At 35.8% G+C, this 144,179-nt stretch overlaps 1 protein-coding gene and 1 long non-coding RNA gene across 11 annotated transcripts; one reads left to right on the top strand and one right to left on the bottom strand.

Annotated features, from left to right (window-relative positions):
* Positions 1 to 26,506: 26,506 nt before the first annotated feature.
* Positions 26,507 to 31,336, bottom strand: LOC138696173 (uncharacterized). Its single transcript, XR_011331263.1, has 6 exons — positions 30,918 to 31,336; positions 30,089 to 30,277; positions 28,448 to 28,556; positions 28,149 to 28,354; positions 27,989 to 28,067; positions 26,507 to 26,906 (listed from the first exon to the last, which is right to left on the bottom strand). It is a non-coding gene; the product is annotated as an uncharacterized lncRNA (long non-coding RNA).
* A 378-nt stretch (positions 31,337 to 31,714) lies between these two features.
* On the top strand, positions 31,715 to 141,076 carry LOC138696171 (26S proteasome non-ATPase regulatory subunit 5). 10 transcript variants are annotated; one of them, XM_069820773.1, is made up of 9 exons: positions 31,715 to 31,836; positions 36,948 to 37,127; positions 56,231 to 56,378; positions 70,390 to 70,632; positions 76,959 to 77,211; positions 98,974 to 99,162; positions 107,596 to 107,705; positions 113,251 to 113,440; positions 140,233 to 141,076. In XM_069820773.1, exons 2-9 carry the CDS (start codon positions 37,099 to 37,101, stop codon positions 140,439 to 140,441), a joined length of 1,371 nt encoding a protein of 456 aa, XP_069676874.1. In that variant the 5' UTR covers positions 31,715 to 31,836; positions 36,948 to 37,098; the 3' UTR covers positions 140,442 to 141,076. The 10 variants fall into 10 exon arrangements, with proteins under 10 accessions (XP_069676874.1, XP_069676875.1, XP_069676871.1 ...); XM_069820769.1 differs by lacking the exons at positions 31,715 to 31,836; positions 140,233 to 141,076 and adding exons at positions 32,033 to 32,288; positions 137,601 to 140,226; XM_069820766.1 differs by lacking the exon at positions 31,715 to 31,836 and adding an exon at positions 32,034 to 32,288.
* Positions 141,077 to 144,179: the final 3,103 nt, after the last annotated feature.

Here is a 144,179-nt window from a genome sequence, read left to right as displayed (position 1 = left end):
AAAGAAATTTATACTTATTATGGATTAGTTATAAATGATTAAAAAAATATTGCTACTGAATTTAATAATTGCTTTTCTAATATAGGTGCGGAAATTATTTCTTCTATTAAATAATAATAATAATAATAATAATAATAATAATAATAATAATAATAATAATAATAATAATAATAGCTTGTATAATAAAATTAATTTATCGAATAACTTTATGAAAATAAATTCATGTATACAACTTAACCCTCTTACAATAGAAGAATTACTTAAAATTAGTTTAAACTTGAAGCACAGTACATCATGTGGTTTTGATATGTTCAATGCTAAGTTAATAAAACTGCTAATAATTTATATGACTAAACCGCTTGTACATATATTTAATTTGTATTTTTTTCATGGCAAATTTCCTAACAAATTAAAAATTGCTATCATTAAACCAATTTTTAAATATGGTGATAAAATGAATATGAATAATTATAGACCAGTATTCTTGTTTTTCTAAATTATTTGAAAAATGCATTAGAAATAGAATCATGGATCATTTAAATAAGCAGAACATATTAAGTGAAAAACAATCTGGATTTATAAAAAACTGTAGTACAGAGAATGCTATTTTCAATGATACTCAAAAAATTATTAAGGTATTTAATCAAGATTTTAAGTGTGTTGGTATATTTTTGGATATAAGAAAAGCTTTTGATACTGTAAGTCATCATTTATTATTAGAGAAATTGAGTTGTATTGGAATTAAAAGTAATGCTTTTAGTTTATTACAATCTCATTTAAATAATAGAGTTCAAGGTACTAAAATTGTTAATGGATTAAGTGAATTTAATAAAATTAACATAGGACTTCCGCAAGGAACAATTCTTGCACCGATTTCATTTTTAATATATAATAATGACTTCTTAATGATAGACTTTAAAGTATATGAAGGTGCTGATGATACAGTTTTACTTTTCAGTGGAAAAACTTGGACAGATGGTTATTATGATGCAAATTGCGGCTTAAAATTAATCAAAAAATGGTCCGATTTAAATTCTCTTGTAATTAATGGAAATAAAACAATAGCTATCCATTTTATTTAAATAATAAAGGTAATAAACCGATTTCATGTCTACTAAAAATTAAAATGCTTAGTTTTGGCTGTTCCGATATAAATTGCAATTGTTCAGTTATTAAAGAAGTTAATGAGGTTAAATACTAAGGAATAATTATTGACAATCATTTAAAATAGAAGAATCATATTCATCATATTTGCAATAAATTATGTAAAACATTATATTACTTTGTTGTTCTAAGAAGTATTTTGTCAATTAACTGTTCACGTACAATTTATTTAGCATTATTTCAATCTATATTTATATATTATATTATAGGTTGGGTTGGAACTTATAAATCCAATCTTCATTCGTTAATTTTACTACAGAAAAAAGAATTAAAAATTTGTTTAAACAAGCAGGAATATTACTCAATTGAACTGTTGTTTAAACATTTCAAAGTTTTCAACATTAAACACATTTATTATTTTATTTCATTAAAATATTTTCACAGAAATCTTAATAACTTTGAAAGGTATATGAATTCTCTTCGATTATCTGAATCTAAATGTAAAACCAATGCAGCTTTTTATCATAGCATGAGTCAAGGTCCTAGATTATTAAACAAATTTTATTCTAATATTATTTTAACCACTAATCCTCTCCAAATTAATGAAAAAAATTGTATTGGATTTATAGTTTGGGTTTAAAGATATTTAACACTTTTTAATCTGTAATTTATTCACGCTGTTTTATTTTTGTTTGTATTGGAATCACCTCCTCAGCACGAGTCTTACTCATTCAGGAGTCGGTTATTTTATATTATATTATATTAACTTGTATTCATTTGAAATTTGCTAGCAATAAATAAATAAATAAATAAATAAATAAATAAATAAATGAATGAATGAATGAATGAATGAATGAATGAATGAATGAATGAATGAATGAATGAATGAATAAATAAATAAATAAATAAATAAATAAATAAAGTAAACTTACGTTTTATTACAAATCACATTGTAATAAGAGATTCTAATTTATCGTCCCTTACTGTACTGAAAAATATTAATATTAAAATATTTACACTGAAAATAATTTTGTACTCAGTACTCCTTCCCAGATTAAATATCATATGCATTTTATAAACATTTCCACGTTATTAATCTATTATACTGAAAAAGAATACAAACAAATAATATGCATAGATTAAAATATTTTAATTTAATGCAAATGAAACGTCTAATCTTTTAAGGTAAAAAATTATAGAACTTGCCATTCTGATGAAGTGTTACGATGTAAGCTATATCTTAGGCTATACATTGAGGATTCATGTCGAGTATTCTTGAAGTAGAGCGAGGTTCCATTACAGACCAAATTACAGGAAAATTTTCTAAATCATTTTGCCACACTGTGCTGAAAATCAAATTAATTTGAAATACTTGCACTGAAAACAATTATGTATCTAACTAAATCCTCCTTCCGAATTTCTGTTCTGTAAGAATTTCCATGTTATTAATCATATAATGCAAGAAAATAAAGTACACGGAAATAACATGCAGAAAAAATCTTATAATACAATAAGAATTAAACTTCTGATCTTACGGTAGCTACATAAAATGAGAAAGAACTACGTTTCTGATGAAACGTTTCGATGATCATTAAACAATAGCCTATCCATTGAGGAATAATTCCATGTATTTTTTGAAGTAACGCGAGACTTTCTTACAAATCACATTGTAGGAAGAATTGCCAAGTTATTGTTCCTTACTGTACTGAAAATGAAAGTATTTTTAAAATATTTGCACTGAAAACAAATTTGTACAAAATACTCATTCCGAAATTAAATATCACATAAATTGTATAAGAATTTCCAGTTACTATTCGTATTATGGTGGAAACAAAATTATACCTATATAATACAAATCACTATATGCAATAATAAAACCTTATTACTTTAATGCGAATTAAACTTCTAATATTATATATAATAAAAAAGACACAATTGGCCTTCCTGATAGAATATTTCGATGATCACTATACGTTAGCCTGCAGATTGAGGATTCCTGCCATGTTTTTCCTCAAGTAACCGTAGGGATCTTTATAAATCACATTGTAAGAAAAGTTTCTACGTTATTGTCATTTACTGCTCTGAAAATTAAATTATTTTTTTCAAATAGGTCTAATGTACAGATTTGTACTGAAAAAATTGCCATGTTGTTAATCATGTTATCCTGAAAATAAATGTAAACGCAAAAATATGCATAGAATAGAATCATATAATGTAAGGGGAAGTAAACTTCTAATGTTAGATTAAAATAAGAAAGATAAAAGTGTCCTTTCTGATGAAACGTTTCAGTGATCTCTATATATTAGGCTGCAGACTGAGTATTCATGCCATATTTTTATTGATGTAACTGAAGGCTTCAATATAACTCACATTGTAAGACGAGTTTCTACGTTATTGATTCACATTGTTCTGAAAATTAAATTGTTTTTAAATGTTTACATTGCAAATAAATTTATACTAAATATTTCTTCCGAAATCGAGTTTCGAATCAGTTCTATAAAAATTATGTTATTAATCGTATTGTGCTGAAATAAAAATAAACATTAAAATCATATGGTATGCATTGAATTTAACCTTATTCATTTAAAGCAAATTAAACTTTTATTAACAGTTATATAAAATGAAAAGATATACTTGGGTTTCCTGATGCGTTATGGCCTTGCAGACTGAGCATTCACGGCCTTACTTTTTGATATTTGTTACAAATGTGCATACTGTATATTCTAATCACATTTCATACGCTTTCTTAATGACGAATCAAGTCACAATTAGCAAGATGTGAAGTGCATCGAATCAAATAGATTTCCATAACTGTAAAGATTGCTAATTGATAACTATGAAAACATAACAACAATATAATTTCGTCATACTCTGTTGTGTACTTCGGCGCTCTATGGTCGTCTATTGTTTTGAAATATCGTGTACGTAAACATGAATGCTCGAAGTATGCCAGCGTTCATATTAACGTCTTAAGGCCCATTCACAATGAAAATTAAACATAACCGTAACAAAAACACAGAAGTTTGCGCCCAGGCTACCAATGGGATCATTCACAATGATTCACATAAGCATTGGCACAATTGTGTGACAATGTGACCTGTTCTGGCTCTTGTTAAAAATGTTTGAATATGTCTGGACAAGTTTTTGTACATTTCCAGATCATTTGGTTTCTTTTGTACAGACAGTAAAATTTTTCATTTGTCAGAAGAGAGCCAATCGTTGATCCATAGGTTTGTAAATGAGACTTTACTGAAGCAAAAGCACTGGATAGAGATATCACTTGAAGAGGTCTTGGTTGCAAATATGTTGCATGTTTTGCAATATTATCGATTTTTCTCGTTTCCAAGTATACCACAATGACTAGGTATCCATTGAAATGTTATTTCCTTTTGGAGTTCTTTTAGTTTAGTTTATATTAAATATAACCCCCTTGGAGTCGGTAAGTACGCAAATAGATTTTTCAGAAATTCGAGTAACACACTGAAGAGCAGCATCAGTGCCAAGACTGGAGGAGGATAAACATGGTATGAAATATCTTTCTTGATATTTTGGTATATAATACCCTGCTCCTGTTGTCCCATTATTAGGATTTAGAGATCCATCTGTAAGGTGATCCTTATATGTGCTGCAGAGTAGTTCCATGGCATCTAACATAAGAATGTATGTACTCGCTTGAGATTCAACATGGCGGATAAGTCTGCTCGGAAAATACAGTGCTTTAAGCATAATGTATAGGTCATGTTATATGTTTCACCATTGAATGAGCAGGCAGTATAAGCAACCATCGGATACATGGATGCGTTTGAGCAGGCGGTGAAATAGAGATACACAGAAGGATTGCACATAAACTCTGTTAATAACACCATTCAGCTTGTTCGTGTATGTCTTCAAATAAACTATCAGTTTTAGAAAACACCATGCCTATACATCAGAAGTGACACGTGGACGTATCGTAGGAATGTGGGAAGGAGGAATTTCTATAAATAACATAGCAAATATCGTCCAGACAGATGTAAAGGTTGTAAAACATTGGATTAGACGTTTCCAATATCAAGGGGAAGAAGGCCTTAAAACTAGACCAAAAAGAGGACATCCTAAGAAAACCAGATTCTGAAATTTTGTGATGTGGTCCGATTAAAAAGTATTTTCATGTGACGAAAATGGTAAACTTTTCTTATGGCGACCAGACAATTCCAGACAAGACCCACAACACTTTAAAAGTGAACTGGCCTGAATTTACTGAACAGTTTTTATTCCATACAAAGGAGAAATGTGTAGTCAAATGTTTCAATTAGATTCAGTTTTAAGTTCTGTATCTGTAACTTATTTATACTAAAATTTCATATTTACATTTATATTTAAAATAAAATTGATACTTTATTGCTAATACAATATGGAACGTTACTGTCCGTACAGATAGATTGTAACAATGACAGCATCCATGGATAATAAGGAAGGCTGTGAAATACCATATAAACCGCAGTTTCACTATTTTCGTGTAGTATCCCTATTAATGTTGTAAAATAAAAGGTATATGAATAATTTAAAATCAGTTCATATAAAATAATAACGTAAACATGTTATAAAAGTCGTATTTTATATGTATTTAAAAAACTAATCTCAATCCCAGGAAAATAGCTTTCCACCTCGCCATGTTTGCTAAAGACCTCGGAAAACAATGTAATTTCGTATCGGCATTTCTTTTGGAGATCAATGTACTAGACTGTGATCTACAGCTTCTACTCACTGACGCTAGTTCCAATTTTTTCATTATGGAATTCACGTTCATCGCTCAACGCGTAACAATGCCGTCTTCAACAATGCAAATGACATATTGAACCGCAATTATGAGTTTTGATTTCATTTAAAGCAAGCAAAGATAGCGCTTTATGGGGAGTACGTGTATTGAAGAGGTCGGTTCGATTCCCGTAGGACAACCAGGATGAACCTTTTCCCACTGAGATAAGCTTTCTAAGTTGTATTACGATTCCTACTTGAAAACTGCAACAATAAATATAGGGAATAAAAACATTTACGTTTTGTAGCGTCAATGGCGATTCTAGGAATAAATTTATAGATTATTGAGGGCTGATAATTAAATCTCGATTGGACAGGCACATTTAAAAACACTACCGAACGAGCCGCGCAGTATAAAAGTTACTGAGGACAATGAAGTTTTACGGTTTTAATACATTACACTGTTTTCTGACCATCCTGCCTTATCAATAAATACAAACAAAATAAATCTTATAATCCAGCGTTTCTGAAAGTGTGGATTCTGTTAATCGAATGTATTTAAATAACATTTTAAATTTGCAGAATACTTCAAAATATATATAAAGTCACAAAAATACGAATCAATAAAAACATTAAACATCATCAATTATTATTATTATTATTATTATTATTATTATTATTATTATTATTATTATTATTATTATTATTATTATTATTATTATTATTATTATTATTATTATTATTATTATATAATCGTATATTACAAAATAGGCTAATTATAATAATTATTACATTTTATCACTATTAATATCATTAATACTAGTCTATTAAATATCTAAAAATCAATGTAATATTTATCAGTTTCGCGTTCGCATCTAGATTCTAGATACCGAAATAGGCTAAATGAAGAAGCGGAAATGAGGCTACAACTTTCCATCTACGTCGGTTATCACTAGTCGTGTTAAATTAAATTCCAAGATTTCCGAAAATTTTAGGCGGCTTTTACAAGTCTTTCAGAACTTTCGAATCAATTCCAGGAATCTACATGTAATTCAATGATTCGATCATCGCTGTTTATTGCAGTATTGTAGGTCTAGAGAAACTCTACCTGCAACAGAGAAAAGTTTCAAAGTGAACTCTAAATGTTTCATACAATCCACTCATTCAGGAATAAGACTAATTTAATTGCGTCAATCTACATCATGGGACATCCCACATTATTTTTGTTCTTAAGTGAGCCAAATTATGGCATTCATAGCCCTTCAAACTTCACCCTCGTCGATTAAAATTTTAACATTTACTATTTCACGTTTTCGAAATTTTCTAGGAACAACAGGAGCCCATGCAGTGGGAAGGCATCGACACAGAGAATGATATACAGTACAGCCCATGGAGTGGGAGCCTAAGCGAACATCTGGCTCGATCAGGATACCAGACAATGGATGGGATACTCAACGGAATTAATGCTAGTGGACTAAATGTTTCGTCAACAAGGTAAGACCTTGCGGCTTTCATTTTCTTTTTTAGGTCAAGTAATTGAATTATCATGAACTATTATTCCAGCAGTATTTCTGGTCCGCACTGCAGTGGAAGCAAACTGAGGATTTAAGATTATTTACCTCTAGAAATATAAGGCTTTTGCTTTGAGAAATATTCATGTTAAATTATTGCATTTTCATAACGTCTTGAACGGGCAATTCTCCTTAATTCTTGAAATGTGATTGTACAGATTTTTTGATAGCTTCCATATTCGAATGTGTGGAAAAATGTAGACTCCACTGTATTATATTCGTATGGTAAAAGATACATTTGACGGCCTTCGAATATGTAGTAGGCTATAGTGACTGTTTTGCTGGTTGTTAGGAAGTTGTTTTCTGCTAGTCATGTAATTTTCAATAAACAATTATTACAACGAAAGTGATAAAATACTATACTTTGGAAAATGAGTGATTCGGAAATGAATAATGTAGGGTATGAATCAAATCGCCAAATGCTTTAATTTCCAATTTAAATAATTGTGTTGTGAATATTTATAATAATTAAATAGTAGGAATTTATGTTTTCAGTATTTCTAATTAACGTGCTTAAAAGTACTTTCAGGCACGGAAATTTACTAAAATTAGAATCGAAAAGTCGTCATTATGAAACAACTGTTTTGAAAAATAACACTGATAAACAAGTGGTAGATATCTGACATGGTGTTTACTATTTCTAATGTAGTTTTTCATGCTGATTTCAACTCTGAAAACCGTTTGGCGCCATCACGTCAGGTTTGAATTTATCGACGAAATTTTATTTTTACATGAAACACGGTTCGTCGAATTCCCCCCCCCCCAGATGATGTAGAACTTCACCAGATATGTTTTGATACGTGTGCGGCTATGTAACAGACAAATTCCATCGGAAAAATTTTACACCGTTTCGTAAGAAAACATAATATGAACTATATTTTGATTCGAAAGTGGATAGAGTTAAGTCGTAGGCACCATAGTTCATCTGTCTGATCTATGCATGCAACTTGTGCTGTTGGATAAGGAAGGCGAAGAACAACAACCATCTGACATTTGGAGTTCCTATGATATGGCGTGAGTCAAGCAACCACACCACAGACTGTTATTTCTTTTTGTCAAACGTCACCGTATTCTCCTACAGAACTAGTGCATCTGTAAAGTATTCAGACATTCTTCAGTTTCTAAACTAATTTGACATGACCCCGTCACTTGTCCAATACCAACAGCATCTGCAGAATACACAGTTAATGAAGAAACGCAAGAAGAAAGTCCTCTTTCATTTGCTACCAACGACTCAGACTCTGACTACTACCAACCTCGAGAAGATATTCATTTAATGAATAATGCTCAACTTTCCGATTCGTACGGGACCCGGCATTAACAAAAGGCCAAGCTGAACTGCTCGGTTCACGTCTTAAACAATTTAATTTTCTTGCGCCGGTTACGACTTCACAGTTTCGGCACAGACATAAAGAACTTGTGAAGTTCTTTGCAATGAGTGACACTATTTGCTAATGCATGGACATTCAAGATCTTATGTCAAGCCTCGGAGTAGAACACAGCATTGAAGCATGGCGATTGTTCATAGACTCACCTAAGACGAGTGTGAAGGTAGTAAATAATATTAAGTTATTATACAATGGAAACAGATATGCGTCAGTACCGGTTGCATATTGTATGCACCTGAAAGAACGTACGAAACTATGTCGCTATTTCTTGAAAAAATACGCTATCGCGAGTGCAATTGGCGTATCTGTGGTGATTTAAAAGTTATCACTATTCTCATGAAAATGCAGACAGGGTACACCAAGTACTGCTACTTCATCTGCGAGTGGGACATCAGAGATAGAAAGAACCATCACATAAAGAACAATTAGCTGTTCAGAAATAGAATGCAGCTTTCGTGTGCCGTGGGTTGAGTATGACAAAGTTATCATGTCACTGCTTCATATACAGTTGGGGCTCATGAAGAATTTAGTGAAGGCACTAGACACCGACTCACATGCTTTTTGGTACCTGTGTAACAAGTTTCCAGATTTGAGTTACGCGAAAGTGAAAGAAGGTGTGTTCATATGTCCACAAATGAGGAAGATCATTGCAGACAGGCACTTCCAAGACTTACAGGGTGGTACTGAAATATTACTACTATAATTGTGTGTCATGTGACGCATTTGCACGATTTTCTTAGGTAAAGCCATGTTCATTAGTACTCCGTGTAGCAATAAATGCTCTACTGAAACTCCTGTCTGTGAGTTGTTGTACATAATGGTTGATGTCGTATATCTCAAGAATGGTGGGTAATAGAGACAAATGGTTTGCATATTTGGAATCGGCATGTTTCAATTGTATTAGAGCGCCTGTTGGGTACCGAGATATCCACCGAATTTTTTTTTTTTTTTTTTTTTTTTTTTTTTTTTGTTCAGTGTAATAAGATTATTTTATATTGTATATGTTATTATTGTTAAGTATGTAAGTAATTTATAATAAGGTACATGTGCCAAATACGACCCACTTAACTTATCAAGATCTGTTGTACGTTTACTGCAGGAGATAAAATTCTAAAAATTGTACTAAAACATACTTCAATGTGAGCAGTAAAGAAAACGTGGTCTTAGATTTAGAGTTATTGAAAAACTTTTCTATAATAGTGCAATATTAAAAATGCGAGTAAAGGGCCTTATTTAGCACACTCGTTCCAAATAAGGCCCACTATCAGTCCCAAATAAGGCCCATGTGTAAATAAATAGTCATTACGAAAGCAAATAAAATAAATTTAATTATAATAATTGTATTTAAACCAAATGAACTACAATAATAATATCCAAAGTTAAGTAGAGAAAAACACATTCTGAACAAAGCAAGTGTCCTTAGTTTAGAGATCATACTCTGAGTAAAAAAAAAAAAAAACTCTTCTTAGTCTAAGATCACATTCTGGGCAACGAAACCTGAGTATTTTCACCATAGTTTCACTGTTGTCTGAAGATTACACTCTTGGCAGAGAGAACTGGTATGTTGTCCTTAGTCTAAGATGACATTCTGGGAAAATCACATTGTGGACAAAGAAAACTGAATATTTTTTCTTAGCCGTAAGTCCAATGCATTCTTCATGAACATAATTTGAACACTTTACACACAATCTCATGTCAGCAATACGATCTTTTCTGCATAAATAGCAGAACCAACTTCCTTTTCTCACTCTTTTAGCGTGAATTCCACTCGGCCCAGCTTCAAGAAGATCTTTCACGGAAGGCACAAGACATATTTTCCTCTTCTGAGTTGTCTTCACGCTCAAACCTTTAGGAGTAGTGGCACCATTCTTATCGCTTTCGTGGTCTTCTGTAGGCCTATGTTCTTTAGCAGTTTTAACTGATTTAGTCTTCTTTGCCTTGAAACAATTCCTAATTACCTCAACTGCTTGGTAATTAAGGGCTTTTCATCGCTGGTTTGTATGGTTTTTCTTCATTTCACGGTACAAAGAATGTCTTGAAATGAAGTTTCTAATTGTTCTTCATTATCACTAGAGATATGGGAAAAGTTACTGGATTCGTCATGAAGAGAGAAGATGTCACTTGTGAAGCTTGAGTCCCCTGAATCTCTTTGTTTCGAAACTCTTTCCTGGGTTAATGCTTCAACTTGATTTGGCTGATGTATGAGCAATTGGGATCCAGATTGTGATTGTAATCGGGTTTCTTCAGGCTTTTCTCTCCTGGTGAGTTTGGAAGAAGCGAAGGCACTCAGGGATAGCACTAGGGTCGAACGGATAAATTCCAGTAGCGCTAAACCCACTTGATATGTTAGAAGGAGTAGCAGCTCTTGGCCAAACCTTACTAAATATTTCCCAAATATCCGTTTTTTCACTGTACGACTTTCAGCACCTTCCTGCTTTGACCAGTAAAGCAAGACTTCATCATCCCAGAATGCTTCGTAAGGTCCAAGCACGGACTTATCGAATGGCTGCAACTCATGTGTGGTATTGTTAGGTAAGCAGAACAATGTAACGACTCATGAGTCTTCAAACCTTCTATGTCTCAAGTCATTTCGAGTCAAAATAACGCAAGTTTAAGCTCTCTAAATAACTGAAACTTTTGTATTTAGGTATTACATATCGAAAGAATTAAAATATTATATTTAACAAATAAACAGAATTATTATGCTAAAATAATTTAAATTACGAATTTAGAATAATTATCGTAACTTTGATAATTGTCTTCACAATTTTCTTATAAATAAATTACTGTATGTACAAAACGTCTTTATGGGGCTCAAAATAAGAAAAACCTTGAAGATAATTCATGTTCCAAATAAGGTTCATGGGCCTTGTTTAGCTCATCTATAGAGGGCCTTATTTGGAGCTCCCTGTAAATCCACACTTTCATTCATAGCTTTACTAAGGGATAAATAAATACACGTTAAGTGGAAAATACCAATACACTATCTTATTCTAGTAATCATATGCTTTGAAATGACATATACCATGTTCATTTATGTTAAGGTACCAAAAAATGCATAAGGTTTATTAAAATACCTCGACATAATAGCGACAACAGCTTCAGACGTCGTTCACTGTTCAACTGAAGCAAACATGGCGAAATCGTTCACTTAAACTGTTAAAGTTTCTGGTCTAGCCATTATAAGCCAGGAACTGTCAGAAACATTAAGACACTAGTGGAAATTGTAATGTTATCTTAATTAAATGGCAGATGGGCCTTATTTAGAACCGGGCTTTATTTGGCTCATGTACCTTACAACATAAAACAGAAGAATACAATTTTATTTCTGCAGAAAAAAACGTTGTTTTAATTATTAAATACAGCTGTACAAATATGCATGTTACCCACTGTACATTCACCCTAATTTATGTTGGTTTAATTCCATTCCGATCTGCATATTATCGAATAAAGTTAAAAAATCCAGTAGGTATTTCATTGAATGTATTAGAGACAGAATTAACTTGATTTCTAAAACATGATAATGTGCAAATAGCCCTATCAATTGAAGGAGAGTCTTTTTTGTCAACTTGAAAAATGTTTTTACTCTGCCAAACTTATTGGAAGGTACCGTATTCATGCATGCCAAGAAATTATATCGTTGGCCTACTTATCTGGAAATAGTCGGCGAAAACAACATGCATTCCTAGTACCAAGAGCTTATTCAGATTACACGTACTTAAATAAAATTGAGTAAATTAATCACGAAACATACGCAAAATTAGAATTTCTGTCCACTTGTATTATCTGTGTGCCTACCTAATCCCATTTCACTATCAACATATTGGACTGGTATCATCAAGCCACTGTCCCTTAACTAGATCTCGACGGCAAATTTATTGAAGTGAGGAGTGAATGTATCATCGTAGCAAGCAACTACGATATTTGTAGTCACTTTGATGATTACAGACCAACAAAGTGAATAAAGGGGACACAAACGACGCTTAGCATACTGTTTCAACGTCTCTCACATGGTAGCCTGATGAAAAATGAAATGGAGACATTTGACAAGAACTGTAACTCCAGAACATTAGTACTGTTGACTACAGGTATATCCTTTTCAAGAACTGCAAAGGATGGATTGAACTTGATTTAGAATATACAGAACGTTGTTTCTATAACAAACTAAACGGCAACTGTCGAAGAGACTCCTGCTAATGACAAGCAGAAGAACAACGTTTAGTAGCGCTTGTGAAATAATTCGGACAACCTACAACATGAAAGGGAACCAGCTCCAGTGAGCTCCAGTTCCCCCCCCCCCCAGGGAAACACTCGTCTTTACGAAATACTCACAAAAAGACGAGTGCTTTTCCTTTGATACTGAATCTTACACCGCTCATCGCGTGTTCGTTACTCACCGCGCTCAGTGTACAAAATATAGGACTCCATATTTACGTTTTTTCTCCTTGGTTTTCCTGTAAAATTTCTATCTCCGGATAGGAGAGGTAGCGATGCACAACTTCTAATCAGTAGTTCGTACACCAATATATCGGGGTTAAATCCCAAATCTCTCCGCAGTGCATATGAAGAGAAGCCATATGCCACTGTTGACAGTGATTCGTCAATCGGATGGGGACGTTAAGCCTGGTGATCCTCTTGGTGTTATTCGACAGAGTAGTCTACGTGCAAGCACCGGGTTTCCCCTTCTCTCTTCCACATCTTCATCATCCTCACCCACTCTACACTACACTTACACATAGGTGCTTCCATCCTAGTACACGGCATAACTCTCCACAGATAGGCTACACTTCATGCATAGCGTGGCCAGCCGAAGTGTAGTGAAACCTGAAAATGTATCACAGTCCTATTTTATCCGCAATATGCGGAACCCGAATTATGCAAAAGATTTCTGTTTTTACCTCCTATATCATCCCTGAAACGTTGTAAACGTTATTTTTAACACCTTGTATAAGTTTGTGTGGTATTCTATCGGAAATGTCTCACTGTCTTGTTTTTGGGTGTTCAAATACTACTTGGAATATGTATTCATGTATTTTCTAATCGCCAAAGATCACCAACTAGATTCAAAGCGTGGATGAATTGAATAAATCGACGTAATTTCGAGCCCACCTTGAATTCCGTCGTTTGTTCTGAACACTTCACTCCAGAAGATTTTGAAATTACATCCCGGATTAGAAATGAACTGCGTATCAAAACAAGTAGACCGGTTTAAAAAAAAAAGTGCAATTCTTTCTTTAAAATTGAAACCAGATGAAATGAATGGACGTCATCAAAGTCAGAGAAATACTGGTGCATATGTAAGCAAGAAGATTATGAAACAAGCATTAGACTAGTCATTTACAAGTTCATGCAGAGAAGTTTATAAGACAGTAAACGAAGAAGCAGGGACCAGTGTTATCCAAGAACAAACAGGTGATGATACCAATTTAAACACACATACAAATTGCAATGAATTAGGTATGCAGTGTGGGCTGGGGAGTGAAATTTTCAGGGTATTTCAAACTGTGAAAGGGAGGAAGGAAAGAATATGGATGTGTCCTTTTATGAAACAGCTAGTAGCAGTAGTGACGAGTGCACTGACTTCATAGGAGAAGCGGTTTTACCGAAATATAACAATTTAAAAATAGACAAGAGTGCTATAGTTTTTATTGTGTGGGAATGTTTACTCTCTCTGTTCGCCGCCTTTTGTCCAATAAAAATTTCGATGTATATATTCTTACAAATTTATCAGTTAAAACCTTGAGTTTGTTTTAAAAAGTGCAGGTTGTAATAGGTTTTTGAAATTGGTTACTTTTTTCTGACCGAGTTATCACTAACATTGAAACAATTATAAATGGCCAACAATATGTTTATTGAAGGTAAAGTTATTAAAACCTTATAAAAGGAAGGAACATTTGGTAAAAAAAAATGTAAAATTAAGATAATTTTTTTAATGTTCTGAGTGTTGGTTGAAAATATAATAAATTGTGGTGAATTTTTTAAAATTAAAAACAATTTCTAATCAATAAAAACACGAAATTTCCATCCTATTAGCAGTTTGAAAGTTTCTGTACTCATTGTCAGGGTCGGGGTATTCGCGACGAATTTCTTTTATTACGCATGAAGGTATGACTTTTCTGTTTCCTCTTTCGTGGGGTTTCCAAGAATTAATCCAGTAAACAAACTGTAAGCTCACAGCGTATGTTCCTGTTATTTACCTCCCGTAACTCTTCTCTTTCAAAATTAGACTCCGTCCTCACCATCATAACATGCCTAGCAGTAATCAACGTGTCTCTGTTTAGTACAACAGCGTGAAATGCCTTATGAAATGTACTCATAATACACTCAGCACTTTCCTTTAGATATCTTATCATTGTACTTTCACAGCAACAGAAACACTCTTGATGAGTTGCTGAAGAATCGCATTCACCACAGAAACACCAGTTCATGGTTCCTAGTCGGTTTGTATTCTCACGGCTTTCTTCTCGTATTCTTACAATTTCACCTTTCCTGGGCTCAAATTGATATGATGGCCTGATTCCAGCCATGATTCGTGGAAATCACTGTTTCATATAAGACATGACATCGGATACCAGAAACTTACACTAAATAGGAAGAGGCCGACGCGAGATGAAGCTTACAATTCGTATAAAGCCCAGTTACTGCTACTCACGGCTGTTGCATACTCGCCACAGTGGAGTTGTGACGTCACTTCTGCAACTCCGGGAATCTTTAACTGTGAATTGTCACCGTTCTCATCAATCGTACGACGGCGACGCTAATCTGTACACCTACTCTGTTAGAATAATTTTCTATCTAAAAGTGCATTTATTAAGTTGACAGGGCCTTTATTTCATAGCAGAATAGAAACTAAATTATTGAAAGATTACAATTTCCGATGAAGATACGGAACAGAAAATTGGAAGTAGCGTTATTTTTATGACTTACTGTATAATAATAATAATAATAATAATAATAATAATAATAATAATAATAATAATAATAATGAACATGTCCTGGTTGCCGCAGTTGGTATAGCGCTGGCCTTCTATGCCCGAGGTTGCGGGTTCGATCTCGGGCCAGGTCGATGGCAGTTAAGTGTGCTTAAATGCGACAGGCTCATGTCAGTAAATTTTCAGGCATGTAAAAGAACTCCTGCGGGACAAAATTCCGGCACACCGGCGACGCTGATATAACTTCGGCACTGCCATGTTCCACTTACGGTGGAACATTTTTTATTGCATTGTAGAAAATATGACCGTGTTCGTCGGCAATATGGAATTCGGCCGACTCTACGTGACGCTCTTGGAAATGATTTTAATTGTACAAATGCAGTTCTGAGATTTTTATCGAGTACAGGACTTGACAGAGTGATTTAGTTTTTTATTGACTCGTTTTCCTGTCCTCCGGACCCTTTACATCCGGAGGTTACATTTGTTATTTAGTGTATATATATATATATATATATATATATATATATATATATATATATATATAACTTTGTTTTAACAAATGTGACATTCGGACTTTTAGATCCGAGTATTTTAGAAATACGCCAGATAATTTATTTGTGATAGCATTTGTTTTATTATTTTGTCTCTTTTTAAATACTAGTTAAGGTCTGAGATTTTTATGATTTTTATGCATCACCCTGTTGAAACTGCATTTGTGAACCTCGTTTTAACCGTGACAACGTTTTTTTAGTTTTTTAAAGCATTCTGATTATTGTATTATGTCTCTGTTGTGTAAATAATTTTAGATAAGGGCGCAAATAGCCATAGCCCCACTAACTAACTAACCTCGACAGTTGCGAGCGTCGTTAAATAAAACATAACATTTAACATTTAATGATGATAATGATAATGATAATGATATTAATAATAGTAATAATAATAAAAATATTATTTTATTATATTATCACCAATTTTTTAGTTGCTGAATTCACAATATTTCATCCGTCTTCTTTCAATGACAAATTTTTCATGTCAGGTCTTTATCTAGGTACGTTATGTAAATATCGCTGTCTTCATCTTCCAGTTGCCTGCGTCCCTGTGCTAGAACTTTCACAACTCTTAATTTGTTTCCCTTTTAGATTCTTATTACACGTCCTATTCACGTTATCCCCTTGACTTTTTCGCCAATGTTGAGTTTCCTATAGATCCAAACTTTCTTCGTGAATTAGTCTTCTCCTTTATAAACTGAATGGATCAAATTTAATATTGCATAATATATTTTCCTCAAAGCTTTACGTTCAGGAATTATCAGTTTCTGTTTACCTCTTTTCGTTAATATTGTCCAAGTTCAGAAGCATAAGTCAGCACAAAAGGAATCGGCAATTTGTGCGGGAATATAAGTTATGCACGTTTACGTTTCTAGATATCAATTTAATTCTCAAAATGTTTCATAAAACACAATAATATAGATTTGCAATCTGAATTGTACTGCCAGTTTCTTCTTTCTTACTGTTAATCACATTTATTTGTGTCGTAAGAATTTACAATCAGAAACATTTTAATTCAGTCTGTGTTAATCTGTAGGTCACTGCATGAAGGTGCTTCAAGATATTACTGGATATTTTGACTTGTCATTGTTAATTTTAAAACTTGTTTCAGTTATGCTTGCTAATAATTCATATTTCCACCAGAATACAGATTGAGATGCCTGCAGATCACAATGTGAAAACTATAATATGGCGCAAACTGTATTAAAAATGTGTTAGCATGTAAAAATACTGAATAAGAAGCTATGGTTTCCGTGAGAAGTTTTTTATATTCAATTATTCACTTCAAGCGTAATATTATGTTCAGTCAAAGTCATTAGTCGATGTAGATTACTACTTAATAACTGTACCAAGAAGACGGAGGTCAAAGATGTGTCTAACGTAAAGAGCAAAGCTCCAAGATTGCTCTTGGGTGTGGGTTTGAATCTTGCTTGGATTGAATGTTTGGTTGATTTTTCTCGGAGATTTTCTTAAACTGTAAATGGAATAGGAAATAATTGCGCAATTTATTTAGCCAGAGAATGTACAGTTTCGATATAAATCATTGCAATTATACAGGGACATCATTTTATTTTTATTTCAATTTTTATTGTACCTGAGTTTTTGAATGTACTTCACTCCCACCTCTTCTACTAATGAAGTTCAACCGTCTTCCACACAGATCCAAGACCACATATACAGTCATAGTAGCCTTACGGTCATAGTAAACAGTACGTTCCAAAAATATGTTCGCATTTTCCAGTGACGAAAGAGCTTTCAATATTGAATCATTTTCGCACAGGTACTGTCGTCCATTTGCCTACGTCGTATCCCGGTTTCCCCCACCAGCTTTTATTCGCTAGCTAGTGGCTGGGCTCTTTTCTGAAAACATTAATTTCTGTTAGGAATTGGACGTCTGCGTAATATTATACAACTGTTTAAAATAACTTAAGTAAAAGGGCCTCGTTAAGTAATTAACTGTCACGTGATTTCCTCCCTTTCTACGACCCTAAGACATAACCACTTGGACGGACAGTAGATAGTATGTCTGAATAATTTTATCCTTTCGGATCGGGCAGAACTGAAGATTGAATTTACAGTACATAAGGTACTCATTTATAGAGTAGGTACAAAATTATTTTGACATGAGTTACTAGTACGAAGAACGAAACTGGTAATTGGGATTAGGTACAATAGTCTATAGTGCGATAATATGCACATTATAACTGAAGCCTGTATCGGAATGAACGGCCACCATTTAAAAAAATATTCATATTATGATTATTATTCAATTTAACTTCATTCTCTATAGTGTACGCTAATGTGTTGTATACAGTATAATATACACTGCATAATGAATACGTCCACATGGACAGCTTAGTTCGTGAGTAAAAACACTCATTGTTAATATTGTACTGTATTTTGATTAAACAAAAACCTAATGAAAATTATCAAACTCAAAAGTGCAATATTTCCTAGTTTACGTAAATGGATTAACTACTTTTTTTCCCTCCTATACCTAGTAAAGTGATTTGTTTGTATATTACGCCAGTATCATCGAACTCCAGTCGTGGAAGGGGGTAGGAAACGCCGTTGATCCAGAGGTATAGGCAAGTTAATATTAAAAATGCTAGTAAAAATAAAATGATGTCCCTGTACTACGTAACAACGCTTTCGGTAAACAAAGATGAAGGACAGACCTAAAGACGAATACTGAATCAGGGTTACATAATGCGATGCTTATAACTTTATATTGCGAGTATACAGAGATGTGATGGCGACCCATTACTAAATAAGAGCTGTAGAAATAAGTATCATTGTCATTATGATAATACGAGTATGTGCAGAAAGCCACTTGATATTTTGGTTTTGATATATTCTATAGCTATATTCTATAGACCTGCACCTCCATGTAAGATGTAGTGCCCTATGTTCCTCCCCTTGCCAAAACTTCTATAAACATCTCAGAAATAAAACGACTCAACTAATAAGAAACGCTAAATTCAAATATCTAATACCGTTAATACACCTCGATCTTTCGAAAATTCAAGCGGAACTTAGGAATGCAACATTCTGCTACTTTGTTAATAGGATAGCCTAGTTGCGAGAAAATTTAATTCCAGATGAGAAGAGAGTGAAGAACCATCGTACAATAGGAAGAAAAATATTTTACGGCCACCACTACATATTCCGTTGATGAGAAATTTTGTTAAAGTTTTCGGCCAACATTGTCAGGGTTTCGGGTATTTGGAAAGAAACTATGATAAACTTAATGATTAGTAAGTTAACATAGGGTGTATTTATTGCCCCCCCCCCCCACATTCGTGAGACAGGATCTAATTCATAATAACATTTTTGAAAACCTCCTAAGAGAAACAGAGAAATTAACATGGCTAGCTTTTTGCAGAATTATGCACAAATTTCCTTGGAAACTGAAGGACGAAAACTGTCAGAAACTTATTGAAGATTTGTTGGTGGTATAACAGCGTATGGGATGCAATTTATCTTCGGAAATTTACTTTCACACTCCCGTTTGGACTTCTTTCCTCCTATTCTGGGAATATTAAGTGAAGAGCACGAGAAAGGATTCCACCAGGAAAAGTCTCCATGGAGAAAAGATATTCAGAAAAGTCACTTCAGAATAAACTAGCATCACAGTCGCGAAATAGTACCGGCACAATCTACTGTTCCTAGCGCCCTTAAAACTCAAGCTTCGTGACTGTATATACTAGACTGTGCTAGCATATCACAGTTGGATACTTGTGAAGGGAATTCTCGTGGAAACTGCAAATGAAAGAGCTTGTTGTTGTTTAGTCAACTGTCCGAAGACAGGTCTGCACCTCACAAGTGATACCAAGAAGACACCACTTATGAGGCAACTAGGCCAGGAGATAATGGGATAGGATGGCCAATTCCTTTCCCTCTCTGTTGCATAAATCGTCGAGTAGCTATAAGTTACATCTGTTTAGGTTTTAATAAAAAATTGATTTTATAGGTTTTTACACAAAGTGTTGGTAATTCATTCTTCTACTTGGTCACAAAAAATCCTAACTCAGTTCCGAACAGTCTCGTATATAATACAATTCGTAACTACAAAAAATAATGGCATAGTTCATGTGAAATAACTCATAAAATATTTCTTTCTTACTATGTAACCAGGATATTCTTTTCTAATCCAATCTGAGAATATTCACAATTTTGAATGATTTTAAGGAAAGGAAATGTTAAATTTCTTAAAATTTAAATTTAAGGAATTATTATTTAGTTGGGCCAATACTCTAAATTTGCACACTTGTTAAGCTGTTAAGGTGAGCTACACATTATTCTAAGGGAAATTTAGTTAAATTCACATTTTTATAATCCATCAAATATAAATGCTACTTAAAATGTTGCTTGCTCAATATATATTCATTCTTTACCTTTCATATACATTTTCCTACATTTTTGGCCCCTAATTATTTTCAAAAACTGAATTACTTGTAACAGAAGAAAGATACTTGAGTATATGGTAGATATGAATAAAGCATATTAATATGCAAAATTTTATGTTAGTGTCTTCAGTAGTTTTTGAGCTATACCGAAAACCGTGTATAAAAATGAAAGTTACAGAAAATAAGTGACAAATATAATATGACCATATGAGATGTAACAAGTGACACACGTGGACATTTAAATAATATATTCTGATATAATGGAGATAACAAAATAATAGAGTATTTCATTACTAATATTATAGCAAAGAATTTTAGTGTATTCTAATAGGGCTACAGGAAGCATGACACGAAATAAATTTCTGTTTAGCATTACCAACTCAACATGAGCGAGTCTGATACAAAATGCCTTAAGTTCAGCTACAAATACCAAAATTAAGCTATGCTCAAAAACAGCAGCGACACTTCGTGCAAAACATTGTAACAATTGTGTCAACAAAAGTCCATTCGTAAAGAGCGGCACATCTGGAGATGGTTTGTGAGAGTCCTTATTCTTGAATAATAAAGGGAATTGACAACCAAGCTACAGTTTTAAAGTTGAAATGATAATGTGTTGGGGTGTCATTTTACTGGAGTAAACTCACTTATTTTGTAAGTTTGGCGACACTTTCGAGTGTCGGTGAATTTATGAATACAGAATTTGTCAAGTAATAGACACTATTTACACATGAATTATGACCCTAGTGTAACCACCAATGTGTCATAGTACTAATGTCATTGGATTTGGGTAACTGTGGGTAGTGTCGAATTGTTCCAAAAAAGTAAGCTTATATCCAACAGCATTATCCCTGTAACTTCCTCCATTAACACAGTTTATTCTTAGAAGGATATTAATGTTTAAATAAACCTCACATCGTATTAATAATAATAATATAAATTAATGCTTAACGAAGAGACCATTACAATGTTGCTGTTGTGCCCATTTCTGACACCAATTTTTGTTATACTAATTCTGACACCAGTATTTAATATTTCATATCTGACACCAAAATTTATTGTTGAGCTCTATCATATCTGACACCAGTATTTTGTCGTGCCACTTGCCACGACAAGGGCGGATGGCTTATCTTTGAGATAATCGCGAGTTATAATCTCTATCAAGATAACACAAACGAATCAGATATTGCGTTATACTTCCTAACTCTCTGATATGATTTGTAAATTGTACTTGCTTATGGGTAGGAGGGATTCCTACTTATAATGTGATCTCAGGCTTTCGAAATAATCACAAGTGTAGAAATTCACTATTACTAAGTTTATTAATAAGATATTAATTTACTACAGATAAATTATTAAATATTGAGATTGAACGATTTAGAAAGTATGAAAATTTCTGTTAATTCTAAAGTACCAAGATGAGCTAGTTAACAGCGATAATGAACTATGAAACCAATAAATATTAATTTGCATTTTCCTTTACAACAATAATAATGGACATATGAATTATTGGAGCAACTTACGTGTACCGGTACTTGTAGTGTAGGCTTACGTAGTTAACAAAGTGGGATGAGGTTAAGTAATAATAATCACAGCAGAATTGGAAATAAAACGTGATCAATAAATTTTATTGTAACAGACTTTTTCTACGTCTCTAGTAAAGCAACAAATAAAAATAACAACAACATTAACAGCTATAATTAAAAACATGTCCTTTGAAAAAAATAGGCCTAAGCAATAATAATCCCACCAGAATTGAAAATAAAACGTGATCAATAAATTTCATTAAAACAAACTTAATTTTTCTAAGTCTTTAGTAAAATAACACATAAAAATAATAACAAAATTAATACCTACAATTAAAAATATATCCTCTGAAAAAAAAGTAGACCTAACCTTTATTTCTCTGGAAATTTAGCAGCCCAAGTGACAGAACTTTAACCGGTATCTAATGTCCTTTCGGTTAGATTGAAACATTTCATTGTGAAATTTAAGGATATAATGTATTCTAACAGTCACAAAGAACTTCAAAATTAACAGTTTTGTTTCTGCACAGCATTCTTGTGGAAACCCAGGAACCTTTCTGAATCTTTCGGAAATCGGACAAAGGATAACTCTGGCCTCTTTCTCTTACTGTTGCTACAATTTATAGCACTACAAACGTTTCCTCCTTGTCCCATATTATTATTCCAATTATTATATTTTAGCCATTAACATTTTCATTACAACCAATAACGAACATTTCATCAATGTGAAACACGCAACGAGCCAGCACTCGATGGAAATACGACACAGTCCAAAGTCGACCATGGACAGTCTATTCTTTCTAGTTGCTAACTGCTTGGAGCGCTTTATCACGAGATTTGCAAAAAAAATCACCTCAAGCTTCGCGACTGTATATAGTAGACTGTGGTTCCGTGGTGACTGCGGTGATGGTTTTCGTTCACACGGAGCGAGCTGCCTTGCATGCTGGATCCAAAGAGTTTGAAGTATTACAAACTCTTTGGCTGGATCCCAGTTTGGAAGTTGGAGATGCTGGCGCGGTACGATTTGTAAACATCAAATATGGAAGCTGTATGTGAAGCTATACGAAGAAGACGTTTAGCAGCCTTCGCTGTTTTGCTAGCTTTGAACGCTGAGGAGACGGATCAAATTAAAAAGAGTAGAATGTGGAGCAGAAAATGGTTACTGCGTAGAAATACGGGCCAAGATGTCTTAACAATGCTGTTTGTATAGCATATAAACATGTTTCTTCTCTGTACGCCTCAATTAAAGTTCTGACTTGATCTTTGGTCCAACCGTAGGAATTCATAATCAAAATTTTCGACTTGCTCTCTTAAGGCGAGAGGATGATATTTTTAAAAACTTCTTTCCTATTTGGTGTAAATTATTAATTTTTTGTATGTAGAGAGCTCATAGCTGTGGCAACTCAACCAAATAAAAATATTTTGAAAAGAAAAAAAATTATTTGGGGGCCCAAATTTGAAAAAAATATACACAATGCAGGATTGTACTAAAACCGATATATCTAAACCGTTTTTAAAGATAGATTCAAACAGTTTTTGCAATGTATTTGCAAAAGTATGTTCTACAAACTGTCTGTAACAGAATTTTGATATTAGTCCCTACGTTGGTAAAATAAACAATTAAAATTTAATAACAATTTTCTGATTTCCTTTCTTGCGAACAAACGCACGTATTTTTAAAATGAAATCAATTAACAAAATTCTGTTAGAGAGAAAAGATTCCTAGTAGTCTAAAGAATGTGTGTTCTAAATATCATGCATGTATCTTTAATAGTTCAGAAATTATATTCATTTTGTCTGGCAATGTAGCAAAAAAAATGAAGTTACTGGAAACCAATAAAAGCGGGCGTGTGATTTAAAAATCCATAGCGCAGAAAGTTTAAAAATGACGTCTCAACATCCGATAAGGGCACAAATACCCACAAAATGTTATGCAATGTATTCCACACATATCAAAGGGTATTTTAAAGAAAAAAACAATTTTTTGAAAATTTAATTTACCGGAAACAACAATAAAAGTGGGCGAGTGATTTAAAAATCCATAATGCAGGAAGTTTAAAAACGGCGATCCACACATATCACAGAGTATTTTAAAGAATATATATATATATTTTAAAAATTAGTAATTTTTCATCAAAAATACCATCCTCTCCCCTTAAAATAGTAGCTTCCCGAGGTTGATCCACACTGTTGTTTTCTCGCTCCCAAGGTCCCAGAACAGTCTAGATAACACTCATGATAAGTAAGAAACTAACCATAAGTGGAAAACAACTAAAGCCCGGTTCAGACGGTGCATGTTTCTGTGATGGATTCCAAGGTGGCTGCGCGGATGGGTCGCCTGCGTGGTCACTCACCGTTAATAATGCGCTCTGGTGGCTCCGTGGATGGCTAGCTTGCTGGATTTCGAGGGTAGGTTCCTTGCTATTTTTCCTGCGTGCTTCTGTGCTGGTTCAGTGTCACCAAAATAGTTGTTCTCCAACTAAATCTTTTTTTTTTCAATGTATTTCTTAGTTTCTAAGGAAAGAATAATCAAATATAGACCTTTAGTTGTTTTAAACTTCTTGTTTAATTGCTTTGTTGCAACATTTACTATTGTTAATATAGAATTTTAGTTGTTTTCCACTTATGGTTAGTTTCTTATTTATCATGAATGTTATCTAGACTGTTCTGGGACCTTGGGAGCGAGAAAACAAGTGTGGAACAACTTCGGGAAGGTTGCAGAAGCTACTATTTTAAGGGGAGATGATGGTATTTTTTTTTATGAAAAATTACTAAATTTATTACCAATGGTAGAAATTAGAAATATTTTGTGTTACAACACAATATAGGGCCATATAACTTTACATACGGGCACAGACAGCAAAATATGGATTTTTAAATTACACGCCCGCTTTTATTGGTTTCCAGTAACTTCATTTTTTTTGCTACATTGCCAGACAAAATGAATATAATTTCTGAACTATTAAAGTTACATGCATGATATTTAGAGTACACATTCTTTAGACTATTAGGAATCTTTTCTCTGTAACAGAATTTTGTTAATTGATTTCATTTTAAAAATACGTGCGTTTGTTTGCAAGAAAGGAAATCAGAAAATTGTTATTAAATTTTAATCGTTTATTTTACCAACGTAGGGACTAATATCAAAATTCTGTTACAGACAGTTTGTAGATCATACTTTTGCAAACACATTGCAAAAACTGTTTGAATCTATCTTTAAAAACGGTTTAGATATATCGGTTTTAGTACAATCCTGCATTGGGTATATATATATATATATATATATATATTTTCAAATTTGAGCCCCCAAATAATTTTTCTTTTCAAAATATTTTTATTTGGTTGAGTTGCCACAGCTATGAGCTCTCTGCATACAAACAATTAATAATTTAAACCAAATAGGAAAAAAGTTTTGAAAAATACCATCCTCTCCCCTTAAGAGAGCAAGTCGAAAATTTTGATTATGAATTCCTACGGTTGGACCAAAGATCAAGTCAGAACTTTAATTGAGGCGTACAGAGAAGAAACATGTTTATATGCTATACAAACAGCATTGTTAAGACATCTTGGCCCGTATTTCTACGCAGTAACCATTTTCTGCTCCACATTCTGCTCTTTTTAATTTGATCCGTCTCCTCAGCGTTCAAAGCTATACTCGGCACAACATATAGTGACGTACTAAAAAATCCAAGATGGCCGTACTTCAGTCTTACCAACTTTGAACGTAAAGCACTAATATTAATTCTTTTCAATAAATTGAACAAATTGTCAGTGGAGAGCATTTAAAAATTGTGGATCAGAATAAAACAAACTCTGAAAAAAAGTAAAACAATTTATGCCACGAAAGATGGTATTATGTGCCGTAAATAAAATTTGAAGAACAATTTAAATGGTCATGTCTTAAAAAAAAAAAGATATTCTTAAAAACTACATTACATTCATCACTATTATTTTCCATTTCTTTTGCTGCACATATTCCTCTTTAATAGATATAGATACGCATGTATAAATATAATTAAAAAGTACAATGAGAAAAGTGAAATTTTATTTTTAACTAACCAAGTAATGAAAATTTAAAAATCATACTTACTTTTCACGACCAATCTCTATACAAAAAAAAAATTAAACTTTGATTTTGTATAATAAGGATTTGTTTCAACCAAATGAAAGGACAACTTAAGTATTTTTATTATTTCAGGATTAATGGAGAAGGGTGATGTAATTATATATATATATATATATATATATATATATATATATATAATATTGTTGTATAACATTATGGAATGCTGACAAGTTGATGTATTGAATCAGCATTACACAATTCTAATATCCCGACTTTTGCCTCAGGACTAAGGGAATACTTCGACAAAGGACAGATTGCAAATAACTTTATTTTATATCTTCATTATACAAATTTAACATAAAGCACAGTTAGGCAACAACAAAAATACGCAATGAACAATCAACTGTATTATTTTCTGTGTAACAGCACACTTACTTTATTTTTCTGAAAAATACAAAGTGATATAAAAAGAAAATAACTATGGTTTTGGATAGACATATTATGTTTGCTCCAGCATTTGCATCAGCCATAATTCTTAAATTAGTAATTATATTACCAAATTTCCAGACGTCCTCTTCCTTAACCAACCTCTTGATAATGTTTGGTGGCATCATGGGATCCTTTGAGACTAAAAGAAAGACAGAATTTGATTTAACACAGAAATTGTCAATGTTGAAAGGGGATCTGTGCATGTTTAATATAAGAAAGTAATTACACATAGCCCCATTTAACAATAACTGAATTAATTTTTAGTAGAATTATAGTGGACATTATGGTGACAATACTGGACTGGACAATTAATCATGTAAATATTAGTAGAAAAGGGGGGGGGGGAATTAAAACTAAAATAAAAAATATATTATGTTGTACACAGAATGAAAATTAATACTGCATAAATAACATTGTACCGGTATCTAAAATATGACATCAGGCTTTGAAACAGAAATGTTGAAAATAAGCCAAACTTTCAGTGCAATCTAGCTCAAGGATCTGGCAAGTTTTGTAGCAAAATACCACCCTCACAGAATCCTTTGCTTTTGAAGGTACACAAATCTAACTATATCATATTTCGTGAAAAAAATAGTGGTACTGATATAAGACATCATATTATCAGACACTTTCACTTTCCTCTGAATTAATGGTGGCCTCTGATATGCCTGTCTAGCTGGAAGTCATTGTGCAAAATGTTAACCCTCATGGCATGGATGTCGGAGAGGTTGGTGTATCTGAGAGACCAACGAAATAAGCCTCACTGGCTTCTTGGAACATCACGATAGCTAATCCTTGGAAGGGAAACTCTATCGTTAAGTCCTAAGCAACAGAAAAAACACAACTTGAATTTATCAATGATGAGATCGTCTAGCATCCTTGTATTTGAATGTACAGCAATCTATCTGTAGACATATCATATTTTGTTAAAAAAATAGTGGGTTTTGATATGAGGTGTCTGATCATCAGAGATATTTTCACTTTTCTTAAATTAGCGGTGGCCTCTGATGCACCTGTCCTGCTGTATGTCGTGCAAAATGGTAACCCTCATGGCCTGGATGGTGGAGAGGTTGGTGTATCGAAAACCAGCCTCCTATGACACACCTTGGGCAATGATTGTGTTGATAAATTGGTCTACACAACTCGCTTCATATGGCTGAATGACAAACAATTAACCACCATTGGGGGGGGGGGGGGGGAAATTACTTATGAATTACTTACATTTAGAGAATCACCTTTCCAAGTATCGTTTATTCCTGTTTGCATTGTCTGGCAATGGTAACCCCAGTCTCAGTCATGTCTACAAAATTCACATTTAAACATAAATAATGCAATTTAACATCACAGTTCATTACTCAGATTCTACAGAAATTATATTTACCATTAACTGATCTCGTCTCCTTTCGTTGTGGGTTTGTATTCTGCAATTTTATTGTGGTAGAAAGCATTATCCATAACAATAATCGAAGGACCTAAATTTCTCAACCCAACAATAAGCTACCTTTCCACCCACTTCTGGATTGTATTCATGGCACCATAGTAATCTTGGCCAGTCTTCAAATTGGATGCAAAAAGTTAAATCTGCATCTATAAAAGAGACAAGATATTTAGATTCTAGATAGAACACATAATAAAAGTTACTACACTATACATAGTTTAATAGTATTGTAGTTATATTACCAGGTTCCAGCTTGTACAATGACCAGTCTTCCTTCCACAGCAGGTCGATGCATAACTCCTTGAACCTTACCACCAACGATACTGGATTGCTCCATGAATGTGTTGCAGTCTATGAAATATACATGGAATTAATAATGTTACAACATTTATTCCCTTTACTATCTTAAAATATTGTAATAAAGCCTGCCATTCATAAAAATCCACGTTTCATCCAGAAAAACAACAGACTTTGGACCCTCACTTTTCATATTTCTCACATATTCCCTTAAAATTAATATTTTTACTTTCTCTTACTAATGTGAGATTGCCCTCTTTTTTCAATTTAAACTACATTTCCTTCAAAACTGTCCTTAATGACGAACGTGATCCTTCAAATGAAGTATGTAATCATAGTTTCCTGTTACATGGCCCAGTACCAGCATGGCTGTTACTCTTTTTCCTGAACAGGAATGAAAATAGTACTGGTAGTGGTAAATAAGAAGTAATTATAAGAGTAAAGTCTACAGTCTTTTAACTTATTAAAAATTAAAAAAAAAAAAAAAATGTTACTGCCATAATTTTCTTCATCTCGATTCGGTCTATCATATACAAATCTTGCAATGACTTCCTTGGAAAAATTATCTGATGCCAGTTATAGATTGTGGATATTTCTTGTTTTCCCCTGGTGTAGACAGCATATGCCTCTTTTCAGATTTGGTAATAATTATTTCTACTGCATTCTATGAATGCTGTGATAAAAGTATGGAGATTATATATTTTATTTACAGTATTTACTTACAAATGGCTTTTAAGGAACCCAGAGGTTTTTGCTGTCCTCACACAAGCCCACCATTCGTCCCTATCCTGATCAATGTTAATCCAGTCCCTAGCATCATATTCCACCTCCCTCAAAATATTATCCTCCCATCTACGTCTCGGCCTCTCCAAAGGTCTTCAAACTAACTCTATATGCATTTATGGACTCACTCATTCGTGCTACATACCCTGCCCACATCAAACGTCTGGATTTAATAATGTTAGGTGAAGACTATAATGCTTGCAGTTATGCGTTGTGTAACTTTCTCCATTTTCCTGTAACTTCATCCCTCTTAGTTCCAAATATTTTCCTAAGAACCTTACACTCTAACACCCTTAATCTCTGTTCCCCTCTCAAAGTGAGAGTCCAATTTAATGCTTCATATACATACATGCCTGTGGTGTAACAATATCTGGAACAAGTAAACATATAATATGCTCCTTTTTAATTATTCCTATAGCCTTAAAGATTATGGTAATACATTGAAGTACTTGGGACAATTATAAAAATATTCTTCTGCGTTATTGAATACCTATTTTTTTTTTACTTAATTTCTAACAAGAATATTTTTATACATACGAAAGGTTATCAGTGATGGGACTTTACTTTATTTGGGACTTGTATTTCTAAGTAAGCTTAAAATTTTTCAAAATTCAGTTGCATGTAAACTCAACCACATGCATTAGTTTATCATGAAGTTGTATTAGATTAGGTTACAGAAAAGTCTTCGTATGTTAAATTATATGTAAATATTTTTAACACACTATCATGGATGCATCCTTATGGAATAAGATCTGTACTGATCGAGTCAAATATTATCTATAAAAACAGGTAGGCCTACTTACAAGAGATTTGCAATTCTTGCCATTAGAACCGCTTTGGTTTGACAGATATCTTCATATTCTGCTTCAGCCTTCAATTGTCTGTACATATTCACCACTGCTTATTGTAAGCTGCTCTGTAACGAAAGTATTTTCTTTCTTGATGTAGGCCTATAAGTTCTTCAGACTCTTTCCTTCTGGACATGTTATAACCTTAAAATAAAGTGATTATTGCATTTTAAAATATGAACTACATTTAACCTAACTTCAATCTTGATTTTATTCACTTTCATTAGACTGAATATTTGTAAGGTTATGTAAAATTATATAACGTAATTCTCCAAAATAACTGCACCATTGGAGACACTGTTTTCCTTTGTTCCACTGACTTCTGTGAGATTTTAACACATGGTTTTAGTTTGGAGCTATAAATATTTTCAACATAGAAGTCATTTGATACCTGTATATTCTAATGGATAGTTGGAAGTTTTTATAACAGCAAACTAATAAACCACGTGTTTATCGCTATATACATCTCTCATAAGCCAGTGAAACATGCCTTCTTTGATGTAGCTTCTCTGGATAATACCTTATATTATGATAAAAATGTAATTGTTATATCATATAATTTATTTTTATATGGATAATGTTTTAAAATTAAAATAATGCTCTTACCTCGGCAGAATCATCTGTAGGCCTAATTATAAATTTCACTATTCTAGAATATAAGTATGCCTAAGTAATATAATATCTTAATACATACTAAATAACGGTGAATCTTAATACAACACAACATTTTAATATGTTAATTTATTGTAATATTGCAATGTAATGCTCCAAAATTTCTACTTACCTAGAAACATACAATACCGGTAGTTCTGATAATAGCAATAATTGCACCACATAGTTGTATTATGTGATGTGGTGGAAATAGTAACTTCACGTACAACTCGCAATTCCCGGAATATATTATAATCGCGATATAAAATACACGCACAATATTACGTTTGAATAAATCTAGTGAATTTTAAATGGAGTAGCGGGTAGGCCTGAATAATAATTCCAAGTGTACCAACATAAGAACTACAAAATGACTAACTATCATGATATCTAGAACATGTGGGTGTTGAAGTAAGTGTTGCCAGTAGTGAAGTGAACCTGGGCGCTGCAAAAACACTAGATTTCAGCTGGTGATCACGTAATGGGGGAAAAATGTTGAAGTTGCATCTTAGTACCTCAAGATATGCTGTGCCGACAATAGCAAAACAGCGAAGGCTGCTAAACGTCTTCTTCGTACAGCTTCCATATTTATTGTTTACAAATCGTACCGCGCCAGCATCTCCAACTTCCAAACTGGGATCCAGCCAAAGAGTTTGTAATACTTCAAACTCTTTGGATCCAGCATGCAAGGCAGCTCGCTCCGTGTGAACGAAAACCATCACCGCAGCCACCACGGCACCCAGCCTTCTAGCCACCTTGGAATCCATCACAGAAACACGCACCGTCTGAACCAGGCTTAAAATTCTACATTAACAATAGTAAATGTTGCAACAAAGCAATTAAACAAGAAGTTTAAAAGAACTAAAGTTCTATATTTGATTATTCTATCCTTAGAAACTAAGAAATACATAAAAAAAAAAGATTTAGTTGGAGAACAACTATTTTGGTGACACTGAACCAGCACAGAAGCACGCAGGAAAAATAGCAAGGAACCTATCCTCGAAATCCAGCAAGCTAGCCATCCACGGAGCCACCAGAGCGCATTATTAACGGTGAGTGACCACGAAGGCGACCCATCCGCGCAGCCACCTTGGAATCCATCACAGAAACACGCACCGTCTGAACCGGGCTTAAACTTCTGCGCAGCCTGGGCTGTAGGGGCTCGGGACAAATACTGCAGTTGAGCCGTTTTTTTGTAACAGTGCAGTGATTTTTCGGAAATTGGCGTTGGCAACACTGATCATAGTTCACGAACTTCTCGCTGTAGGCTCTAGGTTGTAGTGTTTAGACTGTGCGAAGTGGTTTTAAACTTGAAAATGATGACGAATGATTTTCAATGGTTTGAAAGTAATGTTTCACGTCTCTCGGACGATGCCTTTGATAGAATGCATCTTTTATCAGAGTTGAAGATAGCTTTCGGCGCTTTAAGTTATTCTCAACAGAAGTCTATTCTTTGCAGCTTGAAATTAGATCAGATATTTGACTGTTTGAACTCCTCACGAACGTAAGATGACAGTGCTGTATTTTAAAAATCTTTTGACATTATTATACGTCATAACATTCAGAATGCGTGATATCTGCACTTCAACTTCATCTTCTGAAGAAAACTTGCCTTTAACAAAAAAGCTGTATAAGATGTCATATAATTATGGTAACAGGTTCTAATTTTTCTTTTGTTCCATTTTCGCCAGTGCTCAAAGTGACTCCAAAGGAGGTGACTGTATGCAACTAATATGAGTAAATACAGGAATTTGAAGAGGATTGTTTAGAAATATTAGCTTAAAAATAGAATATAACATAGGGACTGTATAAAAACTTTAATTACAAAAACTATACAATAACCTCTTAGCAGGTAACATAATTGAAAGATTAGGTTAAACTAGTGCAGAGGTAGTTCCCTTCGCACTGCGCTGATACACTTGCATGTACGAATCTGAGACAGGTTAGGTTTGGTTAGTTTAGGCTTTTGTTATGACTTGCCTAGGTATACTATGTACAATAAACTCCATAAGCACAAAAAATCCCTTATAAATTCAACGATTTTCACTTCTGAAATCCCCTGGGGTATTTTCCTAGTACCCAGTACTCGTTACATAGACCACTCTTACACTAAACCTGGAGTAATTTAAGCTTATTAATCAAATAAATGATTCTACTTACTGTTTTTTATATGCTCACCTGTATGTAATTTCTATTTTATACATATTTCATTGTTATTTTCCATCCGAAGGTCATTAAGAACGATGAATATTACTTAATATCTCCTATCTTTCTTCAAATAATGTTTATATGCCATATTAAATTTCGTTTTCATAAGTTAACAATGATGCACGTTGGGAGCAACATATAAGAAATTATTTTCCTACACAATGCACGCTATATTCACGTTGTTTTGAAATGATTAATCGAAGATGGTTTGCTTATTGTTTATTATACGTATGTAATTTCTATTCCGTATGTTTTTTTGGTAATTTCCTAGTACCCGGTACTCGTTACATAGGTCGTTTTTATGTTTAACATATTTAGTATAACTTGTTGCTTACATTTTATGTGTTCTTTCTTGTTGGGGACTTAGTCCCCAAACCCTCATGCAATTAATTTATAGTAGCCTAATACACCGGTCCATCACCTTTGGGTTGATGGTACGAGTTATATTTTATTGTGTTTTCTTTCTTGCTTTAGGGGGCTCCGCCCCCTAAAACCCCTCTTGGGGACTTGGCCCCCAAACCTTCGTGCAATTAATTTATAGTAATTAACCGATCCATCACCTTTGGGTTGAAGGTACGAGTTACATTTTATAATGTGTTCTTTCTCCCCTAAAAACCCCTGTTGGGGACTTGGTCCCCAAACCCTCATGCAATTAATTTATAGTAGCCTAATAAACCGGTCCATCACCTTTGGGTTGAAGGTACGACATATTTTATGATGTGTTCTTTCTTGCTTTAAGGGGCTTTGCCCCCTAAAACCCCTGTTGGGGACAGCCCCCAAGCCCTTATGCAATTAATTTATAATAATTAACCGGTCCATCACATTTGAGTTGAAGGTACTGGTACATTCTTTAATAAATCACTGAAAAACAAATGTGAATATAATAATTATAGGATGTGGAGTGAGTACGAAATTATTATTTTTTGGCGCATCATTTTTAGGTAAATAACGACAAATAAAAACTAACATGCCACATAACATTATTTTAAGAAATACAGGAAACATGCATGAATAATATTCACCATTCTTAATGATCATGGGATAGAAAAAAAACGGTAATTTCATAGAAGACGGGCAAAATCCAACATGGCTGACGAAAACTACCAAAAACGTTCTGCCAACTATGACGTCCAAATGTCACCAAACATCGCAAAATCAAAGATGAAAAATGAAATATATATTCATATTTTTAAAGAAGAACAAGCCCTCCAAAAAATGAAAATATAATATTTTCGCCTTTGATTTTTTTTTGGCGTTTCGTGGCATTCGAACTTCATAGTTGGTAGTACTTTTCTGGCAGTTTTCGTCCGCACTTTACCCCCAAAAATCACTAAAACACAAAACAAAACATAATAATTTATCATCTTATCAAATAAAATTCAATTCTCATCGACGTCTTCAACGACAACCTCTTCACTTCCAGTATAAATGACACAGGCTTTAAGACAATCTAACCTTAAACCATGCAGCCAACAAAGAACTAAACCAACACTTTGTCGTACAGTCAACTTTGCATAAATAAACCACGTGTTTACACTAAATGAAATTCTCTTCGAACACTTATTACACCTTAACTTCTACAGAAAATTCAGTAAATAATTCCTTTAAACCACAGAAAAACAGTTTTCTTCTCAACATTCAACACAATCCTTCTTAACCAGCGAAAGAACTAAACGAAAATCGACACAAAATTTAATAGATAAATTTCAGAACACGGTTTCCTTCCTTTCCCTCTTGTGCACACAAAATAAATTATTGGCACTGAAAAGTGCCTTTTCGTAAGCATGATGATGCGCATTCGACAAATGCAGACAAATCTACAATGTAACACCACTCACGTCAAACAACCAAGAACAACAGGACAACGTCATTATCCATTCAAAATTAATGAAAATTCTAGAATAAATGACAACTACAACCAACCAAATCGAAAGAAAATCACAAAAATCATAAAATGAGTAACTTTCAATAGCTTTAGCCATCAGACACAACATAACACCACTCACGCCAAACAACCAAGAACAACTGATAACGTCATTATCCATTCAAAATTAACGAAAGTTCTAGAACAAATGACAACTATAACCAATAAAATTAAAAGAAAATCACGGTGACACCTAGTACAAAAAACCTAGAACTAACATGTAAAAGTCACTAAAAGATCACTAACATTTAACTCTGAAATAAAGAAGTTGGTAATACTTACTATATTCAACCAAGTGCCCATCTTCTATGAAATTACCAAATAAACTTATATAAAAGTATGTTATATTCACATTTTATCAATTTTATTAATGGTTTGCCTTACTGGCTCATTTTTCAGGTTTCATACTTGTACCCGGCCCACTTCAGGCACTGATATTTCCTTCCCCATAATACAACAAGTAATCGCCTACTTGTGATATGCCATTCCCATCTAACCTAACCTCTTGTACTCCCACGAAGTCTACTCTATATCTAGCTAGTTCTTTTGCTACTAATGTTACTCCTCCTGTTCTATATAGACTTGTAACATTCCAAGTACCAAATCTCAAAACCTTATTCCTTTGCTGAGGTCGTGCCAGAGAATCAGTCCCATTCCGAGGCTTATTTGAAGGATTCGTAACAAGCTGTTTTTTACGGTGATGGGTTGTTAGCCCTTCGCCCAACCCCCAAGCTGGAGGACCACCCCTTATCGGCTGTCCACGACTGCTTATTCAATATATTCGCAGCTACCCTCCATATCTGGAGGCCGTCTCCTCTATCCGCAACCTGAGGACGCGCCATGCCGTGGTGATAGGGACCCACAATACAATACAATACAATATGAACACTAATAAATATAATTATTAAAAAAATTAGTAAAAGTCAGACATGTTTCGGAGATGCTTCTCCATCGTCAGTGACTTTACCACGACGGCTGGTTCAGGTGATCGAACCGTGTTGTTGCTTGGCTTAAAGGAGACTCGCAACAACGCGGTTCGATCGCCTGAACCAGCCGTCGTGGTAAAGTCACTGAGGATGGAGAAGCATCTCCGAAACATGTCTGACTTTTACTAATTTTTTTAATAATTATATTATATTTATTAGTGTTCATATAACTGTAATATCAATTTTTTTACGTTTCTTATTCTCTCATTGCCTTTCGATACTGTGTACCTCAGTGAAACGACCTTTTCGAGGTACATGGCTACAAAAACAAAATATCGAACTTGTTTGGACACAGAAGACGATATACGTTTTCAACTGACTTCTATGACACCGGACATTGACAAACTCTGTCGCAAGAAACAGCACATTCTTCACATTAACTTCGGGTGTACATGTAACATTGTAACATTTTTTAAATATCTTAACTACTTGTTAATATCATTTTGTAGATTTAAATAAATTATATCCAGTACTTTTTTACTATTGTTTCCTTTAGATACATACTTCCGTTTATGTATCATGTGAAATATGCTTCATAGAACGTAGACAGATAAAACTAAAAAGTAAACATTTCTTGGGGCTCCACGAGAAACTTTTGCTTCAAAAAGGGCTCCGTGGCTGAAAAAGTTTGGGAACCGCTGTATTAGAGTATTCGAGGTCTTTGGTTGACTTTCCTTTTCTTTTGTAAATATTGAGTGATGTAACCGCCTATTGGTGCTCAATTAAAAACGGTTATGTTTATGCCCATAATATGAAGGAATAAAGTGATTTTCCCCAAAATTTATTTCTCCTTTGTAGAACGAAAAGTGAGATTGGAGTGGTGCATGGAAACATTTCACTAGACATTTGGATATGGGATGTAAAATAATTGCAAGATGAACTTGTATAATTACGGTATTTGTTAAAAATTATAAGTGAAGTGATACTTCGGTGGCTTCATCTGTTGGGCTGCTCTTGGTATTGTTGCTTATTTTCTTTCTGAACTGGAATTTTGGAACAACAGTGGGGAAAAACTTACCAAAAGTACTGTATGATCTTTTTACAGGGAACAGATTGTATTAACATGTGATGTGTTGATACTGTTTTTGTCAATTCTGGAGCCAAGAGTTGTATTTGAACAGTATGAAGAAGCACTGAAAAGGGCTTTGAGACATCCAGTTCCCTGTGTGAAGCAGTTTGTGCTGAAAGAGGCAAGTATGTCACATAAGTGCAATTGCAGAAACAGGTAGGTAGAGCAAAAGAAAATGTTCACTTGCTTGTTTGGAGCTTTCAATGCATTGAAAATTACTGTTTAGAATTTGAACATAAACGAATATTGTAATAGGAAATACCGTATTTAGAATCATTTGCTATTTTGTATTTACTTTAGTTTCCCTCACATTTTCCAAATGGTTTTATGTAAAAGTATAGAATCCAGAATCCATATAATGACTTGAGCTGTGCTTGCGCGAACACAACGTAAATTTACAGCTCTTATCAGAAAAATTCCGAAGCTTGTTTAACCATTCTCCTCCCCTACATCTCTTCCACCCCTTTCCCAGCCTCCAGATCTTTCTCTCTTTTCTTCTGTTCTTTTTATTTAGTTTCCTAAGCCTTGGCTCTCTTAGCTGTCACATTTCATTTTAAGACATTCCTGTAAACGTATTTATCTCTGGAACCAGTAGGATTATAACCAGCTGCACTGCCACAGAGAAAGTTGAAGAAATGACGATCAAACATTCTCAGTTTGCTCTCTTATATTACATCACAACTGTTGTAGGGGGTTAAAGTGACATGTCAAGTTGTGATTGGCTACAAACAGTAAAATAAGTACAGAAATTAAATACCAGGCACAAACAAGACAGCTAGAATCGAATACCTACATAACCACACAGCTATATTGCATTACAATGACAATGACTAGCAGATCTGGAAGAGACGAGGAGGATTACTGGTGTAGATAAGTCTAATGATACTGTGCATGTATACCAGAAATTTAGTGAATTGGTTACGAGATGGATTCAACACTTGCCCTTTTTCGGCAACCACCAACTAAACTAAAGGTAAACTTAGGTATTCTATGACAACTATTTCTTCATCAAACTCTATCTAACCTTGACATTGGCTGCGTTCAGCCGGGACAGTGCTGAAATAGCGACAGCATTGAACACCTTGCTGACTGACAGTGCTGAAATAGCAGCTGCCAGTTTTCATAGCAAATTTTTTTTTTTTTTTTTTTTTTTTTTTGCTGCAAGCCTGCTGCGAGCCAGCGAAAGTGGAGAGAGTAGGCAACAACCAATGGTGTCTTATATTCCGGAGTAGACGGAACAATGATGTGTCTCTTTGTAAACACAGCGGACATTTTGGAATCTGATCATTCAGCCATTCACAGGTGCTGTAACTCAGCAAAAATGAATAGCTGAATTAGCGCTGTCCTGGCTGAACACAGTCATTGACAGTGAGGCTACCTGCCACTGGTAGTGGGGCTGTCACTTGTCACAAATGCATCTCCTCATCAAACCCTACCTAACTTTGCCATTAAATGTAGGCCTAATGTAATGAATAATACAAGTTAGGTGCATAGATTGGAGATCTACTATGTATGGTACTTTGAATGCAAGTTACATCAGTACTGATGAGACATATGCATGACTACTGCTTTATTGATGTCATATTTTGCTGTCTGTGCCCGTATGTAAAGTTGTATGGCCCTATATTGTGTTGTAACACAAAATATTTCTAATTTCTACCATTGGTAATAAAATCTTATCAGATTATACCATGAGATGAGTATTAAGATAAATATGCAGAATGAACTGTAAGTAATGTCAGTAATTCTACTGGGTGATTCCTTGAGTAAAAAACAACAAAAAAAGTCAAATATCATTTTGCTATATTTTGAATAGTTTTCCAGAAAGACGTGCCATATTAAATAAAGCCATTATTATTACATTAATTATGAGAACTTGCAATGCTGCGCCCTACAACCAGCTGGGAATTGTGTTGCTCTGAACAAACTGTCCACGTGAGTTGTTGAAGGTCAATGCCATCTTGCCATGTACATTGCATTTAAATTTGTAAGAAAAAATACAGATGATATACAGATTAATTTTTGTGTTTAAACTGTGTTAGATAATGGAGAATGAACACTACTTGTTTCAAGTTAAAGCTTGGACAATTTAAAATAAACTCTATAACCTAATTTTAATTATATATTGAGAAAACATAGGCAATAAGACACACTTCATTCAAACTAAATGGAAAAGATTAAGAATTATTTCTACAGTCCCATTTCAATTGAATGTTCTAGAGATCGTGAACAGTAATGATTAGACACCGGATTTATAGACACTAAATATATCTAAAATATGCATGCATTTATGCTGTCAAAATCTTCATTTCGAAAATATGCACTAAACATGCACTAAAAATTTTAATTTTAGATTTATGCATTTTGGTACTTACAATGTACATTTTTCCTTAGACATCATTCTGGTGCAAATTTAGCTTTCAGATAAAGCTCCCTATGAAGCAGACTTGAATAATTTCAAGGGAAAAATTGTTCCGGGGCCAGGTATCGATCCTGGGATCCTTGTCTGAATGCACCAATGCTCTACTGACAACTACCCAGGGACTTCACCGACACTGTCTCTATTTTTCGCTTCTGGTCATTGTAATTTGATTTGCAGTAAACAATGATTATTTTCTCCAAATGCTCAGGGGTAAGTTTATGAAATTTTTCACGTAACACAAGTTCGTATGCTGAGAAGAACCTTTCCACGTCTACAGATGTTATTGAACAAAATTGGAAAGCACTTACTTGCTGGCAAAATTTCTTCTGGAAGAACAACGTTTTCACATTGAAGATATTTATCCATAGAACATAAAATTTTAATGTCAGGATTTCTCCCTAAAACAGCGCACAATTTACCACTTAATTTTTCTGCCTACTTTAAAGAAGCACTTTGAAGTTTACTCTAAACCTCCTTGAGGATAAAGATCCATATAAAGACAAACCATACTTTTCGAGGTTTTTTTACTTCAGCTAGGTATAACTTTGAAATGTGCCATGATTGCAAATATTTCACTATTAAAATATTTTGTGAATGTTGAATTGACAAAGCTTCAGTTGGATTTAGCACACCAACGAATTCTTTAACTGCATTGAAATTATCTGAATAGAGAGAGCAGCTTCAAATCACTTACCCCAGCTGTTAAGTATTGGCTCTGGGAGTAATTGGAGGTCTGTAAATTTTTCTTTATAAGCATTAACTCTGGATGGGGCTTGAAAACACTTCTGCTTTCAACTATAAATAGGAATGTTATTCCTCAGTAACACTACGTGATTTTATCAGTACCACTCGGAGAGGCTCCTTATGGGTGCCTCCACAGTAAAAACTTTATTAATCTTGTCACTAATGTGTTTAAATATTAATTTTAAAATTAAGAATTAAAAAATACATGTATTATATGCTCGATGCATTTAAAAATGATGAAATATGCAGCAACATCGGAAATATGCAATTATATATACTATAATATTCACATATAAAAACAGAAGAACATGAAACATATTGCAAAAGTTAATTCCATATCACAAGTAAAAACAAACCAAATATGCATTGGCATATAAATCTGATATCTAGTAATGATGCATATTTCTCATTATAAAAACAAAATTTTAAAAACATTTAAAACTCTGAAGGAAAAAAATAAAAATACGATGCTTATTTCACGTTGAAGTAACTAACAAAATTAAAATAGTAATATTGTGAAACAAGTGTATAATGTTATAGTGTATTACATGAGTAAATATTATGAAACGAATGTAGTGAATTTCATATCTTTTACGAATGTAATAATTGACTCGGTCGGAGCTAAAAGGAATTGTCACTTTTGACAACTTTTGAGGAGAAGCAAAAACATTCCACTAATAACACAAATATTATATTTTTATGTTATAGAAGACAAAAGAATATTTAAAAGTCTTAGTTCCTTCTTCCACCGTTCGATGCGCATGACATCAGTTGTTCAAATTGTTGCATAACCCAAAACTTCATATTTTGACTTAATTCCTTTTAGCTCCGACCGATTCAATTGTATAACATTATAAATGAGTTTCATATGCTATTATTTGTACAGCAGCTTTATAAAAGAATATTAATAAAGAAATAACATCAGATTTGTAATGATGTGTAGTTTGATATCACGGTCTATGAAAAAAGAGGTTACTTTGACAAATTTGATACAGTGTTTAGCATAAGTCTCTCCTCAGCTAGCACACTCATTTATACTCAGTTACATTGGCAACGAATTCCACTTACATGCATAACATCCACTCTCAGCTATACGTACATAGAATGCTATTCAGTTACTACCTGCTCTAGATCAAGGCCGCACCACTGCTTCCTTGCCTTATCTTAGTGCTGCCAACTTAAGCATTCCCACGTGACTCTGAGTTCACTGCAGAGAGACTTTTCCCATGCAGTGTATATTAAACATTATAGCACTGGCAAATTATTTCATTATGTTAACTTTATGATATAAGTTATGCCTTTTTAATAGAATTCATGACGCTTTAGTTGTCATGGTATTATTTTACGACACTAGTACGATAATGTGGCATATTAAGCATGATTTTCACTGACAATAAAGACTGTATAAACAGCATTATAAAATCCAATAAGAAAAGTTTATTTTACATTATAAAAATGTAATTAATGATTTAAAAATCTCCTTTTGTCGTAGTATGAGCATTTTCTTCAGCCAGTTAGAAATAGTTACCTCCCACTTTAATTTTTAAAGTAGTAATTGGTCTCATTATCTCAGCTATTTCTTGCATACGTGAGCTGTATCTGTTCAGGCAGCTTTACAGTGTTGTCACAGCTCAGCAGGGTTTAAAATTTCTTTGCGGAACAAAAGCTTCCATTGTTTTGATTCAAATTTCTGCGCATTTAAAGGACAAAACTAAAATTCTTTTAATAATTTATTATCATAGTATACTCCTCTCTTAAACTGACTGAGCATATTGGGAATTAATTCAATACCTTACATAAAATACGCTATGAAATGTTTCATATAAAATAATTTTTTTCTCGGAAAGGAAGCACAAAGGAGCAAAATTGTATTAAACTTTTTTGTTTTAAATAACTCAAGGAATAATCCCTTGAAAAAATTAATGACATTATGTTTCACTTTGTATATTTGTTATATACAACAGTAAATTGGCAGACTTGATTCTAGACACCAGTTTTACGAGGCCCAGAAATTGAGTCTGACCAATATTTGTTAGTGTGTCCAGTTCTTATGACACTGCGATGGTATAAGATAAAACAAAAAATTACCTAATTCTAGCCTACACTTATCATATGAAGTTCACCTACTTAACGACCCTAGTACTAAATGGTTGTATGAAAAAAGACTGGATGAAGTAAACAAAACAATAGAAATTGGCACAGAAGTTGAAGAGGAATGGAAGAACATCAGAGACATAATAAAGCAAACTGCATTCGAAAGCTTAGCTACTAAGAAAAAGTGGCTTAAGAAAAGAGGACTAAGGAATTGGGATGACAGAGTAAAAGAAATTATTGAAGATAAAGGAGAAGCGTATAAGAAGTATCTTAGTATACAGGAAAAGATGATGATAAGATTGAATAACATTATAAAAAGAGCAATTGAGGACCGTTTTTTCAAAAGTCCCTAAATACTTAAAAGTGAAATTTTCAGGAAACGTTTTTTTAAATGATTAAAAAGTATTTACCCCAAACATTTTAATTTTTTCATATCATATTGTTTAATAAAGCAGTAATTGTATTATATAATATTAATATTTTCAAATTTAGATTTTAAAATGAAAAAAAAAATGTAAACTTTATAGTTTTTTCAAAAGTCACTAAACATTAAGAGATGGGAACATAACACACATTTTGTTAACATTTAAACCTGCCTTTTTTGTATCTTTTTTTTTTTTTTTTTTTAAATTTTTCTGATATTTTATTTTTTGTTTATATATGATTTTATCATATGTTAAATGTATTTATATTGTATTAACTTGCGATTGTTATATTTTATTTTCAACAAAGAACAAAATACAATAATATTACAGTTTTTTAGGGAAAACACAAAAACTCTATTCATTTATCAATGATAATAATATTGAATTACTAATATGAAAAAAGATAAGTCCAAATTTGGCGAAATAACCTAAAATGTATTATTTCCAGTCTGAAATACCCACACTTGAATAAAATTAAATTTGTGCACAAAATATTAGGAACATTCAATAAAATTAAATTTGTACACAAAATATTAGGAACATTCAATAAAATTTAACATGAATCCCCAGTAATGTCTTTATAGAAATCTTCAGAAGATTCTGGTACAATATTCTAAAATACTTCATCAGGTTGAGGACGTCCTTTTTCTCCTGACTGACCATATTCTTCTTAGGCAAAGTAGCTGCATTCCTTATTTCCAGTCTACGGGTCTTCTTTTTCAATACTTCAACTTCATTGGGATCTCCAGTGTAGGTGTCAGCCACTGACGAGTACTTTCTTGTTTGATTTTCTGTATGTCATCACTCTTTGGCCTGTAATTTTGAAGGACATCTTAGGCTTCAAGACATTTTTTCGTATATTGGATTTTATATCCTTTACTTCCCAGTCTTTATTCAATATTTTGACAGTACCTTGTTGACCCAGAATTTCATAGTACTCTGTAGGAGACAGAACTTCTTTCTTTGTTTCGGTAGGCTGTTTCTATTCTACCGAAGACTCTGTCAGGGCCATGTAGCTATGGCCACGAACTGGAAAATTGCGAACAATCTTGTTAAATGTTTTGCTTCTTTCCAAAAATGCCATTAGAGTAGCCATCATTACACTTTTCTTGTTCTGGGCAGCACAGGAGTCTAAAAATAAACTAACTTCAGTTGGATCATTAGCTGGCTGAGATTTCTCGAGTTTTTTTAAGGAAATTCAGTATTCTAGAAGCAACTTGATTACATCCTTTGGCTTCTCCTGTCTCTAGCCAATTGTAAAAAAATGTATTCTCCTTCGTCTGATTTTGTGAATGAATCATAACACATAAGTTATAGAACCATACTTGTCTCGAATAAAATACTTCACTTACAGATAGTTTAGGTATTGGTTGGTTCTGTTGTATGTCAAAGCATACCTTCAACACATTGGTATTTTCATTCTTCATGATTGTGTAGAATCTTTTAGCATAATGATTGTGCAGTCGTTGCATTGTTCTCAGTTCTTCTCCCCCCCCCCCCCCCTAAATCCTGCTCCAATTTATTTTCAGAAGACCACTTTTGCAAGTCGAGCGTGTATCTGTATTAGGACTCTTAAATGACAAATTAAAACAATGATAGAATACATGTTTGTACTTGATAATGAGCAGATAGGTAGGCCTTTGGTTTTTCTTTTTTGGCAGAAGTTTTTCCACATTTTCATCATATTCAGCTCCGGAGGTAAGTACTCTCTTCTAGACTTACTTCTTGCATAGTGGCTTTGTCTGCATTTATATTCTTTTATGTCTTTTTTAACAGCTTCTATAATTACCTTATCTTTGATTTTACTTCTGTCTCCCCTTCACATTTCAACTGGACACTTTCCTGTTTCGTGGAATCTGTTGGCAATATTAGTCTATCTTTCGGCCATCTTTCTTTCTTATGCTACATTTTACAGAAATACTATGCTTCCTTTTCACATGTTCTTGGCTTACTCTCTTACGTTTTGGCAAAGTGATTGTCATGCACTTCAATAAGAACTTATTTGATCTATTTTATTTAAACTGCTTACATGTTTGTGAAATGTAGTTAGGTTTTCATGAGTTAAGTCAGCTGCTCTGAACTCCTTTTTCCCCAAAGCTTTTGAATCGATGGGTTTATCCGAAAGCCCATGTGAACACACAATATGAGAGCTCTTGGTTTTCTTTGTAGTCTTTCTAAATGCATTTACCTTTGATCTAGACTTCCTACTGCCTGCACTTTCGACAACAGTTACACAATTTTCAGAATCACTAGAAACAGACTCCATATTATGATAGTTTACAATACTATGCTCTGACTACAATCATTTAGAAGCAGAGACACAGCTGTTCAGAATGACTGATAATCAGCGGTAATAAAAATTAATCCCGCAGAGCAAGACGGAAGGTGATTGGTTGACTTCAAAAGGAATTGTATCATATCTTTCTACATACCTGGCACATTAATATTAATATTCTGTTTCATATTGTTGTTCTAATGTAGTTTGTATCCGAACAAATTTAAATATATTTAAATAAATTGAGTTATTTATCTTTTAGGCCTACATGTACATTGTTGTTATAAATATAGATTGCTATCAAATTGTGGTGTGTTGCATAAAATAAAACTTTCTTTTTTTAATTTAAGTATTAATTTTACAAAATAATTTTTTTTAATGTGGTTGGTGTTATCGACTTCTGCTTTAACTAATGAAGAGGCAAATATCGAGTTTTGTAAAAGATCGCAGTTTTCAATGCCTTATAACAACAGCATTTGTCGAATTTTACTAAAACTGATTTTACAGGAATACGCATAACATAAATGTTGACATAAAACCACCAAAAACTATAAATTTTTAAAATTTTGGCTTTTAGCGACTTTTGAAAAAATGCTCCTCAATTGCTAAACATGAAGTACGAAAATAGGCTATCACATAATAAAACATGGAGGAGTTTGTATTTTTCTTAGAAAATAATGTAACATGATCTCAACCACAGATATGTAAAATCCTAAAATTAATGAGCAAAGAAATTAAAAAAAACTGTTCGACTTAATGCAATTACACAGGACTTATTGTTAAAATATTATCAAGATATATGGGGTCAAGAAACCTCCCCGCTTGTGATGCAGCACTCAGTAAATTGAAATACAAAACGGATCTCACTGGAAGAACTTTCCACAGTCATTAAAAGCATAAAGCACCAGGCAAAGACTGTATAAACATAGAACTTTTCAAACATGCAACTGGATAATTTTTGTTAAGATTCCTAAATTTCCTAAATATGATGTGAAATGGGACAGCACCACCTAGTAGTTGGTCGAAATCTATTGTGATACCTTTTTACAAGAAAAGAGATAGAAATGGCTGCAGTAATTATAGAGGAATTAGCCTATTAAATACTGGTTTCAAAATTTTGGATGGATTTTATGAGGACATCCTAGGAGAAGAACAGAATGGATTTAGGAAAAGGAGATCATGCTGTGACAGGTATTTTACAGTGAAACTTTTGACAGTAAAGATCGTGAATTTAATATAGAAACATATATTGCATTCAATGATTTCAAGAAAGATTTTGATAAAGTAAACCGCAACAAACTGTTAGAAATATTGATATGTGACCATATTCCACAAATCATTCAAAACATTTTTAACTTATACAAAGAAACAGTGATTTCTGTTAAAGTGATGATAAAGTATCTAATTGGCTTGAAATTTCTTCTGGAGTTAGACAAGAATGCCCACTTTCACTCTTTTATTCGACATTTATATGAATGAAATAATACGTGAGTTTAGACATACAAGAGATGGACATATAGGCCTACTACCCCTCCAAGTTAAATTTGCATCCCATGAATGCAAGAGACGAGTGCTAGTAGCTCGTGTTAGTATACAACCTACAGTTTCGTCTATGAGTGAGGTCATGTTATGAGAGATAATGCAATGAGTGAGGTAATATGTGTGTGTATATGAAGGTAAAGGTAAAGGTATCCCCTTCACATGCCATGAAGGCACTTGGGGGGCATGGAAGTAGAGCCCCATGTTTTCCGTGACCCCAGTACTAGAATGAGTGGTCGGCACCACGCTCTGACCGCCTTTTACCCCTGGGAAAGACCCGGTACTCAATTTTATAGGAGGCTGAGTGAACCTCGGGGGCCGTTCTGGAAGTTTGGCAACAAGAAAAATCCCATCACCACCCGGGATTATAAGAAATATGGTGCATAATATCAACACTTTCACAGTATTTATATGGGTACAACACTTTCAGCATCTCCTATATACGTGTATTCACCACTATCTCATACAACTCACTGGCACGAACAGTAAATACCTCTTTATTTTACTCATAGGTTACAAAGGCCAGAGGGAGAGGGAATGGTGATTTACATTCTTTCCAGATTTAACTTGGGCGCATAGTAGTTATCAACCGAAATTTATGTTTAGATAAACTAATCTTCGCAGGACAGATTAACAAATTAATGGCATTGAGATGGATTAGTGAAGAAAAAATTGAGTGCATAATAATAAACACAGGTTTAGAGACAATTGACGAGGAAGACTTTTGTGGCGACAGTACTGTGGGCAATAATGATGTAATACAGATACTAGTGCTGTGCATGATTAGATTTTATCTGTAGAAGTTGTTTGAGCGCTTTCCATCGGAGTCCTCCGATTACCTCTATTTGATGCCGCACAGGTTGTATATATGCTGTGGTGCAGACATACACTTTCTGCTGAGCATTCCTTTATTTTGATCATGTAGTGGTTCGAATCCGAATATTTTTTTAATAAGTGTGTAATTTTTTTTTTTATTCTCTCATTTTATACTCATTTTTTTTTTTAAAGTACTACTTTAGCCAACAGATTTTTTCTACTTTTGAAATTCATAGCATTTATGGAAGAGTGTGTTAGTTTTACGTTATTCATCAAATTAATGCCATTAAATTCAATTATTGCGAAATATACAGTAAAAGTAAAATTTTTCAGTAGCTAATGTAAACAATTATAGTTCTCCAAGAAACATTCGTTTATTCACAAATAGTTACAGCCAATTAGTCTAATCAATTTAGTTTAACGTAAAATATATTAAATGAAATTTCAGAATGGAACCAAAGAAACATGTGGTATGAATATGTTAAGGTTCACTGTTTAAAAATAATTTATTCAGGCTTTGCGTTACCTTTAACTCTGGAAAACACTTTTACATGCATGAATTTGTTCCATTAGAACATACTATAATATTAATAAATATACCGTAACAATAATGATAATAATAATAATAATAACAACAACAATAACAATAACAACAGTAACTTTCGATGAATATAATTTTTGTTGACGTACAAAATTTTGTCTAGTCTTCTTTTGAGAAGATTAACTCCAGGGGCGAATGCTGGTCATGAAAGTTAGGCTTGCTCTTTTATTGATGGGGAAGATGGGAGGATATAATTCATAATTAATGAAACATAATCAGACTCACATAAATAATTTATTTTATAACTATGAAATCATTATGAGCCATTTATTTAACATTTTAGTGAGTTAAACATTAAAATATGTACATAGAAATGAAATACAGCTCATGATTGAAGCGTTCTCTGGAATAATAATTTAATGTATGTTAGGTTATTTTTGCGTTTCCAGAATATATTGAATCATTAATAACACAATTCCTTACTGACAAAATATTATTTCCCTCCAAAAAACAAAGCACACACTATAAACATTTGAATATCGTTCTGTTCAATGCTGTTATACCAGATCTTGTATGTTTGATGCTATGTAGGCCTACCTCAAATTTGAGATTTTGGAGTTAAGTTCTTGTTCCAGAGATCGCCTCAATTTATCTGGGCTACTTGAAAACAAACTCTAATATGTGGCTTTTCTTTACAAACTCTTCAATAACTTGATCATAGAAAGTGGATTGTAATTTAATCTTTGCAAGCAATTCCTTCTCAATTGACAAAATAGCTAATGATGACAACCTTTCCTGACCTTGAGTTGACCTGCAATATGTATTTATGCGTCTTAGTGCTGAGAATGAGCATTCGGCAGAGGATGTGGTAGCAGGAATGGTTACTACCAGTTGTATTAGTTTGTAAACCTCAGGCATACCCATGTACACTTTATTGGTGTGCATAAACTGCATTAAGTCTGTAACACTTTTTCCTCTGAACTCAGATGAAGAATACATTACGCTTAGTTCAGTCTTTAAACGAACTATGTCGAAAAAGGACCCATAGGTTTTTTCTAGGGAAATAACATCACTGTCTGGGAACTTGTTTCTATGCTTTTCAAACAAATCACAATCCAGTAGCGAAAAGAACACAAAGTTTTCAATAGATTTAAAACGCTCTCCTATTTGAACCAGTATGTTGTCGAGAATTTCATTGAAGAGACGGTTTATATTTTAACTTCTCTTGATCATCAGAAATTGGACGTCTTTTAGAACATGGCTTCCCTCCACAAGCATTGATTTCAGTCTCAGTGTTGTCATATATTCTTGTGAAGTCTACGTTTCTCATAGCCTGGATATTTGAAGAGAGATCTTCAACTTTTTTGGCACAGTACTTTATATCCAGACTTTTTGTTTGCAAAATGTTAAATACAGTATCGGACAATGAAAAAACCTTCGAGAACACTGCCAGCAGAAATCGAGTGTTAAAGGTACATAGGAAGGACAAAAATTATTCTGCTTTCAATACTGTATCGCCATCCACTCATCTGAAGTATCCAGAATTTCTTGATAGAATTCCACTAACAAATCATAATATTCCTTCACAGTATTAACGAGATGTGAAGAGAAATTCCATCTCGTTGGTGCCACAGTTGGCAACTTCTTCTGAACGAAGTCCTTAAGAACAGCTAGCTGTTCTCTTTGTAGACTTCGTAAAAAAGCAGCAAGTCCTGACATCATTTGAAAGAAAATAGTACACTCTTTGATTTTCGAAGCAGACTACTGTATTATCAGATTCAGAAGATGACTATAACAATGCACAAATGTCACACATGGGTACTGTTCTTAGACTAATTAATTCAGACCATTCACATGACCAGCTAAGACAGCTGCACCATCATATGTTTGAGCCACAATCTTTTTCTCACATTCAAACTCTTTTAGAATCTCACACACGTGCTCGAAAAGGGCTCCAGCAGTGCGATCTCGACTCACGTCAACAAAACCTAGAAATCTTTCTTGAATCTCACTGTTTTCGTCTATATAACGAAGCACTGTAGTAATTTGCGATTTATTTATGATATCGGATGTTTCGTCCAACATTATCGCTACAAAGTTCGTTTGTGCAATCTCTTCTTTTATTTTTTTCACAACTAGAGTGTTAGTTGGGAGACCGGAGGGAAAAAGACCTTTAGGGAGGCCGAGACGTAGATGGGAGGATAATATTAAAATGGATTTGAGGGAGGTGGGGTATGATGATAGAGACTGGATTAATCTTGCACAGGATAGGGACCGCTGGCAGGCTTATGTGAGGGCGGCAGTGAACCTTCGGGTTCCTTAAAAGCCATTTGTAAGTAAGTAATAAAGTAATGTTTGCAATTAAATCATTTTGAATTGTAGACGATGTCCCTCTAAAAATAGTAGAGTCTTTCAAATGAGTTGCCAAAAGGGGATCATATTCGCTTATCAAATGTAGAAGTTCGATATAATTCTCCTTGTTCACAGAAGTTAAAGATTCGTAATGTCCACGAAATGGTAGCTCCTGCTTTGCTAAGTAACACACTGCATCAATCAAACATTTAAGAACTACACGATTCCTTTTTGCCTTTTCATTGTGGAGTAGGTCACTGATGCGTTTCTGTTCATCCAGCTGGTGATCGATCCTTGTTTGACCAAAGCTGTTCAACTGCAGAAAACACTTTATATGGTTTGCAGACTTTTCGTGTCTTGTAATGGACAATGTTAAAGTGTTTAAATTGAGGGGTTTGGGGGAAAAAACCAGGCAGCTCCAATTTTTTTTATTTTTGAGCTATTTATGCAGAAAGGAAGAAAAAAATACGCTCTATCGTTTGGCCGAAGAACCAGGTAGTTCCAAGAATTACATTCACAGTTATAATGCATTTTGGATCTGCCTCTTTCTGTACATGTTCATTGTTTGGCGGTAAAACCAGGCAGCTCCAGGAGCCACCTTGTTGTTTCACCGAAATCTTACATTATTGTCAATAGGAAGCAGCGCTATTATCACAGCTTAAAAGACAAATAAGAAGGTTAATATTAATCCACTGTTGTCAGTATTATATTCGTATCACATTAGTAGTCAACATGGAGGCTAGTGAGAGTGATTTTTCTGCTTTTGAGAGTGAATATAGGCCTAATCCAAATGAAAGTGTGTCTAGTGATGAAACATCCAGTATAGATTCATTGAAAAAGAAAATAGAACGTAATCCAAAACGGTGGCTCTCAAATACAAGGAAGGAACTAGAAATGAGGTAAATCATACGTGAACAAGAAAGGCAAGAATTTTCCTGTTCGTGTTTCTGAATCCGACTGTAAATGCAGCAGCCAGTGTTACCAGAAACTTGGTAACCAAATGCAAAAGGACATACTGAAATCATTTAATGACATGAAGAATAAAGAAACGCAAGATGAATATTTGGGTGGCCTGATAACTGTTCATGATGTTCAATGACACCATTGAGGTGGCATTCCTCGTCTGCACACATTTTTATAAGACACCGTTGAGGTGGCATTCCTCGTCTGCACACATTTTTATAAGGTAAGCAAAATAATTAAATGCAAACAGGTTAAATTATACAATATAATTCAAAATACAAATTGAAAAGTAAAAATTAATGTTTACATGGAATGATAATAAATCATACTGAATTATTATTATTATTATTATTATTATTATTATTATTATTAATTGTAGTTTCGTCTGGGTTCATATGAAGTGATAGTGTGTAAAACTGTCTTTGCTGGAGGTAAAGTATAAAGTGAGCTATGACTCCTACTATAGATTCTTCACTACAGACTTTAGTAATGTATCCTTTGGTAAGCCACATAGTGACACTTGCCAAAAATATTATATCTTAGATAAGATGATGTTATAATCTCAAACTGAAGAAGAAAAAAGAGCCCTTATAATTCAGAAAGATTTACATCTTAGGAAAGCTGACCTCTTCTATTCTAGTTAAAAGAGAAGTCATTTTTGTCTAAGCAGATGAAACTGTAGAAACTATCTGCTTTGATTTTCAGCAGAATATGGATTTTCCTACCATACCATCAGGGAATGTTTTCTACAGCAGACAGCTATGGCTTTACAGCTTTTGCATACATGTAAGCAGCACTCATAAAAGTTGCTTCTACATGTATGATGAAAGTGCGGGTAAAAAGAGTCCCAATGACGACATTAGTTTTCTTGATCATTTCTTTGCTACAGTTTGAAAGAAATCTGTGAAGCATATTTTCATGTTTTCAGACAATTGTGCAGCACAAAATAAAAACCATACTATTGTGCAATATTTATTCACATTGGTGCAGCAAAACAGATTTCAGACCATCACATACATGTTTTCAGAGCTGAATCACAGTTTTCTCCCCTGTGATCGCTCATTAGGACTTCGTTGAATCACAGAAGAGGAAACATGATATGTTCCGCAGGACTGGTATAAAGTCGTCAAAGACAGCTCCAAAAAGTTTGAAATCATACCAGTAAGTCAATATATGCTGAAGAATTTCAGTGAGCGTTACCAAAGCCGCTACAAGGAACTACTAAATAACGCTAGAAATGTCAAGTTCATGATTTCTACTTACAAACTATTTCAGTATGACATGTGATATAAGCAGATTGTTCGGTGTAGTGAATCATTGAATGCAACTTTATTTTTTGACTTTCCTATTATGTACAAATATGGCCCTTCTTCCATACCAAAAAAATATATTCAGAACATCTCTAGATAAAAGCAGCCAAGTTAAAGATGCTATGAAATTGGCATGTCAGTATGTGCCACCAGCTGATATGCCATTTTATGAGAGTTTACTGTGCAACTCAAATACACGTCAAACTGGAACTTCTGTATCTGATTATTAATGATAACTGAGAACGAAAATATATTAACAGTTTCATATATTTGACTCTCAAACAAACCTATGTATGCTATCAACTTTTAAAAATTAAAGTTAAAAGTAATGTTTAAAAATACAATAAAAATTGAAAGTATCTGTATTTGGTGGAATAACAAGGTGGCTCCAACAAATTCAAAATTTCTGTAATCCTAGAAAATAATTTTAAAATCATCTGTTTCTTAAACAATCATTTACTTATGCCAATTACCATGTTATGTGTTAGTTTGAACATTAGGGGAAGCATTATTAATTTTTTAAGAGGTTTTCTTACTTATCTCGAAAAGTACTGAAGTACTGGTTTTTTCCCCAAACCCCTCAATTGTCAAAGCCACTTTTACACCATACACCGTTATCTGTAGAAAATAACAAACACGGCCAACAAAACAGTTTATTCAGTTTTTTCAACCCTGCCAACCAATGCGTATTGTTATATTGAGATGCACTGAACGAGCGCACATATTCTCTATTTTTCTCCTTATGTTGTCTTTTTAAATCTGGCAGCCCTGGACATGGTCTGCCATTCTTTATAATGTCGGTCTTCTCTTGAATAGTCCTCCGGGAAAATGGATTTGATAATAAAGTTTCAATAACACACATTTCCGAACTCATTGCAACACTTCAAATTAATGTTTAAGAACTAATAATACATGCAGCAGCTAACATATGCATTACGCTAATAAAATTATATTGCACTCGCAAATCACAGCACATTCACTGGTAAAAACTGCTGCCAAGTGCCAATACTGGTCTGTGTAACGTTGTTGGTGTAGCTCTCAGACCAGAGCTTCAAACAGCATATAACAGAAGCATGTGCGACTGGGACGGCTTAGGAGGAAGGCACTTGCACGTGCATCATATTCTCGCTATTTCTAAGTCTTTCCTGTAGCTCCGAGAAGCGAGCAAGCGTTGCGATCTTGCGGTGTGCAACCTGCGGATGGTATTATGGCTATACATTATTACAAAAATCAAAAGAAATTTTAATGTACGTAATCCAATTTTGATAAATACACATTCTACGAAAATATTGGGTTTGCGCAGGAAGCATAGCATGCCCGGAGAAATCGCCCCTGATTAACTCCATATATGGATGAAATTATTGGGGATCATCAGTATGGTTTTAGGTGTCATAAACAAACTATTGATTAGATTTTTTGTATTCGACTGATATTGGAGAGAAAAAATGGAAGTATAAGGGCACAGTACATCCGTTATTCATGGATTTCAAAAAAGGCATATGACTCGGTAGAGAGAAGTTTTATATAATATTCTTATTGAATTTGGCATTCCCAAGAAACTAGTTCGATTAATTAAAATGTGTTTCATTGAAACTTACAGCAGAGTCCTTATAGGCCAGTTTCTATCTGATGCTTTTTAAAATTCACTGCGGGCTAAAGCATGGACATGCACTATCACCTTTACTTTTTAACTTTGCTCTATAATATGCCATTAGGAAAGTGAAGGGAAACAGATGGGGTTTGGAATTGAACTGGTTACATCAGCTGCTTGTTTATGTGGATGACGTGAATATGTTAGGAGAAAATCCACAAACTATTAGGGAAAATACTGGAATTTTACTTGAAGTAAAGAGATAGATTTGGAAGTAAATCCCGAAAAGACATATACACTATATGATTATGTCTCGTGACCAGAACATTGTATGAAATGGAAATATAAAAATTGGAAATATTTTCTTTGAAAAGGTGGAAAAATTCAAATATCTTGAAGCAGCAGTAACTCGGAAGGAAATTAAACGCCTGTTATTATTCGGTTGAGAAGCTTTTATCATTGAGCCGTGCCCACGACCACGGCCGTTCACCTAGTACGTCACTTCATCCGTCAGAGCGCTCTCACACGTCACAGTATAGATAGCGCTATTAATCCCTTCATTTGTTCTTTCCAAATAACCCTATTGGCCGGTTCATTACGTCTCACGAGGATAGAGGGGGAGAGAGTTTACCTGTTTTAATGGAGATACACGGAGCGTCACACTCGGGTTCCGGTACGCAGCAGATACACTTAACAAGACTTAGGCTCTCATACGCGGGAGATATACGGAAACAGTTGGCTCAGATTCAAGCTCTCGTCCGCGGCAGAAACATTAACAAGACTTAGCATTTTGGTATGCGGCAGATATAGACAACGTGACTCGGGCTTTGTACGTGTTGGAGATAGATCAGTGGAGTAGTTAAATTGCGTCGTGTGTGTTTGGGATTTTAGTGGATCGTAGTTTGAAATATCACTTGCTAGTGATACGTCTTGGGGGCAAGTTTTAGTATTTGCATCGAGTAACATATTTGTGAGATATATATGTGTTTGAGGTAAATTGATTTGCGGATTATGTAATGAGATTGATTTGAAACGTGAGTTTATGTTCCGAGACGGTTAGAGTGATAGAGCAGCGGTTACGGTCTCACATATTGTTTTTAGTGTAATCCCTGCTCCATTTGATTATTGGTTTCCTTCGCCGCTATTTTGTTATCATATGCGTCTAGTTTGTTGCTATTTAAATGATCGTTGAGATTGGAATTATCGTCCGTTTACTTATTACGTGTATCTGTCTCCATCCCTCTCTCTCTCCGTTGGGTCTTCATTTTGTAAAGTGCAGAGATTTGTGTTAGTGCAATTTGCACAGTTTATGTGAGCAATATGTGCAATGGGTAATGTATAGTGATCAGTCATGTTATGCCTTATGCTGGGTAGAGTTTCTCTCTTATTGAGTGTACATGTATTTATAGTTTGGTCACTCAGATTGAGTGGTATCTATGGTCGAATGGATCATGTATTAAGTTAAAGTGCTGGCTGGGTGTTGTGTTCAGATTTGTACTCAGATAGTTTATATATATATATATATATATATATATATATATATATATAGATTGTTTCATCACTTGTAAGTGTGTTGGCCTCAGCCTTATGATACTTACATGATTTACATATCCTGGGGATATCATTTCAGATTAGTTTGTCCTATTTTCACTCACCCATTTCATATTTATTGTTATTTCATTTTCCATTTATGTACATTATTACTTATTATTGTTAATTATATTTGTTTTACAAATTCACGCTATTTATTTCTAAAAGTCTTCCACTGCGCACATCCAATCCTTCCAATGTGCCGTCCACCTGGCGAAAGCAGCCAATATAAGAAAGATAAAGGGGAGGTGTGGATGATCGTACCGCCACCGCCTCCACACAAATGTTAGCAGAGCGTGGTTATAAATGGTTTAGCGTGGTTATAAATGGTTTAGTATGGTTTATAAATGGTTTACCGTGGTTATAAATGTTATAAATGGCTTACTGTGATTAATGGTTACATATGATTTTGTGTTGGTGCTCAGGATTCCACATTGTGGCACTTGTAAATTTCTTCTGGCTGCTTTCGATCAACTGTTGCATTTTTGAAACTCACTTTTGAGGTGCATTGGATTGATTGCTCATAATAGTGTGGATTTGTTGAAATTTTGATAATTTTTTTTGACTTGAGATTAATTTGATATTTCTTTGTTTAAGTATGAGTGTTCAAATTGGTTGGTGTTGGGACCTATCGAAGGTTACCTTGATTGCGGAGCTGGAGCGTGCTGGCATATCTACGGAGGGTAGGAAGCGGGAGTTGCAGTCTCGATTTTCCCTATATTTGAAGACGTTGGACCCGGAGACTGTGAGTAACATTCGCCTGCGAGTTGAGGATGAACTTAAAGACAAATATGCTATGCAGGGATTAGCCTCACAATCTTCAGTCCCTATTGAGCCAAAGAAACGAACTTCCATTCAGGCGGAAGGTGAGGGTCCGTCTACTCTAGTATTAGGTGGGAAAAAACAAATGGATCCCGCTTATGTGTCACAATTGGATATAGAGAAAGGAAAATTGGGTAGTGAGAGAAGAATATTTTCTTCCGATGTAAACCAGTGCCATATGAAGGTATATTTGGATTTAGTGAGAAATTTGCGATTGACTGATGGCAAGAATCCGAGGTTATTGATGGGATTTTTAATGGAAGGTATAGGAATCCATGCCTTGGGATTAGTTGAGGATCGAGAGTTCATATTGGGTTTGATCCCGCGGACTAGTGGTTTATTATTGGAGATTTTTGGACGGGGTATCCGATTTCTATGGACTTGGTCCATCCTACTCGAAAGAGTTGTTTTGGAACTTCTTCCTTCACGTTTGCGAGAGGACTTAGTTAGAGATTATTTATCGCGCCGATTTCAGTTTCCGGAAGAGAATTTTTTGGAATTCCTCGACTCTGTATATAGGGCCAATGTTATATTAAACCATTATTCTACTGAGTCACAATTGATAGAATTGATTTTGCAAAATATGAGTCCGTGTATTAGATCACACTTCGTGTTTCAATCTAGGCCGCGCACGATCGAAGAGTTACGTGAATTGGGGCGAAGTGTAGATAATTCCCTGATAGCGGAAAGGCAACGGGATGGATCTTTGCCGTATCATTTTCGTTCGCGTGAACAGTCTTCAGGTACGCGTCCGTTGAATCCTGTGAGTCAGCCTAAAAATTTTATACGAAAGAGGCCCCTTACATGTTTTCGATGTGGCAAGTTGGGTCATATTCAAGCTCAGTGTCGGGTCTTGCCTCATAAGGATTTTCAAGATTCTAGCAAACCCAAACATAAAGAAATACCACGTAATCCGGTTTTTAATGTTAATAAAAGAACATGCCATAGTCAGGCTCATGTCTTGCCTTGGGTCTCAGTAAAATTTGGAGAGGTTATTATACCCGCTATCTTGGACACGGGTGCTGCTGCATCCATAATTAGAGCGGACTACGTTCCATTTTTGCATCATATGAAGAAGATACGGAGTAAGCAGTCGATTAAGGAAACATGCCAGTTAGCTGATGGCAGTGATGTCCCTGTTACTACCTTTTGTGTGGTGCCATTTTCGTATTAACGAGTATTCTTGGACTCATCCTTTTAGAATTATCGAACATTTACAAGTCCCTATAATCTTAGGAAACGATTATATCGTGAGGTCTGGCATGGAGATTTTCCCTTGGGATAGGGCGTATGGATTTCACTTCAGGCCAGGAGAGAGTTGGAAGTGGGATGAGAAACCCATAAGTAAGAATCTTCCGGTTAACCTTGTGTACTCGGAGGATGCCGACCTAGAACCCATTGGCGCTGGTTTGCCACGTGTTGGAGACTTAGGTCAATACGGTCATCTTGTCGAAGAATTCCCTGAGCTGTTTGTAGAGCGATTGGGTTGTATGCGGGGAAGGTCATGTGAGATAGAACTGCTAGATAGTACCCCCGTTAGGTCCCTGCCATATTCTTGCTCCCCTCCCAAATTGCAGGTCTTAAGGGAACAAGTTGCTGATCTTCTACGACGTGGGGTAATAAGGAAAAGTAACTTTAGAGAGTGCCTTTCAACATTTCCACGGAGCTACCATTTTCTCGGTTCTTGATTTGAATTCAGCGTACTACCAAATTCCTCTTACTCCGGAGAGTAGGCATTGTACCGCCTTTATCGTACCATTTGGATTGTATGAGTTTAATAAATTACCGATGGGGATTGCGGTGGGATCCCAGATACTGAGTAGAGAGATAGATCGGTTGTTTGGGGATATCAAATACCAATACGTATTTAATTATGCGGATGATTTGCTGATTTACTCTCGATCTCGAGAAGAACATCAGGAGCACTTGCGAGAAGTCTTTAGTAGGCTTCAACAAGCAGGTATTACCTTAAATAAAGAGAAGATCACCTTGGGGGCCACGAAAATAAAGTTTTTAGGACATCACTTGTCCGCCCAGGGCATTGAAATGGATCCCGACTATGTGCGGGCTGTGATGCAATTCCCCAGGCCCGCCAATGTTAGGCAAGTACGTAGGTTTGTTGGCATGGTAGGATTTTATGCGAAGTTTATTCGAGATTTTTCAGAGATAGTGTACCCACTTAACCAATTGAAAAGAAAAAATGCTGTGTTCGTTTGGGGAGATGTTCATCAGGCCGCATTTGATAGGCTCAAGAAGGCCTAGTGTTCTGCCCCGATCTTGAGGTTGCCTGACTTCTCGAAGCCCTTTGTCCTGCAATGTGACGCGAGTGATCTCGCTGTAGCCGCTGTTTTAAATCAAGACATTGGAGGAGAACTGGCTCCCATAGCATACGCTAGCCGGAAGTTGACCCCTTTGGAGAATAAGTATCCCATATATGAAAGGGAGTGTCTGCTGTCATCTTTGGGTGCGAGAAATTTAGGTCTTTTCTCGAGCATAAGGAATTTGTTGTTCACACCGATAGTGAAGCCCTCTCCTATCTGAGAAACCATCCTCGGCAGTTGGGGCGGATTGGTCGTTGGATGCTCAGGTTGGCCCCTTTTAAATTTAACATCGTTCATATTTCTGGGAAGGACAACGTCGCGGATTGCTTGTCACGAGTGTTCCAAGAGGAGCCAGCACGAGAGGAACAGTCCAGTATTCCGCTTAACATCTTGGGGCAGTTGCCTGCTATCTTCGAGGACCTCCGGGAGCATCAAACTAACGAAGAGTGTATCGAGTTTTGTACCAGAATAAATAATCAAGACCCTAAGGTTAGGAATTTTCATATAGAAAGGGGATTGCTGGTCTACCATCCTTCTAAGGCTAGGAAGAGTAGAGTATTTGTTCCACAGGCGTTTCCCATTATTTTCATGACTCCATGTTGGGAGTCCACTTAGGAGTAACGAAGACTCTTGATAGGATATCCAGAGAATTCTTTTGGCCTAACATGAGATCATATGTACGGGACCATGTCGCTAAGTGTGAGCTTTGTCAGAGGGCCAAGCCTCCCTCTAACACTCGAGTTGGATTGTATTCTGCGGAAACGGATTCTAGACCTATGTAGAGGCTATTTATTGATTTTGTAGGGCCTCTGGTGCGAACCCGTAATGGGAATAAGGTGATTTTGGCTATGGTAGACGATTTTTCTAAATTCGTCTGGCTGTTCCCGCTGAGGGAAATGACATCGAAGCTAGTAATTAATACTTTGAACTGTCAAGTGTTTGCCCAACACGGTGTTCCTGAGAGCATAATTACTGATAACGCCACAGTGTTTACGTCGAAAATATTTAACGACATGTGTTATCAGTGGGGGATTAGACATGTAACTACTTCCCCTTATTACCCCCAGCCGAATTTGGTGGAGAGATTTAATCGGAATTTGAAGTCTGCTCTAATTGTTTTTCATCATGACCACCAGTTGGCCTGGGATGAACATCTTCATGCCCTTCAGATGGGTTTCAACTCGGCGCATCATGAAGCCACAAAGTCCACCCCCGCTGAACTGTTTTTAGGCAGGAGTCTAAACCATCCTCTGCAACTACAATGGAAATTGAAGTTGGAGGAACCCAAGTCGCAAACTGAGTTGGAGGCCCAATGGCGGGATGCTATTCGCAACTTGCGCGACGCAAGCAGGAAGACTGCCATCCGTTATAATGCCGTTCGTCAACCGCATAAATTTGTGATGGGAGATAGAGTTAGGGTAAGATTATTCTCGCAAAGCTCCGCTCCGAATCAAGTATCGGCGAAGTTGATGTTTAGATGGTCCCAACCCTTGACCATTTCCAGATTTCTTTCCCCGGTCACAGTCGAATTAAGTTGCCCAGATTCAGGCTGTTCTATTCGTAAAGCCCATGTCTCGCACTTAAAATTAGTGGAGAGAGAGGAGAGAGTGGCTTACCCTGTTAACGTGGTACCGAGTTCCTCAGTCCGGGGACACTGCTGTGTGCCCTCGTTATTTGTTTATTTTAATGTGTTGGTTATTTTTTTATTTTATTTGTGATCACTGTATACTGCTATTATGCTCTGTACTACATGTAGGTCATATGTTTGCAGATTTTGTAATCCGGCGCAGTCTTCCCTATATTCCTTTTTGACTTCCGTAATTTTCCTAATCTACCATACCTTAATAGAGTGCTATCTATGAGAGCGAAACCGTCGTGGGATTAGCATGCACCGAGGACTTGACGAGCGGGCACTCGTCCGACATTGGCCGGGCCACCGAACGGATTCTGGGGCGCCTGGGTTCTATTCTGCGACACTCGAGCCTCTTCACTTCTCGACTTGCGAATCTTCCAGGATGCTTTCCCGGAACTCGCATACTTGCATCCACACGAAGTTTTTGGAATTTCTACGTATCTGTTAGGCTTCATGTGGTTGGCCGTAAACAGTAACCGCTGGTTTATGGGGACCGGTTGGCATCTGTTTTATCCTCCATGTGTCTTTTGGAGTTGCTACTTATTCTTCTTCTACTAGTTGCAGTTCTACGAGCGACGACTGGTGTATGGGAACCAGTTTGGACTTAGGGTCCAGTATTATCGGTTGCAGCAACTAACGGGATACCGCTCCGGACATCCATTCCAGAGCAGAGGGCATCGGTTTCTGGAGTGACAGAGTTCCTCCAGTTGGGGCTGCCGGAGTGCAGTCAGGAAGAACCGGGGAGTGACCCGGGGCCACTTAAGTTGCTGAGAATCGTCGGGGGGCCAAGGTGCCCGAATTGGGGATGTGGATTTCCCAGTACCTGGAGCCACAAGCAAGGATACTGTGGCATTATAGAGTTCCAGCAAATTGATACTATACCCAACGTCCATGGATAATTTCAACCGTTGCTGGTTCACCGGTTGAAATTCAGCACAGTGGGGGAGAGTGAGCCGTGCCCACGACCACGGCCGTTCACCTAGTACGTCACTTCATCCGTCAGAGCACTCTCGCACGTCACAGTATAGATAGCGCTATTAATCCCTTCATTTGTTCTTTCCAAATAACCCTATTGGCCGGTTCATTATGTCTCACGAGGATAGAGAGGGAGAGAGTTTACCTGTTTTAATGGAGATACACGGAGTGTCACACTCGGGTTCCGGTACGCGGCAGATACACTTAACAAGACTTAGGCTCTCATACGTGGGAGATATACGGAAACAGTTGGCTCAGATTCAAGCTCTCGTCCGCGGCAGAAACATTAACAAGACTTAGCATTTTGGTACGCGGCAGATATAGACAACGTGACTCGGGCTTTGTACGTGTTGGAGATAGATCAGTGGAGTAGTTAAATTGCGTCGTGTGTGTTTGGGATTTTAGTGGATCGTAGTTTGAAATATCGCTTGCTAGTGATACGTCTTGGGGGCAAGTTTTAGTATTTGCATCGAGTAACATATTTGTGAGATATATATGTGTTTGAGGTAAATTGATTTGCGGATTATGTAATGAGATTGATTTGAAACGTGAGTTTATGTTCCGAGACGGTTAGAGTGATAGAGCAGCGGTTACGGTCTCACATATTGTTTTTAGTGTAATCCCTGCTCCATTTGATTATTGGTTTCCTTCGCCGCTATTTTGTTATCATATGCGTCTAGTTTGTTGCTATTTAAATGATCGTTGAGATTGGAATTATCGTCCGTTTACTTATTACGTGTATCTGTCTCCATCCCTCTCTCTCTCCGTTGGGTCTTCATTTTGTAAAGTGCAGAGATTTGTGTTAGTGCAATTTGCACAGTTTATGTGAGCAATATGTGCAATGGGTAATGTATAGTGATCAGTCATGTTATGCCTTATGCTGGGTAGAGTTTCTCTCTTATTGAGTGTACATGTATTTATAGTTTGATTACTCAGATTGAGTGGTATCTATGGTCGAATGGATCATGTATTAAGTTAAAGTGCTGGCTGGGTGTTGTGTTCAGATTTGTACTCAGATAGTTAATATATATATATATATATATATATTTGTACTCAGATAGTTAATATATATATATATATATATATATATATATATATATATATTTAGAGAGTGGTTCATGAACATATGTTTAATAGGTTAGTCTCTGATTGTCGAGAGACGGCCATGTTAGATTGTTTCATTACTTATAAGTGTGTTGGCCTCAGCCTTGTGATACTTACATGATTTACATATCCTGGGGATATCATTTCAGATTAGTTTGTCTTATTTTCACTCACCCATTTCATATTTATTGTTATTTCATTTTCCATTTATGTACATTGTTACTTATTATTGTTAATTATATTTGTTTTACAAATTCACGCTATTTATTTCTAAAAGTCTTCCACTGCGCACATCCAATCCTTCCAATGTGCCGTCCACCTGGCAAAAGCAGCCAATATAAGAAAGATAAAGAGGAGGTGTGGATGATCATACCGCCGCCGCCTCCACATCATCCAGTCTGCTGTCAAAAAATCTGAAAGTTAAAATTTATAAAACAGTTATTTTAGCGGTTGTTTGGTTGTGAAACTTGTACTCTCACTTTGAGAGAGGAACAAAGGTTAAGAGTGTTTGAGAATAAGATGCTTAGAAAAATATTTGGGGTGAAGAGGGATGAAGTTACGGGAGAATGGAGAAAGTTACACAACACAGAACTACATTGTATTCTTCCCATGACGTAATTAGGGATATTAAATGCAGACCTTTGAGATGGGCAGAGCATATAGTACGTATGGGTGAATCCAGAAATGCATATAGAGTGTTAGTGAGAAGGCCGAGACATAGATGGGAGGATAATATTAAAATGAATTTGAGGAACGTGGGATATGATGGTAGAGACTGGATTAATCTGGTTCAGGATAGGGACCGATGGTGGGCTTATGTGAGGGCAGCAATGAATCTCCGGGTTTTCTAAAAGCCATTTCTAAGTAAGTAATGGTAATAATAATAATAATAATACACAAAACTTAAAATACCGATAATATAAATTGTAAATAATTTTAATAACCCCCCCCCCCCCCCTTGACAGAATTCTGCTACTTCAAACTGAATGAAAGAATTTCCATGTATCAGATACCGGTACTCGCTTCAGTGCCATTTTATCCTACTGACAACTACCGCCAGTGTCATCGGTCGGTTGGCCTGAAGGTCGTCCTTGAAAATTGCGTCTTTCGATTGTTGCTTCCTTCCAGAGCTCCGCATCCCTCCATATGCTCCCTCTACCATCTATGGTAGTACCAGAGATCACCGCTTTATTCGTAATGTTCGATTTTTCATTATTACAACACTGTACTTGTCCTCCATTGTCTTCTACACTCCCAAACCATACAAGTGAAAGTGTCAACACCAGTGGAGGCTATTCAAGTGAAGTAGATGAAGGCCACTTTCACTCCTTTTTTTGTGCTTTAATAAAATATATTTTATCAATAAATTAAAATAAAATGCATTCCTCACTAAACCATATTTTACTCTACTTTTTAATGTCTTTTCAGCTTATTCTGCTCAGTTAACGTTCTCTGCAGTACTTCAGATGAACCCCTCTCCAGTCAGGTCACGTGGCTAGCAGACCAGCTAGTGAGGGATGTGAATGTTGAAGGTCCAAATGGCAATGAGTTGCTTACTGTAAATTACCAACCCTTTACGCGAGGCTATTAGGAAGGTCTGGGGAACAGTCATTCATCTCCTTTCTCTATTCTTGAAAGACAGAATCACTCTCTCAGAATACAAACATTGGACCTGGGTGGCAAACTGTAATATTTTGCAACTAAATAAGAAAATATAAAATATTGTCTAAAGAAGTTAAATATTGTTTAAATTTACTATATAACATATATATTTTGGTATTGTTTTGTATAGATTTTGAAATATTTTGAGTATCCTGTAATAAAGAAAGTTGGCATAACATTTGAAACTATGTTGTACATCTCACTTGCGCTGACCAATTTAGTCTATCCGTATTCTTCGTTGTGACAAGTGCATTGAAGTGTCAGAGTATTAACAAGTATATTAATACGATGAAAACATGAATCCGTTAAACAATTTAATGTGTAATCTTTTGGAGACACCTTTCTCTCGTTGTTGTACAAAAGATAAACAAGAAATTTTAAAGTACGGTAGACCAACATCTCACACTAATATAACTATGAAAAAACTGAAAAGTGGTAGTCTGTCATGCAATATTCAGTTTCAAGATTCGTGGTATGCCGATTACAACTGGTTATGTGGAAGTCACTATAACAAGAAGTTATATTGTTGGCCTTGGCTTCTTCTGGGGAACAAAAAACTCGCTTGGAATTTAACTGGATTTTGCAATTTCAAAAATGTCAATCACTGTCTTCACAGCCATGCAGATTCAGCTGAACACATTAAATGTATTTTGCAATTAAAGGCACTGCAGAAGAACATGAACACCATTGCGGCTACACTAAAGGAAAGTTTCAGGTTATACATAGGCCTAAGTTAATTTAATGAAAACATATGTTTAAATAGATTGGTAATGCACACTGTAATCGATACGATATTGTTTCTAGGCAAGCAGGAGTTGCTTTTCACGGTCATGGTGAGAGTATTTCTTCATAGAAAGGGGGAATTTTCAAAGAATTATTGTCCCTTCTATTTCAAAAAGCCCTCTGGAAATTAGAAATCACTATGAGAAAATCAGGCCTCTTTTCTCTGGGGAATCTAAAACAATTCAAAATGAAATAATTTATTGCATTTCTGAATGCATCAGTGAACATGTAAGGGATGAAATTACCAATGCACCTTTATTTTCCGTCCAAGTGGATGATGCAACTGACATTTCTAAAAAATCTCAGTGTTCTTTTGTAGTGAGATTCATAACTAAGGAGGCCGAACTTGTGAAACATTTTCTTGGTTTCCATGATGGTATCTGTGATCGAGTATCACAGGCATTATTTGCTATACTGGATACAGTACTGGAGTCTTTGAATTATAAAAACAAACTAATCAGCCAGTGTTATGATGGTGCTAGTGTGATGTCTGGGCACCTGAATGGACTTCGGAAAAGAGTTGAAGATAAAGCTCCACAAGCTGTTTCCATTCATTGCTTGGATCATAGGCTTAATCTTGTTTTGCAACAGAGTTTTAAAAATATCCAGCAGTATCGAATATTCTTTGGTAATGTCAGCAGAATATCTACTTTCTTCCACCATTCAGCCAAACGCACTTACGTAATGGATACAGTTGTTGGGAGGTGCATACTATCTGTGACAGATACCGCTGGCTCTCAAATTCGAAGCTTATCTGCGTGGTTACTGAGGAATGGAATAGTTTGAAAACAGTATTCGAAAACGTCATGCATGATAGGGAGTCAGATCAAATAGGTATTCGACTTGCAAGGGGGCTTCTTAAATGAAATGAATGATTTTGAATTTGCATGTTGTCTATTATTTTTAACGAATTTTTTCATGTGACAGAAATATTGTATAATGTGCTGCAGAAGAAATTTTTAGATCTGAATTATTGTGATGTTCAGATAAACACTTGCCAACTGATCAACAAGAAGAGAAATGAACTGTTCACTACAATATTTGAGACGGCAGAATCAACGTGTCAAGTAGAAAATATGCAAGAGTTACAGATGATGGAATTTTCCAAAGATACAAAGCACTTTATTTTGAAATAATTGATACTGTCTTGATGGAGATGCATAATAAGATTTAAGGACATAAACAATCTCTTATTTATCTGCCTCGCTGATACTTCGAAATTTAAAACCTTTTCTGAAACATTCCCATTTGATGCTCTTTCTTCTTTGCAAAACACATTTCCAACATTTAAAAAAAAAAAATCCCTCGTCTCAGAACAACTTGAGCTTCTGTATGCAGATGAACATTATAAGAATACCTCTGTATCAAAACTAATCTTTCTTCTTCTTCGAGAAAATGAGGACATATTTGAGGAGTTATACAAGCTGTTCTGTTTGATTTTAACATTACCATCTATTAGTACATCTGTTGAAAGGAGTTTCTCCTGTCTGCATCGAATAAAAACTGACCTCCGCATTATAATTGTCAGTGAATACTTTCGGCATTGGCAAATATATCAATTCAAAAGGAAGTTGTTGAAAAAATATCCAAGAAGGAGCCGTTCCACAAGGACGTTGTGGAGAAAATATGCTGCTCTCAAGAATAGGAGAGTCAATCTTACCTACAAAAAATTGGTTAATACATGATTATTATTCAATGGTAGAAAATCCGGTAATTTCATAGAAACTATGATGTCATTGTCTCTGTGTTATTTCCTACTATTAATGTGTGAACGTGTTGTAAATTATCACATCATGAGATGGCATTATTATGATCGATGGATTGATAGATGGAGTTGTAGTATATGGGTCATTCTCATGAAACCCGTCACTTTTGGAACCCAAAAATGGCAACAACTGAAATTGTGAGGAGATTAATTTTTTTATAGGTATTGGTTACAGGTGTGAAATATAATTCAGGTGTGTTAGTGGTTATGTCTAAATCTTCGTGTGCTACGAGAAATAAAACAAAATCAATTTTCAGATTCCACGGTGTCCACAGCATCTCCACGGTGTCTACAGTTTTAATCCGTGGATTATTCCTTTGGCTCAGTAAAGGCAATTTGATTTACAAACAAACATGAAATCAATACTGAAAATAAATAAGTCACAAATTTTATTATTCATAATAATATTAACTGATTGTTATTAGATATAATGCAATTGAGCCATATTACAAAATTAAATAAGTACCAGTATTTATGTTCGCTCGCAAACATATTTAATTAATAATGTGAAGTATCACTAACAGTGATAAACGCATTAATTTATATGTTTACAAATAATATCATATTGGATTACACTTTTTTTTTACTTGATTATTTAACGACGCCATATTAACTACTCGGTTATTTAGCGTCGATGGAATTGGTAATAGCAAGATGGTATTTGGCTGGATGAGACCAGGGATTCGCCATAGATTACCTGACAGTCACCTTATGGTTGACGAAACCTCGAAAAAAACCCAACCAGGTAATCAGTCCAAGCGGGAATCGAACCCAAGCCCGAGCGAAACTCCGGATCGACAGGCAAGCGCCTCAGCTGACCGAGCTACGCTGGTGACTGATTTTACTTATTTCATGAAGATATTTAAATAGAAATAAGAAATGATTTACAGTTATAGTAATAACAATAATGATAAATATTTTGCCTTTAATTCTGATTCTTTTAACTCAATTCATTGAAAATTAACTAATTTTGATTTTCTTCACACCACTACACTGATGCGTCTTTATTGTATCACGTGATGCTTGTACTCCAAACTGTGGCTACTCTTGTGTCTGTAGGAATTATTCTGGCGAAGAGCTGTGCGAGAAACTATTCTCTTACAGTGTTGCAGCATTTTATACGTCTTAATTACTTTGCCACTTATGATGCGTCTTACTAATTGTTTACTTTTATATGCTACAGAAGAAAATGATTTTAATTGTTGTTCTAGCAACTCTCCAAGGATCTGTTTCATCTTTGTGTCAGAAGGCACTGGACGCCCTCGTAGCAAAGTACGAACTGCAGTGTGCGAAGAAGATTGGTTTGCTTTTTTCTTCTCTGTGATACGAGATGGAGTATAGCATAGGCCTATTTCATTTTTTTTTTTACACATGAAAAAGCTTTTCCAATTTTTCTGTTAAACGTTTAAGCTTAATGTTTCGGCTTTTAGTTTTCGAATAACTTCACTACCTTTTATTGGCAGGATAGCTTTTTGTATCCTTTCCCAAATTACTATGATTACATTGTTGAATATATTTCGAAATTTTCTCGGGCTTCCAGCCAGGTCATAAGTTGGTGATCCACCGACGTTTCGAGGATGTTCATCTTCCTCATCTTCAGGGTTAAATGATGTCTAGGGGTACCCAGCTCCTTAATTTATAGTGCCAGAGGGAGGGGTCAGCCGAGGAGCTATGCGCTGATTGGCTCTTATTAGTGCGGACCGCGGCGCGAACGCGGCCGATGTGTCATCTTGCTTTGTGCTTTTTGGCTGATTGACCGCGGGTCTCACGATGGGCTCGGCGGACGAGTTCTTATGTGTCCTCCACTGATGACGGCGGACATGTCATAACATGTCATATTAGGTTTCTTTCTACGTTTCTGATCAACACTAGCCATAACTTACGGTAGATAAACTATTTTCGCACACCTAACCTATATAGACTCGTAAACTTGTTTATTTTTATCATGAATTTATAGTTTCCATGGCGTTAGTCATTTGTTTCCCTCTATGCTTTCCGTGCTTCGTTATGAAAAAATTAACGATCAAATGCAGTCTGAAACGAAAACTCCGTTTTTGAAAACCAGGATAATAAATTATGTGGTGAATACAGAACTGAGCATTATCCGAGATAATGGTATTACCAGAGTTTTAGAAATCTGAGATAATAGCAAATATTACTGACGTTAGTGAATACGGGCCTAAGTGGGAAGAGTAAACGAATTGCTAAGCATTGTTACAGGTGTTCACTTTCATTCGAATTATCGTCAGGCATAAAAATTAAACAGAGCATTGTTGCAGGTGTTCACATTTTATTGGCAAAGTCTGTTCAAAAACTTCATTGTAAATAACAAATACGTTGTAAAGAGACTTTCTGGATGGCATAAAATTTATTTTTCAATTACAGAATTTCGCGACACACTTCATGGGACTGCGCGACACACCAGTAGTATTTTGACATTTGAAAGTTGGGTATTTCATTAGTTGAGAGTCCATATTGCGGCAGACATTATGTTGAGTGTAATCGACCAATTACTGGTTCAGTTTAGATTATACTTAGAGGAATGCAGAGAGGTATTTCACGTCTTTCTGAAGACTATGAAATTATACTTCCATTGTGTGTGAAGACTTGTGTAAATGGTAAAGTGAAGTGTAAGGTAAAAGACTTGAAAGAGAACTGAGAAACGTAATTTTATCCCTACGAATTTATTTGTGGTGTTTGATTGTTGTAAGTTTTCTGTTCAACAGGATATTGCTTTGATTTAAGCATAGCAACTTAATTTTACTGTATATTGGAAGTTGCATGTTTCGAAGTTGATTTAAAATATGAATACAGTTTACAATTATGATTGTGATTTTGAATTTTGTTATGGTTTCTTGTGTACCTACTCTTTTACATTGATGTGTTGAATAAAATGTGTTAGATTTTGTCTTTTTTTATATCATGTGGACTTGTGGTTATTTTATTATGTTGTGTTATGTATTGTGTGAAAGTTTTGTTGAGACAGTGAATTCTTCAGTGTTAAGGGGATGTAGCCTCCGAAAATGTTGCAAATTTGTGTGTGTGTATTATATTATTATATGCTGTGCTTTCCATAAAACTTAAGAAAATGGTAAATATATTACATTAATCCAATATGGCGATCGTATAGCTTACAAAAGTGTTTGCGATGTCATCAACAACATCACTGCCATCCATCGATTTCAGGAAATTACCTAGAATTCTATTGGCCTTCACTTAATTTATCCTGCATGAGCCGCCACTGGTGAACACACTTCAGTGCTTCACACTAGTGTACATAGGAATCAAACAAGTAATATATACGTGTATCTTTTGAATGACAGTTCAATGAAATAAACTATGGTACATGATGTAAGTCTTTTTCCAAGTTGTTTTGAAATCTCATGTAAGGAGAACTTTACCAGTCTTTTCCTTCGTTGCATTTCTTCAAAACATGGTCTGATTTTTTGTTCTCTGGTGCTCTGATGATGTGTTCGATCCATCGGAGTCTTGTTTGTTTGATTTTTGCTACGATCATAATAAAAAACTAAATTATTGCAAAATGTGTAAATTAATGAGAAAATATGTCTTATTTTTTTTACACTTGTTAATTTATTTATTTATTTATTTGTCGTTATATTTTGTTTTTGAGTTTACATTTTCTCCATTTTCTGCTTTTAATGTTTTAAATCTGCTTGCACTTTGTTAACAGTTGCAACGTGCTGTCAGTGATGACAGTTTGATGCAGAGATTATATCATCAGGAGTCATTGATTTTGTCCATGATCACGTGTGTGAGACATGAGGACATGTCTGTTGCTAACAGTGCAGTAACATTGCTGGTGAAATTTGGTTCTTCACAGTTGGGACTCCATGTTTTGTACAGTGACTCAGTGGTGGCCTGCCTCAAGGAAACCATGGCTGAACGTGATGTTATCCGCTTTAGAGTGTATGAGGTACATAGATTTAATATTATAAAATTATGTTAGCATAGTACTCCAAATGAGGTCACTAGATTTGCAGTTGAACTCTATAGAACTTTATTGAGTGCGTTAAATTATGTGTACCAATATCAGTTTCTTCCCCCTCCCCCTGGCTTTCTCCACCATCATGCCCATATAGGGCACATTTTGCCTGTTACAATACTGTTACAGATAAGTGGCAAGTCTCACAGTAGATAAGAGGTGATGCTGAAGAATTATTTCAGTTAAGTCTTTGTTCCTTGTTCAGCTCATTCCTTGAATCTTCTTGATTCCAGCTGAATCATGCACAAAAGCAATCACTTTCTGTAAAATGGTGTTCGTCAGTTGTAGGGGTGGGGGTGTGTTGCTCTTATGGTGGGGGGTGGTTGTTTGTGTGTCATATATTATGATGTCGAATAATGTATGGGTATTGAATTGTAATTGTGTATTAAGTATATGTTTTGGGTGTGTTATTGTGGCTTGTATATTTCGTATTGTTCTAACATGTTTAACTGTAGACTTTGTGGTGTGATGTGTAATATTTCCATATCTATTCCTTTTTTATGAAGGGGCCACAAGAGTTGCAGGGTTTGTGAAAGACACAATCAACATTTTGTCATACTAAACACTTCAGAAGAATAGGTTTGAGTTTTATGAACATCTCATAAAATCGCCATCCTGTATTTAGAAATACAGGACCAATCTGTGAAGATCAGAAAAGGGAAACACAATAGATTATGAAATGGTGGAAGCTCGACACTTCTTTCACCAGTAGGTAGCCTACTTACTGGGTCATTCCAAGGAAAACAGGTCTCGGAAACCGAACAACTCAGAATTTGTTCATTACTTAATATTTTATACTCCTTTGCATAATCATAACCCACACGTAATATTATCCAGTAACTGATGAGCCATTTTTGATGTCACGGAGGTTGAAATATTACACTCTCAGTATACATGACCATACTAATTAATTTTTCGTGGGTAATTGAATAATCAGAAATACGTTTTCAAGCTACCGTTATTAAGATCCCAGACTTACTATTACACTTCATATGTGTGCGTTCATTATTAAAAAATAAAATAAAAATATCTGCAATTTTAAATTTTAACGAAAAAAAAATTATGGCAATTATGTTGCATATTTTATTACACAATTTGAGAATATCGAAATGGGATCTTAAAAATTATGCATGTGAAAAATGAAAACTTACTGCTGCAAAATGGTGTGGCACTGGTTTTCCTCCCCCCTTCCCCTTCTGATGAGGAGTGCCTGAAGGGTTGCACCACAGCCTGAGTCGTATTGTGCTGTGTGCTGATCCTGGAACCACGTCCACCACGTGCTGTGGGATGATTATTGAACTCCTTAGGACCGCATTCTTGTGATTATGTAATTCACTGCTTGGTGCCATCTTATCAATTTAACTGTGGTATCCAGGTCTGACAGTATTTCCCTGTTGATATTCTGCAGCCTCTTCAGGTCGATGACATCTGTTTGCAAATTCCGTACTACATCCTGGTACATCCTATATTGACCTGAAGATTGCAGTACCATAGATATCGCGATTCACCATGATGCCATCTGTCCAAGAGAGCTACACAGACTGGTGACTTCCTGATCTGCCATTGTCTGCTGTGAAAGCCCCTTCACCTCCCTGGAATTCATGCAGCTTCCCCAGACAGATGACATCTATAGGTGAACCACGACACCATATCTTCTGGACCTCCTGTGCCCTGTTTCTTAAAGCTGACAAGTGCTACAATCATGACAGTTATACAAATATATCAGAATGTTGCAGCATTTGTTTTCTTACAGTTCTTATCAATTTAACTGTGGTATCCAGGTCTGACAGTATTTCCCTGTTGATATTCTGCAGCCTCCTCAGGTCGATGACATCTGTTTGCAAATTCCGTACTACATCCTGGTACATCCTATATTGACCTGAAGATTGCAGTACCATAGATATCGCGATTCACCATGATGCCATCTGTCCAAGAGAGCTACACAGACTGGTGACTTCCTGATCTGCCATTGTCTGCTGTGAAAGCCCCTTCACCTCCCTGGGATTCATGCAGCTTCCCCAAACAGATGACATCTATAGGTGAACCACGACACCATATCTTCTGGACCTCCTGTGCCCTGTTTCTTAAAGCTGACAAGTGCTACAATCATGAGTTATACAATTATATCAGAATGTTGCAGCATTTGTTTTCTTACAGTTCTTACCTGCTTTGGCAATATAATTTGTAAGTTGTTAGCAGCGTTTCATAAACACGACAATGGCAAAGTATGTGTAATCATATAGGATCGATAGCAAAGTATTTTTCATTCTTCTTCATTTCATGTTTTTATAAAAGTAAATTGATAAGTGACGAATCAATAGGAGGACATGGCAGATATGGTTCCATGATCTGCCTATAGGTGACATCTGTCTGTGGTAGCAGCACATATCCAGCGAAGCCGCAGGGGCTTTAATAAATGAACTGCAGGTGACTGGGGGATGTAGCTACCTTCGATAGAAGGTGCCTTGGTGAGTTGTGAAGTTGATGGCGACATGAAATGGGAACAGATGCCATCGATCTGAGGAGGACACAGAATAACATCACAGACAGGCGGAGGATCAGGTCTCCAATCAGAATTGGATGCTGTGGGTGAATCATGCAGTTGAAAGAAGTGAAAGTAGGTTGTACAGAAATCTAAGGCTGCTATGTTTGCCTGCAGGCCCTCCTCCAAAAGAAAAAAAAAATCACAAGTGTTCAACTTTCGTAAGGAGAATCTCAAGGAGATTACTGTGTTTTTTGTAACAACAGAGGAAATGGTTCAAGTCTGAAATAATCTCACTGAATGGTTTGAAAATGCAAAAACCATTCCTGGGAAACACTGCATGCATTGATTTGTGCCTTTGTTTACATATGAAATTGGAGCAAAGTGATTTAAGTTCTGATGATATGGACAACAGTGTGATATTTGACATATTTGAACCTATTGTGAATCCAAATTTCAAGGAAAATTCCTTTGTTGCTTGTGTGTATGAATTTTTGTGGTATGTGGGTTTTATTGAAAAAGTTACAACACAATACAACACAAACATAAGAACACAAAAAATACATCACACTAACATACGAAAACAAAAACACACACAAAATTGCAACCTCATTCAAGAAATTAAATTAGAACATCGCATACAGAATAAATAACACTCTGCAAAAACATCTCAACACACAAACAAAGAAATACAACCACAGAGGCATATACAAACCCAAATGTAACACCTGCAACAACTTCTACATAGAACAGACAGGCAGATCGTTTCAAACACGTTACAGAAAACACATCACAGCCATAACAAAATTACAAAACATCCCCACATATGCAGAACACATCACAAATGCTAACCACACCCACCGAGACATCAACACAGACATGGAAATACTACACATCCAACCAAAAAGCCAGAAACTAAACACACTAGAACAATATGAAATATACAGACACACGAAAACACACCCCAACGAAATTCTCAACACACAACTCAATTTCAAAACACACACACTCTTTGACTCTACACTATACCACACGAACGCACCCTCACAGGAAACAGAACAAGAGGAGCCAAGACCAACAACAACCAGTTCTGAGGATGACCCATAAATAGGTCGAAACATGTAAACGAGGTACGTTGAAGTTTAACACAGGAAAGTCCATCATACATATTCCGAAGTGATACAGTGTTAAAAGTTGTGTAAGCAAGATGTATGAAAAAGTTAATTATGAAGAAGATGATGCTACAATAAAATTCATGCATCTACATGGGCCCTCTCCATCATTTTATTGGTGACAGTGACAGTTGTGAAGTTCCATTTTCAAATATTTTGTGCCAAATTGATGTCAGCATAGCCACAGGAAGGACTTACTCTTTAAACTAAGATTCTTACAAGAGAACTGAAGCCAAACTGTCCCAGTTGTAAAAAGTTACATTTTGTTCACATTTTGAGAAATGTTGTGCCTTACCTTCTATATTTATCTGCCAAAATGTAAGTTATCATTTCCTCATAAATTTTTTGTCTACAGATACTACACTGTGTTCTCATTACTATACATAATTTTCAGCATTTTCTAAGATGTAGCACCTTGAAAAAAAAAAAAAAAATCCAATAAACGCAAAAAGAAAATCTTAAAAAAAGGTAAAAGCGTCATAATAATTTAAATGTGCAATTGTTATCATGTCCAATATAAATCTCAGTTACAGAGCAAGTTATTTGTAATTTGTTCAACTGCTAATATGCGACTACACTCATAACACTATTACTATTTTCTGCTTCACGAATTTGAATACAATTTTAACGGAAGCCATTCACAGGCTATGTAACACATATGCAAACTCTTAGAAAAATTGGAAACAGTGGGTGACATGGTCTGGATGAATTGATATGGAATGACCCATAAATATTTACTTAAAATCCTGCAGCTTCTCCATCCTGAGACTTCTTGATACTTGTAGGAAATTTAATCGAGATTCTTTGGTAATAATATTGACGCAAAAGCTTGATGTATGATAGTCATAATTGAGATTAAACATTTTTAATTTTTTGTAATTAGTAGGTCTAGGTTTCAGAGAAAAGTAAATTAATACTAAATGAAAGATAATTTAATTAGCTTTCATTTGAGCCAAGATTCGATTTTCTGTGATAAAACTTGTCGAGTTATTTCGCAATATCTGAAAACATGCTTGCTGAATAGCCTCATTTTTGTCAATACTTAAAAAATCGTGACGACTTAAAAATTATTCACTTAACAAAAGAAAAATTGTTTACCTCATATTTTTCCCCTGTAGAATATACTAAACAAATTACGAAGGGAATAAGAATGGTGCATTCACAAAAAAGTGTTCGATTTGATGTGAAATTTCTCATCTGTAGTTTTTGTAGTTTAGCCAACTGTCCGAATACAGGTTTGAACCTCACAATGATACCAACAAGGCACCATTTATGAGACAACTAGGCCAGGAGATAATGGAGTAGGGTGGCCAGTTCCTTTCCCCCTCCATTGCATACATCACCAACTAGCTACATATTACACTAGTCAGACTTCAGATGCATACAAACAGTTGTTCTTCCTCTGACACATATCATCAGGTGAGAAGTACAGTGGAAATGGAAATAAAAGAAAGGGAAATAGAACAAGGGAAAACGGTAAGTTTGTATAATCATGTGTATTTCCGTTAAAATTGAAGAAAAACCTGTCCTCTCACTGTTTTAATTTGTTTGTACAGTGTAAGTTATGTTACATTTTCGGAAAATACCCATTTTCGGTAAGAAAAAGTTCCTATTTTAAGGTCTCTAAGTACATATTTTGGGCACACAAAACGGATATTTTAGAGTGTACAAGTTCGTGATCTGCATGTTACATATTTTTATTCCATTGTATCTATTTTATTCATTCCATTTGACTGAACTTCAGCATATATTCCCTAACTTAGTTTTTGTGCACATCAGTAATGAACACAAGATATCTACTTGCCAGTGTGGGGAAAGCTGTTAATTGCAATACCACACTCTGGTCTTTTATGTACATTTCACGTGTTTTACTCGAGATGTCAGAAGTTCATTCTCTCGTTGTTGTAGCAATAGAACAGTTCCCAAAAACATGTCTTCATAAGATGACTGGATCATATGAAGTGCTTGTAATACAACACACACAAATGTACAAACATAAGTATAAGTGTGTGTGTGTGCGCGTTTAAATATATATATATATATATATATATATATTTTTTTTTGCAAATTCTCTAGTGGTGTAGTAGGAGTGTCTGTCATCTTTAGGCAAAAACAAAAGCATATTATACGCATCAGTATTTGATATTTATACTGTAGTTGTGATATTATTTATATATCATCATCATATCCCTCACGTATTAGACCCTACAGGATCTGTTACGGTCTCATGCCAGCGCTTTCGTGGTCTTCCCAATTTCCTCTTTCCTCTTGGTACATAAGTAAGAATCTGTTTAGGCCATCTAGTGCGATCCATCCTTTCGACATGTTTTTTCCACTGAAGTCGATATTGTTGAACAAAATTAACTATAGGATCCATTTTGATATATTTATATGTATATATATATATATATATATATATATATATATTCTTTTTTTTTTTTTTTTTTTTTTGAGTTTTTTTTTTTTTTTTTGTAATTTCCCCATAATACAGTTTCACATGTTTATTGAACTTCGTAGTAATACAATTTATGCTGATAGTGCTCGATATGTACTTCAATGCAGATTGTATTGGAAGATGACTTGCTATGTGTTACACTTTCCAGGTGGTGGTGGAGTTGTCTGTGCACACTGAAGCTGGTCTGCAGAAGGGCCACATTAGTGGACTGCTCCCTGCTCTGATCGCAGAACTCAGTGGAGAAGACGTTTTGCTACAGATGAATGCACTCGAGTTGCTAACAAAGCTCGCATTGTGTGAACATGGACTGCAGTACCTTCAGCAACAAGGTGTTCTCAATGCATTAGCTAACAGGGCAACCACTATTAATGACGACCCACTCGCTTCACTCACATTGCCAGGTATGACCAGTTTGATAATGATGAGGCTTCATCTTTTTCTTCCTCAGTAAGAACATAGACTTCTACTAAAGTATTTAGGCACGAATGCCCACTGTGCGCCACATAATAAACTAATAATCAGTCCTGAAGACTATAGGGAGTGACCAGATTCATGACACTGCTGAGTTTCACTTCCTTAAATTACTTGAGAAACAACATATGTTTACCAAGTACCAGTGCCTGATATGGCTTAAACCTGAACAAACCAGCAGAATATGAGGTGATGACTCAATGTATATCCCACATTTTTTAGAGGTTGGATCCTCTGTGAAGCCCAATATATGTACAGGAAATAAAATTTGGAGTTCACTTATTGTGTAAGTTTCGCTTACAACAGACTGCGCAAATGCAGTAAACAAGAGCCTCTGTGTATATATACTACTAGTGGACAGTCGTGCGAAATTGTTGCCTACATACAGGTGGACTCTGAACAAGACTCCTTCCAAATTTTAATTCTGTATCTGTCCAGTGAGGGACAAAATTTTTTAGTGGGCGAAAATGTTTCAAAATCTGTAGCGCGGTTTATAAGAGCCTATAGTTTTAATTCCTTCTCAGCATAGATATTTAATATTTAAATAGAAAAGTGAAGTGAATATCTCGTCAACATATGACCAAAAACTTTCGGCTAGGAGCATGCGCATTCTTTGAATTAGAAAAAACTGGAGTTCCTCAACTTTTATATCCCTTATTGTACAATAGATGCTTACTCAGATGACAGTGTCCAGTCAGGAGTCTAGTTATCCATCTTGAGCTTCCCACTTCCAAAGCTAGGAGTTGTTTAGTTAAGTCAGATCTTGGTTTTTGAATAAGGAATTTGGTCTGTCTCATGTCTGGTGTATGTAGATTTCAGATTATACACTTAGAGATACTAACACAAGGTTCTGTTCCATAGCATTTGATAGTATCTCCATGCTTGGCCAGTAGATCGGCCTTTTGAACTGCGAACACCCTACTGTGTCCTGGGACCCAAATGAGCTGTACTTAATTTTTTCTTGTTAAGATTTCCAGAGTCTTCAACCAGCCTGCAGTCTAATCTGTGCACTCTTAGCACATCCAAAGCATCGTGGCTATCAGAGCAAGTATAGATATTCATGCTTTAGCATGATCTTTTTAGCTTTTCCTGAGAACTGCTAATATTGCAAACTCTTCATATTGGAAAACCATAATAGGCTATACTCACCAAGAGGGATAGAAATTCTAACCTTAGGTTTTACACCATAGATACCTGCTCCAGTACTATTATTTGTTCTGGAGCCATCTGTAAACCATATCAGGCTACCTGGTAGAAACTGATTAATCTCCCTCACATTCTTTCCTAACAAAAATAATACAAACAGAAAGATTAACATACTGACCAGGAAATTATACTGTCCTGTCTTATATCAGCAACGGAATTGATACCCATTGCAATTTTCTAAAAATATGTATGACCAAGTGCTCCCTCCTTTCCTGTCCATTAGCCTTGTAGCCGAAAAGCAGCTAACATGGCTGCAGTTTTTATTGTCAGATCGAGAGAAAGTAAACACAACAGGACCTCATAGATCCCTGATTGATGTCATCCTCATGATTCCTATAATTCCTAGACATTAGGGCGTATCAAAAAAGGCCGAAAAAATTGTTTCCCAAAATTAAAAACTTTGGAGTTCGCAAAAATTGCATGATGATGCCAATGTTTGGCACAAAAATTTTTGACTTCCTAGCAGCACTTTTAACGAACCACAGAAGGTTCTTTTTGATTATCGTATTTTTTGTAACATAAACATGTTTGCAGGTCTTTGCTTGATGCAGACTGTTATGATTTGTTGTTATTGACAGATAAAAGAAAAGGAGTGTTACTTTTAAGTTCCAAGAGATGGCAGGAATGCAAAATAGAAGGTACAAATATGTAACAGCTGCATTAACCCAGAACTCACCACAGGGAAATGGCTGCTAACGAATTTCAATCATCCACCCATCTACTACTATTTGTTTTTATTGTTTATTTAATTTTCATTTTGCTTTCTGTGAAAAATCTCTGCCTTCTTCTGACAAGATTGGAATTGCTTCCTTGTGTCCAGTGTGGACCTGATAAAAGCATCTTTTTCACTACAGACTGTAGTTCAAGCAATGCTGACTGTCTTCACCATCTCCCGACCGATTGTGTGTGGAATGGGAAACAGGGAATTTTTTTTCATCAAATTCCTGGTCATACACCATACTCTGCAAATCTTCAGTACTTAAATAACGCAGATAGGGAAAGATACATATGCACACGCTCAAGGGACGAAAGCAGATACCAGATAGACTACCTACTGGTACAGAAAAAATTCCGAGATTGCTTAAAAAGATTACCAGGAATAGATATTAACTTAGATCATGTCCTGCTGATAGGCGAAGTAGATATTCATCTGAAGAAGATAAGAGGAAGACAGGTGACGAAGAAATTGAACATAGAAAAACTGAAGAATGAAGAGGAAATAAGAAAATTTGAAGCAAGTTTTCAAAAGAAAGCCGTTACATTCGAATTCACACCTGAGAATAGCAATGAGTGGTGGACTCATCTAAAAAGCTGTATACAGACAACAGCAAAAGAAACAATAGGATACAGAGAAGGTGTGAGAATTAAGAAACTTTGAGTCACAGGGAAAATGTTGGAGAAGATAGATGAAAGGAGAAAATGAAAAAATATCAACACAGAAGAAGGTAGAAGAAACTACAGGAAACTTAACAACGAACTAAGAAGAGAAATTTATAAGGCGGAGAAAAACTGGATGGAAGAGAAATGTAAAGAAATAGAGGATAGAGAGAAAAAAGGAAGATATGATTTAATGTACTGTGAAGTAAAATGTTTGGATTTCACAAATGAGAACAGCAAATTCATGTGATTGATAGAAGACGAAATCGGAAATGATATAACAGACAAACCAGGAATGGACGAAATATGTAGAAGAGTTATATGAGACAGGGAATCGTCCAGATGACTTGACTGTAGAAAACGAAGCAGTTGTATCAGAAAACAAAAAAGGATTTTCAATTTTAAGGCAAAAAGTTTAAGTAGTACTTGGGGAAATGAAGAATGGGAAAGCAACAGGAATTGATGGAACCCCCATGGAATTAGTGAAATGCTTGGGTGAAGACAAGAAGAAAATTCTATCATTATGCAACAAAATATATGAGAAAGACGATTTGCCTGAAGATTTTACGGAAATAGTGTTGCTTCCAATACCAAAGGAAAATAATGCCAAGAAATGTAACGCATTCAGGACTATCAACCGGATATCACACTCGGTGAAGATTCTCCTGCGAATATTGAATTGATGCCTATATTCTAAGGTGAAAGAACAGTTGGAAGAAGAGCAGTTTGGCTTCAGGAAGGGAAAAGGTACGATAGATGCAATTGGAATGCTACAAACAATTGGCGAAAGACCAATGGCTGCTCATGACCAAATTATTTGGCGGGGCACAACTTAAAACACTAATATTGCATTAATTGAACCTATTGGTTCCTTACTACACGAACATAGACTTCCCATATTGAATAATAGCTGGAAATTTGAATAACAAAATGTAAATATAAAGAATGCATTATACACTAACCTTTTTATTTATAGATGAAGTCCATTCTTCGATAAACTAAACTGCGAAATATATCAGGATTATCTGTATCAATGGTTTCATTATGTCCACGCAGAGAAGTTCAAATGCACCACAAAATTTCACATATTCGATTAGATGAGATGAAATATGTCTATTCTTGTCTACCTGTTCATGCTGTTTACGAAGGGAAAGTTTATACCAATGTCAAGTTGCAACCTTATATCTACATGACCTCAAACCAAGAAATGGATTCGGAACACCTCAAAATCTGTGCTTCAGTGGCTGGTCATGATAATATCTTTGAAAAATATTGGAGTGCAAGAGGTCAAATGACTTCATTGTTAAACACCTGGCATTAGAAAACAACAACATATCTACTTGACCAAGAAGCGCGACATCCATTTCATTATTTAAATGTTTCTTGGACACATTATGTTTCTTAACATTTTCACTGAAATGTTTTAAGTCTTTAAAACCTGTTGTACTCCACACGTCGTCACCACCAAAAGGAATGCAAGGAAAACAGAAAAATCCATTCTTCTCTTCACATCCACATAACCATTTCACTTTATCATACATCGAGCTATTAAATTTTCTGTTGATTCCATCTGCTGTATAATGACTATATCAGGCCGGTGTGTGCCTAAATTCTTGGTGCAAACTCTGCTGTCGAAATCTAATTGCCTTCTAATTAGTTCACTAATTTTATTCATATTGAAATGAACAAGTACACAACAAACACTAATGTAACTAACTTCACACTTAAAATAAAAGGAAGAGAATTATTAATAACATTCAGAATTTTATTATTACCGCTACGAATACGAACGTGGGAACTGAGAACATGTATTTCATATGGTTGTCAATGTTGCCAACACTCTTAATAAAAAAGTAGCCTACCATAATTTTGAATATAGCTGAACAATGTTAAATGGTTTAATTTTAGTAGCTAAATTAATCAGAAAACAGTTAATTAAGTATTGCCTCTGAAATATAGCAATTATAGTAACTAATCTAAAATAGCTAGATCTAGCTACAGAATATCTAAGATGGCAACTCAATTGGTTCTTCGGGGCATGGCAGTGTTACCATCATACTTCTATATGTAACGGTAGCTTCCTTCTCGCCCGCATTGTGTTTTACAAGTTGTTAAAACCAGTTGCTCATGTGCAAAGGATGGCCACGCGAAAGACTGAGTCCTGGCCAACATTTCCCCTCTCATCTTCTTGCCCCCACATCCATCACCTCACACCACTCTTCTTGCACTTGAAACTCTGAGTTATCTGTGCACATGAGCAAAGGATGGGCACTAGAACTATGGAGCCAAGCCCAATGATTCCACGATTCCAATAGCTCGACCAAGCTGAAAGGATTCACATTTCACAGTTGTTGTTGTTTTCTAATGCCAGGCATTTGACAATAAAGTCATTTGACCTCTTGCACTCCAATATTTTTCAAATATATTATCATGTCCAGCCACTGCAGCACAGATTTTGAGGTGTTCCGAATCCATTTCTTGGTTTGAGTTGCACAATGGACAGTTAGGGGACTGATATATTCCAATTCTATGCAAGTGTTTGGCCAAACAATCATGGCCTGTTGCCAATCTAAATGCAGCTACAGACGATTTTCGTGGTAAATCGGGAATTAACTACATTTCACAGTATGTTTATGCCTAAATGAAAGCTCTTAAATCGTTAAGTTTTGAGGCGATAATTTTAAGCAAAAATTGCTTTATTTTTTGTGAGAAAATAAAACGAATGGCGGGGCATGTGCCCATGTGCCCCTTAATGCGAGCTGCCACTGCAAAAGACACCTAGAGAAGAACGAAGAAGTTTATATAGTATTTGTGGATCTAGAAAAGGCTTTTGACGGAGTGGATTGGATTAAACTGATGGGAATGCTAAAGAAAATTGGCGTAGATTGGGAAGAGAGGAGACTGTTCAGTAATCTTTATATGGAACAACAAGTAAAAGTCGGATAGGAGAAGAAATGTCAGAAGGAAGTGAAATAGGGAGAGGAGTACATGAAGAATGCCCTTTATCACCTACCCTGTTCCACATCTACTTGAGGATTTAGTGAAGAACTGTTTTCAGAAGGGAGGGGTGATAGTGAGAGGAAGAAGAATAAAGTGCATAAGATTTGTTGATGATATGACGTTGTTAGCAGAAGAGGAGATGATACTAAGGGATATGCTACTGGAGCTAAATGACAGCTGTGAACGGTATGGGATGAAGATAAATGCCAATAAGACGAAGACCATGATCATAGGAAGAAAAGTGACGAAGGTAAACTTTCGAATTCTAAATGAGGCAATAGAGCAAGTGGACAGCTTTAAATACTTGGAGTGTACTACAAGCAGTAACATGAGCTGCAGCCAGGAAGTCAAAAGGAGAGTCGCAATGGCAAAGGAAGCTTTTAGTAAAAAAAAGGAGCATCTTCTGTGGACCTCTGGAAAAAGAACTACGAATGAGGCTAGCGAAGTGCTTCTTATGGAGTGTAGTAATGTATGGGGGCAAAAACATGGACATTGCGATGAAGTGAAGAGAAGCGACTAGAAGCATTTGAAATGTGGATATGGAGAAGGATAGAGCATGTAAAATGGACAGACAGAATAAGAAATGAAGAAACAGAATAAGAAACGAAGCTGTGTTGAAAAAAATGTGTGAAGAAAGACTAATGCTGAAACTGATCTGGAGAAGAAAAAGGAATTGACTGGGTCACTGGCTGAGAATAAACTACCTATTGAAGGATGCACTGGAAGGAATGGTGAACAGGAGAAGAGAGTGGGGCAGAAGAATATATCAGATGATAGATGACATTAAGGTATATGAATAATAATAATAATAATAATAATAATAATAATAATAATAATGCTGAAACAATTGTCTTTAGAGACAATTAATATTAGGTACCCTCCACAAAACTGACTTCATTTATACACCGACGGATCCTTGATCTCCAGAGAACAAGGTGCCAGTGCAGGTGTTACGTGCTGTCTCTTCTCACTTTATAGATCTCTTGGATATGGAACAACAAGTTTTGATGGTGAAATCATTGCAATAAGTGAATGTCTCAGGAATCTTCTATGCCACATCAATAAATTTAGGAATGCAGTTATATTGTCGGACTCCAAAGCAGCTATTCTATCAATCGTCTTTAAACACACACCTTCATCTCAAACAGCAGAAATAACTAAAATGCTCTCTCAATTATTATCACTCAATAAAAGAGTTGTGTTCCAATGGATACCATCCCATTGTGGAATCCTGGGAAACGAGAATGGGGATGCTTTAGCAAAGAAGGGCAGCACTGCTACTTACAGACCTGTTACTAAATCTACGTATTACTCTGTGAAGAGATTTATTAAATCTACATACTTAGACTTCAACAAACAAAATTTGATAACACAATCCCAAGGGAAAAAATGGAACTCTCTGCATCAAAATCCACAGTTAATTCCCGATTTACCACGAAAATCGTCTGTAGCTGCATTTAGATTGGCAACAGGCCATGATTGTTTGGCCAAACACCTGCATAGAATTGGAATATATCAGTCCCCTAACTGCCCATTGTGCAACTCAAACCAAAAAATGGATTCGGAACACCTCAAAATCTGTGCTTCAGTGGCTAGTCATGATAATATCTTTGAAAAATATTGGAGTGCAAGAGGTCAAATGACTTTATTGTCAAACGCCTGGCATTAGAAAACAACAACATAATAATTTGTTTATTTATACTGGCAGAGTTAACGCCATAGGGCCTTCTCTTACACTCTGCCAGGTCACAAAGTATTCAGGCAGTGAAAATTTAACAAAAAGTTAAAGAACAGAATATTAACATATTACAAATAATAATAATAATAATAATAATAATAATAATAATAATAATAATAATAATAGCATAACAAAATCGACACTAAACGACATGAAAATAATATCTTATGCAGAGACTAAGAGGAAGATAGAAAATAGGAAAGACTGGAGAATGCTGGGTTTGCACTAATCTAGCCTTTGAAACACTATGAATGAATGAATGAATGCTCTGGTATAATGAATTTCACAGGAAGGGAGAGACAAAATATACGAGTTTTTACTGCCCATTTGGTCCTAGATTTATTAATCATTATTATATACTCAGTTGTCTCTTCTTCTTCTTATTCTTCTTCTTCCTCTTCCTCTTCCAATGGCCTTCAAACTGAAATCTTCTAGTTCATTTGGAATCTTGCTATCCAGTATAATTTAACCAAGTTGGCTGTCTGTTCTTGTTATCAAGTTTTTTATGTGATATTGTTTTGTTCTATTTGTATCTTGTATTTATCTGTAGATATTTATTTATTTATGTGTATTAATTACCTTAATCTAGCCTACCTCTCTTCAATAAATGAACTGCACAACTTCATTTAATTCTTTCTCACTCTTCCTATGTTTCAAGGTAGTATGTTTTCATGTCCGTCACTTGATGTTTCAGCAGTGCTTGGCCTTTTATTCTGAATGACATGTCTAAAAATTTCTCATGTTTATCCAATGTGCTGGGAAAACAAGTGTTTGCATACAGGTATCATACAAATATCTTCTGACAATTGATCTCAAAACTGCAATCGTGAGTAACATTCCTTTATTTTTTAAACCATTTTACTTTCGAGGTCTGATGACCTTTACTTTTACTGATAACATGTTTTGCTATAAATGTAGCCCTTTTATCTTGAGTACCCCCAGTATTGTGAAAAATTGTAAATTTTTTTCGAATATAATTTTTCAGACTCACAGTGCATTAAATGGTTTCATTTTCTTAGCATGTTTTCTTTCCATTAACATTAACATTTGATTGCCCAGTATTTGAAAGAACTGTTAATTCTACATTCTCTGCTTTTGTGCAAGGACGTCTCATTGTGAGTGCAGTGTAGACTAGCTTCCTGTGTTGCAGTCTGGGCAATGATTCTGTCAGTAAATTGGTTTACACACAATTTGCTTCATATGGGTGAATGACAAACAGTCAAGTGCCCGCCATTAAAAAAAAGTTTGCTGAATGATTACTTGACAGATGCTGTTGTGACCAGTAAAGCGAGATGAAGTTGCAGCACTGTACACAAATTAGGAACACTACTGGCAGTGGCTGATTTTTCTACCATCAAAAGTTCGGCTAGTTCTTTTCCAGTTGAAAAGTTACGATTTTTTTCCATCATTATAGAGCAGAAACTTTTTAATTTGTTAAGGAAGGATAGGAGATAAATGGGCTGGATAATATTTGTTTACTTTTTCCAAAATTTCTCTCTTTTTAAGATGATGAGTTCTGATGGCTGAAGTAGTGAAACTTTCGCTGATTATATCATTCCTGCGTTGAATTATATCATGCAACTGTTAAATACGAAAACTTTCTTTTGAATTCTGAATTCTTTCATTGTCGAAGAACCTTTTCACGTAACCTTGGTGTGTTTTTCTTTTTAAACTGGTCTATATTCCAGGAATTCGCGATTTCCTGTGCCACCTTGAAAACAGTACACTAAAACCTTGGATTATGAGTAACTTGGTTTGTGAGTATTTTGCAAAATGAGCAAACAATGAGTAAACATTTTTGTTTGATAAATGAGTGATGTCTTGCAATACAAGCAGCACAATTTGTATGTACGCTTGTGAGCAACAGCAAGAGGCAATGGAGGGGATCTCGTCTGAGGAGGAAGAGGAGAAAAGAGCAAACGAATTCCTCGCTTCAAATGAGATTAAAGAAGTGTGTAAAAAGTGGGAAGCAGTACAAAATTTTGTTCAAATTCACCACCCTTATAAGGTTGTAGCAGTGCATGCGATAAATCTGTTTAACGACAACATAATGTCACATTTCTGCAAAATACTCTAAATGACGCAAAAGCAGCTGTCATTGGATAGGTTCTTAGTCAAAGCAAAAGATTGCAGCCAGTCAAGCAGTTAGAAGTGATTTTGTTAGTGATAGTGAAAATATTTTTTTTAAATGTTCAAGAAGTTTACTAAGCAGTAAAACAGGTAAAAGACATTCAAAACAAAATACAGTAAAGTAATTTGTGTTGCACTATTGCATTGAATTTTACGTAAATTATACTGTATTTTATATGAATGAAAGGTTGTGAAACGAATTAATCTGAATAATTTCAAGGGAAAAATTATTCCGGGGCCGGGTATCGATCCCAGGACCTCTGGTTGAACGTACCAGCGCTCTACCACTGAGCTACCCGGGAACTCCACCCGACACCGTCTCAACTTTTCCCTTTATATCCACACAACTCGCGTGGGCTGACGAAACGCCAGAGACCCACAACGAGTGCACACAATCTCTGTGTGACTTGGAATTGTGGTTTTCTGTTAACATACACAGTGACGTATATATTATGCAAATCAAATCTTTCAGGTAAGGCTCCCTGTAAAGCAGATTTGAATAATTTCAAAAGGATATAAAGGGAAAAGTTGAGACGGTGTCGGGTGGAGTTCCCGGGTAGCTCAGTGGTAGAGCGCTGGTATGTTCAACCAGAGGTCCCGGGATCGATACCCGGCCCCGGAACAATTTTTCCCTTGAAATTATTCAAATCTGCTTTACAGGGAGCCTTACCTGAAAGATTTGATTTGCGAATTAATCTGAGTTTGCATAGTTTTTTTATGGAGAAAGTCACTTTAATATGCAAGTGTTTTGGATTAAGAGTACGTTTTCGAAAGGAATTATGCTCGTAATTCAAGGTTTTACTGTATTCGTACAATTTTGCTTCAATTCAGATATATTATTTTGAGCCTTTCGTAGCATTGAGGTACCGGTAGCTGTCAGTATATCAATGGATTTATCTTGCAAATATTTCGGACAGTATTGACTGTAATAACTTGACCTGGAACACAAGCATAACCACGAAGTCGAAGCTGTTCAGTTGGTTTTTTTTATTCCCATGGCCCCTCTTTTTTCAGACGATTTTTTTAAACAATTATATTTTTAAAGTACATCATTACTTGCAAAAAACCATTTACTGTGACGTTCAGTTTTTGCCGTTGTGATAAACTTTCACTGAAACATAATATATTTCCTGCATTGTTGTATAAAAGTCTCTGATTATCTGGGACGTCACTAACAGAATCATTTAACACTAAATGTAAGTTGTGAGCTATGCAATGTACATAAATAGCTGACAGTACTCTCTTCTTGATACGTGCTTGCAGTCCACAATATTGGCCGCTCTGTTAGCTGTGCCATCGTATCCCTGATCACATTTATTCAGATCCAACTTGATTATTTTCCAATATCTGTAAAATGTCATTTTTGAAAGACTTTCCTGTTTGGTCTTCCAGTTCGTAGAAACCAATAAAAGATTCGTGAATAGTTACTTGTCTCCCTGTGTCGATTTCAACAGATCTAATTACCACACTTAACTGATCATCTGTGCTTTCATTCTAGATCTTATACAATAAAACGAAAAAAAAAAAAAAAAAACATTGAAACTTGTTTAATTTTGTGAACAATTGACTTCAAAACTTACTGATATTAGTTCCTTTTTCACTTTAGCACTTGCATATTTTGTTATGCTTATCTCATTGTCGATGTGAGTCTTCAATACATATGCAACAAGCAACTCATAACACTTAGAAAATTTTCTCCATTATGAGAAGTAAATTTTTCATCATAATTATGGAACAGTAAGTTGCAGTGACTTAGTCTTAAAATTACATTTAATATCCTCGATAGTAATAGCAGTATTTTTTTTGTTCCTCTTTAAACAATAATAACCTTATCGACTTATTTTTCTTCCATTTCTTATAGGTTAAACAAAGTGTGGGATGAATCAGCAATGTTTCATGTTTCAGGTTTTTTGATAACCACTTTAAGTCTTTAATTTTACCATTGCACCACACATCAGTAAAGTTTTTGTTGTTCCCGTCGATGAAAAGCCAACAAACTTGACAATGCATTGCTTTTAGTATTACTTAATGACACAACCAGAATCTATGTATGGTTAGCCTGTCTTAATATTAACATTATAATATTCAGGGTTGAATGATTTGTTTATCACGAAAAGACCTATCGGTTGATAAGGTTCTGAATTAAAAATATTTATTTTCAAATATTTATCTAACTCACCAGTGCACAATGGTCCAAAATGCAAATCTAGCGGGACAAAACTAATAATTTCTCTCCTATCTAGCAGATTTTTATGAAACTTTGTATAGTAGTTACAGGTAGCATATTTGTTTTATAATATATAAACTTTCATTGTGTAAAAGAAACTACCCCTTTATAGGAGATGAATTTAGACAAAATTATCAACTTTTCTCCTATGTGACAGATTTTCATAAAAATTTATACAGTAGTTATATGTTTGTTTTGTATACATACTACCCCATTATAGAGGGTGAATTTAGACAGATTTTCTTCAAACTTTATACAGTAGTTACAGGTAACATATTTGCTTTGTATGCATACTCTCATTACATATGTGTAAAAGAAACTATCCCATTGTAGGGGGTGAATTTAGACAAAATTGTTCAATTTTCTTCTATGTAACAGATTTTCATGAAACTTTATACAGTAGTTACATGTAGATTTGTTCTTTATACAAACTCTTATTACATTTATATAAAAGAAACTGTACCTTTATAAACGGTACTTTTAGACAAAGTTAACAACTTCACTTCTATATAATAAATTTTCAGATATTAATGTATTGCTGTTTAGTGAGTTTATATTCTAATAAAATGACGGTACTTCAGGGATATATGGTATTGGCGACAAACATGGTGAAAAATAGGCTTTTTTTATATTTTGTAGCCCTTTTTGGAGTGCTTTCCCTCCTGTCTTTTATTACAGATGCTGCTTCCCTGCACTGACTTGCAAGACACACTTCTTTTGATCACTTCTTCACAATGACTGTACTAATCTTGTTTTTAAATTGCCTTGCAAAAATTATTTTCTTGGTCTTCCAACAGCAATAGGTATATGCTTTGTGGTATTATATGAATGTAATAATCTCCCAGGACATTTATTTCTGAATTGAAACATTTTCGGTATTTTAGCACAAACTTGTCAAATGTTATACCACAATGCTTCCAAAATATCTGAAAAGTTGTATCTCCATTTTTGTAATTTTTCTTGCAATAATATTATAGTCCTATAGTATTCTAATTTGTCATTCACGTAATTACATTAATCATTCACTGTAAACCTTTTCTTCTGGAAGAGTACCATATGAGTCCCATCCATAATTCGACGCCTGTTTGAGACATTGCTTGTTTCCTCTGTAAATAAAAAGTAAAGGACCATTCTAAATTTTTATATAATAATAAATACTTGTAAATAATATTTATTATTAGCATAAAAATTCCTATTGTTAAGCAAACGAATTTAACGTAAGAAATTGAACTTTTATTTCAAGACTAATTCTGTAAGATTGACACATAATTGTCATCGTCTTCCTAACAAGTATTAGGCCGAGTGGCCTGTTATGGTCTCAAACTAGAATTTTCAGTCCATCTCTTCTTCGGACGACCTAGAGATCTTTTGCCATACGGATGGTAATGAAACAGTGCTTTTGGAATTCTGCATCGATCCATTCGTTCGAGATGACCCTTCCACTGAAGTTGATATTTGCTGATGAACTGCATAATATGTTCTATTTGAAGTTTTTGCATTATACCCTCATTTTTTTTATGATCCAAGCAAGTATATCCAGCTGTTGCTCTCATGAACCTCATCTCATTTGCTGTTATTCTACTGACATCTTTATTCTTCACAGTCCACGCTTCACTACCATAGCTTAATACTGGATTGACACATAATGTTATTATAAATTAAGTTCAGTTGTTTAATTTATTAATTATCTTTAAATTAACATCCTAGTTACTTTTTTATTGGGGCTTTGGTCCGTTTCCGTCGATTTGGTACGATACCGACCAAAGTTTTCTTTTAGAATAAGGCAAGTCCTGGTTGCAGGATTTTTTTTCTTCTTAATTGCCTTGGAAGAAATGTCAAATTTCTTTAAAGGTACAAGTGGCTCACTTTGCTGTGTAAAGCCTCTTATAGCCCATACATTTCTCTACAATATATTAAATTTTTATTGATGTGTCCGGATATATGTTTTAAAAGTCTGTTTAATATTCTAGAATAAAAATAATAATTGAATTTTTCACCTAACGAATACTAGTTAATATCACAGACACACAGCTCTCAGTATATGTATAATTATTATTCCAAAAAGTGACACATACAGTAGAACCTCGATTATCCATCTCTCGATTAACCGATCATCAGATTATCTGACTGTGCCTGAATCATGTGTTTTACTACAAACTGCACTTGAATCAGCAGAAACCCTCATGAGGTTTTGGGACAAAAATAATTTTCATTTTGTGTGATTCTCCGATAAGCAAGTTGTAATATAATATTAAATTGGGCTAACCATCTATACTTATCTAGTTTATATTTGGATTAAACATTAACGTTTTCGGCACTTATGTGCCATTTTCAAATGTATGGAATTGCCTTATTACATGATCAAATAGATACACCTTATGTGTGTGAAATATATAGTATGTACCCTTGATGATCTACCATCGTTTACAAAATATATAAATTAAAATTAAAATCACTTACTAATAATTAAAATCTATACTAATTTACATCTACATTAAAAGTCCCTAGTTTTATGTAACATTATGGTTATCTTGAAGTTGTTATCACATATAGTTCCTATATTTATTAAAATGTTTTTGAGTTGCACTGTGTTGCACGTATTAAAATGTTAAAATTCTGTTTGTTATATATTAACACACCAAGGATTCATGTTGTTTCACTTACACAAGTCGAAGCACTATACCACGATGAAATGTTGCGTAATATCAGTTACATTGGTGCTTGTTATTGTTTTCCTTCGGTTTGCCAAGGATAGATGTTACAAATTCATCATTGTCACCATACGATTTTCAGTTAAGCCTTTTACACTGCGAACATAAAATGTTGTTGTTACGTATGTGAATATACTGGTGGTTAAATGCATTGATTGAAATTATTAACTTACTTACATTGGTTGGACGTGTTGTGTGCTCGACGTTGGTCAGGCTGTTACTGAGAATCGTTGGGTGCTCACAATAGTTCTTATTTTAATGAACGTCTGGCGGAACCGGAAGTGATGTGGGGGTAGGGGGATGTGATGTAATATTATGGGATGATGTCCGATTTTTCGAGATTAATTTAAATAAATTGAATAGTGGGTTATTGGGATTAACTATTTTTTCGTTGAAATTCTTTGCAATATAAAATTGCTCTGCAATGTCTATTAAGGGGCTGTTAATGGCTTTTATAACTTTTAGTGTATCTTTTATATTACATAATTCATGTCCTCCTCCTATGAGGTGATGGGCATATTTCGACTTGTTTCTATTGTATTTGAAATCTGTAACGTGTTCTTTATATCTTATTTTGAAATTATGGCGGGTTTGACCGATATATAATTTGGTGCAGTTTTTACATTGCAATTGATATATACCACTATTTAAGAGGGGTTCATTATTATTGGTTTTATTGGGGATTATGTTATGAAGCTTGTTGTTGGTTTTGAAGGCTATGTTGATTTTTTGTTTTTTTTTTTTTTAAATTATTGATTTGATTAGAAATTTTCCCGAAATAAGTCATGGTTTGCCATTTTTTGTTCGGTTTTGCATTTTCTGGTTCTAATGTAGTATGTTTTTTCTTAAGTAATATGGCTTTTCTGTTTTTCAGTAGTTTATGAATTAAGTGTTTTCCAAAGCCATTTTCTTTTGCAAGGTTTTGAATATAATTGAATTCTTTTTTGTAGTTACTCTTGTTCATGGGTATCGTAAGTAAACGGTCAATAAGGTACCTAAATTTGCTAATTTTGTGTGTTGTGGGATGGGTGGAATTGTTATCGATGGCATGTGTAGTAGCTGTTTGTTTTCAGTGTATATTGAAGTCTATTTTGGGAGGTTTTACAGTAATATTTAGGTCTAAAAAGTTTATAGTATTGTTAACACTTGCTTCCAATGTGAATTTTAAATTTTGATGTAGGTTATTAAATTCTTTTAGTATCAATGTATCCTGATTAATGTTTTCGGACATCATCCCATATTACATCACATCCCCCTACCCCCACATCACTTCTGGTTCCGCCAGACGTTCTTTAAAATAAGAACTATTGTGAGCACCCAACGATTCTCATTAACAGCCTGACCAACGTCGAGCACACAACACGTCCAACCAATGTAAGTAAGTTAATAATTTCAATCAATGCATTTAACCACCAGTATATTCACATACGTAACAACAACATTTTATGTTCGCAGTGTAAAAGGCTTAACTGAAAATCGTATTGTGACAATGATGAATTTGTAACATCTATCCTTGGCAAACCGAAGGAAAACAATAACAAGCACCAATGTAACTGATATTACGCAACATTTCATCGTGGTATAGTGCTTCGACTTGTGTAAGTGAAACAACATGAATTCTTGGTGTGTTAATATATAACAAACAGAATTTTAACATTTTAATACGTGCAACACAGTGCAACTCAAAAACATTTTAATAAATATAGGAACTATATGTGATAACAACTTCAAGATAACCATAATGTTACATAAAACTAGGGACTTTTAATGTAGATGTAAATTAGTATAGATTTTAATTATTAGTAAGTGTTTTTAATTTTAATTTATATATTTTGTAAACGATGGTAGATCATCAAGGGTACATACTATATATTTCACACACATAAGGTGTATCTATTTGATCATGTAATAAGGCAATTCCATATATTTGAAAATGGCACATAAGTGCCGAAAACGTTAATGTTTAATCCAAATATAAACTAGATAAGTATAGACGGTTAGCCCAATTTAATATTATTATATTACAAAAATAATTGTTTTGCTCCAGAGAATTATAATTAATATCAGAAAAAAAACTGCTGGTATTAAAGTTCAGAGAAAAGTGACAAACTTCTTTAAAAGAACATAAAAATAAGGTAAGAACAAACAGAATGGATTATCGGTCTATTTCGATTAACTGTGCTGCCCTCTCCTTCATTATGACAGATAATCAAGTTCTACTGTACTTTTATCTTTAAAATTCAGTAGGAGTGGGAGCTTCCTCTTGTTCACACTTGCTTGCAGCCACTAGCTAATCTTACAATGACAATGATAATCTGATGTCAGATGCAAAGTCAGCATCGAAATATTCAACTTTGAGGCTCTGCCACACACTGGTATTTCAGATTACTCTTGTTTAAACATCGAATCATGATAGGGTGATATGTTTAGAAGGGTGACCAAATTTATTTTTGTCCCTCTGGATTTGTGATTTGGATCATTGTGCGATATAGTGACCACAATCAGCGTCAGTTACATCCACAGCACTATCAGTTTGAATATCACTTTGTGCTGAAATGTCATTAACAAAACCATTTTCTTCCCATACTTTTGTGCTGCACTGTCACATTTTCAACTGGCATAACTTTATCACAAAAATAACATTACTACTATTGGAACTCGGCAAAGGTTCGTCACTTAGGCGCAGTTTTATACATGTGGTTAATCTAAAGATTATGTTAAACCTAAGTTAAACCTAACCGCGAGTTTAACTCAGCGTACCGTATTACAGAGTCTCGGTTAAGTTAACTGTAGTGGAATACGATTGGTATTACTGCTAGGAAAGAAAAGAAGACAATCGCAGCCGTTTAATTACATTATTGATTTAAAATAGCTGACACTCGTGAAGAATCTTCATTAAGAAACATCTTTGTTCTTCGATATCAGAGAGAATATCATAAAAAACCTATAGAGGACCAATACCGCGTACTTCAGTATGCTTGTCAGACTTAACCTCAAATAGTTTCTTGACACTGGCTACCAACGTTATACTCCCAAACACAATGCAACCAAACTAAACCTTGCATGACCATCTGTGACATAACATCATACAGACTCAAGTGAGTAATGAAGTAATAATATTAGTGTGCGTATTTTGTGTGTTGTCTAGAATGTTTATGAAACAATTCAGTCAAACAATACGATTATTTTTATGAGTCTAGTAAAATTAGGTAATATTATTAGTGTGTTTATAAATCAGGCTCTACAGCAGATCTTGCCAGGAGACTGTCTGCCACACACAGTACAATGCTCAATAGGTTTATAGTAGATTTATGGACACCTCTGAAATCTTCCATCATTTTCAGTATGCTTAGGACTACCAGAGGAAAAATAGTGCAGTGCAACTTGTAATTAATGCAGAGATTCAACAGAATGTTTTCAAAAATAAAAAAGAAATCATTTATCTTTTCAAATAATCTTTAAATTCAACCCCTGAAACATATTTTTGCACTTTCTCATTTTTCTGTTGCATGTTGTATCCGAATTTCTATTTTTCGAAACAAGGTTAGGACTATAAAGCTAATTTTGAAGGTTAGAACTGCTTCGAAAGCCTTAATCTGTTTTAAAACTTATATTCATTTATATTTTAAAGTGGTGCACTCTATTTCGAAAAATTCTTGGCTGCTGTGGTCGTTCAGTAATATTGATCATTCACTTATTGTCATACATAAGTTCTAGGAAAGCATCTGCAATATCCATGAGTATTGCGGAAACCGCCATCTTGCACTGTTGAGCCTTGAACTGCAGTTTAAACGGCAGAGGACTGCCGATCAAATTAAACTCAAGTTAAGTCAAGATTAACTAGTAGTTAAGGTTTATAATACGAAGCAGAACGAAAAACTTCAGTTTAAACTGAACGTAAGGTTAAAACTGCATTTATAATACCGGCCCTTACAGTTTTAGTGATGATGGTGCAATGCTGAGCCCACTCCCAGCCTCAAATCGAAAGAAATGTGGAGAGAGTGGTCCTCTAATGTGAACCTGGGGATGTCTTGTGGTTACACTGAACTAACAATAACACTGATAGTAATCACTAATCATCAAGGCCACTTTAATAAAACTGCAACAAAATAGTGTCACCAATACTCCTAACAACAATATTATATAAAAGTATAGTTATTTTTCCCCAAAACCCAGAGAAAGATAACAATTATTTATATACAAAGTGGTTTCTTTTTTTTTTTTTTAAAGTAATATCGAAATGAATTGAACATGTGTTTCAGTTTAATTGTAATTTATGAAATGAAGTGGATTATTTATGTAAAAAGTGATTTCATCTTTTTTAAGTAATATCGAAATGCGTTAAACATGTTCCAGTTGAATTGCAATTTCGTAAGTGTCGTGGATAAAATGAACTACGTAAAAAGTGATTTCATCCTTTTTTAAGTGATATCAAAATGAGTCTAAGAGGACGCCCAAGAAGGCGAGGAGGTGGACATCGCTGCACTGCTGCAGCCAGGGCTTGTAATCGCGATGCAGTGAACAATATCCGTTAAAGAAATGTAAATCCATTAGCACGAAATACTATTCATGATGAAAGATTAATTGAAATTTTCAGTGTTTGCTCTTTAAATGAATTTTGTGGACACTGTCAAGCAAGACACATCCAAAATGAAATAGTGAACGGGCATTTCAATTCTTGCTGTCATAATGGTTTGGTTTATTTCCCACAACCTCATATTAATGATACTCTTAAAGATTTGATGATAAATGATAATCATTTTATGAACAACATAAGAGAGTATAATAGTGCCATGTCATTTGCTTCGTTTTCTGCTAATCGTAGTCATATTCCTGGGATAGGTCCTTATTGTTTTAAAATTCAAGGACAGATACATAGTTATTATAGATGAAGCATCGATTATTCCTGCATTGGCAGTAAATTGCATTGATCGCCTGCTAAAGGACATTATGAGATGTGGAAAAGAGATGGGCGGTAAGACTGTGGTATTTGGTGGAGATTTTCGACAAGTTTTGCCTGTGATACCTAAAGGAGGAAAGGTTAAAGTAATTAAGTCATGTATTCAGGCTGCTCAAGTTTGGTAAAAAATTAAAATACTACATTTGAAGTCAAATATGAGAGCCAAATCCTCAGAAAAAAAAATTGCAGTGTGGCTTTTACAATTGGGAAATAATGAGATCAAAAGTGACATAGGAGGTAACCTAATAAGAATTTCTGATGAATTTGTAACTAATGATTCACTGATAACTCATGTTTTTGGTAATTCTATTGATAACAATATTACATCTTACTGCAACAGAGCTATTGTCTGTCCATTCAATGATGACTGTACAATCATTAATGAAGAAGCATTGGAACTAATTGACGGATATACAAGAGGCTATAACAGTATTGATATGGTACTGCCCGATGACCATGATGACAATTTAATAAATACCATACTAATAGAATATTTGCACTCCATCACACCATCTGGAATGCATCCGCATACATTAAAGCTGAAATTTGGAGCAGTTGTAATGCTTATCCGAAATATGGATATGGGCTTTGGTTTGGTAAATAGTGTCCGAATGATTGTTAGAGAGATGTATAATAATCTTTTAAAACTAGAAGTGATTACTGGTGCATCCAAAGGACAAGTAACCTATTTACCACGTAATGATTTGTTGTCCACTGACAATAATTTGCCTTTTAAATTTAAAAGGCGTCAGTTTCCATTACGTCTTGCTTTCGCAATGACCATCAACAAAGCACAAGTCCACACCTGTGGAGTAACGGTCAGCGCGTCTGGCCGCGAAACCAGGTGGCCCGGGTTCGAATACCGGTCGGGGCACGTTATCTGGTTGAGGTTTTTTCTGGGGTTTTCCCTCAACCCAATACGAGCAAATGCTGGGTAACTTTCGGTGTTGGACCCCGGACTCATTTCACCGGCATTATCACTTTCATATCATTCAGACGCTAAGTAACCTAGATGTTGATACAGCGTCGTAAAATAACCCAATAAAAATCAACAAAGCACAAGGCCAGACTTTAGATAAAATTGGAATTTATTTGTCTCTGTGCGTTTTCAGCCATGGGCAGTTATATGTGGCATTCAGCAGAGTCAAAGCCGCAAGTGATGTGAAAATTAAGGTTATGCCTACTTCACATCAAAGTCAATTTCCAGGTGTTGAAGGATATTTCACCAAGAACATCGTTTATAATGAGATAAAGCAGTACTTCATATTGAAGATATGGCTATAGTATAATTATGGTTTCATTTACTTTGCTATAATGAATTAAATGATTATCAGTTCCAACACAGTGATATAATCACCAAAATATGCAGCTAATGCTGCGACGAGCCACTAGTAATATCTAAAAAGAACATACTAAAAATATTTCCGTCCCCCTGGGGGCAATTGTAGGTAATATTAATCACAAGAAAAATTTAACATTCAACCAGAATAAGGTTTACCTTACATATACTTTAGAATCGGTGTCACCAAAACCCCATAATAACAATAATACACATATGAAAATGGCGTGGAGATGCAAAAACTAAATCCCTACTAGAGGAAGTCACATCCAGCCCTAACGTGACCAACATGGCCAGTCCAACTTTAAGATGGGTCGCAAAATCCCTTACAACAGTCTTATGGTGCCTGCAGAAAACCTTTGAGCCAGTAACTCAATGCAGCAAACACAACACACGGCTTGAACTCTTGTAGATATCACATGTATAAATGGGGAGTAGTCTTCTCTCTTGCAATCCAAACCAGTAAACTATCAGCAAACACCAGAATACGTCCGTCCTTTTCAAAGGCTCACGTCTGACTTCTTGTTCACAATGCTTTGTGTATGCCACTCAAACCAAGACAGAATTCTCTACAAGGATCAAGAATATCAATTCAAATCATAAAAAAAAGGCAACCAATAAGAACACGGGCTCAATTAGCTACGTGGCAGGTCACAATCAATTACAAGTGATAGGTGCAACATAGCTGCCATCTAGAGAAATGAACATAAAAACCCATAATAAAGAACAATAAATGCGGAACAAAACGATATAAAACAAAAAGAAGTAGAAGAAATAAGAATAAGAAAATAAAAAGCGAAGGGAATGGGAAAAGGAAGAGAGAGATGAAACTGCCACTCAATTTTCTGATTAACCATACATTTGATCACAAAACGTAATATAGGTTTTCTATTCATTTAAGTGTACCCTATCGTCCTCTTCAATCTGTAGGATTATTTCATTCCACCTTTTGTAAGTAAATATGACATGTTGCTGTTTGAATAATGTTCTTACATTTTTTGCAGGATTGATAAAATTTTTTGGAAATGTGACACAGTCACGACCTAAGGAAGTGTTTGCTGAATACCCCAACATTGTTACTACTCTGTTTGAGACTTTTGACAGTCCAGATCTGGTGCTTCTTGGAGTAGCAATGGAGACAGTCGGATACATTGGTACTTCCGTGGAGGGAAAGTACATGCTGGACAGTTTGGGTAAATACATTACTTTACTGTTACATGCAGATATTGGCTATGTAGACTTTCTGGTTAAAGTAAGTGTAATTTTTTTTTACCTGTCTTATGCATGTGCATTGAAATAATGAGGGGCTTAGAGGTAAACTAGGCTAAGTGACATTTTTAATGAAATTAAGTTAGTTGCATATTCTGACACTAGATGTCTTAAAACAGTGTGTTCGTAGCTCGGCTGGACAATTCTGCGGCGGCCTTGGACTGGGTGAAGATTGGCGCTCCTGCTGCCAGAGTTACACGTAAACGGCCTGCAAGTCATGGGTACAGAACACTAACTACTCTACTAACATTAGGCTTACCTGCATCACAACAGATGTTGAAAGTGATGACCTTCAACTCGAACACGTTCCCTATATCTCTGAAAACAATTCTGGTTCACTTGCAAAAGTTTATATTGAGTAATTGCCTGTATTTTTCTCGTGATGTTGTCCTTCAATTCTTGTAACATGTGCGGATTTGATGCGTACACTTTATTCTTTAATGTTCCCCATAAATAAAAATCGCATGGAGATAGGTCAGGGGAATGAGGCAACCACAATCCTCGACTAATTAATCTGTCATCAAACACACTTCGCCATTCATGCCTAGAATTCGCAGCAGTCTGCACTGTAGCTGAATCCTGCTGAAACCAGCCGCACAATTGTTCATTTCTTGTTAGTTGCGGAAAAAAATTATTTAAAACTGAAGTTACATGAATGTGCGAATCAACTGTTGTGTCGAAAAATATGGGACCTATAATTCTACTTGCACTCACTGCATACCAAACCCCAACCTTTGCAGCGTGGTGAGGAACTTCATGAATAATATGGGGATTTTTGGTAGCCAGTATCTATTGTTCTGAATAGAAACGTGACTGTGAAGATGAAACCACACTTCATCAGTGAAGAACGTTAAAATGGGTTCACGTCGCCATTATGAACGGACTGCAAAAATCAATTGCAATAATTAACCCTACTTACAGGATCTTGTGGTTGTAAAGCATGAACTACAGTTACCCTGTACGACTTAAGTTTCAGAAGTTTCGTTGCCACAAAAGCTGACGTCTTGGAAATGTTAACCTCTTGTGCTAAATGTCGCAGTGATTTGCGAGATGAGTGCTCTACCGGGCCCCTACTTCATTAAGCTTCTCTTTTGTCAGTACACAGCATTGTTGAACACGTTTCTTGCTCAAAAAAGATCCTGTACATCTGCCTTTATTGACAAGGTCATGAATAGTTGACCTGCTAGGAATTCGAACACCTGCAAACTGATGTTCAAATTCTCTTCGACACCTTCTTGCAGAAAAATACGTTGTTCTAAAGTGTACTCAACCATTATTAATATACACTTTATCACCACAAGACAACACAATTTTACTCACAACACGCACATAGACGTCTTTCCTCACGACAGATCCAACTCAGCTGACTGGCGCGTCAGCGGTAGCTACAGCATTACTCTGGCGGCAGGCACATCAATCTTCATCCAGTCCAAGGCCGCTACAATGGTCCGGCCGAGCTACAAATGCACTGTATATTGACATAAAAATGGCCAAGACATAATTCCATTGTTTAGTGCTTCTATCTAGTAGACATATTTGAACTACTTTCAAGAAAACAGTTTATTGTTTGAGGAAGACTAGTCCAGAAGCAAGCTAGAGTCTGTGGTAACATTGTGTGGTGTAAGATTTTCAAAACTATGAATCGTCAAAAGAAACACACAGTCTAGATTCTGATATGTATTGTGACAGAACTGGGATACGATCTCACGACCGGCAGAAGGATTACAAGGTCGGCCGTGGTTCGGCGCAAGTGCGCGCGCATCTGCTTCCTGTGGCATGTGCTGTGGCGTAGAGAGGAGAGAGAGCGACTGCGGCAGAGAGGGGAGATATCCAGATAATTCGAGAGTGCCATCTCTGGACACCTGTGGAAATTTCTAGCATTGTAGAAATTTCTCGTAACTATGGTTTAGTTATAAATACGACACGCGAATGAACTTGAGCAGCAGTTTAGTTAGTTGCAGTGTTGTTGTAGTCGGTGAAACGCAAGCCAGCCAGTCTTGTGTAGCAGTGAAGCCAGCTTCGAGACCGGAGTTCGACTTGAGTGTGTCCACAGCTGTGCGAGCGTCCGAAGTCCTGAGTTCGAGTGCAGTGGACCGTAGTTGGGGGACCTGAGTTCGAGGTTCAGTGGACTGTCTCTGAAGGTCTGTGGTTCGAGATATCGTGAACTTGAGTGACTGAGCTAGAAGAACTAGCCAAGGCAAACGAACTTTGAACTGAGAACTGACAGTTCTGATTTGTAAATAGTGTTTTGTGAACATTAGTTAAAATTAACAGTTCATTGTTGTTCTCAATAATCCAAGTCAATTGTCATTGTCGTCTGTGGAGTGCAATAACGAATACTGTGTTACTGTGTGGAGTGGAAATCCCGTTGTTGACGAGAGCGTTTAAAGTGAATTGAATAAAAGTTACATTGTTGAGTTGGAATAAATTTACAGTATTTTTATTCCTAGTGTTATATTTTCATAGATTTAGTGTTTGGTTTGTAAGAAATTTTTTAGGAATTGTTAACAGAATTATATAGGTTTTGCTGCAGTCTGGGTGATCTGAAATAAATATACAAATATAAATATCAAATTATGTTATATATAATTTTGTACCCAACATGCAATTGGAAAGGCGAGTAAAAAGTTTCAGATAAAGCAGTAATGACCAATTCAGCTGCTGTTATGAAGCACTATGTGCAAACATGCTTACTCACGAACAAAGTTGAGCAACGTTCACATTGCAAGCATTGGGGTGATCAGCTCTTGCATACTACTTGTGTGCAATAAAGAGTGCTCTTGCACAAAGAGCACGAATTGATCATTACTGAGGTAAAAGTATGAGAAATGAGGATTTCGTTTCAATTACAGAGATGGACACTTTAATTAAAGACTTCTATAAAGTAAATAAGAATGAATGGTGTCTCTTGATAAAATGGAGAAACAAATGGATTAGAGTGAAAAATGAAAATCCACAATGTACTGCAAGTCCGTTTTTATTCTGTTTGGCTGGGGAATCATGAATAAGGAGACCCATGATCAATGTAAAATTGAAGTCTCTTTACAGTGAACCACTAAAACTGAAGTATGAAGAATGGAAGAATCTTCAAGAGCTTCTTCCTTATGTTCCACTATACTGTAATGACTTTTACAGATAAGTGCCTCATGAAGCCCAAACATCAGGTCCGGACATCTCCCCCCCCCCCCCCCACAAAGTGATAAGTTGTAACATTTTTGCTTTATTTTTCAGCATTGATTGCATATAATTTCGCTATCTATAATGTCACCGAAATGTTTCACGTACATGTACATAACACTTTTGGTTTGACATCCATCGTGATATCATTTTCTCCATAAGATGTTGTTAACAAACTAAAGAAAAAGTCAAGAAGACTGGACTTACTTACTTACTGGCTTTTAAGGAACCTGGAGGTTCATTGCCGCCCTCACATAAGCCCGCCATTGGTCCCTATCCTGAGCAAAATTAATCCATTCTCTATCATCATATCCCACCTCCCTCAAATCCATTTTAATATTGTCTTCCCATCTACGTCTCGGCCTCCCTAAAGGTCTTTTTCCCTCCGGTCTCCCAACTAACACTCTATATGCATTTCTGGATTCGCCCATACGTGCTACATGCCCTGCCCATCTCAAACGTCTGGATTTAATGTTCCTAATTATGCCAGGTGAAGAATACAATGCGTGCAGTTCTGTGTTGTGCAACTTTCTCCATTCTCCTGTAACTTCATCCCTCTTAGCTCCAAATATTTTCCTAAGAATCTTATTCTCAAACACCCATAGTCTCTGTTCCTCTCTCAAAGTGAGAGTCCAAGTTTCACAACCATACAGAACAACCGGTAATATAACTGTTTTATAAATTCTAACTTTCAGATTTTTCGACAGCAGACTGGATGATAAAAGTTTCTCAGCCGAATAATAACAGGCATTTCCCATATTTATTCTAGGTTTAATTTCCTCCCGAGTATCATTTATATTTGTTACTGTTACAGATATTTGAACTTCTCCACCTCTTCAAAAGATAAATTTCCAATTTTTATATTTCCATTTCGTACAATATTCTGGTCACGAGACATAATCATATACTTTGTTTTTTCGGGATTTACTTCCAAACCTATTGCTTTACTTGCTTCCAGTAAAATTCCCGTGTTTTCCCTAATCGTTCGTGGATTTTCTCCTAACATATTCACGTCATCCACATAGACAAGCAGCTGATGTAACCCGTTCAATTCCAAACCCTCTCTGTTATCCTGGACTTTCCTAATGGCATACTCTAGAGCAAAGTTAAAAAGTAAAGGTGATAGTGCATCTCCTTGCTTTAGCCCACAGTGAATTGGAAAAAAGTCTCAGACAGAAACTGACCTATACGAACTCTGCTGTACGTTTCACTGAGACACATTTTAATTAATCGAACTAGTTTCTTGGGAATACCAAATTCAATAAGAATATCATATAAAACTTCTCTCTTAACCGTGTCATATGCCTTTTTGAAATCTATGAATAACTGATGCACTGTACCCTTATACTCCCATTTTTTCTCCATTATCTTTCGAATACAAAATATCTGGTCAATAGTTGATCTATTACGCCTGAAACCACATTGATGATCCCCAATAATTTCATCTACATATGGAGTTCATCTTCTCAAAAGAATATTGGACAAAATTTTGTACGGCGTCAACAAAAGTGATATTCCTCGAAAGTTACTACAGTTAGTCTTGTCCCCCTTCTTAAAGATAGGTACGATAATGGTCTCCTTCCATTGTTGGTACAATTTCCTTTTCCCAAATAGCAAGTACAAGCTTATAAATTTCGCTAGATAATGCACTTCCACCCTCTTGTATTAATTCTGCTGGAATTTGATCGATACCTGGAGACTTATAATTTTTCAGATTTTCTATCGCAATTTCGACTCCAGAAAGTGTGGGTTCGGGTATAAATGGCTCAGCAGTTTGTATTTCAATTTCGTCCCGATCATTTTTATTTGGCCTATGTATATTTAGTAGTTGTCCAAAATAATTTTTCCATCTGTTCAGGATTGACTGGACTTTGTTTGTAAAAAAAAAAAAAAAAAGAAATAGAGAGAGAGAGGTGGGGGGGGGTGTGTGCGTGTGCGCGTTTTTTTTTTTTTATTTCATCATACAACATGTCCCCTTACATAGCGTAATATTACATGCCTTGGTTTTCTTATTAGGATTTTGTAAATATTTTTCTTATTTATATACTATGCAGTAATAATGGTTAATGTTCGGAAAGTTTGGCCAGTTTTATAGTTCATATTCAGATTTGAAGAACAACGAGAAAAGGTTCAGAAAAGAATTAACCAAATTTCTACATACTCATACCTTCTACACAATTGATGAATTGTTTATGCTTGTGAATTGAATTATTCTACTTAAATGACATGTACAATTTTATATAGCTCAACTAAAATATGTTTTTATATTGACTTAATCTGTTTACTATGTATTGTATTTTTTGTTTAGCATAACTGATGAATTGTATGTACTGTAAATTGAATAGTATACTGTATAGGTCAACTGATGAATTGTTTAAGCTTATAAATTGAATTAATCTAATTCATATGAATTGTATAGCTTAACGAAAATAAGTTTGTAAATTGAACTAATTTGATTGTATATGTTTGTATAGTTTGGCTGATGAATTGTACATGTTCTTAAAATGATTACTAGTCTGTGTAGCTCTACTGATGAATTGTATATAGACCTACTGTAAATTGAATGGTAATATGTATAGCTCAACTGATGAATTGTTTATGATTATAAATTGAATTAATCTACTTGATATTAATTGCACAAATTTGTATAGCTTAATGAAAGTATGCTACTTTGTATTGTATATATTTGTATAGTTTTGGCCGATGAATTGTATATGCTTTAAATTGAATAGTAATCTATATAGCTCTACTGATAAATTGTTTGTGTTTGTAATTTTAAGTAGTTTGCATGATATGTATTATCAATTTCTGTATATCACAACTGGTTGAATTGTTTATGCCTTAAATTTAATTAAATTGTTTTGTATTATAATATAGCTCAACTTATGAATGATCGTTTGCGTTTGTAAATTTAATAATCTGATTGGCTATGTATTGTATACTTTTAGTAGAGCCATCGATGTAGCTCAGTTGGCAGACTCGCTGGGCTGCTGATCCGGAGCTGCGTTCGGGCTTGGGTTGGATCCCCCTTTGGACTTTGGTTTCTTCAGAGGTTTTCCCCAGCCGTGGGACTGAAGCCGGATGGTCTATGGCGAGTCCTTGGCATCAACCCCTTTGATTTGATTACCCCCTTTGATTTGATTACCTGGTTGGGTTTTTCCGAGGTTTCCCCCACCGAAAAGGCAAATGCCGGGTAATATTTTGGCGAATCCTCGGACCTCATCTCATCTCACTACATCTCGCCAAAATGTAAAAAAATTGTACAAAATTGTAAAAATTGTAGAAAATTACTAAATTGTAAAACTATAAAAATTTGTAAAAATTGTAATTGTAATATTGTAAAATGTTGACATGTTCCACATCTTAAAGCTTCATTGCTCATGTAAGATCTTACTTACTTACAAATGGCTTTTAAGGAACCCGAAGGTTCATTGCCGCCCTCACATAAGCCCGCCAGCGGTCCCTATCCTGTGCAAGATTAATCCATTCTCTATCATCATGCCCCACCTCCCTCAAATCCATTTTAATATTATCCTCCCATCTACGTCTCGGCCTCCCTAAAGGTCTTTTTCCCTCCGGTCTCCCAACTAACACTCTATATGCATTTCTGGATTCGCCCATACGTGCTACATGCCCTGCCCATCTCAAACGTCTGGATTTCAAGTTCCTAATTATGTCAGGTGAAGAATACAATGCGTGCAGTTCTGTGTTGTGTAACTTTCTCCATTCTCCTGTAACTTCATCCCGCTTAGCCCCAAATATTTCCAAGTGCCAAATCTCAAAACCTTATTCCTTTGCTGTGGTCGTGCCAGAGAATCAGTCCTATTCCGAGGCTTACTGTAGGAATTCGTAACAAGCTGTTTTTTACGGTGATGGGTTGTTAGCCCTTCGCCCAACCCCCAAGCTGGAGGACCACCCCTTATCGGCTGTCCACGACTGCTTATTCAATATATTCGCAGCTACCCTCCATATCTGGAGGCCGTCTCCTCTATCCGCAACCTGAGGACGCGCCATGCCGTGGTGATAGGGACCCACCATACATGTAAGATCTATGGAATAAAATAAATGAATGAATGAATGAATGAATGAATGAATGAATGGTAGAGTGTAGTTGTCGAAAACCGACTTGTCTTGGTGATAAAAGATTTTGGGATTCTAAATACCAAGTTAATCTGTTGGAGATCATTGACTCCATGGTTTTTGCTATTATGCTTAATAGTGCTATTGGTCGATAACTATTAACATGATGAGCAGGTTTCCCTTTTTTGTGAAATGGTACAATGATTGCTTTTTTCCAAGCTGCAGGAATTGAGGTGTTCCATGATAAATTGAAAATAGATAAAAGTACAGACTTGGCTTTTTCCCCCAGATGTTTAAAAAATTCGGAATGAATGTTGTCAGGGCCAGGGGATTTCTTGGTTTTTAAATTTTGTATAGCTAGAGTTAATTCTTTGGAAGTAAAATTTTGATGAAATATTTCAGGTTTTGTACTAGTAATATTGTTTTTATTATTTTTATGTAATTCTCTTTTGATAAATTTGTCAGTTTTTTTTATATTGGGATGTAATCTGAGAGAGTTTGAGTAATGTTTATTAAATGCGTTTGCTATATCTCTACTATCTGTTAGTGTTTTGTTATTATGAATAATAGGTTGGCTAGTATTTTCCTGTGTATTGGAAATATTCTTCAGAAATTTATATGTTTTAGCGCTATCGGTTCTGTAATTAATATTTTCAATAAATTTATTGAAACTGTTCTTTTTTGCTGTTATGATTGCTTTTTTAAGAATGGCAGTCTTCTTCCTCCAATCTTGAGTAACCTCTGGTGTTTTGCTATGTTCTGCTTTGGTTCTTGCTTTATCTCTACCTTGTTTCAATAAATTCAGATTTTCTGTCCAGAATGGGGTGTATTTTTTTGGTTTTCCTCGTGGAATGTGCTTTTTTGCAATTTTAAGAAGAGATTCACAGAAATATTTGTTCAATCTGTCTGAGTTTGTATTTTCCTTTAGTGGTGTGTTGAGCTTGAGGTGTTCGTCGAGTTCTGTTGTAAATAGTTTCCAATTCGCTTTCTTAAAGATATGGAATATTTAATACCAGTATTAATTATAATATTGAGAGAAATAACTTTGAATCATGTTTATTTACAATGCATTGATATATGTGAAATGCTTGAATTTTTAGATGATACAATGGATCAAACAATGAAGAAGTTAGCTCACAAGATTTCTAATCTGCCCACTGAATTGAGAGTGCGTGCTATGAACACTGTTGCAAATCTTCTGCAGTTGAAGGTACTTTGCTAGCCTAATGTAACAGTATAAATATTCCATCTTGAATCTTGCGTACACTACTTTTAACATTTAAATACAAATGAATGATCAAATGGCAGACTTAGTAGTGTTAATTATATATAATATAATTATATAAGCACGTATGGCTTACAGCTGTTACGGTGTATACTGTACACCATCATCAGAGCCTGAGGCTTATATAATTAACACTAGTAAGTCTGCCATTTTATCAATCATGTGTATAAATATTATACAGTAAAACCTCCCTAAAACAAATCGCGATAGTTTCAGAATTTTTTTTTCCATTTTGACAGTTTCGTTTTACAAAGGGTTGAGTTTTGACAGAACTAAGAATAGACTACTGCAATATGCTCATTGTAGGAAGAACACAATGAAGAAATAATTTGAAATAAACGTTACTACAGTAGGCCTACATGCAAAATGAATTTTATCTTCCTAATTATTAACTTACGTAATTGCAGCCTCTCTCTCTCCCTCTCTCTGCGCCCTAGTTTCTTGGCCCCCACATTTCTTTCAAAATGCATTGCCGCAATTTTTTTTTGAAGGGAACGTTGTAGGATTTCCTTAGTGTCCTGCATCAATTCAGAGTGGGTAAATTACACCCTGGTCCATTGGTTGTGTAACTGAAGTTGTGTTTGGTGGAAAATAGATTAACTTCACTTTAGACAAATCAATCCTTGGGTGGCAGGTAGCATTGTCTAAAAGAACAGTATGACTTTACAACCTTGACGTTTCATTGCTCCATTAAAATTATGAAGCCACTCTTCCATGATAGAACTGGTCATCTAGGCTTTTTTATTAAATCGCACAGTTTTACTTTATTTGCACTGTTATTTAACATTGTATTGGGATATTAACACAAAACTCAGAATAAATAAACGGAAATATGAAACTAAATTGATATTACACTACAATTATTCACAGTTTTATTCTATTGGCACTGTCCTTTATCACTGTATTGGGCTGTTAGCACAAAACTGAGAATAAATTAAAGAAAATGCAAGAGAGTTGGAAGAAGTAATGGTACAAGAGGTTAGTAACTTGCCCCGGTCCTTGACAATAAGCACAGAATAGTGACATCGTTAGAGAAGCTTCATCCCCAATGCCTGACAAAGAATAGCGAATGTCTTCCAGATCATTGCATATACAGTTACACAAAAAAATTATGTCATGCTTCGTACAGTATTATCGCAAAATTGAAAATGGTTTGAAAGAATGTAGCAACAGTTATGCTTAAAATTATCCGTTTTAGTCAGGTTTTTTTTTACCTAAATGGTGCCCAAAAATGGTTAATGATTCCGTTTTCGCATTAGGCAGTTTTCCGTTTCAAAGTATTGTGGGTTTTATTAGTAACAACAATGTAATTTATTCGTCACAACAATAATTCCTTTCTACAATTCACCTTAAACGCTCTCGTCAACAATTGGATCTTCACTCAACACAGTATTCGTTATAGCACTCCACCGACGACAATGACAGTTTACTTGGACTATTACGCACAACAATGAACTGTTAATCTTAACTAATATTTACAAAGCACTATTTACAAATCAGAACTACCAGTTCTCAGTTCACAGTTCTTCTATCTCAGTCACTCGAGTTCACAGTATCTCGAACCACAGACCTTCAGAGACAGTTCACTGTACTCGAACTCGGGTCCCTCCAACTGCGGTCCACTGCACTCGAACTCAGGTCCCTCCAACTGCGGTCCACTGCACTCGAACTCAGGCCTTCGGATGCTGACGCAGATGCGGACGCACACTCGAGTCGAACTCTGGCTTGCTTGCTCTGGCTTACTCACTGACGGAATAACTGAAAACTCTACAACAACCCCGTCTAGTTCGCTGGCGCCTGCTCTTTTATAGCAAAATCATAGTTGCGAGAACCTTCTACAGGTGTGTAGAGAATTATCTCAATATCTCTACATCGACAGACGTCTGGAATAATCGGGAAGGTCGTTCCACATCCACTGCGTAGCAGCTGCGCGCGCAGACTCGTCGCGTGACGTAATACACCCTCTCTCCCTTCTCTCCACCGCGCGACGTCACCCAATGTTCCGTGGAGCCCGTGCGATCTGCTTTCTTGCGGGACGCTGGTCGTGAGTTCGAATCTCACGTCGCTGTCACATTGCTCCCTCCTTAGGACTGCTCGTCTCGGGCAGTCCCTTGGTAGGCTGCTTGTCGGTCCAACGTTTGGGGTCCTCCGGCTGCTCCCTCCTTATGGTGGCGCCACCCCATCCTTGGCTTGGCTGGGCAGCGATACTCGTACAGCGTGGGCGCCATCTTGCTTTTCCCCTTGGCCCTCCAAGGAGAGCTCGCTGGCCACGGGTTGGTCCTCGGCGACCATCAGGAACACTTCATCCCGACCAAGACGGAGTATACGGCGCCGGACGTCCACCGTCGCATCGAGTAACCGCATGGCGTCGAGTCCCAGGACGACGTCCTCGGTGATGTTGGCGACGAACACCCACATCTCCAGTTTCCTCTTCCCCAAGGTCAGGTCCAGGAAGACCTCTCTCTGGATGGGCAAGCTCTCGCCTGAAGCAGTCCGTAGCTCGTATTGGCGCAGCGGCGTCCTCCCAGGTAGGCCACGCACGACGTCTGGTCTGGCGATAGTGAGCATCGCCCCAGTGTCCACCAGTACTCTGCATGGACGGCCTTTTATCCGTCCTTCAGCAATCAGCCCATCGTCGCATCTTCTGTCGACCGGTTTCAGGACGAGCCGAGGGGACGGTGATGATGGCGCCGACGTGCTCCTCCTAGCATCGGCCCCCTCTCTCTCCTGACTGTTGCCAGGTCGGTCGCAACTCCTCCGCAGGTGCCCAGGTTTACCGCAGGACCAGCAGGTGGGCACCCGTCGTCTCCGTTGCTCAGGCGACTGTTGGTTTCTCTCGGTGTCAGCCACCTCTCTCTCCGGCCGGTGGCCAGAGCGGTCGCAGTCCCTCCTTAGGTGTCCCGGTCTGCCACAGGACCAGCAGGTGGGTGCCCGTCGTCTCCGCCGCTCCGTTGACTGCTGGCGCTCCTCGACGTCGGCCACCTCTCTCTCCTGCCTGTGGCCGGATTGGTCACAGTCCCTTCTCAAGTGTCCCGGTTTGCCACAGGACCAGCAGGTGGGCGCCCGTCGTCTCCGCCGCTCCGTTGACTGCTGGCGCTCCTCGACGTCGGCCACCTCTCTCTCCTGCCTGTGGCCGGATTGGTCACAGTCCCTTCTCAAGTGTCCCGGTTTGCCACAGGACCAGCAGGTGGGCGCCCGTCGTCTCCGCCGCTCCGTTGACTGCTGCTCAGGTGGCTTCGGTTGGCGCCCCCCAGCATCCGTCGCCGTGACGCTCCTGATCCAGTGCGGTGCTGAGACTCCCGCCGCCGACTTGGCCGCCTCCATCCTGAGGGCCGCCGCCAGAGCTGCATTGATGGTGCGATGCTCTGCCAAGAGTAGCTGTTGCTTTATGTCCGGGTCTCGAACTCCGCTGCCGAAGGTGTAGGCCGCCTCTCCAGCGATGAAGTCATTAGGTAGGCCCCTGAGCGCCTTATGGGCCAGTTGTTCCACCGCCATCGCGAATTCTTGCAGGGACTCGCCTGACTGTTGGACCCTCGTTTTTAGTTGGGTCCTAAATGCTGCAGCAAGTTGATGGTCACCATAACGTCCCTCCAGGGCCGCCATTATCTCAGCGGCTGTCCCGTCTTCTGGAACGCTGTGAAGAATCTCCGACGCCTGTCCCTGAAGCGCGGCCAGCAGCTGAGTAGTTTTCTCTGCCGGCGTCCACCCATTGTGCTCTGCGATGGCCTCGAACTGGCGACGGAATATCGCCCAAGACGTCGTACCGTCGAACTTCGGCGTCTTGACGTTGTAATGTCTGGCTGAGGGCGATGGTTCCACATGGCCACTACATGAGGTCCTCAATTCTGACGTCGATCTTTCCACGGCCCGTTGAACTTCCTCGGCAATTATCTGTTTCTGTTCTCTAGCCTGGCGATCCACCAACGCGAGGATGTGCTTGTTTTCTACAGCATGTTGGTCCATCAGCACACACGTTTCCTCTTGACGACGTTCGAGATCGCGGATCTTGCCGTCGAAATGGTCTACATCCTGTCTCAACTCGGCTACTGTCTCGTTTATAGTTGACAAATTCTTGTTTAGGTTGTCCAAATCGGCCTTAAGTTCGTCTTTCACGATGGCGACAATTCCATCTACGTGGGCCGAAACGCTTTCAATTTGCGTAGTGACGTCATTTTTCACTCCGCTTATGTCGCCTTTCACTTCACTTATGTCACTTTTCATCTCTGTTTTCACATCACTTATGTCGTTCTTAACCTCACTGATGTGCTTGTTCATGTTATCTTTTACTTCACTGATATCGTTCTTCATTTCTGCTTTTACTGCACTTATGTCGTTTTTCATTTCAGCTTTCATTTCCGCGATGGCTTGCAGGATTTGCTGTAGGTTCTCCATTATCGATAATATCCCGGTTCTGACACCAGTGTGGGTTTTATTAGTAACAACAATGTAATTTATTCGTCACAACAATAATTCCTTTCTACAATTCACCTTAAACGCTCTCGTCAACAATTGGATCTTCACTCAACACAGTATTCGTTATAGCACTCCACCGACGACAATGACAGTTTACTTGGACTATTACGCACAACAATGAACTGTTAATCTTAACTAATATTTACAAAGCACTATTTACAAATCAGAACTACCAGTTCTCAGTTCACAGTTCTTCTATCTCAGTCACTCGAGTTCACAGTATCTCGAACCACAGACCTTCAGAGACAGTTCACTGTACTCGAACTCGGGTCCCTCCAACTGCGGTCCACTGCACTCGAACTCAGGTCCCTCCAACTGCGGTCCACTGCACTCGAACTCAGGCCTTCGGATGCTGACGCAGATGCGGACGCACACTCGAGTCGAACTCTGGCTTGCTTGCTCTGGCTTACTCACTGACGGAATAACTGAAAACTCTACAACAACCCCGTCTAGTTCGCTGGCGCCTGCTCTTTTATAGCAAAATCATAGTTGCGAGAACCTTCTACAGGTGTGTAGAGAATTATCTCAATATCTCTACATCGACAGACGTCTGGAATAATCGGGAAGGTCGTTCCACATCCACTGCGTAGCAGCTGCGCGCGCAGACTCGTCGCGTGACGTAATACACCCTCTCTCCCTTCTCTCCACCGCGCGACGTCACCCAATGTTCCGTGGAGCCCGTGCGATCTGCTTTCTTGCGGGACGCTGGTCGTGAGTTCGAATCTCACGTCGCTGTCACAGTATTATTTTCATAGGAAATCATTTCATTCCCAAATTTATTTTTCATTTGTGCAGGTTTCTTTTTCATAGAGGGTACGTTTCAGCATGGTTTTACTGTATGTATGTATGTATATATATATATATATATATATATATATATATATATATATATATATCTGTGTGTGTGCGTGCGTGCACATAAATTTTTGTATTGGAAACAGTGTGATGAGTTACTTATATTGAAATCTCCGGAATAATAGAAATTGAAATTCTTTAGCTTCCAGATCAGAATTCGCAATCACTTGCAATAACAAAATCTTGGTTTGAGAAGATGGCAGTCAATCCGATGGAGTTAATAATGTCAGTCTGTCGCCAGCCATTTACAGAACTGCGTTTGGCAGGCATGCAAGTTCTGCAGGTTCTGGCAGAACAACAGTGGGGCCAAGAATGCATTAACAGTACTCCAGGTAAGCGAGTGGCTTGTGTAAGAAAAAACTATGATATTTCACAGAATAATAGTCTGTAGGACTGACATGTTCCAAAGAAATAAATGATTCAGTAGACAGTTTTGTTATTGCTTCTACAAATTCGTTAAATTCAAGAGATATTTAGTTTCAACAATATAAACAAAAATTGTAATTTTGTTTCTCATTGTGTTTTAAATAATCAAAATGTAAATTTTCTTATTTGTATTTATCAGAATGCCTAAAAAATTAAGATTGTGAATAATTCCAATATGTTAAATGCCAACTGGACGTGTTTGTGAGAAATGGTTGAAGAAATTTTGGAATGTAGAAACTGTCTTGTGCCATTGTGGCATAAATCAGTGAAGTGTCGTAAACAGTAATAGTTGTTGTTGTTTAGTCAACTGTCTAAAGACAGATTTGAACCTCACAAGTAATACCGACAAGGCACCACTAACGAGGCATCTAGGCCAGGAGATAATGGGATAGGGTGACCAGTTTCGTTCCCCCTCCAGTGCATCGCTGACTAGTAACATATTACACTAATAGACTTCAGGCGCAAACAAATAATTGCTCTTCCTCAGTCACATATCAAGTGAGATGTACTGCCCAATAATAGATGTACTTATCCACCAGAACCTTAGTTAGAGGTAACAGTAATAGTAACCTAATAATTTCAGATCCAGTGAAATTTCTAAGAAATAATTTTGACTTACTGGTATAATATGAAGCAATGAAAAAGTATTTGAATAGTTTAGGCCAGATGCCAAGTACATGTGAATCTAAGAAAGTTGTCAGCTTTTGACTGTAGTGACAGGTAACCACAGAAATGAGTTGTTTCCACAGGCTTCAAGGGAAATTTAAGTGGTTAAAAATGAAAACAAAAAACACGATCATTGATTGATGTGGTTATTGAATTGGTGTGGCCATTTTGGCGTATAGGTATATTGTGTGGAATGCACAATCATGTGTTAATTAACTGACGTCATCTTACGACAGATTGGAATTCGATCTTTGCAGGAGAGCATAGGTTTGATCTTACCTACCTTTCTCATGTGACAGTTACCGCACTGCCATCATGTTGTCAGTTCACTATCACTTATGCTTCTTCAGATTAACAACCACAAGTATTGAGTATAAACCATTTTTTTAATTATATGCTGTATTTAATATTAGCTTACAATCACAAGTAGATTTTCACATTTTACTTATCTATACTAATAATAAAACTGTAACGTAAATTTTTTGGTAATTTTCGTTTTTACAAAAATACTTATTGATCTTAACATGTATAATTAATAATTAACTATTCTGAGAACGAAAATCGCAGCTTTTAAATTTTTGTTTGTATGTCTGTCTTTTCACTCTATAGTGACTGAAATGATTTCTATGAAAATTGATATGTAAAATAAGTTAGTTTTCATTTAGATTTTAGACTTTTGTTGTTTAGTCAACTGTCCAAAGACAGGTCTGAATCTCAATTGATACCAAGAAAGCACCACTTATGAAGCAATTAGACCAGGAGATAATTAGGTAGGGTGGCCAGTTCCTTTCCCCCTCCGTTGCATATCTTGCTAACTAGCTACATATTACACTAGTCAGACTTGATGCATATAAACAATTGTTCTTCCTCTGACACATATCATCAAGTGAGATGTACTGCCTGATAATAGATGTACATATCAGCCAGAACCTCAATCAGAGCATATTTTTAGGCTATATGACATCCAAAATACTTTCTATAAGGCTGCCTGAAGTAAGTAAATCGAAATATATCTCGTTTAGTATTGATTATAGACCACAGGTCAGCTCTTCTGATGGTCAAGACTTGAGCCACCCCTGCCCAAGCAGGAGGCCTTGCCCCACTGGGGATTTACGGCTTTTCTTATTAGTATTGATTTCTTAGGAGAATGTTACATAACAAAAGTTTCTTTTATAGTACATTATGCAACGAGCCTATAATGGTAGTAATTAAGACGCGAGGATGTTTATGAAATGAGTGCGAGTTTCATAATTTTCATAAGAGCGTCTTAATTACCATTATAGGCAAGTTTCATGCGACTTTTTATGCTCGACCATATTTCTAACTTGAAATTATTCATAAGTATTCATGTTACTGTTATGTGAGTGAGTGCAATAGCCTACCTCATAAATTGTGAGATGTGCACAGACGAGAAAGTATTGATTTTTTCCAGGAAACGAATGTCGACGACCTTGATATAATCTAGAGAGTAAGATAAACATTAATCTTGATATAACCTTGAAATTGAATTCGACATTGAAAAACGAGATGACAAATTGAATTTATTTGAATATTATTTACAATTAACGCTAATTATTATAGTAACAGAACATAACCTTCTGCGACAGTATTGGATTTCCAGCCTCCGTGACGTTTCGCTAGTTGTCTTTCGATTGCATATCCGAGAATAATCGAAAACCTGAACTTTAATGAATGCATTAAAGGGCTGCTACCAGGTGTATAATTACTACATTTAAACATGGTCGAGCATAAAATTCTTACTGACAAGTTTTATTCCATGCAAAATTTTGATAGGATTTATAGTTAACGAGATAGGTTGGTTGGTTGGTTGGTTTGGTTGGTTGGTTGTGGTTGGTTGGTTGCCAATACTGTGGTATCATGGCAATGAAGCTCTCAGCCATCTTGCAGTCCAATATTTTTCTGGGATGTTGAGATGAACAATTAACGAGATATGTGAATCCGTGTATTTTATGTCAGTGCTGCCTCAATCAAACGTTATAATAAGTTTCTTTAAGGCAGCTTTGCAAGATGAATGAAGAGTGTAGTTAAATTTAATACTTCTTGTAGATAATAAACTTTGTCATGAATTAAGAAATTACCGCAATCAACATGGTGCCTTCACTGAATATTTTGTACAAAAAATAATAAAAAATGCTAATATTAAAATCATATCGATATAGGCCACTTAATTATTTGATTTCAACAAGAAAACTGCATGACTCTTTTGTTACATTTTGATCCTTATTGTTACTTTGCTGTTTTACGAGTAAAATTATGGACATAATTAATATTTTCAAGAGACTAATAGCTCATGATTATTGATCAGCCTCTTGGGCTAATGGGCAGAGCTTCTGACTACAGTTCTTGAGGTCCTGGGTTCGATTCTCGGTTAGAACACAGAAATTTTTCCTTAAGGGGTTAGGTACAGCTTACAGCAGTAAATTTTTTGGAAATATTCAAGATTTTTTTCCTCCATTACTGTAAATTGTACAATAATGAAAAGTGGTATGTGTAAAATACTGTCCTGCTATATGAAAGAATACTTTTACGATTAAAAAAAAAATTTATATATATATATATATATATATATATATATATATATATATATATATTCAGAATTCAAAATGTTAGCAGTTCACTGTGCAGTGATGAAGCGTTTCTCTCATAACTCATAAACTTGTTAACTTAACTTTTTCATGTTCTCGCTCTTTTATTTTATAGCTGAAACTCACGTTTACAATATCATGCTCTTTCAACTACATTCCTTAATAAATATTTTTTTTTTTATTTTGTGTTATAAAAAAGTACTGATATTTAACCATTTTTTTAAATGAATTTATTTTTTTCAGACAATCTATCAAAGGTAGAAAAGTGAGATTGCATCATATTGTAAATATGACATGCATAAATACACACAAAAAATGTCATCACTGAATGTTGGATAGTTTTTTAGTTATGAGGGAAAAACCTCATCACTGTACAGTGAACTGAATTTTGAAAAAAAAAAGTGTAAATAATTTTTTTTAAATCGTAAAAATATTTTTTTCGTATAGCAGAAGGACAGTGATTTACACATACAATTTTTATTACTGTACAAGATACAGTAATGGAGGAAAAAAATGTTGAATATTTCCAAAATTTTACTGCTATAAGCTGTACCTAACCCCTTAAAGGAGAATGTTCCTGTGTTCGTCCATGGTCTAGATATTAGGTTTAGTTTAGGTTTAAGACTTCTCCTGGCACCATACATTGATAGTTATCCTATCATACCATATCATTGGGGCAACGTAACTCTGTCTTACAGGCGTCCCAACCTCAGAAGTGGGTTACAAACAACATAGAGTTAGTATAATATAGCGTGTATAGCTGATCAGAAGGCTACTGAGGGGTATCAACATCGAAATACGGACGAGCCACATGATTTTGGGACAAAAGCAGCCTATTTCTGTTGACTGACATAGGCGCGTAAAGATTTTTCTTAGGAAATACTGTAATTTTGTTCGATCTAGCACAATAAGTATAAATATTACGTTGTTTCTATTATACCTAAGTATAATGAAGTTCACTGATTGTCTAAACTCCCGCTATTCGACCGAGAATATATTATTATTATTTATTAAACTTAATGCCCGGACACTTGGACTTTGTATAAGACCACTGGTCTGCTTACTTTCCGATTTAATTCACCTCCAGACTTGTATTCAAAATTTTTCATGTCGCTGCATTATTAATATGGCAACAGTTAATCGTAATATTAGTCTTTGTGTAAAACACATGCTGGTGAAGAATTAATGGAAAGGAGAACATGGCCTGATGTATCATTATAAGGAAAGAAACAAATTGAATAGTTACGCGTGTTTTATACACTAATAATAATAATAATAATAATAATAATAATAATAATAATAATAATAATAATAATAAATGATAAAGTAGAATACCATAGGAAGAAAGCAATAGCCAAAAGGGAAGTACGCAAAAATCATCGAGAAAGTTGGGAAAACTTTGTACACTTTCTGGAAAATGATATCACTAGATCACAACCTAAAATATTTAAAGTTTTAAAAAATCTCAACAATGAAATAAGAGAGAGAGAGTACATCTGAACTGCATCACAAACAGTACATGGAGTAATTATTTTCAGAATCTATGGACAAAAACGGAGGAAACATTCCCCCTTCTGTTTTCGGGTAATACTAACCATGAGACAATTACAATGGAAGAGTTAATTACTGTCATTAAAAATCTCAAGAGCAACAAAGCACCAGGAGAAGACCACATCAATCTTGAACTATTTAAATTTTCAAGCCAACTTTTCTTGGAAAGATTTCTTAATTTTTTAAATATGATTTTGGAGGGACAGGTACCACCAGAAAGTTGGGGAAATGCAATTATAATACCGATCTTCAAGAAGAACAATCGCCAGGACTGTGATAATTATTGTGCGATCAGTTTATTGAATTCAGGCTACAAAATCTGTGCCAATATAATAAAAAACAAATTATCAAAATTTTATGACAATCTCATTGGAGAGGAACAAATGGGATTTCGTAAAGGAAGATCATGCACAGATGGATATTATACAGTGAAACTATTATTAGAAAAACACAAAGAATTGAATATCGAGACACATATGGCTTTTGTGGATTTCAAGAAAGCCTTTGATAAAGTAGACAGATCAAGGTTGTTACAAATTTTAGTAGACGACAATGTTCCACAACAGTTTATCCACAATATTCATAACATATATAACCAAAATAAAATAGCAATTAAACAAGATGTTAAGCTATCTTCTTGGACACCCATCAATACTGGTGTAAGGCAAGGATGTGGATTATCATCCATTCTCTTTATTATTTATATGAACCAAATAATTAAAGAGTGGAAGCAAACTCGCCGTGGATATATACAAATTAACAGACACCTTAAATTGGATTCAATTCTCTTTGCAGACGATTTGGTATTATTAGCACTTTCAGAAGACGACCTCCAAAGGTCAATATATAATTTGCAGCAAGTAGCAGCCACATACAATATGGAAATTTCAACAGATAAAACAAAAATTATGGCATTCTGTGGGAAATACCCAATAGAAAGTAAAATTTGTCTTGATAATAAAATATTAGAAAGATGTAATAGTTTCCCATATTTAGGTTACAATCTTTCCATTTTTAAGAATTCGACATATCAAGAAAATTAATAAATACACAAGAGCTATGGGCATTATAAATAGTGTAATGAAACCATTCTTGGTTCAAAAACACACCCGCATACGTCTCTACAACACATTGGCACGACCGATGCTCAGCTGTGGCAGCGAAGCATGGACACTGAGGAAAGCAGATAAAAGCAGAATAACAGCTTGTGAAATGCGATTCATGCGAAGAACAGAGGGCTATACTAAATGGGATCTGAAAAGAAATTGTGAAATTTTAAAGGAACTAAAAACTCAACCAGTTTTAGATTACATTGTTCAATATCAGTCTAATTGGAAACATCATTTGGAAAGAATGAGTAATAGTAGACTCCCAAAGGCAATTTATAATTATGTACCACATGGCCAAAGATCTGTGGGTCGTCCTGCTAAGAGATGGCATGAAAATTTTATGTGAGACTATAACAGGCCTTGTGGCCTAACACTTGTCAGGCAGAAGAAGAAGAAGAAGAAGAAGAAGAAGAAGATAATAATTCCGAATATATGAATCACTTAGAATCAAATCAAACTGCACTTCATCCAAAAATCTGATTTTTCAGGAAAAACGAAAAACTAGTGCAGTTAGACTCCAAACAGTGATTTTACTACTAAAGTTAAGGTAGACAAATTGCAATTTGACTCCAAACGAGTAGTTTATCAATTCCCTGCAAAATTCCGGATAGCTAGCATAGATATGACAGAGTTGGAGTTGAGGTGTTTTATTGCCACACGCTACCTTATAAATGCAGCTATTCCTAGAGATCTTCATTGTACTGGAAGTTGTTCTGGACTGGAAAGAGTTTTACCTGACATCTGATGCGATAAAAGAATTATTTGGTATCAAAGGTGCCAATCCAATGCAGAAAACTGCAAAATATCTCCAAAAACCATATGGACTAAGTGAGATATTGCTTAGAGTATTTCGTGTTATCCCATAGAGAATGAAAAGTGCTGCCTAACCATAAATTGCATTCTATGATTCAATTTTATACATTATATTCCAAATGCATATTCTGCCTAGCGTGACATATCTCACACCCTTCATTGTTCAACCTAAGCATTGTTTCAAATTTGTATTAATTGTAATATGTGTTTCTGAGATCAAAATAGATATACAAACACATAATATAACAAATTTATAAATTGAAAATAAATCATGCAAAAACAGATTAAACCCCAATTCAGTTATACGTTTTTTTTCTTCAGACCACCATATAAACGTATAAATGAAGTTTTACTGTATATAACATAATCTATAGATAAGTAAATATCTAATGCTTTTGATTTAACAATCGAGTTATTCTCTTTCTTGTTTCCCTGTATTTAGATGTAAGATCTGTATTTTTTTTTGTCGTGGTTCATAGTGTGTTAAATGATCCATATTCATTTCTCCTTCTTGAGAACACAATGCACAATTTGGAGTAGACAGGTAAATGTTTACCTGTAAGGAGTCTGAACATGGTCACAGCAGATTTATGTGGTAGGTCAGAAATTAAATGAAGTCTCTGTAGTAAATTTTTCCAATGGGAATTTTCTGTAGTATTTAATATTTAGACATAATTATTTTTAATTTTATTTTTAATAACTTGTTTTATTGAATAACTAGCCGTACCTGTGCGCTCCGCTGCACCTGTTAGAAATAAATATAAAGTAATTAAAGAATTAAAATAGGACATTTGATCCAGGGAACATTCGTGTTTGATAGAAGGATAAATCGTTGAATACGTTACTTAATTTAAATTGTCTTTAAATTATTAAAATGCGATCATTTTCGTCTAGAGAGCACTCATTTGGTGCAATCACAATTCCTTTAACATGTTTCTTATTTGTTATTACATGCAACCATAGTTTAATGAATGTAAAAAATAGCCTATTAAGTTTTCTGTGGATAAGAAGTTATTTTAATCTTACCTGTCCTCGATTCACTCAGAAGTTACTATAATAACATTATAGCATTATGTCCATCTAGAGAAACTACACTTTCCAATGGTGAAATAACAATTAATTATACAAATCGGTTAATTTTAGCATCCGATATTACTTCATACAAACACACAAACATTCTCTGTAGGCTATGTTTAATATCTTTCGATTGTTGTTGTCCAAGGCCCCTTATAGACGAAGTCATTTTTTCTTATTTCATTGCACCGCCTTAGATGGCATTATTTTAATTTTAAAACTCATTTATCTCATTAAATATCAGTCCTATCAAAATTTTGCAAAGAGTAAAACTTATCGGAAATCATTTTTAAAGAAACGTTTGTTATGTAACATTTTTTACAAAAATCAATAATAAGCGAGATATTTCGATTTATTTAATTCAGGCCCCCTTATAACCCCCCCTTTCAAATAAAGTATTTTGAATGTCATATAGCCTAAAATCTAAGTTACAACGAACTTAATTTATATTCCAATTTTCATATAAATCGGTTCAGCCATTATCGTGTGAAAAGGTAACAAACATCCAGATAGACAGACAGACATACAAACAAAAATTTCAAAAAAGCGATTTTCGGTTTCAGGGTGGTTAATTATATATGTTAGGATCAATTATTTTTGGAAAATCGTAAATTACCAGAAAAATTTCGGCTACAAATTTATTATTAGTATAGATATTGAAAATTATAGTTTTCTTTTTGTTCGATTTCATTGCCTTTCTTTGCTAGAATGGAACCAACATTCTAGTAAAGAAATACCGCTTATACCATTATGTGCAGGAATGCACTGAAGAACTGTGATTTTATTTAAACTTTGGATTTGTTTAATCATTGAATGGATTTCTTTTGTTTTTTCTATTTTTGGTTGATTTGTTGATACTATTGATTGATTGTATTGTCTGATTGAATGATCGTCCACCTCTGCTTCGGCATGTGGATGTGAGGCCAGCAGCCGGCTGGTCAGCCATGGTCCTTTGTGGGCTGTCGTGCCTCGGATTATTATTTTATTGATTGCATTGTGGCTCTAGAGTCACCTAATATGGCTATATTCTTGCAGTGATGACTCCAAAGAAATAAATTTTGAAGGGATGTATAAATGGCTTCCACTTTTCCATCAGAATTTGTAGTATTTTTCTCTTCAGTTGTACCTACACCGATTTCACATTTCTGTTAACCCTACTTGTCTGTGGTGTAATAATCATGATGAAGATCTGGAACACATTCTTCTATACTGTCCATCCGTAAACCACAAAAGAAGTAAATTAAAATCATCAGTACCAGTTGCAGAAGACACAGCTCTCCAGTATATATTGACTACACTCCAACTCTGGCTACTAGCAACAGGCATCTACTGTATAATGAACACTGATCAAAATACCTCTCATTTCTCGTGAAAAGCAACAACCGAATAGACTACAGTGAACTATAGTGGACTTTATGTTGTCAGCAAACAGGTGGATACATTAAGAAGATTGATTGATTGATTGATTGATTGATTGATTGATTGATTGATTGATTGATTGATTGATTGATTGATTGATTGATTCTCCACATTCTTATAGAAGGAAAAGAATTCACAAGTACCACCTGTTCCAACTCCTTCCTCAAGATCCATGAGAGAGTCATCTATGTATGTGTGTGTATGTATGTATGTATGTAGTATGTAGAGTTTCCAGTGTTAGAATTTTTGCTTCTTAAGTATAGGTTGTATTGTATAGCTACACGAAAATTCTCCTTTTGTTTAGTTATTCCCAGAGTTTCTTTGAATTTTAGGATTTCTTGTATGAAATTTTTCTGGGTTTTTAGCTTGTGTCTACAATTTTCATATTTGTTTTATTTTTCAAAATCTGGAAGTCTTATAAGTCAATAGGGCTTGAGTATCTAGTTCTAATATAATTGGTTTGTTGTCTGTTATAGCTTGTAATAATATAACTGATGTTATTTTAGTTGTTGATAATCCTCCAGCATTCTACTGCAAGATGTTGGTTGTTCCTCCGCCTATAGTTTTACTCACTTTGCAAGCATATTTGCTCCCAGGGGACACCACGGGGAGGCAAGTAACTTTGTCCCCCAATAGCACTTCAACCGAAAAGTACAGCACTACAGAACTTAAGCACACAACCAACATTCTTCCATAAAACTGATCATCTTTTTCAAAAACACAACTTGAAAGCCAAAACTGAACAAAAACCTCAAATGCTGAATCCATTGGACGACCAAATGTATAATGCCAATCTCTCAGTAAAAGAAATAATAAATAAAAATGACACAACTCCATTAGTAACCAAGCAACTAACATTGGAAGAAATAAATAAGAAGTTCCCAGAACCAGAGTGGCTAAGAATCTTCACAGATGGCTCCAAAATGAAGAGTGAAAATGCAGGATCTGGCATTTACTCGGCCTTGTTTAGTGAGTATGTTACAGTAGGTGCAAACACAGCCTTTGATGGAAAGGTAAAAGCTATAGAAGTGGCACTTAAGAACCTTCTATTCGGTTTGAAAATGTTCACAAAAGCCGTTGATCTTAGCAGATTCAAAAGCTGCAATCCAGGCAATAATTTCCAACCAAACACCAGAAAATGAAACCGTCTTGAAATGCCGTAAACTCCTAAAGCACCTAGGACATCAGAACAAGTCAATAGCTTTCCAGTAGATACCTTCACATGTTGGACTATTTGGCAATGAAATGGCAGATCAACTTGCTAAAAAGGGCACTAAAACTTAAACAATAATCCACTCCAAATCAAACCTATGCAGGAAGATTGAAGAAATCAAGAAAGCATTTCAAATGCAAAACACGCAAGAAAATATTACAGCTGCCAGAGGTAAGTCATAGGAAAAAAATTGATGAACTATCAACAGAAGTAAAATATAAAGGCCGCAAGGAAGCTGTAGCAAAATTTAAGTTGATGTCAGGACACGACTGCCTGGCTCACCATCTACACAGGATAGGCATTACCAATCCAACAGATGTGTTTTGTGCAAAACCCTGACCAAATCATGGACAAACACCTTCTGTTCTGCCCAGCCTTAAACCCAACTGCACAACAGGCTGAGGACCTTGTTAACTTGTACTGGGAAGCTAGAGAGGAAATGACTTGATCGTCAATTCTAGTCATTGGAAAATAATAATAATAATAATATAACTGGTGTAGTATTAACTGCACCTGTTATCAGACATAAAGCTAAATTTTGAGTGTGTTCAAGTAATACTTTATCTTTTAGATGATATTAAAATTTCACTACATTATTTTAAAACCAGTTTTATGTACACATTATAAGTTGTATTCAGTATTGTTCTAGAGCTTCTCCATTTACGTAGTACCTTTTTTAGTACAGGGTGATTATAATTAATCTGACGGTGTTCAGCATGGCAAAGCATGGACTCCAATGATCGTAGGAGTGTGAAACCTCATACCTTGTAGATATGCTAACCAATGCGCTCGCGAATTATGACAAAAAAATAATTAGTTCCAAGTTTCGCCACCAGGTGTAAATGTGGCGCTGTAAGCAGCTAAAACTTGCAATTATCTGTAACTCTGATGTCAGTATGTTCTTCCAGTTGCATTGCATTGTCAGTTCCCTGTTGTTTGGTGACGTGTGTTGATTCTGTTAGTGAAGTGAATGTTTGTTGAAAATTTAGAAGGTTGAACTTTTCCTTGGGAAACGCAATGGCTATTGAGAAGAGAGACCGTGCACTGCTAGTGAAGTTTACCAGAATGACAGCAATAGCAATGCTGTATTGCGAGAATATCGCCGACAGAAACAGTTGAGAAGAGGCTCCATGTCAATTAATTATGGCGAGTCCTTGGCATCAACCCCTTTGATTAGATTACGTCCCTTTGATTTGCTTACCTGGTTGGGTTTTTCCGAGGTTTTCCCCAACCAAAAGACAAATGCCGGGTAATATTTTGGCGAATTCTCGGACCTCACCTCATCTCACTACATCTCGCCAAAATATTGTAAAAAATTGCACAAAATTTTAAAAATTGTAGAAAATTACTGAATTGTAAAACTATAAAAATTTGTAAAAATTGTAATTGTAATTGTAAAATTCTGACTTGTTCCACATCTTAAAGCTTCATTGCTCATGTAAGATCTATGGAATAAAATAAATGAATGAATGAATGAAGAAAGTGATGAAAAGATTCGAGGAAACAGGTGAATTAGGTGTCGCACCAGGGAGAGGACGGCCTGACCTAAAGGCTAGCATACAAAGACATGTCGCTCTGATTTCACCAGATACGCTGCAAGCAACTGTCGACCATGCCATGTTATGGAGACATGTTGCTGAGTTGGTAGGCCATGTTGAACAGTGTTTGTAACCATATTCCCTAATAAACGTGCCATTATCATGCATTTGTTCTTTCCTGACTTTTTCCTGCGCCCATACCACGTTCTGACTGGTTATAGCACCATATCTTCACCTGGTGGCAAGATGCGAAACTAATTTTTTTTTTTTAATAATTCGCAAGTGCATTGCTTAATTAGCATAAATTTAAAAGGCATGATGGGACCGATAAGCTAATATACTATTAGTGACAATTAAAATTTATTTCATGTGCCGTCTATGCTTATCCTTATTTAACAAGTATATTGGTTATACAATATTTTGTTACATAATATATCAATTGAACGTTTTCGGCTCTATGGAGCCATCTTCAGAAACAAGTAAGCCCATATGTATGATATAAGTACACAGTATATTACCGTACAAGTAAACTCAATTAATATTAATTAACATGCTTCTGTGTAAAATCGATGATTGTATGGCAATAATTACATTATAAATACAAAGCGGCTATGTGGGCCGTATTAGAGTTAAAATTGTTAATGATAAAATTACATAAAACACTTAAAATTATTATAATCAGGAATAATAGTTGTCCAGTTTGATGCCTGTGTGGATATCCATAATTTGGTAGTAGCTGGGGCAACAACTGTAGGGGAAGAAAGTATCAAATGTAATGCTATGGTCAAAGTTACTATGATGCACATTACCAGAACAAAGTATACACATATCTCACAATGCTATTATTGCCATGATCTTAATAATTCACATGAAACTATTACAGAACATCTCGTGTAGAGATTTTATAAGTACGTAAGCGCACGGAACAGTTGTTTATTAATTAAAAGTTTGAAATATTATAAGGGCAGAATTTATGCAAAATTGATAAGAGAAAATATAATTGACTGTGTCTTGGGTTGAAACTTGTGTGAATTTAACTTACTATGGTGAGTGTATCGGATGTGTTCTTGAACTCACTGAAGACAGAAAGCAACTGCTTGGTGCGCTCCGTGTACAGAAATTACGTAAACTATGTTACAGCTGATGGTGGAAGGGGGGGGAGAATATTGGTAGGTTGAAAACCCATCACGTGTATTGCGTGCGTTCAGATTAAATAACGGATTATACGGCAATATACTGCGTACTTATATCATACATATGGGCTTACTTGTTTCTGATGATGGCTCCATAGAGCCGAAAACATTCAATTGATATATTATGTAACAAAATATTGTATAACCAATATACTTGTTAAATAAGGATAAGCATAGACGGCACATGAAATAAATTTTAATTAATTAGCATATCTATGAGGTTTCACACTGCTACTATCATTGCAGTCCGTGCTGTGCTACACTGAACACCGTCAAGGTGGTTATGATTAAACTGACAGAGTTTCAATTGCTGCACAGTATGAATTTTGTCCGGATACTAGTGTAAAATGCACCACAAAATCTTGCGAACTGTTGACCAGGGGAGCGACAATCCACGTGACACAGCTCGAGCACTGGTTGCACGGTCAGCTACAGCTACAGAAACTTCGTCATTGACTTCCATGGGAATGGGCCACCATCCTCTCCCTGGTGTGGCATCTAATTCACCTGTTTCTTCGAATTTTTTCATCACTTCAGCCCATTAATTGACATGGGACCTCTTCTCAACTTCTCTCTTAATATTATTGAAATCATGCTTTCCATGATTTTTGCTAAATGACTGGTTGGTTAATGATCTTGGTCTATAATTATTAATATCAGATGCAGCTTTGCCTGGTTTTAGTGTAGAAATAATAATAGCTTTCTTCCAATTTGTTGGGACAGAAGTTTTCCAAGCAATGTTGTAAAAATTTAACAATGTAATTTTAGCTTTAATACTTAGATGTTTTATAAATGCAGAGTGAATTATGTGAGGACCAGGTGCTTTATTATTTTTTAAGTTATTGATGATTAGATTTAGTTCAGACAGTTTAAAAGGTTCATAGAAAATTCTTTCTGTTGAGGTTAAATAACTGTTTTATGTTGCCTATTTTTCTCTTTAATTTCATTTTTCATAATCTTTTGCTCTTGTTTGCAGCGTTTTGGTACTTAGCGTAAAATTAGTATTATAGATTCGATTTTTGAGTCATCTGTTATTTGTTTATTTCTATATATTATGGGTTGCTTCGGATTATTTTCTTTTTTAATTGTAGATAATGCTTATAAATTTTTAGTACTATCCTTTCTGTAATCTAAATGCTCGATAAATTTATTAAATGGTCTTCTTTAAGTATCAATTAATGTCCGTTTAAAAAATTGCTGTTTTCTTCTTCCAGTTTAATATCTTTTCCTTATCTTTACAAAATGTAACTGCTTTTCTAGCCTCTTCACGATCATTTTTTAATTTTTCTAATTCTTCTGTCCAGAAAGGTTTGTATGTCCTAACTTTTCCTCTCGGAATGTACTTCTGTGTTGTTTCAATTAAAATTTGCATATATTGGAATTTATACGAGGGTGGATTGGAAAGTAACGCACAATAATTAAAAAAAAAAGTCTAATAGGTAAACAAAAATAAAAAAATAGACGAATGAACTCACATCTTTTAGCTACTTTTCTACATAGGTGCCAAGTTTCTCAACACATTTTGTCCCAACATGGTACCAGTTTGAGTATACCCTGTTCATAGAAGTCCATTCGGTTGCAGTATAGCCATCTGTGGACAGTTGATTGCACTTCTGCATTGGTCGCAAAGTGATGACCAGCCAGAAATTTCTTCATGGGACCAAACAAATGAAAGTCCGACAGTGCAAGGTCTGGACTGTATGGTGGATGCTGGAGCACCTCCCAACCAAATGTGTTCATTTTCTCACGAACAGAAGCCGCAATACAGGGGCGAGCATTGTCATGAAGAACTTCGTCATCAGCATTAATGTTACGACGTTTGTCACAAAGGGCATGATGTAACCTTATCAATGTTTGAATGTAGGCTGCAGCATTCACAGTGGTCCCGTGTTTAGCAAAGTCCACCAACAAAACACCATGCATATGTAGAAGCAGCATGTTTCCACTCCATAGAGGCCTGTTTTGTTTCGGGTGTGTAGTGGTGTGCCCAGAATTCATCACCAGTGACAATTCCTTTCAGAAAGTCATGCCTTAAGTGGTCCAAGCATGTCATCATTCGCTGGCCCTTGTGGTCGTCTGTCAGGTTCTTAGGCACCCAGCAGGCACTAACTTTATGAAATTTCGCTGTGTCATGCACAATATCATACACCGCACCATATGAAATGTTGAACTACTAAGATAAGGTTCGCAGTTGGATCCGCCGGTCATTCAGAATTGCCGCCTCAATGCCTGTGACATTCTGCTGGGTTGCAGTTGTTATCAGCCATCCAGAACGTGGCGAATCACAAAGGTTCTCATGGCCGTCTGTGAAGAATGCGCCCCACCTGGAGATGTTGCTATGGTCCATACAGTCTTCCCCATACACACCACACATGTCCCTGTGAATTTCACTCAGGTTATATCTTTTAACCCACAAAAAATCGCACAACACTTCGCTGCTCTTCACAAGTTGACAGTAACATGCGCGCCATCTTTGTTGCGTAGTTCACGATTCTCTTGATAGAGCTGCACATGCAAAACAAATTGTGTCTGTAGTGAAAACTTCAAAGTATATCTCGGTGAAATGTCAACAACCCAGCCGCAATACCAACACAGAAAAAAATTATTGTGCGTTACTTTCCGATCCAACCTCTGAGGATTCTGATTTAATTTGAATATTATGTGCTAATTTTTCTTCTAATTCTTCTTAGATCGACTTAGAATAATAATAGGTGCCAAATTTAGGGAATTGTGTAACACCATTTTAAAAAAACTACCAAATAATGTGCATGGCTTGTCAGTATATTTTTTCATTAATATAATCTTCCTTGTGTGCAATCGTGAAAACTTTGTATTTAATTCAACAGTTCATACCATAAATACGTGTCAAAAAATGACTTTCATACTCCATCAACAAGTCTATCTTGCTTCAAAAAGGAGTGCGTTATATGGCAGTAAAAATTTTTAATAGTCTCCCTAGGGATATAAAAAATCAAACTCAAAATATAAGATTATTTAGAGCCAAATTAAAAAAGTACCTAATTTCTCATGCCTACTATTCTGTAAGTGAATTCATGACATTCAACAATGCTTCATGAATATTTCTGTGTTGTATTAAGTATTGATACTAAAACTTTGTGTTGTACTGGTAGACTATATTATAAAATTCTTCTGTACATATTTCAACTAGAGTGTGACTATAATCAAGACTTATAGTATTATTAAGATTTCTTTTTTTCTTTGTTTGGCATGTTCCATATTCTAGCTGTGAAGCAATGTACAAATACCATGGAATGTAAATAAATAGAATACAATACAGTTGATCAGATTTTTTTGTATTTGACAGATATCGGAGAAAAATGGGAGTATAAGAGCACAGTACATCAGTTATTCATAGCTTTCAAAAAGGCATATGACTCGGTTAAGAGATACATTTTATATAATATTCTTATTGAATTTGATATTCCCAAGAAACTAGTTCGATTAATTAAAATGTGTCTTAATGAAACATACAGCAGAGTCCGTACAGTCCAGTTTCTGTCTGATGCTTTTCCATTTCACTGCGGGCTAAAGCAAGGAGATGCACTATCACCTTTACTTTTTAAGTTTGCTCTAGAATATGCCATTAGCAAAGTCCAGGATAACAGAGAGAGTTTGGAATTGAACGGATTACATCAGCTACTTGTCTATGCGGATGACTTGAATATGTTAGGAGAAAATCCACAAATGATTAGGGAAAACACGGAAATTTTACTTGAAACAAGTAAAGTGATAGGTTTGGAAGTAAATCCCATAAGGACAAAGTATATGATTATGTCTCGTGACCAGAACATAGTACGAACTGGAAATATAAAAATTGGAAAGTTATCCTTTCAAGAGATGGAAAAATTCAATGTTTTAGAATAGGGTTTGCCAAAATTTTCATAGCGAGGGCCACATTAACCATCCGAGAAAGAATCGAGGCTAAGTCACGTAAGTTTAAATTAAGTGTAATAAACAAAGCTCATAAACAATATTAGTATTCGAACTTTGTGTTTTATTGACCTAAAACCTATACTTACATATTAATAATTGATGCAATTAATACTTTACAAGTTACTAGTCATAGTCAATGATTTTTCACAACATAAGTTGACGCAAACACTGATATTAATCTTCGTGCAAAGTCTTTCAAATTAGAATATGTGTCACTCGGCAGACAGTTGTAAAAGTCCACCAAATTACCTTCCTTGTATTTGTCCTTCAGAATGTCGTTACACTGCACTTCAATAATTTCCAGCTCAATTCACGTGACAATTTCTCTACATGGCGTTCAAATAGGTTTTATAACAATCTTGATGTTCTCTGCATTGACATCGAGATCAGAAAAACGGTTCTAAAACTGTTATTGAAGAGAGTGTATAACCTGCTGACACAAAGGAACAGGAAATTCTGTTGTGTCTTCTGTGCTGAAATTTTCTCGGCATGGGAAATGAATGAAGCTGTTGTTCACAAATTGGGATTAAAAAATCACCAATTTCTTTCTGAATCCCTGCACCATGAGAGTAGAGTTTAGAGATCAATCTTCCTTCTCTTTATAACCTAGGATTTCAGTCATTTCATATGCTTGGTTATATCTGCAAGGAAAGCCATCCTCCAAATCCAATCACAGTTACCAATTATGTAGGCGCCATGTCTTTTTGTTCAAGAAAATTTCAATTTCTTTCCTGAGCTCAAAGAATCTCAGTAATACCTTTCCGTAACTGAGCCGCCGAACTGAAATATGGTAGGGAATATCGAGATAAACTGCTTCTATTTCCAGTATAAATTCACGGCGGTGTTTAAGTCCATGACATTGAATAAAGTTCACTGTCGACACTACAGACTCCATGACAAAAGATACCATCAAATCTTTTCCACATTATGCATGACAATGGATAATACAGTGGATTGTCATAGGCTTTGGGCACCCAACTATATTGCAGGCTCAGATACCCTTCCAACGACCTTTTTTCGTGCCTCACATGTTTCTGCCCCCGTCTCTTGTGTTACACTGAAGTTTCTCCCACTTCAAGCTATTCTGAGAAAGTGTTTTTTTTTTTTTTTCAACTTCATGGAAAATGTCTTCACCGGTAATTGTTCCATGCATGCTGCAATCGCTGCATAGATCCAAATTCTTCCATGGCTTCAAAGTTACTGTTTATGTCACGAATAAAACCAGTAACTGTGAAGCATGTCTGAAGCATCTAAGGACTCAAGTGCCAGTGAAAAATATTCAAACTGCTTTGATTTTTCATGGAACTGGCAAGTTATATTTCTGGCAATATCTTCCACCTTACGAACAATTGTACGGGTATGTACTGAAAGACTAATTTTGTTAACTTAACTAAATCTTACTTCCACGTTTCATAGCTTCAAATTTATCATTCCTTAACTTCCCCGTAAATTTTGAAAATTTTTAAGAATGTTTCATTTCATAATGCCTGCGAATGTTATATTCTTTGAACAAAGCAATTGATTCGCTACAAATCAAGCATACTGCTTTATTTCCAGTTTCAATCACAAAATAGTCCAAACTCCATTTTTGTTTAAACACACGACATTCACTTCTTTTCTTTCCGTGCCATAATTAAAATTAAGTTAGGCTGTAAGAACTACTAGTAAATGCTTGTGGATTAATTCAGAGTGGTATTACAATTCTTAACTGGATAATATTTACCACTTAACAGTTCCACTGCTCTAGAATGTTTGAGCGTGTACAGAATGCAGTTGCTGTTGTCAGCTTACTGCGGTGCAGTCTCTGGTTGCTCTGTTGCCACACTTCGTGCTTGGGCTGGCCAACCCACAGTCGCCTGGCAGCTGACCGCTTCTTTGCAACCATTACGCCTATATTATAGCAACACCATTGTTACCACATTACTTGAGAAATTTGTTTAAGAATCTGAGCCTCTGATTTGATTTCATGGATCGAAATTCGTCAATAAATTAACCTATTAAGGCATACTGTCCTTTTTTCTTTTTTATTGAATTTTAATTTTTTTCAAGTTAGTAAGTGGGCCGAACAAACATAACTCGCAGGCCGCATCTGGCCTGCAGGCTGCAGTTTGGCAAGCCCTGTCTTAGAGCAATAGGAGGAAATTAAACACACAACAGATATGGGAAATGCTTTGTTATTATTCGCTTGAGAAGCTTTTGTCATCCAGTCTGCTCTCAAAATACTGAAAGTTAGAATTTATAAACAGTTATATTACCTGTATGGTTGTGAAACTTGGACTCTCATTCTGAGAGAGGATCAGAGGTTAAGAGTGATTGAGAATAAGGTGCTTAGGAAAATATTTGGGGCTGAGAGAGATGAAGTTACAGGAGAACGGAGAAAGTTACACAATGCAGAACTACACACATTGCATCCTTCACCTGACATAATTAGGAACATTAAATCCAGATGTTTGAGATGGGCAGAGCATGTAGCACATATGGACGAATGCAGAAATGTACATAGAGTATTAGTTGGGAGGCTGGAGGGGAAAAAGACCTTTGGGGAGACCGAGACGTAGATGGGAGGATATTAAAATAGGTTCGAGGGAGGTGAGATATGATGACAGAGACTGGATTGATCTTGCTTAGGATAGGGACCGATGGTGGACTTACGTGAGGGTGGCAATGAATCTCCGGGTTCCTAAAAAAAGTAAATAATTCTTCTGTATTTCGTTTCCAGTCAGGTTTTTAAAAATTCCGTGAGTTTTTTTTACTTGTTTTTTCTTATGTGTTTTATTTGGTTTTATATGAACAATTACAGCTCTATTATTAGAATCCAAAGTATCTGAAATTTTTCTAAGCAGTCTATCAGCTATATTAGAAGAAACAATAAGTAGAACTGGATTGTTGTAGATCCTGTGTGATGTACGAGGGTCACTCCAAAAGTAATGCACAACATTTTTTAAATTTATTTTTTATTCTACACCTTTGCAATTTATGGAGGTCCTGTTTGTATTCAAATTTAATTTAAATCGTTCCCGTGAGTGGCACCATGATAGCACTCATTCAAGATAGCTGCTGTACTTGACATTCGTCAGAAGCAACATGCTGTGAGAACGAGACATTGGGAAACATTCACAAGAGATTGTAAAAGGTATATGGAGATGTAGCTGTCAATTGCAATAGAGTTAGTTGGTGGTCAAGCAGATTATTTGGTGAAAAAGGGCACACCAATATTTGGGATACTTCTCGCAGTGGCAGACCCTGCACTGCACAAAGTCCTGACAATGTGTAGCGTGTTAACAACATGGTTGTGGCTGACAAACGTGTAACAGTGAAAGAGTTGTCACTCCAAGTTGGGAATAGGAGAAGCAAGTGCAGAATATTAAAACAGTTGGAGTTAAAAAAGGTTTGTGCCAGGTGGGTTCTGAGGATGTTGCCAAAAGTCCACAAATAAACCCAAAAAACAGTGTGCAGCGAACTTTTGGACCAATATGAGAATAGTGAAGATGACTTTTTTGCAAGAATTGTGACAGGACATGAAGCACCATTTTGAACCGGAGACAAAGAGGCAGACAGTGGAGTGGCATCATGCAAATTCACCAAAGAAAGAATTCAAAACTGCACCTTCGACAGGAAAAATTATCGCTACTGTGTTTTTCGATTTAGAAGGATTTTTGCTTGTGGCCATCATGCCATATGGAATTACCATTAATAAAATTCTGATTCGTATGTGGCAACTCTCAAGAAACTTCAAGTTTGATTGAGACATGTTCGACTACATTGGGAGAAGCAGGATGTTATGCTCGACCACATCGAGAGAAGCAGGATGTTCTGTATTGTACGATAATGTACGGCCACTCAGTCACAAGACCACAGATCAGATCAGAAAACTTGGATGAACAACACTGAAACCTCCGCCTTACAGTCCTGATTTGACACCATGCGATTACCATCTCTTTGGTAAATTGAAGGAATCCCTTCGCGAAACGAGGTTTGAAGATGATGATTCCCTCGTGCACGCTGCTAAAGAGTGGTTCAGATGTGTTGCTCCAGACTTTTACTGTGCAGCTGTACAGGTCCTCGTTCCAAGGTGGCGTAAGGCAGTTGAAAGGGATGGGGATTATGTGAAAAAGTGACATTTTGTACCTAAAAGATGTATCTACATTCTGTGAAAATAGCAAAGCTGTAGGATAAAAATGTAATTTTTAAATAAATGTTGTGCATTACCTTTGGAGTGATCCTCGTATATATGTACTATCTTGTTCTTTATGAAATATTAGTTCTAAACTGTTAGTATTTATCCAATTTTATAATATTTTACCAGCTGTATTGATATCATTATAACTCCATGTTTTAGAATGTGCATTAAAATCTCCTATGACTACAGTGTTATGTGAAATTTCTATATGATTTAAATCAGGTATGTTATTAGGTGGATCGAATACAAAATACATGAGAAAATGTTTCTTATTTTTCCATAATTCTAATTTAACTAATTCCATTTTATCTATGCATTATCAGCCACCGGCGTGGCTCGGTTGGTTAAGGTGCTTGCCTGCCGGTCTGAAGTTGCACTGGAGAACTGGTTCGATCCTGCTTGGGTTGATTACCTGGTTGGGTTTTTTCCGAGGTTTTCCCCACCCGTAAGGTGAATGCCAGGTAATCTATGGCGAATCCTCGGCCTCATCTCGCCAAATACCACCTCGCTATCACCAATCTCATCGACACTAAATAACCTAGTAGTTGATACAGCGTCGTTAAATAACCAACTAAAAAGAACTCTTCATTATCTATAGTAATTTAATATGCTATAATGAACTGATTTTGTTATGTTAACTCATTTTATGCTGTTATTTATTTTTATTGAATCTTCGATATCGTCCCACATCTCACACAGAACTGATGTGTGATTTTGTTGCGTTATTTCATGATCAAATGAAAGTAAGAGGTGGAATAACTTTACAAATATACACAGGACACATATTAAGTATTAATTATTATTCCATAAGGTACACATTTTTGTATTACTAATTGAGAAGCTTTCTGAAAGATGTGTCTGTATGTCAATAGGTCCTTTTTCCGGCAAATCATTTTAAATGAATGGCAATATTTTGTAGAATATTCTCTCCAGGTTTCGGTTCAGACTTTCATTATGGATAAATATGTAATAGAATGCGTAACTTATTGAGTTTCCTGTTTCACACGCTAGAGGCACTAATGTAGAAATTTTTCTTGCTGCCATCTCTTATCTTAGGAGAACTTACTACATCTAGCAGCACACCAAGTGGCGAAAAGAATAACTGTGGTAGCATGTCTGCCTCTAGACTAGCCAGCCCGGTTTCGATTCCCAGTGGGGTCAGAGATTTTAATATAAAATTTCTACGCTAATATGTTTTCGCGGGATATCAGCCGAGTTAAGATTTTGGAATGCTCCAAGCTTTCGACTGCTATCTCTGCAGCCATCTTCAGGGAAGTGATGTCCGAACAGAAAGTCGAAAGGTTATATAGATGTGGCTGTCTCAGGTGAAACGGGATTGGTTGGCGGATCGGCCAATCCGGGGCCGGGAATTGTCATCGCTCGTAAGCTCCGCCCCTCCCGGGATTACTGCGTGAAGTTTGGCGGGCGGCGAGCCCTGTTCCGCCGGTTGGAATCGGTTGCCGTCCTCGGTCCGTGATCTTCATGACCTTGATTGTAAGAGGGCCTGAGTTGGTCTAAGGCCGGTGTCCATGCCTGACTGAGCTGGAGTCCACTGTCTCTGTTAAAGTTGTTTTTCTCCAGCTTGATCTCTATGGCCTCCTTGATTGTACGATCCCAGTAGTGGCTTGATTTGTTAATGACCTTGGTGTGGTCAAACAGTATTTTATGCTCCTTTTCTATGCTGTGTTGCGCCACTGCAGATTTTTCCGGGTAATACAGCCTCAGGTTCCTCTTATGTTCTTTGATTCTGTCTTCTATTGTGCGGCCAGTCTGCCCTATGTATACTTCGCCACACGACTTTCTGTTCGGACATCACTTCCCTGAAGATGGCTGCAGAGATAGCAGTCGAAAGCTTGGAGCATTCCAAAATCTTAACTCGGCTGATATCCCGCGAAAACATATTAGCGAACCAACGCCGAGAAAGCCTCAAATCATACATAAAATTTCTACCTCGGGACTAGGAGAGATGGAGGTGCACAACTTCTAATCACTAGATTGTGCACTAATATGCCTGGGTTAAATCCCAAATCTCTCCGCAGTGCATATGAAGAGAAGGCATATGTCACTGTTGATAGTGATTCATCTGTCGGATGGGGACGTTAAGCCTGGCAGCCCCCTTGGTGCTATTCGACAGGAGTAGGCTATGTGCCGGCACCAGGTTTCCCCTTCTCCCTTCCTCATCATCATCATCATCATCACTCATTCCAGACACTACACTTACACATACATTCACCTTAGTACACGACATAACTCTCTCCACAGCTACACATCATGTACAGTGTGACCCGCCGAAGTGGTGTACAACTAGAAAATGGGTCACAGTTCTGCTATCTATCCGTAGCATGCAGAACCCGAATCACGCAAGTGAAGTGGATAGGCATTGGATACACACACACACACACACACACACACACACACACACACACACACTGTGTAACAAAAAAATATTTTTGGTCTGTTTAAGTAAATTTTATGCTTGTATTGGATAAATTAGATCATAAATAAGATAGATTGGGTACTCCTACCTTCTTGTAATCGTTTCTCTGTTCCTAGTGGTCAATTATGTAATTTAATAGTTTACGTAATATTTGCTTAGCACGTCTCTGTATTTTATGTGGTATTTAACTTAGGTTTATATTGTTAATCTAATTTACCATTTCACAGACAACGTTGATTAATAATTGTGTCTTCCCATGATTATTATCATGATCCAGACTGATTTTGTTATGTGTGTGGGTCTTGTGCTCCAGAGTGGTGAAGCACAGAATCAAGGATGCCAACAACTTCCACTCAGCCTACAAATCATATTTCGGCATACCTATGGGTGACCAAGACAAAAAATGGGCACTACATGTTGTGTGTAGGAGCTGCAGATCCACTCTCGAGGCCTGGTACAGAGGGGAGAGCAGAAGAATGAAGTTTGGTATACCTCGAATCTGGCGTGAACAAACAGATCGCCTGTATAATTGCTTTTTCTAGGTTGTTGACTTATCCCATCACAGAAGAGGTACGAAAACCAATGTGTTCGAATATTCGGACCTATCACCATCACTCAGGTGAACAAGGAACTTCCGGTTCCTCCTCTTCCAGGACGGCAGTAGTCAGACTTTTCCAGTTGTGAATCGTGTCTCCAGGTCAGTGAGAAAGAGGACTTCTCAGAGGATGCAGAGGCTACACCTCATACAAAAGGAGTTAAACGATTTAATGAGAGACTTAGGATTAACAAAATCCAGTACAGAACTCTTAACATCAAGACTAAAGGAGTGGAACCTTTCAGACAAGAGCTGCAAGGTATCCGGACAGAGGAAGCATCACCAAACGTTCTCGCAATACTTCATTCTCGCTGACAAACTGTGTTATTGGCATAATTTGGGACACCTGTTAAAGAAATAGGTTTCCCTATGATCTAAAGGACTGGCGGCACTTCATTGACAGTTTGTGCAAGAGTCTGAAAGCTGTCCTCCACAATGGCAACAAGTGTCCCTCAATTCCAATTGCTTATTTAGCCCATCTTAAAGAAGATTTCTCCAATGTCCAGCAACTTCTGCAGATGGTTAGCTATGTAGAACAACAGTGAAATGTAATTGGTGACTTCAAAATGATTGCGTTTTTGATGGGACAACAAGGTGGATACACAAAGTACCCCTGTTTTCTCTGCCTGTGAAATAGCAAGGATACAGTCAGCCATTTTGAGACTAGTAAAATGGCCATTTAGGGCGGAGTTTGTAGTTCATGAGAAAAACAAAGTGGGAATCTCTTGTGAAGCGAAACAAGATTCTGATGCCTCCACTCCACATTAAGCTTGGTCTCATCAAGCAATTTGTAAAAGCATTAGATACAAATTCAGATGTCTTCAAGTATCTGCAAACTGTCTTCCCCAAACTCTCAGAGGCAAAGGTCAAGGGTGGAATTTTTGTGAATCCCAAGGTGAAGAAATTACTTTACGATGATGAATTCATCATAAAACTTCTACTGTACAAAGGGAAACCTGGAAGAGCTTCCATGAAATAGTGAATGGTTTCCTGGGTAATCATAGGGTGGACAATTGCAGGGAGTAGTGCAGGGTCTTCTGAAGAATTACAATGCAGTGGGTTGCAGAATGTCACTTAAGTTGCATGTCCTTCACTCGCATCTAGATGTTTTCAAGTCACACATGGGTGCATACTCAGAGGAACAGAGCGAAAGATTCCATCAAGACCTGCAGACCTGCAATTGTTAGAAAAGAGATACCAAGTACAGTATAATGAGCGGATGCTTGGCAACTACATCTGGGGATTAGTCAGATTTTGATGTAAACTACAAGAGAAAAAGTAGAAAAAATATACATTTTTAGACCCTCCGTGGATATCTTTCCATAATGTGTAAGTGTTTTAAACTACAAAAGGAAAAGTAGGAAAAAAATACATCTTTAGATACTCTGTGTATGGGTTTTTATGACGTGTAAGTGTTTTAATGTACTTTCATAACTTCTGCACATTTACTCAGTCCATGTATATATTTTCTGCCTTAATATAGAAAAAACTGTTATTGTAAACCCATTTATAGGCTATTGTAAAAAAGAAAGATATTTTTTTGAAATTCAGAAAATCGATGCCATATCTGTAAAAACAATTTCTCACATGAGAAATTGATGTTTTCTTGTGTTTTGCAACATATTGAATTAGAAACAGCAAAAAAAAAATAATAATAATAAATAAATAACTTAAAGTCATTGTTACACAGTGATATTCATTGTAAGGGTAGAAATATTAGGCAAACAACTGCAAAAGAAAAGCATTAAGTAGATAATAGATATTGTATAGGTACATGTAAATCAAAATTAGAATACTCGCATAATATGCATTGCTGATAAATACACATTTTATGCGCAGTTCCTTGAAGAACTGACGATTCAAGACTGCTTGACGTTCGAGAGTTGACCACTCTCAATGTCTTGAATGTTTGCTTGATTCACTCACAAGCAGTGAGCGACATAGGCAATACTGTCGTATGGGTTTTCGGCTTTGTGGACACTGTTAGTCTTACTTTCTCGACTGTTGTTCAACTCTAGTATTGATGTTCTCAACATTTTCTATTGTAGACATTGCATATAAAACAGTGACATGACAAAACATTTTAATAACTGTTTACTGTTACCAAATAAATAATCTGGTAGAAATATTGGAAAGCAAGAGACCAAATTAGTCATAAGTCATTGTTTGTTTACTGTTTGATTTTGTGTGTTAAGTGAAGGATTCCTAAGTACCTACACAGTTTAGTAACATAAGCAGCCATTTCGATGGAGAAGCAATTTTGATTCCTTAGGAGTGGAATGAACTGGAAGGTTCAGTGAATGAAATTGATGAAACATTTTACTGTGTTGCATTATATTGTGTGTTTCAGGTTTAATCGAATTCCTACTAGATCGATCAATTGAAACTAATAAGCTTTGTAAGGACGCGAAGTTTGAAGTTGTGAAAACAGTAGTGGAATCTCCTACAGCTGGAACAACGTTCGACACTGTTACATTGTTGAGATTCCGAGAATATGTGCGGGAGGGTCCATTCTTTGTGGAAGCACAAACAGAAGTGGCAATTGAAGGTGCTTCATGATATGTTGGGCTATATATCTCGACTGTTTCAAGAACCACGTACCATTCGATTTTGTCTTGGTTATTTTCAATAGAAATATTCAAGAGTACATGAAGTAATGTGTTCAGTTTCTTGACAGAAAATTGAACTATCTGTTTATATGAAGACTTTCTCAGTTATGTAGATTGTACTTATGGAGTCGACCTAAAATGTGTGTGTTCATTCACTTTTACAGAACAAAATGGCAGGTAAAGTTTCAATGTTACACAAGAAGTAACTTATATTTATAACCTTATTTCTTCACATTGCACTATTCAGCTGTCAGAACAGTGCTATTTTGTATATACTTTGTAATGGTTTTGATGTGTTATGTATAGTAGAATTACGAAACTTCTGAATTATTGCTTGTAATTGTTTTTTTGTGTTAAATTTAGTAGAATTATGAAACTCTTGAATTATTGTTAAAAAAATGCTTCAGTAATTATGTGCAACAAAAACTGTAGTTTACAAGTGTAGCTTAACTCAGGTGTTTGGCTGATTAGTTTGCAATACCTCTAGTTATAGTCAACTAAGATCTTTCTGGAATTCTGTGCCATAAAGGTTTAACTTGTTCAACCAACCATATACTTTGAATTAAATTGTACAGATAAGCAGGAGATCAGTTGTTTGTATCTAATGGCCAATTTACCTAAAATGATTTATGTTTGTATACCTAGTCTTCAAACACATTTCAGGAGAATATTTTTTGTAAGTCTTCTTCTTAATTCTTATCATACAGTCAAATGTAGCAATATCAAGATAAACTATTCTACAGTCGAGCCGTTCTTATTTCCGGCAGCAAATCACACGACAGCTTCTGGGTCAGCTGACACGCTGCTTCACTGGCAGTGGTTGTCGTCAAGGTTATGCAGACGACATACCGCTTCCCGCTCACAGTGGATGTTACTGTGTTGTCAAGTCTACCCTTGTATTCTTAACGAAGTTTTAGCACATGTCTAGTCTTAAACATCGAAATAAAAATTATTTCCTACGATAAATAATTAGTAATATATGAATACATAATATTATATATTATTATTGTTGATCCCAGAATCCCAGGACACAGAAGACTTACCATGTTGTGCTATAATTAGTTTTTCCGACCATTTGAAATAACGATTTTCGTAAATACAGAAACAATATTGGAAATTACTAAAATGGGAGAAAGCTGTAAAATATAATAAATAAACATTTTTTTATGTGAATGAATAACTAAAACCACACAACCTGTAAATTAAGTAAAATATGTTAGTGTTAGAAATTTTGTCATGATAAGTTATTGCTACATAAAAAAATTACACGAAGAACCTTGCCTACCGGTATTGTTCAATTTAGAGGTGCTACGCCTAGATTGCTACAATCATTGTTGGCACCTGCCGCCACCATAGTTCTCCATTTATTTTCTTCTTTGCCGGATTGTCTGTACGTATCTGTCGTTATTTGAGAAACCGTACACTGTTCACACCACACGCATCAGCTGTTCTTTGCACCACTTGCATTAAAGGCAATAAACTACCCTTATTTTCACGTTCATTTTCGAAATAATCTCTAATGCTAAGAATCATTTCTCTGCTTTGCGAATTGATGGTCTTCCGACTCCTCCGCAGCATTATGATGCTGAAAACTCAGCGATAACACCGCACTAACAACAATAACACTGCACTACCGACTGATTGTTCGACAACCAGCTATTAGAACTGCGTTCGTTCTCTATTGGCTTGACAGAGATTTAGCAACACTGCTATTGCCTACCTTTGTCGCACCAAAAGTCGAGAAGGCGTGGCCACGCCAGAAATAAGAACGGCTCGACTGTAGTACAAAACATCAAATTACCATGAGAGTTAAAAAATCTTACAAGTACTTACACAGCAATAGTAGGAACCCATCACACATATTTTTAATTGAGATGGTATATATTATATTCCTGACCTCGGTAAAAAGAATTATTTAACACTGCACTACTCGACGAAATATTACGAAACTATTTGTGTGCAGTACTTTGATACCCTAGTAGTTAATGTGTTGTTAATTTATTATTTTAGGTAATATAGCTATTAATTAATGCTAAATAGTTTTACAATATTTATTTGAACATACAATTAAGTTAACTTACAAAAATATAATATAATAATGTATCAGTCCCATTGTATTACATATTATCACTCTGACTCGTTTCTAATTCTTTATCCTACATTTTCTCTCGCACAAAGTAGACAAATTATGTTTTGGTGTTTTCATATCATCTTTACATGGACATATGTGGCAACGTCCTCTTCCTGTTCTGGCTGCTTTTGCTTGCGGATCTTCATTTACTTGTAACACAGATTAATTTATCATTTAATTATTTTGATAATGTTTTGAGGAACTCTTCTGATGATATTCTCATTTCTGTTCGCTATGTACAAATAAATTCAAAGCATTTATTCCTGCTATGTTCATTATTTAAAAAACGACTGTCATTGACCAATGTCTACTGTTTCTAGCAACATTGTAATAACATAATATATCTTATCCACCACATCCACACCAAATTTTTTACGATTGTTTTCCATAATTATGTCTGACTTTTTGGTTACTTGTTCAGCTTCATTGCCATGATGCAGTTGCAGATATTGCTTGGACTTTGTACTTTTTTGTGACCATAGACACTATAATGCAATTATTTGAACTTTGTACTTTTTTGTGACCATAGACACTATAATGCAATTATTTGAAACCCAAATGAGGTGTTTACAGATCAGCATCTGATATTCACTAATTCTGGTGGAATTTCTGTTTTATTAGACTTTATTGTACCAATTATAATTAGCTTCTTTTCATTTAGAAGTTCTTGTATCAGTGAAATACTACTGGGTGGACGAGACAAAATGCCACCTCATAACCGAAAGTCTATAGCAGTTTCAGAATAAGAAGGCATATGGGCTAAGCCAATACAGTACTCGCTGCTGTACAGCGTTGGCACATGTTGCGTGAGACGTGAAAGACAGAGTCAGCAGATATGTGTGACAAGGACAGAAAATATCCACTAGCGCAGTGAGCTTCTTGCTTCCATCATGGTGTCTTATGTTTAAATACTCTTACTGAAGTAATTTTTATCCCAGTTTTCATTATTTAGTCGCATTAAAAATTGGTAGATCTTGGAGTCACTAGCTTGCGAAATAAAGCGGCAGATATGTAAAAACGAAGTGTACTTTGTTGCTTGTAATGAGAGAGAAACAGTGACTTAATTTTTAAAAATTGAAAGTTGTATTGCACTACCTGGCATGTGGATATTCTCGCCTGAAAAACTGTAAGCAAGAAAGTGCATTCAAATGTCCAAACTTCCTTGCACAGCAATCATGAATTTATTACTCTTCATTTCTCCAGAGGAAACAGAACTTTACAGTAAGCGTATTTTTTTGTAAGGGTGGACTATGTATCGTACAACGTAAGCATACCTTTAAATACGTAATTTATTATTCATATTGAAAATGATTCTTTTCTTCGACTCTGTTAAAATTAAGCATACCTATCTAGTTTAATTAATTTAATTTCTAGTTTATACCTACCTAGAGGTCCAGGGTTCTATATTTTATCACTGTGGTCTATGACAATATAAGCCTACGAGTGAAAGTATAATACAATATGTAAACAAGTGAATATAAAACCGCAACCCAATAATATCGTATTGGAAATATTGACGGTAAACATTCTATAGCCTATTAAGTAAAAGTGTACACT

Source organism: Periplaneta americana, chromosome 3 (assembly GCF_040183065.1).
Source record: "Periplaneta americana isolate PAMFEO1 chromosome 3, P.americana_PAMFEO1_priV1, whole genome shotgun sequence".
NCBI classification, from domain to species: domain Eukaryota; kingdom Metazoa; phylum Arthropoda; class Insecta; order Blattodea; family Blattidae; genus Periplaneta; species Periplaneta americana.
Note: the sequence above shows the minus strand (reverse complement) of the source record. Positions and strands in the feature narration are given on the sequence as shown.

Excerpts from the sequence above, each read along its gene's own strand:
- LOC138696171 (XM_069820766.1), top strand. The coding sequence starts at position 32,101 with ATGATGACGAATGATTTTCAATGGTTTGAAAGTAATGTTTCACGTCTC. Across the intron at positions 37,128-56,230 it reads AAGTGCAATTGCAGAAACAG|TATGAGTGTTCAAATTGGTT; the intron begins GTAGGTAGAGCA and ends TCTTTGTTTAAG. Across the intron at positions 99,163-107,595 it reads GTACATGCTGGACAGTTTGG|ATGATACAATGGATCAAACA; the intron begins GTAAATACATTA and ends TTGAATTTTTAG.